Here is a 144179-nt window from a genome sequence, read left to right as displayed (position 1 = left end):
GTTCTCCACCTTTTTCTAGGAATATTTTTTACTGTTTCTTTTCAGAAAAGCTGTTTTGTTTTGTTTTTCAGGAATGACTCTTTCTTCATTTTGCCTTTTTTTTCCCCCAACACACACAATTTTTAGACTTGTAAAAGCTGTAGTTGGACCTATGATGAAGGATATTGAAATTTTTCTTAATTCTAATTCAACATAACCCTTTTCCTCCCAGTTTTAAGTTCTTCAGCCAGATTGGGTGGTTCCCATGGCAAGCCTGTCTCAGAGCTGCAAATTCTGCCTAGCTGGATCTCCAGGCTGCAGCCACGCTTCTAAGGAACAAAGGGATCCAAAGCAAAATTAATTTGTTTTCCCTGCTGAGTTCTGGTAAAGCTTTGTTGGGATCAAAACATCTTCATAAAACATCTTAACTCCAGTGAAAAGGAGCCAGAAAATGCTGGCTATTTTTCCAAGCAACCTTGGTGTTAGCAAGATTTCTTTTCAGTTTTGCCATGAATGCTTGGCAACATGCAAGTGCTTGATTGGTGTGAACTACTTCTTTTTCATCTGCTCATGAGTTGTCTTTCACCTCATATGCTATACTTCTAAAATACTTTTCAAGCAACTGTTGTCCTTTCACCTGTTTCAAGATATTCGGACAAAATACTATTCCTTTTAATTTTGCTGGTATTAACATTTTTCCCACTGACGGTATATGCCTAAGCATCTGCTGTAATAAATGTACTGAACGTTTGGGTGTATTGGTACATCATGTTCTAGGAGGCTCAGGATGATGAAATAGATGTAAGATTAATGAAGACAAACAATGCAGTGTTGGTAGCTGATAAAAAATCTTGAATATGTTTATATAAATAATCTCATAAAAAATGCAGGTTAAATACCAGGGAATGTTAATTACTTACAATCTAATGAGGAAATTAATTAAGGCACAGCACAAGTACAAAGTAAGAATACCTGTTGCAGCACAAGTACAAAGTAAGAATGCCTGTTGCTTTTCTCAGCAGATAATTGGTAGCTTTGAAATACCGAGAAAAGCCAAGCCTGAGACATAGAAGGCTATTATAGGACCTATTATTTCACATAGAAGTGAGTTGTGGGCATGTATCAAAAAGAAAGTTAACTTCATAAAGGATCCTTTAGAAAAATGATACATATTAAAAAAAAAAATAGAAGAAAGAAGTCAGTAAAATGGTAGGTGCAATGAAATCCCAGCAATTAAAGCAGGCCAGACATGCAGTTACAATCATAGAATCACAGAATGGTTTGGGTTGGAAGGGACCTTAAAGATCATCTAGTTCCAACCGCCCTGCCACGGACAGGGACACCTTCTACTAGACTAGGTTCCTCAAAGCCCTATCAAACCTGTCCTTGAATACTGTCAGGGATGGGGCATTAGGCAATTAGGATTATGAATCATCCTTCCAATTATCTTCTGAAAGGTTACATGCTCAGTGGAGAAGATTGAGCAGAATACATAATTTCTCAATGTGAATTATCAACAGTAGGAGAAATATATTCTTGGCTAAAAAAGTTTGGACTAATCGTGGGAAAGGTTAAGGAAAAGGTTTTGTTTGTTGTGGGGAAGGATCTTAGGGTCAGGGAGATAGTAACAGTCTCACGTATATGCTGCTACTGTAGGATGTCTTAAAGATTTCAGATGGAAGGACTCTAGTAATCTGTTATAAACATGATGTTCCTGCTTAGTGTGCTGGCTAGAGATTTTTCCTATTTACACCTGGCAAGCAGGCAGCTGGTTTCTACCACTACACCTGTACAATTTATGTCCTATAAACTGATAAATCATGATGTAAGGAAGTTTTATTTTTCAGACTGATTTTTTCCTTTCTATAGATTATCATATTCCATTTATGGTCAAATGGATAGAAGGAGTAATGGTTACGAGAAATGAGTACAACACACAGACTGAACAGTGATTTACAGATATCATGTTAGTTCTGTGTTTGGGAGCTATTTTAATGGGGTTTTGCTTGTTATTTATAACTTTTAATTGGAGTTTAATTGGAGAAACCAGAGAACAGTTGGGGATGTTCTAAAGGCTCCTAGGTATACTTGGAACTGGCTCCATGTGTCCAGAACACCAGTAGCATAACTTAGCAAACGGCAAAGCAAGCCCTATCCTGTTCTGCTGTCCTGGACATCATTATCCATGGATACAATTATACTACCATCAAGTGTGATTTCCACAGATTAGTTGATGTAGTTAGCTCCAGTACCAATGGTAACAAAGCTGCTGCTGTTCAGGTTTCAGTGAAGGTTCTACCAGGACCCTGTGTATACTCCTGGTGGCTGAAGCCCAAATTGCTATTGCTTAACAACCATTGATTCCTAACTATATTAAAGTTACATGTGCAAACCCTAATCCATTCTTAATAGAAAGACATATGATATTAAGCGAGTGTGTATACGTGTGAGAACAGAGGCCTGAAGATGAACCAAAGCAGTTAATCATCATGTGGGAGATGGAAAACTATAGAAGTGAGCTTGAAAACATAGGAGGCCTTGCCGTCACTACCTAGTTGATGCAGTAAAGTCTGGGGAGTGGATCTGAGTGCAACATTTAGTGGTGTTTTTTTATACCAGCAAAAGTATTCCACCAGAATATGTCCTGTTCCTTTTCTTTAAATGGTGCCAACTTTTAGCCACTGATAATTCTCCTTTTATCTATAAATCTGGAAACTTTACATGAAGTTCCATGGAGAAAAGACCCCTTTTACATCCCTTTTATGGAATGACCTGTAAAATAATATCCTCATATATTTGCATTTGGGTGGTACAAATGATGGTGATTTCAAAGTACAGAGGATATTCAAACAGGTACTGGAACTAGATGGTCTTTAAGGTCCTTTCCAACCCAAACCATTCTATGATTATTTGGAGGATTGAGCATTTGCTTTGTACTGCAGTTTTTCACTGTCAGACAACTTGTCAGGATCGGTTGACCCCAGCCAGCAACCAAACCATCTACAGAGCTTCTTACTCGTTCCTCTCTCTCATGGGACAGGGGGAAAATAGAAGGAAGGAGAGAATACTCTTGGACCAAAGTAATGACAGTTTAATAAGAAAAGCAAGAGCTGCATGTGTGAGCACAGAAAAGAGAGGAATTAATCCACTATTTCCCAATCAGCAGGCAGATGTTCAGACATTCCACGGAAAGCAGGGACTCACAACCCCTAACAATCACTTAGGAAGACAAGTGCCATAACCACAAATGTCTGTGCCTGAGCTTCTTCCTCCTCTTCTGTATGGGCTGGCACAAAGAAAGCTAGCTCCATCCCAGACAGACCCATCAGAAACTGAAACTTTCCCTTCTTCCTCTTTTTTCCCTTCTTCCTCTTTTTTTCCTTCATCCTTTTTTTCCCTTCTTCCTCTTTTTTCCCTTCTTCCTCTTTTTTCCCTTCATCCTTTTTTTCCCCTTTTTCCTTTTTTTCCCTTCTTCTTTTTTTCCCTTCTTCTTTTTTTCCCTTCTTCCTTTTTTTCCCTTCTTCCTTTTTTTCCCTTCTTCCTTTTTCTTCCTCTTCTTCCTTTTTTTCCCTTCATCCTTTTTTTCCCTTCTTCCTTTTTTTCCCTTCTTCCTTTTATTCCCTTCTTCCTTTTTTCCCCTTCTTCCTTTTTTCCCCTTCTTCCTTTTTTCCCTTCTTCCTTTTTCCCTTCTTCCTTTTTTTCCCTTCTTCCTTTTTTTCCCTTCTTCCTTTTTTTCCCTTCTTCCTTTTTTTCCCTTCTTCCTTTTTTTCCCTTCTTCCTTTTTTTCCCTTCTTCCTTTTTTTCCCTTCTTCCTTTTTTCCCTTCTTCCTTTTTTTTCCCTTCTTCCTTTTTTTCCCTTCTTCCTTTTTTTCCCTGCTTCCTTTTTTTCCCTGCTTCCTTTTTTTCCCTGCTTCCTTTTTTTCCTGCTTCCTTTTTTTCCCTGCTTCCTTTTTTTCCCTGCTTCCTTTTTTTCCCTGCTTCCTTTTTTTCCCTGCTTCCTTTTTTCCCTTCTTCCTTTTTTTCCCCTTCTTCTTCCTTTTTTCCCCTTCTTCTTCCTTTTTTCCCTTCTTCCTTTTTTCCCTTCTTCCTTTTTTCCCTTCTTCCTTTTTTTCCCTTCTTCCTTTTTTTCCCTTCTTCCTTTTTTTCCCTGCTTCCTTTTTTCCCTTCTTCCTTTTTTTCCCCTTCTTCTTCCTTTTTTCCCTTCTTCCTTTTTTCCCTTCTTCCTTTTTTCCCTTCTTCCTTTTTTTCCCTTCTTTCTTTTTTCCCTTCTTCCTTTTTTCCCTTCTTCCTTTTTTCCCTTTTTCCTTTTTTTCTCTTCTTCCTTTTTTTCCCTTCTTCTGCCTTTTTCTTCCTCTTCCTCCTTTTTTTCCCCTCTTCTTCCTTTTTTTCCCCTTCTGCTTCCTTTTTTCCCCTTCTTCTTCCTTTTTTCCCCTTCTTCTTCCTTTTTTCCCCTTCTTCTTCCTTTTTTCCCCTTCTTCTTCCTTTTTTCCCCTTCTTCTTCCCTTTTTCCCCTTCTTCTTCCCTTTTTCCCCTTCTTCTTCCTTTTTTCCCCTTCTGCTTCCTTTTTTCCCCTTCTGCTTCCTTTTTTCCCCTTCTGCTTCCTTTTTTCCCTTCTTCCTTTTTTTCTCTTCTTCCTTTTTTTCCCTTCTTCTTCCTTTTTCTTCCTCTTCCTCCTTATTTTCCCCTCTTCTTCCTTTTTTTCCCCTTCTTCTTCTTTTTTTCCCCTTCTTCTTCCTTTTTCCCCCTTCTTCTTCCTTTTTTCCCCTTCTGCTTCCTTTTTTCCCCTTCTGCTTCCTTTTTTCCCCTTCTTCTTCCTTTTTTTCCCCCTTCTTCTTCCTTTTTTTCCCCCTTCTTCTTCCTTTTTCCCCCTTCTTCTTCCTTTTTCCCCCTTCTTCTTCCTTTTTTTCCCCTTCTTCTTCCTTTTTTTCCCCTTCTTCTTCCTTTTTTTCCCTTCTTCTTCCTTTTTTTTTTTCTCTTCTTCTTCCTTTTTTTCCCCTTCTTCTTCTTCCGTTTCCTTTTTTTCTGTTTTCTGTTTTCTATGAAAGGCTGAAGAGAGGTATGGCCAGTAATGGCAATATGACAAACCCAAACATATTCTGCTTTTTCTGTTCTACTTGACATTACTTGTCTTTTGGCATGCTGAATCAGCCTTGATTTGTCTTAATGAATATTTACTAATTTAAATTCATTTCAATAGCTCCAACAGAATAAACTAGAAAATACCAGGGCCAGAGCATCAAGATACTTTAAGCACTTGATAAGAATATGAGGGACTTGCTTTCAAACCCCAAACCTGACCCAGATAATGTAACAGCTGACAGCTGCTTCTGCTAGGATGAATCAATATCAAAATTAGCGTGGTCTTCTAAGGCAGGTTTCCTTCTCTCTTTGACTGAAAGAAGAAGCCTTGACACATTGCTGCAAAAAACCTTAGGTCTCAATGAGTTGATATTTTCCAAGAATAGGAAAAAAAAAAGAAAAACAGAAAAACAACAACAAAAGCTTTGTGCATCCATCAAGGAGTAAGTCATGTAAAAATTCCTCAGGAAATCCAAAAGGATGGGATGAATACAATAAGGCATGCCCAGAGGTCATGTTTGGAATAAGAAATTGCAGTCGTGTGTACAGCACAGAGCATAGCCATTGATGCTTTCAGAGGAGATCATCCACACTAACGTCCTGTGGGAGATGATTCCGCACATAAGAACTGAGAATGCAGCAGTCAACTTTAACCCGTTAAATGCTTTTCATTCTAGAAATTGATGGCTAGAAAGTGATTGATTATCATGCTGCTTCTCAGGGTGACATTTTTTTGCTGTGTTTAGTTTTAGCTGCCCCTTTCACACAGTTATGTTCTTCCTGCCTTTTGTAAATACATGGTGTGTTTTCACCACACAAATGGCCTTTGCCATTTTCCTCTGGTCTGACTCAAAATAAAGTTTAACCAACTGAAGGTCTGTATGAACAGACTGCATAATTCCACTCAAATTAGCTTTTTGTTCTGGGTCCAGGGAACAAATACATAAAGTTACATTACTTTCAAAATAAAGCTATTAGTAGTCATTAAAGCAGCAGTCAAAAGCAGGCAGCATTACAGCTGCATGAAAAAATGGAAGTGGAAGTCAAACATTGCTACTAATCACTACCATTGTCCTGAAAGAGCAGAAATTAAGCACTAATTTAAACTCATTTTAAATCTCATTATTAGGAGACCAAATTGCTAAAAATGTGGAGGCCTTACTTGTGGATTTCTATAGAACAAAACCAGCTTTGCATTCTGAAATACTCACAAATGTCCTTAAGAGATACCAATGACAGCCTAGGAACCATATCCAGTTGCATGGGTAGATAATGGGTGTATAGAGGCAAGTACTGTCTTGCTGATGTCACTTGACTTTAATGGGATGAGAAGCTGACAGGTTATTTTATTCCCCTTACACTTTGAGATGACAAAGGAGAGGTGAAAGTTTTGTGGTGATGGACACCTCTCCTGTGGGAACTGACAAAATTTGCTAATTCATTTTCATCCAATGAAATTGTCACTACCAGCCTGGGCTTGATTTGAGCAGTGCATCAGAAATTAAAATCTCCATGTTCCATTTGCAGCTCTCTGTGCTTTTTGGTGCCCCTATTTATGGACTTAAATAAACAAAGGTATGGAGAAGCAAAATGGACCCAACAGTAATCATTTGTTTTCTGTTTGTTATGTGAGCTTGAAGACTCTTATGCAAGCATTTATTCTCTTTCCCCAGAAAATGCAGCCATGAAATGACTATATGTAACTTCCCAGCAAAGAGCAAATGTTTATGGACGTCCTGAACTGTTATTAAAGTAAGATTGGTGAAAAAATAGGTTTCAGTTGAAAAATACTGTGTTCACGGTAATAATACTGCCTAATGTAACTCTAAATTCAGCTGTGTTAATTTCCTGTATATTTTGTGTCTGTGACTACCAGATCAAAGTGAGGGCCCTGCCATGCTACTGAGTCGCCGTAGCTTAGCAAGTGATCATGTATCTGCTAAGCCTTGAACTTGCTTACACCATTATACTCCTAGCAAATACGAGCTAATTCCAGATACTTTTACCAACCCCAGACTATGGTTTAACTGATTTTACTTACCTTACAGGCAGATGGATAGTTACACCAGCAGAGCTGATACATTTAAGCACATTAAACTATCAAAATTTGATCAGGTATCTAAACCATTATTATTCAACATTTTTCTTTGCTGAATTTGTCAGCTGTGTGAGTTCCTCCAAAGAACAAATTGGATATATTCCTGACTGTGCAATATTGCCAGAGCATGAAAAGGCCAGGCTGACACCTGTCTAAAGTATCTTTAGCTTATTGCAGGTACAGGAGAAGAAAGAGCTCACGTGCTTAATGTCAGTGATTTTGGCTCTGTGTGCGAATTTGCCCTCGTACAGACCTCAATGAGAAATTTTTCTCATGAACAAGGTCTGGAAGCTGTTTTACTTGGGTTGCTCAAGTAGGATTGTCAACGTGTAAATGTGAAAGAAATTTAGGTCATCCTCGTCCCAGTGTAGCAGCTACAAACATAAATGCAGATAAGAAGGTGACCTCAACAAATACCGCCTTTGCTGAGAGAGCAAATATTTGTTTTCAGTTTCTCCGTTCCTTTTTAACCAATCACAACAATCTGGCTTAATGCCATTTTGCTCTAAGCCATCAACCGAAGAATAGAGGTAAAGAGCCCTGCCACCCCCCACTCCCATTTGTCCTTGGAAATGTGGGCTGGACAGTGATCAGTCCAGAGCTGCCCCCTCCTCTCCATTATTAGTAGAAGACAAGGGTACCCAGACTTCAAGGTGCTTCAGTGAAAAGCCTGTGCTTGTGGAACGAAATGAAAAATTCCTTTCTTCTGGTGAGATCAATCCAGCAAATTTGAAGATTAGGAATTTGAGGATTAGGATCCAAGCATGTGCAAACCTTTTTCCAACATCCTAAATATTGATTCTTTCCATCCCAGATTACACGGTTTATCACTTCACTTTCCAATTTCACTGGCTGCAAACAGAATTGATTCTCCCGCGCCTTCATTTCTGGTTTTGTCATAGGGAAAGTCCCAACAACCCAGCAGCTGCACAGATTGTAGTTGAATGGCACCACCACCAAGCAGAAAAGTGCACCTCAGCCCCAGTGTCATTGGTTTTAAAATGTATTGTGTCAGTGTGTCTGTGTATCCTAGGCAGTCCCAGAAATACATACTACATGCTACATGGTTTCTAGAACAATCAGAGAGAACCCGACCAGGGTTGCACCCACTGTGCAGAGTGCTAAGCAATTGCATTAGCAAGAAAGCTGTCTGTGGTGGGGTAGCCAACAGAAGCCTTTTCTTTGTAAAGCGCAACCTTCCGGAAGCTGAAGCTGTTTATAGGTCAGTTCCAAATTCCTTCTTTAAGTAAGAATGTGAGGGGGGGAAAGAAGAGACTTTCAATTGTTGAAACACCCCTTTTTGACATTTTTAGAAGTTTCCTTTTTTCCCGCTTGAGCATGTGTTGCTTCACATCTCTTTTAACTTGTGAAAAAAATAAAAACTGCATGGAATTTTTTTGAAAATATGGAAGTTTTTTTCATTTTAGACTCTTAACAGTTTTATTAATATTAATTCTAAGTCAGAGTTCCTTAATTTGAAGGTGAAGATTGCTATGGGAAGGGAAAACAGTTTCTTTGCTGTTTCTAATTATTTTCAGTCCTTCATTAAAGACATTGTGGTATTTATAAGTCAGTATAGCATACAACTGGGAGTACACATGCTTGCACAAAGTCTTCAGGTGAGCTTTAACCTGTAAAATATTACTTGCGTCTCAACAGTATTATGGCCGAGGGTGGAAGCAGAAGAGGAAGAAAAGAAAGGAAAGAGTGGTGGGAGAGGGTTAAAAGGAAAAAAGAATTAAAAAATAAAGCAGATCTCTGAAGGAGATGAGTTAAAAAAAAAGGCTACAGGACAAGGGAACTGGTTAAAGCTGAGAAAGATGACAGGAAGCAGGTGACAGAGCAAGGCTTACATTGCAAGTGCACTGTGGGAGAGGGGAGGAAAGGAAGCTATGGCAACTAGTGACCAATCACCAGAAAATACATTAAGTCTAAGGGATGGATCTGAGCCACTGAGCATAACTTCAGTAGTATCCACAGGACAATGAAAACAAAGGACAAAGAAATGAGGTATCCTGATCCATCAGTCTTCGCCTGCTATACCTGCTCCAGACCTCACTTTAAGAGGAAACCTTGTTGGGGTTATTGCTATTTTTGAGAGGGAAAAACGGCTTATTTAAAAGGTGCTGGTATTCCGTATCTGCTTATATTGCCAAAAGGAAGCTACATATTATATTTTATGTAATCATATTTACTAAACTTAAAAAATTAATCAGTGTCAGTCATACCAAACCAGCATTTAAGTGTTAACAAAAGTCATCATCAAAATTGGCTTGTGTAGGAATGAATATATTTAAGCCTTCCTTTTGTGCTCCTTTCAACCTTTCACATATAGAAAAACCCATACGCATCTCATTTCTGGTAATATAGAACTTCATCATCTAATGTCAAAAGGCTTTATTGAGGGTTTTCAGAGCTGCAGCTACTAACAGCTAATTTCAGTTTTCAGTGGAACTGCTGACTTTGCCCTCACAGCCCAGCAGGGTCAAAAGTTTTTCATGCCAGATGTCTCCTACCATTGGTAGATCGGTGTAACAAATGCAGTTGTTCTCTAATGTTAAAAGATCTTATTTACTGGCTCAGACATTCTGCCTTCCCATAAAGCAAAGCTGTAAAAACATCATGCCATGACCTGCTAGTAATAATGGTTGTAGATCTGATTGTGGTTTTCCAAACAGTAAAGGAAATACAGTGGGAGCATATGTAGTTGTAACCAGAAAATGGAAAGGTTACAAACCCTATGTTTGACATTAGAAATTTCAGTAATTGTTAGGGAGAGTCTTAAAGAAATGCTTTTCTTCAAAGTGCATTTGAAATTAATTTGAATATTGAAAAGGCTAATTTCATCTAAGTTTATTTTTTCTAAATATATGCTTCATTTTCCATGCTTGTGCAGAAGATAGAAAATAGATGATTAAATATATACACCCTTGCAGTAAGACAAAGTTTCTGTGTTTTGTCTTCACAAACCAGGGAAGTCCAGAGACACTTTTTTGTGTACTTCTAGGAGAGGTGTAAGCTAATTTTTCTGAGTATACTCCTCTTTCACTACTAGACTTTGTCCTACACTTTCTGTTTTGTCTCTTTCATATAGTGTTTTCATGTAATTTATTCAGGTGTTTTAACAGACTCAGTGAGCATTTTACTTCTCTGACATCACAGTTAAGCCTTTGTGGCTGAGCAAAGTCATTCTAACTGTGTTCCTGGCCTGCATTTTCATGCTGCCAGGGCCCAAGGTATACTTCTTGGACCTCCTCCGGTGTCTACTGTGACGGCAGCTACAAGTCCTTCTAAGGCTCTCATAGGAGGTGGAAGATGAACACAGACAAAAGGCAGTTGTTGCATTTTACCTGGGGTGAGGAAAAAGGATGTATTCCAAAGAGCTGTAGGAGGGAAGAGCTAAAGGTTTTTCTGGGGTATCCAGAAGTCTTGGGCTCACAGAATAAGGGTCATTATTCACAATAATTATCTAATATATTCTTTAATATTCCCACTTTTTAATATTGAAGCATTGGGATTCCTCTCACAGATACAGAAAAGCAATAAAAGGTAAATGGCTCATTTGGAAACTTGACAGAGTCATTCAGCTATCAAAAATCAAGGAAGAAAGGGCTTTTAGGAATTTCCTAGGCTGTTTGAAGCTCACGATCACACAGAGCTGTGCCTGAACACAATGTGTTATCACTGGCTCACTCTTTTTGCTTGCAGTTAGGGTTGTTAATTTTGATAAGGGAAGGTAGAATTATTTAACTGAATTAGTAATTTAAATTCTAGAATGACTGAAGAGTGAATCTGCTTTAAAACTCCACTGCATTATCCAAAACTTTTTTTGCATTTACTACTTGAAGAGAGGCAGGGAAAAAGAATTTGCAGATCTCTAGGGTAAACGGGGTAAGGCAACTCAGAAAGGCTTCCAAGGAGCAAAACAACTCTGGCTGGCTCAGAAAAGGCTGCTGTGGGGAACCAAAACCTTTCAGGGTGATCACCACAATATTGCTAAGGCAACCTATGTTTTGTGGATGATTTTCAGCTGCCAAAACTGGGAGGTGGGAGTTAGTGCTGCCAAGACCAAGATGACCCCTGACAGCTTCTGTGATCCCCTGCAATATATTTCATTTTATGCTTTTTCCAAGAATAGGACCTGAGGGATGCAGCCACCTTCTTCTCCTTGATTCGATAGGCTGTGTGCCAGGCTATCTGATAGTTGAAACCTTGGTTTCACAGTCCTGCTATTTGGAACGATGATGTATAAAAGTGGACAGGCCAGATGAAAGCAAGAGACCAGGAATTCCTTTGTCCTGCTTTTCAGGGGGGGTTGGGGACCGTGACTGTTTGGTTTTGGCAGTCTTGGTAGTAACGTGAGCTAAGTAAAATGCTGGGAATCTTTAATATTTATTAGCATAATATATAAGAGAAATGTGTTTGTGTTTGGAAAGCCAAACAAGTTGTCTCTCTTGGGCACAACTTAATATGAATAATGAATTCTCTTGAGTTATGAAATGGTCAAATGAAAATATTAAAAAAGCAGCTAACCACATCATGCTGCTGGAAAAACCCATACTATAAAGCGATTTGAATTTCTGGCTGCTGTGTCTGAAAATGGCATAGCAGAGTAACAAAAATGTACAGAGAAAAGAGAGAAGGATGATGAAAGATTTAGAGCAGCTTTGCCATAATAGAATACTAAACAGATGTATTCGTCAGTTTGGAAAAGGCAGGACTGAGGCAGGGGTATGGTAGATGTTTACACAATTATAAATTATATAAGCATAGTGAATAGGGATCAATGATCCATTATTTTTCACAAGCAAAGAACTAGGGATACCTAATTAAATTATCAGGCATCCTGGTAAACAAACAAAAAGGAAATTCTTTTTCAAATAAAGCATAATTAAATTGTGAGGTGCACTGGCACAGGATGCAGTAGAGGCTATCAGTATAAATGGGCTCAGAGAAGATTAGATGAATACATAGAGAATAGATCCATTGGTGGCTATTAAAAACTATGGTCTAGATTAAACTTCTATCTCAGGAAGCCCCTTAAGCACTGACTGCAGGAAGTTGGAAAGGTATTCTATCAATCTGCATATTTGCCTTGTTTCCAGCAGCATCCACTTTGAGCCAGTGCAGCAGCCATCATACCAGGAAAAACAGATCTTTGCCAGATTCATCAGGAACACATTTATGTGTGTGAGAAAAAATAAGAACAAAAGAAGAGAGAGCATGATGAAAAAGAACAAAAGCAACTTAATTAAACAGCCACTTCCTCTTACTGTTGATACTTTTCACACAAGCCTCTTACAAAGGCAACCTCAATAACCTTAAATCTCCTACTATCCTCTATAATTTCTGCTTCAACTAGAATTTTCCCAGTCATGCTGTGCTTCCTTGTATTTATTGCTTACCAGAATGCTATCAAAACAAACGCACAAGAATGTTCTATTGACAATATTGCCACCTGGTCTGCATCTGTAGTAGTAAATTGAACAGTGCCAGAACAAAGGCCCAACAAATAAGAATTCGGTTATTTATAATGTTGGTTAGAGAGGTCCCTCTCTCAGTTTTTCCTAGGGTCAAAGGCCACCTGCTTTAATTGGATAGCAGGCTAGTGGATTTTGAAGTGCAGGAGATTTCTAGATCGTTAAGTATCTCTAGTCTGGAGGAGGCGATTCAGTTTCCTTAGGTGATATAGTGATCTGGTGAAAGTCCTATATTCGTACTCTGGACACATTTTATGCTCTGTAATTAAGTGATCAAATGAAGTTGCTCCTGCTGTCTAATCCAGACATTTTAGGGCCTATGTTTTTTTTCATCTGTTGTCAGAATTAATATGCCAGGTGCTATACAAGAGAGAGCTAAAAGAACAACAGCTGCCATAGGGAGCTTAGATGCTGAAAGAAAAGCACACACAGCGAAAAAAATCAGTGGGAAGTCTAAAGCAGGCCAGTAATAAATAAATTAAAATCCAATGAACTGAGGAGTTCAATATCAGTTGCAGTTCAATCGTACTCTTGCATTGTGATGGAGAAGGCAGTTAATTGATTGTAAGTCTTGCTGATGTGGGACTTTTAAAGTATGTGAGCAACAGCTCCACTGAGACTGGGGCCTATTTTGTGGATGGCTAGGTTATGGGAGAAGTATGGTTAGGAGATGGAAACAGCATGTCTGGTTATTCAGAGCAGAATGATTGAATGATTGAATACAAAATGAGGGCCAACATACAAGCATATCTTGGTGCAAGACTTCGAAGGTGAAGAAAGAATTTAAGACTGGTATCTCAGTCTCAGAGAGCAGACTGAATGGTTAAGAGTGAGATGATGAAATTTGAAAGATGGGTAAAGTTATTATTAAAATGAGGAAAAACAGCAATATCAGATGGTTTCTGTGCAGTGATTGTCCAAATGCTCTCTAAGACCACAGGCAGACAGGAAGAGGATAGAAGAGACCATGTGTCCATTAGCTAGTACAGAAACTTCACTTCTCTGACCCAGAACACAAAGTAACCTCCTACTGACCTGCAATCCAGTACCAAGTGCAGCTCAGGCACGATTCAGAATTGACCCTCAAGAGATTAGCTGCATCTCCTTTACTCAAATTTCACACAGCTGAAATTATTGTGGCCTTCAGCAGTTTCATTTTGGATTTATGTTGGACTGTAGCCTCTTCTCTAGAGATGGAAAACTGAGTAGGAGAAGCTAAGGCTCCCTCTGTGCTTGTAACTCATCAGGAGCACATCACACACCTGAGCAATGGCAGCACTCATCCCTACCACTGCTCAGGCCCTTGGCCAGATGAGGTCTAAGCCAACCAGAGCTTCCTTAGGAATCGTCTCCTTAGCAGGGTAAGAAACAGCACAATCTGGGGCCCACTCCTAACAGACATCCAGCTGTTGTGAGGACAAAAGCTGTGCCCTGCCAGCTCGATCTTGGGCACTGGCCCATGTAATTTCCCACTGTACTTGTCATAGCCTCAGGATTGAATGAGCCGTCTGGATCTCTTAATCTGGTTCCAGCTAAGCAATGTCTCCTGACATTTCCAAGCTTAATTCTGGAGAACTTCAGCTGTGAAATGTTCCTATCACAGTCTTGAGTGTCGCCTGTGCAGTGTTGCACTGGAATGCATGACAGATTCATCCCATTTTTAAAAAAGAAAACAAGATATTACAAGTAAATGAAAGTTTGTGCTCTCCTATTTATGCAGATCACAGCATCATTTTACTACACATTCAGCTTTCACAGAAGCAGACATCTTTGCACTTCTAAGCCTATTATATTTTGTCACTATTTTGAGTCCTATTGAGCTTGACTTCTCCCACTATTGTTTGGTTTCAGTTTGCAAGGCAGGTTTTTACTTCCTTTTTAGACCCATCTATGATGTAGTAGTTTGTATGTTGAGAAGGGATTTTAACTAGTAATTGTGTCCTTTGCCTGTGGTCTGTGTGTTCTGTACATTAAAACCTTAAATTTTAAATCACCCGATTTTCATAATCTCATTTTTTTTGCAATCCATTGCTCATTGAAACGTTCAATGCTAAGATTACCGTTTTTGTCTATGCCTGCTGGTGTAGAACATTCTATCAGTAGGCAAAAGGCAAGCTAAAATACTATAGCTGTAGGAGATAGAGGAGGTGAAGGACATAAAATTAATGCACGCATTTTGTGGCACTTGAATTTCAGAATGCATGAGAATTCTGTGATAATCTGACTGACTTCATTACCATGAGATATGAAGGTTGCTGTTGTACTCATGAATGAAGCATATGCTTTTCATTTCTATGATCAATAATAAAAACAGTAATTTCTGGGAAAATGGTAAACTGAATAAACAGACCATGTATGTCTGCTGCAGACTTTGAAGTTCAGTTTGACCTCACACAAAGATTTCTTTGTAATACTGAAGAGCCACTGAGACTTCAGATTAATTTATGCTTCATAAGTGCAGAATACAAAAATTGAATCTCTTCAAGGGCTGAAGGACCTGACAGTAGCCTTTTGAAAAGACAGTCTAAACAATGAATTAGTGATATGAATAGGTGAAGTCATAAAATATAAAGAAATAAGAAGTACTTATGTGTAGGAAGTAAGCTAATCACTAAGAAAGAGCTACTCATATCACTCATGCAGATTCACAAACCTAAGGGAACCACAAAGGAATTCTAAGTTCCTTTGAAAGATTTACAATTGACTCTATTCAGAATAGAATATAGCTTTTGCAGGATGGAAATTCTAACTTTTTTGTGCTCTCTATAGGCTCTTCTAGACAACAGGCTCACTGACACTAACAAATGTATTCATGTATTCATTTATTTCTACCAGAAAGAAATGAATTCTAATCCTAATTCTATGGATAATTGAGGCAGAAAGAGATTTACAGAACTGTCCAAATTTGCACAGGAATTCTTACAGTAAAGTCAAAATCTGACTTATGAACCCCATTGCATGACCTTTCTCTTTCATTTTGAAAATGAATTTTATTTTCTTCTTTTTTTCTCAAACACACCAAATTCATAAATGTTTAGTCTAAAAATAGTCTAGTTTTAGCCAGAGCTTGTGAGAATAATGCCAACTTCTTGCAAGGAAGAAATAATGTTCCACATTTTATTTTATTTGGATCATTCCATTAGGGTTTCTGAGTTTATATATATGATATAACTTCGGAATAAATTTATACCTTCTTTTTCAGAAATGCAAAGCTACTGTTCCAATGTAAAGATTCTTTATGATGAAGTTAACAGCAAGATCTCCTACCTGCTTACATTAGTGTGAAGGAACTTTACAAATATTTTTGTTATAACTCTCATTTGATTCCGTACTCCTGAGCACCAAATTAGAGGACAGGCATTATGAGTTATACAATATAGGCAAATCATGTGAGCAAAATCTCCATGGAAACTGCCTTATTTGTACTTTTATTTAATTAGAGTTGTCCATGGCTTCTCCAAATGAAATTTAATTTAAATTCATGCACCAATCATTTTTAAAATTGTATCTGACTTTTTATCCATCACTTAATGAGGTCTCGTGTAGGCTGTATTTTAGCAGAGAGTTCATTTAACAATTGAGTTTATAAACAAGATGTTTATTTGACAGCTCAGCTTATTCAACATTCTTAATATCCTCAGGACTTATTTTCTATGCAGTATCTACCCATTGTTATCACTCGTACATTCTTAACCTCATGAATTTTCAAACCCAGGAACAATTATTTGAGAATATCTACATGAGTATATTCACTCATTTTTTCTTACTGTAAGATAATTGGGAAAAAAATCATATGAATGTGCTATCAAATAAAAAGTGCAACCAAGACAAGGAAATACACAAAATGCATATATTTGTTAAATGGAGCATTGAAACAGGCAAAACAGCCTGTCTGTTGTAAACTGAATCACGAAAAACGGCTTGCCTGATACAGGGATTGAGGTGCTCTTAAGGAAAGTGTGAGTTGGTTCAAACTTGCAGGAATGTCTGCCTGAGGATATGAGCAACACGAACTGATGTGAGTTCTTTAGAACTTATCAATCCTCAGTCGTGCACTACAGAAACATGGTCTGCAGTACCTGATATTGTCTTTCTCTGAAGAATTGCTGGTTGAACATATAGTGAGAGGCCATGGAGTACTCCATTCTTTCACTGTTCTTTTGAAGTGTCTATGCTTGCAGCACACATAGATGGTAGGAAAGAACACAGTGGAAAGCCGTATATACTCAAACAGCTTCCACTTTTTGCACCAGAAAATATGGATAATAGAGCAAAAACTTTTTTTTAAATATTTAAATATAATTATAATGTACTTACATGAAATAGATTACTGTGATATTTTGTATCCTACCTAATCTGTGTATTCTCAACCCAATCTTGTACCTTAAGGCAGTGTTACTGACCCAATTTTCTATATACAGCTCCATGTTAGAAATATCTGAGCTAGGTGCCAGGTCCAAATTAATTTGTGTGCCAGCACAACAAGAGCGCAATGCAGAGGTGACAAGTTGCAGTTCTGAAAGCAGTATAGGCATGGTAGCAAATAGCTGCACTCAGGCAATGCAGATTTCTGTGCAACTCGCTGCAGTCATACAACATAGACATATCATCTGGGCTTGAATTCTGTCCAGAATTGCAGAAGTTGTCTTTGGCATGAAAGTAAATGTTATTGATAGGAGAAAGTCACCAGCAAAGCATTATTGGAGTTCAGAATTGCAGAATTGAAATGGTTGTGAATAAAAAGTAAAGACAGTGGCCTGAGAATCACAAGTGGCATTATTTTCATCAGAGGTGGGAAGTGCTATAGGTGCAACTAGAAGACTGACCATAATGATTCTTCCTGTAATAAATACATTAAGGTTACAGGCAGTAGAATTCAGTGTGACTAAGGTAAACCGAAAAGAACAATCTAAGAGATGTTATAAAAAAGGCATTTATGAATATTACGACACTAGTGATTTGAAAACATCTTGCAAAATCAAAAAAAAAAAAAAAGTAGAAGAATGCTAGAACAACTGGCAAAGAGGAATAGATACTGCAGGTAGCACCTCAACACCTTCACAGCATCAAAACCGACTGGTAATAGGTATCACTGACTGGATTTAAAAAATGCTGGAGAGTTTATAAGTGGATATACAAAAATACCGGAGTTATTTAATAGCTACTTTGTTTCTGTCTTTTCAGAAGAAGAGGGTGGCGATCTGCTCAAGTCGAGCTTCAGTTTTCCAGGGACGCCAGAGGAGGAGCTAGGTACAAACACCATCTCTCAGATAACTTTACTGCTTGTCCATCCAGAGGCGGAATGTGGAGGCAGGAGGCTGCTCTATGGTACAGCTTTTCTCCAGCCACAAAGCCCACAGCATTAATGAGAGGCAGTGTTAACAAAAGTGGCCAAAAACTCAGTCCAGTCCTTCTGAGAATTTCTTACCTAATATGTAAGGGTAGAGAATCAAAAGCAGAAAAGCATTCGATTTGGGTAACATCCAGGCAACCAGGAATTCAAAAGAAGGTGTTCAAGGAAATTATCAACTTTCCTTCTTTTATCTTGTTCTTCCTGTCTTACCCCTTAAAGAACATAATAATCACAGAGAGAGTTTTCAATGTTACCTTTTAATTTTAAAAAATAACAGAAGCAAGAAGGCAGAAACTCATAGAGCCCGTGAATAAAATTTTTATACCTCTGTCTCACAAAGCTAGTAGAAAAAAGACCAACTGGCTTTAGTGTAGCCAGATTTATACCTTTTAGATTGTGCAAAATGGAGGGTTTGGTTTATGTGAAATCATCATCCATTGCATATATTGATTTATATGCAACTATTTTATGTGGGTTTTTTTGCATGAGAAATATGGAAAGTAGTTTCTGTGTGTTTGCTACTTAAAGCTCCCTTTACTCAACATGAGCATACTTATATTTCAAAAGTTCGTGTAACAATAATTTTTCTCCTTTTATGCATATGCTTCTGTTAATACATCTCAACAGTTTATTTTGTGCTGTTAAGATATTTTTGTATCTGACAAGCATATTATAAACTCCTGCCCTGACTTTATTGGTGCGTATTCATAGGAAGATTAATTATAGTTGATATCTTAAGAAAAAAAGCCAACAAGTAGAATAAATTCAGGCGGGAAGTATCAGGTCTATGTAATCTCTGAGAACAGAATTTTCTAAAACAAGTAGTGTTGCCACTCAGTTACAATCAAATCAGAGAGTTCCATAAATATGTAAAAACACCTGTATCGGATATTGTTTCTTCACTTAATATTAAAAAAAGTGAAAAATGCTAAGAGATAAGATCCAGAGATGGGACAGAAGGATGTGTTAAGGAAGAGACTGAAGAACCTTCTGGCAGATTCTGCCTTAATTAAAATAGTGTAAGAGGGAAGATACGGTTTAAACATGAAGCTCCCTAAAAGTCTCGCAAGTGAATCCTATGAAGGAGTCATGGAATAAGGTGAAATTAAGCTGAAGTGAAAAATTAATTAAGCTGGAAGAGGGTAGATTTTGATTAGATATTAGAAAAATAATCTTTACTATGAAGGTGTTGAGACACTTTAACAGGTTGCCCAGAGAAGCAGTGGATGCCCCATCCCTGGCAGTGTTCAAAGCCAGGTTGTATGGGGCTTTGAGCAACCTGGTCTAGTGGAAGGTGTCCCTGCTATGGCAGGGGGTTGGAACTGAATGAGCTGTAAGGTCCCTTCTAACCTAAACTGTTCCATGATTCTGTGATTGTACAAATGAGCACATCTCTCAGCCTTTTTGGATATTTAGGTGATTTTTGCCCTTCTTCCCCATTTCACAGTGCACAGGAAGGAATTCAGATGTCCCAGGATAGAATTATTCTCATCTAACAGTTGGAAAATAATTCAGATGTAGACGTCTAAACTGTACATATCTGGACTTCCTTTAGAGTCAATATAAGAGTGATAGATTTTTCTAGGACATAGCAGATTTGGCCTACTTTAGAAGCCTAATGTAGGGTGAGATGAATCATGCCCTAGAAGTATGTCAAAATTATTCTCCTTCCCATTTGGTTGAGAAAGAACTGCAGAATTTTGGAAGCCAGAGTAAATGATGTATAAGTCAATAGCATTAAATGTCAGGTGTCCACAGGAGTAAGTACTCTCGTATGAAACAGGCAATCAAAGATGTGTGCTAAACTGATCAATCATCCAGCATCCTGATTAGGAAGATGACTGGGGATAAGTCAACAGAAATGAGGAACAAGAAATTAAAAAACAAGAATAAAATTGCAACCAGATTACCAAGAAACTGCTTTCAAAAACTTCAGCTATTTATGGCCAGAGAACTGAAAAAAAAAAAATATTTCAAAAGCAAGGAAAGATCTGTCCTTGCTCCTGAATTTTGGGTCCCTATTGGAGTCATCTGAAACTAAGTAACAAAGATTGCTAGGTAATGAATGGGGAGAAGTGCATGGCTTTAATATCCTCAGAAGGAAATCCTGTCCTCCTGACTTAGCTGCCAAACTGTAGATAGCAAAAATAGGTTGACTGGATGCCATCAGTAATGTAAAAAATAAATGATGCCACATTTTTTCTTAGAGAGAATCACTTTAAACAAGGAGGTGCATACTATCAAAGATGGAAATTGGGAAGACTTTGTAAAAGTTTTGGGGTAATCAGTTAATTTAAGTGTAGGCAAGCTCTGCAGTTACAGCTGTGCTAGTGATGAACACTTCTGCAAACAGCTGGGACACATCTGTCTGTGCTCCAGTGTTGTGCTTTGTTACTTGAAGATTTCAGTTCAAATCTATGAACTGAACATAACATTAGTGAAAAAGCTACAAGCTATTAGACTTTTCTCAGTCTCCATTTCTTCTTGCTATTGCACATGTATAAAGTTAAATATTCAATGGAGAGAAATCTAAATCTGGGTGGATACTCTAATCACTGGGATATTGGGCACACTCTATATATATACCTCAATGTCTATGTAATTACTTCGTATTAACAGCCTCAGGCTGAAGGACTGCTTAGAGACATTCATTCCTGGAAAAAAAAGAACAAACACAGAGAAAGGGCTTTCCTTGAGAAAAAGTAATTGCCCCAAGTCAAGGCAGACAAGAGATGGTATTCTTTAAAGTAGCTCTAACTGCAGGGCCATTCATTATTCTAGACTTTCGCTGTCCCAAGGAGCTTCAAGTTACTATCTCTTTGGTAGTGAAAAATCTCTGCCTCCAGGCACTTATTTGTAGAATGGTTTTAATATTTCCTAGTGAGCTTTCAGGGCTTTAGTGGGGATTAATTAATGTTTGCACAGCATCCCACTAGAGTGAAAATGCTGAATAGTCACTAAATAATGTTATTAACACAATGATCCACTGCCTTAATTGGGAAAAGGTATCAAGGGGTGGGACTGGTCTCAACTCTTTTAAATTATTGATTCTATAAAAGACTATTCATTAGTTAGAACAGGCAGAAATACAATGGATTCTTTCAAAAAAAAAGCTTACCCAGGCATTCATAGTCTGCTTTTAAGAATATATTTCATAGCTTTTCTGTTACCATTTATTTGTTAATGGAGTTCAGGGTGATAAGTATTGTCATGGTTACAAGATTCACACTCACACCAAAAATTCGTATTCTTTCTTTAGGAATATCTCAAATAAGCAACCTGATAAAGGTAGGAGGCCATGGTGGTAGGAGCAAGAGATCTGACATGCATGACTCAAGCAGCTCACCCTAAGTCTCATGGAAACTGGAGTTTTTCCAATTCCAAGCTTTCTTTCAGCTGGTGTTATAAAATATGAGTAACGACTCTGTATTAGAAAGTAAATGTTTGAAACTACTCTTTTTTATGCAAGCTGGAAACTTCTGACTGTCTAATTTACTTTAGGTATATATAGGGTAAATCAACAGTTTGCTTTGAGTGTCAAAAACAAATAGTGCAATCTTAACAAGAAATATATGGGAAAAGTGCCATGTTCAAATGGCATTCAGATAGTAAAACAAACCTGTGAACAGAAAGATGGGATGAACTTTTCTTTAAATATAGATTTTAATAGGTAGTACATGCACAGAGTAAAAAGGGAAAAATAAATTATTGAAAATTATTTAAACTTCTTTTTATAGGTAAGAAAACATTTATTTTGCACACGTTTAATACTTGGCAGCTTCTAATGTTAAGCAAAGAGAATTCGCACTAAAGGCTTTTTGTTTCAGTAAATTACTGCTTTCTTTTCAGGAAAGGATATTGAGCTGGTGTTACAAAAAAGGTTAAAATCTATAAAACAGGTTGTAGTTACTAATAATGCTTTTAACCTGCCCCAGTTGCAAAGTAAACTGTTAAGAGTGTTTAAGGGCAGCTTACAAAATGTATTTTTATTTCACAGTTGATGCAGTTGTGCTTTTGATTAATTGGTACAGTTCAAGTGTCAGACAGTAACTTACGGTTATTCAATCACTGCTGATTGCATGATCATGCCTTTATGACCTTATGTGTTTAAAGAAAGAAAGGATGTAGGCATTCTCGAAATAAAAAATAAATAAAGGCCTGACTTTCCCGACTGTCTGTCTGTCATGCAGCCCTCCTCAGTGCAGTCAGTGTCTGAACACTTTGCATTTTTCATGGGATTTAGCTTCATATAACAGGCACAACAGGAAATTTTCCCAAGGGCAGAGAAGGGATTGGCAATGGGTGCTTGGTTCTCCCCTGTGCCAGATTCCCCCAGAGCATCCAGGAATGGTTAAACAGCTGTAGTCTTTGACTGAAGCTGGTGGGACTTCAGGCAGACACAGGGCTTGGTCACAGAATAAACTGCTGCAGTGACACTTATTCCTGTAATTAGCAGGCACAGTAACAAATACTTTATTTGAAATTCTTAGATGGGCATTATCCCACAGACTGTTTCCCTGCTTTCTGACCCAAACTCTCAGCGATACAGAAGTTACTTTTATTCTTGTAATATGGGGAACTGAGATAGGGAGTCTACAAGAGAGACCTACAAAGCTTCAAGCCAGTGAGACAAGATCAGGGCTCTCCGTGGCCACCGTCATCACTTCCCATGGCCTTATCCTGGACCATACAAAAAAAAAAAAAAAAATCAAGGGTAGACAGAACTTGACTTGACTTGAATCTTGACTGCAGATTTCCCAAATTAATCCTCTAACAAGAGGGTTATTTTTCTTCCATATAAGAAGAATATGTAGACAGGTGGTTTGGTATGGAGAGATAAGTCTTTTAAACTTCAAGGAGTTTTTAAATATGTGATGTCCCAAAATGTCACTGTTGCTTATTGTGACTAGACAGAGAGATAGCGAAAAAATTGTCCTTTTTTGTTAATTCTGTCATACCTCTAACAAATTCCAGTCCACAACTTTCCTTTTCCTGTACCCAGAAACTAGTAGAAGTAGTGTAGAAGTTTACTGATGTGATGATTAAGACCACAGAAAATGTCAATGAAATAATGGGGAATGTTTTCTGGAAAATAAATTTTGAAATTCAAATTCCTTTTAGTTATGCTTGAGAGCTTATTCTGTGAATTGCTCTCAGTCATAGAACAAAAGAATATCCTATGGCCTAAGCATCACATAAAATCATGCTACCTATCCTGCATTTTAATTATAGGTTGTTGGCAACAAATGCTTACTAACAATCTGCAGACAAGAAGCTATTTCTAAAAATTAAAATCCTCTTTATATCAGATAACTCTGCAAAAATCCCATTAGGCCCAAGGTCAGTTCACAAATAGGAGAATATATTTGTAAGGATGAAAGATTAAACAAATAGTTTATTTGCAATGAATTATTCATCCATTTCTACTGCAGAATACAAAGAGGGTCAAGAATTTGTTACTTTGCCAAGGAGGAAATGTTTTTGTTCTAAATGATATGTGCATTATGACAGGGCTGAGGAGGCAAGTTCTGTTGCAAAGGAAATATGTTTTTTCCAAACTGGGAAGTTTCATCCCATTGCTGGATAACATCTGGACTACTAATTCCAGTGTCTGCACTGCAACCAATGAAAGACCTTTAATGAAAGGTGAAAAATAGCTTCGGTTAAGTTTCATGTATGGGATGTGGGATGTAGGATGTTAGCAAAAGAGGGACATTTTTCTCTCTCTCATGCCCTAGTGACCTCTGTAACACTGGGTGCATATTTTACCCACAGTATTTACTTTCCCATAGAGTGTGCAGCAGTTGAAGTGGAGATGGGAGACTGACTCATCTGACTGCTTTGCTGTGCCTGCCTTCTTCATCAACTGTCTTCACTGTATGGTCTCCTTTCAAAAGGATAAAATGTGCAGCCTTTTAAATGTATTTGCATGATGGGCATCGTAAATGGTGTGGTCTCCATTTACTAAGAAAAAAACGTTGCTGTGCTCTATCTTCTTATTCCGTATAGGCTGCTTAGGCTCTATGAAGAGCAGGACAATTTATATTGGCACAACGAGGGTAGTTGGGGGTACTTTCAGCATGGAGGTACTTGACCATGGCTGTCTCCCATAGTGCTGGCCACACAGGTCACTGATTCAGTTTGTGTGCCTAAGGGAATTTGCACTAGTGTAACTAGTGCAGCAGGATAAATACCAAGAAATAATGCAAATAGAGCCCAAGCTTTTAATGGTGAGTTCAGTTGTCACCTTTCACCATGAATTTCTTATGCAATTCTGGGGTTTTTTCCATCTTTTTATGAAGTCATTTCTCTTTATAAATAATCAGACAGCAGCATACCCTGTCTCAAAGTAGCCAAGGGTATGGGTACTTACGCCACCACCTTGTCTCAGGAGCAGGGCTCGCAGTCTGAAGTCACTGCCACATGGAAAGACTGGGTGCTATTAGTTGTGGGAAAAGGCAATTAATATTTGCAATGTTCCTCACAGACCCAAAACAGAGCTCAGCCAGGCAGAAAAGAGACACAGCACCCTGATCTGAAAAATTCCCAGTCTGAGGGTTATGGAAAGATGGAGATTTTCTGCCTGTTACTATGACAACAGATTTAAAAAGAAATTTGTCATCAGGCTGCTATTTCTTCCTGCACCCCACAGGAAAACCAGGATGAGACCTCCTCCATCTCAGTGGGTTGAGCCGAGCAGAAAAGTTCACAATACAATGACAAAACAGCAAGAGGCAGCACCAAGGGGTACAGCTGAGCGGATAATGATGAACTCCAAAAAGTAAAAGAAGTAATTGTTTTGGGTCAGACCAAGGCTGAAACTCTGCTCTTTCAACTCTGAAACTCTTCTTTGGTGAATGAAAAGGCAGCAAAAACTGATGCTGAAGCAAACAGAAAATCAAATTATTTTCTTTAGTTCTGACAATTTAAAAGCTGTATTGAATGATTTTTTTTTTTTTAAAGGGGGTTTGGAAATAGAAAGGTATTTTAGATTGACAATAGTGGCAATAATCAATGCTTTTGAGAATTAATGCTTAGAGTATTTCTTTCCCAGAAGAGCACTCTGTAAAATAAGCAAAATCTGTAAAATATATCGAGGCTTTAAAGAAATAATAAAAGGCAATTTAGAAGAAATATATGATAGATACTTTTGCTTGGATATAAAAGCATTAGTTCTTGCAGTCCTCTCAGAATTACAGAGGATGGTGAACTTCCTCTGTGATGTAGCATCATAAATAAAAGAGAAATTCCAAGGAAATACAGAAACACTAAGCAAAAAAAAAAAAAAAAAAAAAAAAAAAAGAAACCAAAATCACTCAAGGAAGAAGTTCATAAATATCACCATAATTTCTTTTGTTTGATTTTCAATTAAGAATGATCAGTATTTCTTATTAGAAAAGAAACCCTAGAGATTTGGTAGTTCCTTCTATGTGAATGTTTGGTCCATGTGGTTTGGATCTTTGGGTTTAAATCTTGGCCATTGTGCTATCAATGGCAGTATTTCAGCAGAACTGATTTCGTCCTTCCATGCCATTGACTGAGGACCCTTCCAGGCTTTTAATACATTTATTCTGGTTGCGCATGAATAGTGGTTTCTGTAAAATACAGCCCTGACTGGAGGTGATTCTCCTCAAATGACACTGGGTTTCATCGGTAAACTGATGGGGGTCCTGGTGGATGGGAGGATGACCATGAGCCAGCACTGTGCCCTTGTGGCCAAGAAGGCCAATGGCATCCTAGGGTGCATTAGAAAGGGTGTGGTTAGTAGGTCAAGAGAGGTTCTTCTCCCCCTCTACTCTGCCTTGGTGAGGCCGCATCTGGAATATTGTGTCCAGTTCTGGGCCCCTCAGTTCAAGAAGGACAGGGACCTGCTGGAGAGAGTCCAGCGCAGAGCCACAAAGATGATGAAGGGAGTGGAGCATCTCCCTTATGAGGAGAGGCTGAGGGAGCTGGGTCTCTATAGTTTGGAGAAGAGGAGACTGAGGGGTGACCTCATCAGTGTTTACAAATATGTAAAGGGTGAGTGTCAGGATGATGGAGCTGGGCTTTTCTCAGTGATGTCCAGTGATAAGACAAGGGGTAATGGGTGTAAACTGGAGCATAAGAGGTTCCATGTGAACATCAGGAAAAACTGTGAGAGTGACAGAGCACTGGAACAGGTTGCCCAGGGGGGTTGTGGAGTCTCCTACGTTGGAGATATTCAAGGCCCAGCTGGACAAGTTCCTGTGTGATGTACTCTAGGTTACCCTGCTCTTGCAGGGGGGTTGGACTAGATGATCTTTTGAGGTGCCTTCCAACCCTTGGGATTCTGTGATTCTGTGACCAAGAACTTTTCTCAGCAAATGTTTAGAACTATCCCTAACCCCTGTGAAGTTAATGGGAGATTTTTCATTTTCATCAATGAGACAAGGATTTCCCTTTTACTTCAAGTCATGTGTAGATTCCTGCATATATCTTTAGGATGTGCTACCTATTAATTTGGCTTTCTTTAATTGCTGAGAAAACTGTTTGTTTTAATGACTTCAAGGAAACTGATTGTCTCCTGTGTTTGACCTAGTAACTGCAAGGAGCAAAATTTTCTCCTTCAGGAAAAGAAGTCCATAAAGCCAGACCCAGTAAGGAACAAAAGAAGTTTAATGGTGCTGAGCTAGCTTTTCTTCTCTGTATTTGGAAACATTATAACCAATTTTCTTATAAGCAATTTTTTAATGATATTCACATAGTGAAGCCCTGGTTGACTCCATATAGCTGTATTTCTGCAGTGGAGAGCTTTTGTGCTAGTCGGTTTAGGTCAGTCTAATCTTGATACTTTATATTTTTTTCAAAAACTTTACATATCCTTCATACTCTGTGAAAAAATTTTAGTCATAAATCTTTTAATGGACTTACCTCTGTCACAGCACTGTCAACAAGGTGAATAGTAACAATGTACTTCAAACTTGAAAAGCAGTGTGAAGGTCTGTGTGCCACATACCAATCAATACTAGGACAGCATACACTTCAAGCCCATGGAAATTAATTTTTCACAATCCTGAGGACTCCCTGCATCCCTCCACTGAATCCCTAGAGCTTCTTGCAAATCTCATGTTATCTCTCATAGATTTCTGTTCTGTCCTTAGTTACAACTTGGGCACAAAATTGTGCCTCTCATGCTCCCCATACAGTCCAAGTGCTTTTCTTCCACCTGTAAGAAGTTTCCACATTTCCCCTTTATCACATAGGGCATGCCCTGTTATCCATGCCAGGCAGTCAGTTCTGTAACCCTGCTTGAACATGTCACTGGTCACTGCTTTTCACAGTGATCACAGTTCTGTATGCTTTTCTTCCTCCCAGTATATTTGTACTATGTATCCTATGAAATTCAGTGCTCCCATCTCCTACCATATCACCTCAAAGATCCCATTCTCATTCATCAACAGTTATTCTGCACTCCTTTGACTATTTTCCCTTTTAGATGATCATTCTTATTTACCTTAGAAATAAATCCCTTGGGATGTTGGATTGCCAGTCTACTAATCTGTATTTGAAAGATGGATGGAGAAAAAGTCAGAATTGTTGTGCTGAACAATATGATTGAGTACCATCAAATATTTGCAGACATCTGCGTCAGTGCTCCATACTCTGTGTGGAATGAATGGCAGCACTCCACGTGCTACTTACTTCTCCCTTTGGGTTTTCTGACTTTGCTCCAAATTGTATGCTCTGATCACTGATGCTGTTTTAGGAATATAATTTGCATGTCCATTTTTATCTAACATGGGAGTTATAAAACCATCTTACCCTTAGTCATTATTCATCATGTGGTAACACTGAATTATCTTGGGCTGTCAAATCATTTTCCATGCTTTAGCATTAGACATGTGGCTCAGATCACCTAAATTTATGTGATTATGATGTACTTTTCTGCCTCAGAACTCATCATCCACAGCTTTCATTGTAGTCAGGAGAGATAAATATGTAGATGAAGGGTGCTAGTCATCTGACATTTTTAGGTATGTACTTCGTGTCAGTTTCTCACGCTCCAAAATAAAACTACATCCAGACAGCATATTTGTAACAATCTTTGGCCCATATTATTCTTGAAACCATATCTATATATTGAAGAGTTCCATTTACATAGCATGAAACTATGATAACAACAGTTTAACTGTGTGGATTGATCACATCCTGTAGCTCTGTTTAATCTACTAGTATAAACACAGCCATAGGTGCCTACCACAAGGACTGCTCAGGATCCTGAATAGAGAAGTATTTCATTTTCAAGCTTAAGTGTCAGAATAAGACCGGAATCAACAAGTAGCCTATGGCTAGCATTTGGCAACCTTGGGCATTTTGGAGTTTGCATTTAGGTCCTCCTGCCTACTTCTCTTGTTTGGCTGTGCAGGGAGACTGGGTGTATAAAGTACCCTTGTTGCAATAGTCCTGGGAGAGAAAGTATTACCTGTTCTAGGGGGGATATTTCCCCTCAATGTTCAGTATTTCAAGTAAGCAGCCTGAGATCTTAGAGAGGAATTTACAGATAGGTGAATGCACTGCATGCAGTGCAAATTCATCAACTCAGTGTAACATAAAATATAAGTCATCTCCTAAAGCTGGAGGTTAAAGTCAGGTTGTCACCCAATTCATAATTTTATGTAAATTTTATACAAGGTGCTGTGCTACATAAATAGGTTGGAAATCTCAGGAGACCAGAATAACAGCTTAAGGCATTTCCAGAATTTCTTCCTTGCACTTGTCACATTAGTCACTTCTCTTAATCCCTGGAAATATTCAACGCTAGGCTAAAACAGAGAAAAATACTACAGCAAGTTAATGAGGAAACAGTGATCATCTAATACTACTTATCAAAGACATTGGGCAGACAATTTTAATACTTTAAAATGTATTTGCTTGATTGATATACTTGTTTTTACACTATTTAATACCTGTATTGGTTATAGGTTATACTATGAGTATTTTTTTTTCATAGTGTGTTTCAACACTAGTTGAACTGTGTGAAACAGAACAAGGCAGCAGTCCTGTTTTCTATACCACATCTTTTTGAAAGCTGCATTAGGTATCTCTTTTCAACAATGCTTTTTACTGGTTGCACTAATAGAAAAGAGCTATTTGTTTTCCAATGAACAGAAACATCCACAGATGTTTCAGATAGGTAAGCAGTTTTCTAATGGGCTTAGAAGGTTAAAGCAATTTAAGTTAATATTTCAGTAGAAAAAGAAGTGCTTTGCAATGAAAAATAAATAAATGAACAAATAAAAGCAAAAATCAGGCATCATTTAGTAGTTCCAGGAATTATTATTATGCTTTGAAAGCTTGCTTTCAATGCCTAACACACAATCAGACTTGTACAAAAAGATTGGTGGAGATATGCACTTCTTTTGAATGTCAGAGAGGTTTCAAGTGGTTTTACACTGATTTTCTTTAACAGTGTGGTGGGTTGACCCTGGCTGGATGCCAGGTTCCCACCAAAGCCCACCTTCCCTTCTCCTGAGCTCAGCTATACTCTTGAATACTCTACTTTTTTCCGACTAGTGATCCAGGGGGACAGGGAATGGGGTTTGTGGTCAGCTCATCACACGTTGTCTCTGACGTTCCTTCCTCCTCACACTCTTCCCCTGTTCCAGCATGAGGTCCCTCCTATGGGAGACAGTCCTCCACAAACTAAGAAAAATTGTGACCAGTCTCTTAAGACAGGCAAATGGATGTTCGCTTGGAGTAAGAGAGCAACTCTTCTAGCATCAGAAAGTCCAGAAGGGGAAAAAAGCAGGAAAGGACATGGCATAATAGGAAAAGAGTTTAAATAGACAGGAAGGGATCCCATCTGTCAAGATTAAAGGTTGACATATCTGTACAGTAGGTTCTGAAAAGAAGATGTTTAAGGGATTATCAGGATTTTGAAATTACTGGATTCTCTCTGACTTAACAGAATATGTCTTGGTCTAAGTCTCCACACAGTCTTCGTGTATTATCTGACTATCTACTGTACTCACTATCCAAGTCAATGAAAAGGTTCCATTTTTCTCTGATGAAACTTTAAAAAAGCCATTCTTGTGCTCACATATAATACAACTTTTTTCTCTGTTCCTATTCTTTCGTCTGCTTTGGGTTACACTTATTTGTTCTTCTGCCTCCATCCAGTTCGTTGGTTCTGATGGTGGCACTTTCTTTAAGGTACTAGACATTAATATTCTTAATTACTTTTGTTTTTAGTAATTACTATAAGAAAACTTAAGAGCTGCTGGGAAAAAAACCAAACAAACAAAAAAAAAAAAAAAAAAAAAAAAGAAACAAACAAACAAAAAAACCCACCAAAAAATACTACAAAAAACACCACTCCCAAAATGCTTACACTTTATACCAAAATCTTAAATTTATTCTTAAAAGATTGAGAAAAAAAAATATTACTGTAGCTCTATGAATTTTTATGAATCATCTGAGCTGCAGTCATTGACCATAGACACACTTTTACCCTCTTGCAAATGCTAGAAAAGCATGTTAGCTTAATTGAATTTTAAGCTAGCCCATTTTTCTTTGTGTTTCTGGCAGGCTAAGAGCTAGCACACGGTCAATTACACTGGTCTGGTATCATACCGTAATTCATTCAGCCAAAGCTCAACTTTTTCTTTGAGCCCTGAAACAGGCCTCCTGAAGAAAGTTAACAAAATTTTACAAAGCATAGGTGCCTTGATAAATTTATATATTATAATGCAAAATTTTGAAGATTTTCAGAGGGTTTGTAAGAAGTGGTGGGCGTAGGACTAGCCTAGGAGATAGAATAGGTTTGATGTCCCAAGCAGAGCCCAAACCTAATGCGAGTGACAAATTTAGATGATGCCTGTGTAAGCAATTTGGGACTTTATCTAGTATCACTTACTCTCTATGGCAGATTTAAGAGGGGGAAATTACTTTTAGAAAATGCCCCCTTCTTAATTCAGTTTTTAATTATTTTGATTATGCTTATTAAATGCCTATAGCAGTTTCTAGCTACTGTGTTTTCAACCAAAAAAAAAAAACAAACAGACATTCCACAAGGCACATAAAATGCTATAAGGCTGTGAAAGCAACGTTCAGAAAACTATTTTTCTGTAGTTGCACTGAGCTAGCGTCACAGGGAGTCGTGAGGGATGGAAAAGCTGTTGTTAGATTATCCATTGCAGTCCAATCAAATCATGATGTCTCATATTCCTAGGGATGTAACAGAATGAAAATGTTTAAAGCCTTCTGGGCTGTGTTTGATGCTGCGTGAAGCCTACAGAAGGGACTAGCAGTTCCATGCAAGGGAACTCTTTTAAATGAGTTTCTTATTCCTGTGTGACTCTTTCTTTTGTTCTGGATCTCTGCCATGCTGCCATGCTCTTCTTATTTTATTTTTGTTTTAAATGCATTGGCAGGACATAGTAAGAGCGTTCCTTCATTCATAGATATGCAAGATAGTGATGAAAAGGCCTGGGGCTGACTCTCATCATGCTGTCAGTTTGGCAGAAGAACCTCCTTCCACCTCCCTCTGGCTCATTCCACTGTGAAAATGAAAATCAGCAAATCCACAAGCACTTTGGAAAATGTTGCCTGTATTCAGTTTCCTTTTCTGTAAAAGGAGAATAGTGCCTTTCACATCTCCTGGGGTTGTAAGAACTGATGCAGTAATCTCCGTCAGATGCTTTGTGTACCCTTTATGGGAAGCACAGACGAAGTTCAACATATGGACTGTTATTAGTCCCCTGATAATGTTTGGTAATATACTGAGTTAAGTACCATTAATTACAGTGCTACTTATGTGGCTGAATCCTAATGCACTGTTATAATTTACTACCTTATCTGTATACAGCTATACTTTTAATTGGATAATCAAAATTACGTTATTTCAGAGAAGCAGTTTATTTCCTTTTTGTAACTACGTTTATGCAGGTTATTAAAATCCAAGTAGTACAGCAGACTGAGTAATCAATACTTATAAGTTTTTATTTTAATGTGAAAGTAGCCAAGAATTAAGTTAAAGAAACTGGTATTAAAAAAAAACAAACCAAACAAACAAACAAAAAAAAACCCCACAAACCACAGAAGCTAAAAAGGAGATATTTGCACACACATCAGTTTCACATCATGATAAAAACTGGAGGTGGGATTTGGACCTTGAAATCCATTTTTGACTTTTGTGTGGCAGAATTGTGCCTAGGATAAAGAATTTTTTATTAGTTTAATACTACATTCATTTTAAAACATTATGTGGAGTTCTGTTGAAATTAGGATGTACTAAAATTATCTAAGCATCTTCCACCATAGGAAATTTAAAGCATTTAGGTTATAAGATTGCTGATGCTAAAGACTTGAAAGAAATTGCATTCTGTACTGAAGGTATCATGACAATAAAACTCATTATTTGAATAAAACTAAAGAAATATGGGTATTGATTTGTTTCATGACCAACTCTATTGAGTTTTTACCAGCAGTAGGAATATGATTTAGAAGAGTTTGGTCATATGTTTAGAAAAACCTCAATGTGCTGTTGGCTACTGTGTTATCCCTACAGGCTGATCTCCAGTGTCCAGTTATGTTGTTATATATAACAAGTACATATGCTCTGGCTTCAATTCTAGTTGAAGCCTTCAGCTTCCTCATATCGAGCACCTGTTCAGGATTATTTAGTTTCTTTAGAGCAAATTTGCAGTAAAACTCTGCTAAGTGGGTTGTATAAACACTTACGCATCTGTCTGATTCTCTAAAAGATTGTCTTGCATCCTATTTCTTTGTCTGCTTCTGAAATGTTGCTTAAATAAGCTGAAATTGAAGAAGGAAAGTGAATATGAAAATCAAATTGAAGCATTTCTGTTTTTTTTTTAATTCTCTGTAGCATTTGACAGCTGCAAGGAATTGTATGAGAGAAAAAAAAATCAAAGACTTGAGTATCAAAATCTTTTCTTACAAGCTACTCTTATTTAGTAATCATGCTTGTTTAATAACCACAACTTGGAGCACATGATCCATAGGAACAAATAACTGAGTACATGAAAACCTGTAGCTTGTACCTAAAGGTGGGGGTTTTATATCATGAATAACATAGAGTATTTAAATAAATATTTTGTAGTTTGGACATAAAGCGCAAAAACCACCTAATAAAGACCTTAAATATATGGTATTATTGCTACTGGACTAAGGATAAATGGTGTTCAATACTTCTGGATTAAGGACAAATGATGTTCAAATAGTATGAAATGCTTATTTGTGTTTAGTGATATAAAAATAAAATTTCATTTCAGCATGTTCATATTCTTTTTGTTTTTCCTATTTATTATTTATGCTTATGAACAGTGAACTTTGGATCCTAAAGCTGAGATTCATTTAAGAAAATGAAGTTCAGTTTGTGATACGAAAATGGCTCCATGGAGAAAGGATACACTTAGGTTAAGACACCCAACTTAGAAACCACAGAAATAGAAACTAGACACATGTAACTTAAATGACTAACCACAAAGCTTGACATATGAATTCCAAATATCAAATAATAAACAGAATACTTGAGTGTATCCATTAAATCTATTTGAGTACATTTTCATGATGAATAGCTTCGTAAAATGTAGCACTCCTAGCAGGCAATTTTGCAAACAGGAAGGAGGCTGTATTGACCCCATAATTTGCTCGTAGTGAGCAATTTTAACCAGTTTTACAATGGTGAATGAAATTCCATGAATGGTCAAACTTTCGATCAAGCACGTAGAGAAAAAATGATTAGTTTTGCAATATTCTTGGATTTTGCAAGTTAATCTTTTAATCAGACATGTAACGTAGGTTTTATGTGTTCTCCTGACAGACCAGCAGTACTCATGGTCACCTTCTCAGCACTTCAATGAAGAAAGATACTCTCCTGCTTCGAGGAATATGAAAGGATTATCTGGTAGTCGCAACCAACCACAGTTATGTTCAGCTCATACCTGTGGCTTAGCATCCCCTGAAGATTGTGAACACACCCACGACCATATTCACCATGGGCAGGAGCCAAGGCAATCGTATCTTCTCAGCCCCACGGAGAGTTGCCCGATGGACCACCATCGTTGCTCACCACGGAGCTCCATTCATTCTGAATGCATGATGATGCCCATGGTAATGGGCGATCACATGTCAAGTAGCACTTTCCCCAGAATGCACTACAGCTCACATTACGACTCCAGAGACGACTGCGCCATGTCTCACGGTAACCCTAAGATTAACCGTATTCCTGCAAACCTTTTGGACCAATTTGAGAAACAGCTTCCTCTTCACCGGGATGGGTTTCACACTTTACAGTACCAGAGGACCTCAACAGCTGCGGAACAACGCAGTGAGAGCCCAGGAAGAATACGCCATCTTGTTCACTCAGTCCAGAAACTTTTTACTAAATCTCATTCTCTGGAAGGATCATCCAAGGGCAATGTTAATGGAACAAAGGGAGACAGTCGAGGGGATGACCATCATCACGGGCACCATTCCAAGCATAGCAAAAGGAGTAAAAGTAAGGAGCGAAAACCAGAAAGCAAGCATAAATCTGGAATGAGCAGCTGGTGGAGCTCTGACGATAATTTGGACAGCGATAGCACTTACCGTACCCCTAGTGTGGTAAATAGGCACCATGCAGATCATATATCCCATTGCTATCCTGAGGCACTCCAGGGGCATTTCGGGGATCTCTCATTGAAGACTTCCAAAAGTAACAATGATGTAAAGTGTTCAGCTTGTGAAGGGCTAGCTATGACCCCTGATGGTAAATATATGAAAAGGAGTTCTTGGTCCACGCTTACAGTAAGTCAGGCTAAGGAAGCATATCGCAAATCATCACTGAACTTAGATAAGCCTCTGGTTCATCAGGAAATCAAACCTTCCTTGAGGCCATGCCATTACCTTCAGGTAAGAGGAAGATTTTCTTAAGATTTGTAATGAAAAAGGATCACAGTTTATGCCATAGTTATCAAAAAAAATACAAGGATAATCTGTGTATCTCCCAAAGAGTATCTCTATCGCTCACCTAGTGCAGATATTCCATGAAAGTGAGAAAAATAACTTTTGCCTTTGTTTATAGGGCACAGATTAAAAACTATAAAACTGCTGTGATATAAATTAGTTTAAAGTCAGTGGATGTGTTTTAATCTTCGGAGCTCACACGGAACATCTTGATAAAATCCATATGTCAGAGTAAAAAGGGGCAGTTCTCCCAGCAGTCTGCAGCTAGAAAAAGTGTTTTGGATACATCTGTGTATGAGCAATCTCAAAAACAGGCTGTGTGGAATCCTGGTTTTGTGTTCTTTTATTCGTTTTGTCCATGTTTTTGTTAAGTTACAGGAGAATGGGTTTACTGGTGTGTTCAGTTGCTTTATTGTGAGGATAACTACTCACAAACTTCCTTTCAGTGACTGGGTCACCCAAGGTCATATTGAACTGAGCCTGTTTTGAGACCATACTATAAGCTATTCTTGTTAAAAGTTACATGGGTACTTTAGGGAGATAAATATTTCAGGCCTGGCACTCAGACTATTTGTGGTGACGTTCAGCACACTTGTTTTCTCTAGCAGCAACCAAGAAGTTCCCTCTTTCTCCTACCTTTAAACTTTTATACCTGCTGCTTGCTGCCATTTGCCACCCTGAAGTCATGCTAATTATGATGCTGCATCATGATCTGATTCTTAAAGCGATATGGGTTTAAAAAAATAGCTGCCAAAATACTTTTTGTAGACATTTACATCGTTAATATGGCCTAGGTCCAGCACAGTGCCAGGACAAGTGATGTTAGCATGGCAAGGTGTACAGAGACCTGCAGTGAGAGCAGAGCAGAAAAGAGTGAGTAGCCGGGATGATAACATCTTCAGCAAGCTTTGCTGCTGGAAAAAACCTAATATACAATTTTTCACTTAGATATTTTTACCAAGTACATCCTGCAAAGCCCACATTGTTCTGAGTACCTTCTCTTTTATTTCTTTTTAAGGAACTTGTCATTCATAGCTTAACTGATTCTCACGTTAACATTGGAAGTCTCCACTCCAGATTTATGCATTTAGAGATTTTCAGTTCAGGTGGGATCTGCAGAAACCAGCACAGACTAGCGACAACTGTTGTACTTGTGTGTAGGGTTCTCTCCCCTCTGAGATATAGGGGTCCAGTAATAATGAGACACACTTGAAGAGACAGATCTTTTCAAGTACATATGCAGATATCCAGGATCAATCTTCCCTTCCGAAACACAGAAAGTTCCTTATTGCAGAGAAAGGAAAATGAAATTGCAACCCTCATAGAATTACCATGCAAATTGATTCCAATTTTGTCTGGCACCTATGATATTTTATCATATCCAAGTACAGTTATCATGTATCTAAACCAACCTGTACTTACCTGGGAATTTTTAATCTAACTCAACAAGACGAAACTGTAAGTGCATCCTATGCAAAGACTTCCACTTGCATCTGTGTTCTAAAACCACATATACAGCTCCGACATTGTAGAGAAAGCTAGCTTTTTCCTTACCATGGCATACTCCTACACAGACAGATCTGGTTCCTCTACATCTCTGCCAAGTTTTGTGCTTTCCTTCTCATCATGTTTCACTGTTTCTTCTTCCTCCTTCTTTAGATCTCATTTTATTTTGCAGAACCACTGGTTTTCACTTTTCATGGATCACCTTCTTCCTCCCAACTTGTATCAGCATCTTCACGTGAATGTGAAACACTGAATTCACAAACTAACCTGCTTATTGCTAAGCTTTAGATCAAGCTCAGTGGCAAGCTTAGGGAGCATATTATTGACAGAGTCATTGTTTTATGTTTTTTTGTGAATTGGGAAGAATATAGAAAGGGGTTTTCATCCAGTAATGAGGAATGTTCATCCACTGGTAGGCTTATCCATCTTAAAATCTAGAAGTGAATTTAAATTTTTGCTGAGACTTCATGATCTTTGGTTTTAAGCCCTTTTACAACTAAGATAGTAGCCATTCTCTATTCACAGGGATCCTATAATGGAAAATTTTTAAGACTTGAGTACTCAGTTACTGCCATAAAGAATCTATAGTCATGTCCAAACCAATAATACCAGGAATTCTATAACAGGAATAGTCTCATTACAAAATAGTAAAATAAAATATATGGTCTGCAAAATCTGAATATGCCATTCAGACCATAGATATCCTTCAGACTGAGTAGGTGGCTTATTCACTAGCCCAAGGTCAGCAAACTAAGGGACCCTGCTCTGTCAATGTCATAACTAAATACTTAGTTTTGAAACTTCTGCTTTGAGGGATGCTGTGCTGTCACACTGCAGTCATTAAGACCAGAGATATAAGTTTCATTATTAGCTCTGCCACGAACTTTCTCTCTGACCCAGGAAATGTAATCTGTTAATCACTGCACACTTCAATTACTCTATCTGAAAAAGTAAGGAGGGATTTTTAACTTTTCTTATGGCAATGTAAGAAGCATCAACTAGGAAAGGTAGAGAAACATGTCAGGATCCCTAACCAGGATAGTTTACTGCCTTGCTCCAGAATATCTGGCAATGAGAATTCAAGGGATTATGAAGTTGATTATGCAGCAGCAGAATTCCCTGAGGTGCACAAGTGAACAGATTAGTGTAAAACCCCAGGCCCTTCAGAAGGTCTCTGTGTTCATGGGATTACAACACACGATATTAAAACATATTTCTCCCAAGTGATGTCAGCTATATATTTTTAAATTCTCTTTAAAGCAAAGCTGTGAAATTATAGCCCTTATAGATGAATACATAAACATGCATGATAATAATGAAAATTCTTTTTCTATGTTTACATATTAATATTATAAATTTGTAATATATATATGGCTTTTATTCTGTTACCTAGTTATATAGAACCATGGAATGGTTTGGGTTGGAGAGAATTTTAAGATCATTTAGTTCCAACCCCACTGTCATGGGCAGGGGCACCACACACTAAACCATGTCACCCATATGAGGATTCACTGTACCCAACTTACTTTTCTGTCTACTGGTATCCTTCTTGATATTTTTTATTTCAATGCTCGTATAAAATATTGCTATTTCTGTTTTCCACTGGAGAGTTTTGATAGACAAAGTCCCAAATGGGAAGACCACGGCAGTATCTTAGGCCCGTGCTTCAGACGATGCTGTCTGCATTGTGTTTCTGGGCTTTCATTTTGTCTTCTACAGTAATTACTGAGCTACTTCTTCCTTAAAACTGAAACTCCGAAAAGTGAACAAATGAAATTTCTTTCTAAGAAGGAAGCTTCTACCAAATGCAGAGATACCTGAAAACAGGAGATGAGAAAAGAGGTTTTGAAGGTGTCTGCAAATTATATGCTTGTCATGTACTAGAGTTGAATGCCGATATTTGTTTAACCTGGTAAATTTCCAAGTTCAGTCTCTTCGAGCTCCTCTCTCACAGTTTTACATTCTCTGCTCCTCCACAGAGGGTCCTTGAAGCTGGGGGATCTCTTGGACGAGTAGTATGCTGTTGGAAGTTAGAGGTGATTCAGCCAGAGTGCCTTGCTCCAGCTTGGGTGTTCATATAGCCCTGAAGTGGACAGTTTCAGAGAACTAATAGAAATAAGGCTGCATAAAATAGTGATTATTTTTCTCATCTAAAGTTTGGATCAGATTTGCATTATTTCTGTCACAGTGGAGGTGGTGGAAACATGCAGAAAGGAAGAAGAGAAGAAGAGTGGGAAGCCTGTTTGGGCTCCAGCTCATTGTTAAATCAATTTAGCTGTACTGTGAACCAGATGGTCAACTAGCACCACAAGAATAGAAAGCAGCCACTTGTAATTGTACACTAATAATATTTATCAGTTCTCGTGAATGATTAGCAACAGGTTTTATGCATTAGCCTTTAATTTCTGTTTTGAATGCAGATAAATTGAGCTACAAATGCATTTCTGGGCACCAAACCCTTCTGTCATCTCACTCAGCAGGCAGAATAGCCCAAGTAGATCACACATGCAGTAAAGCACGATTTGTATAGTTTTACCCATAGCAACTGCTACTGTTTTACATGTCATTTAAATTTTAATATAAAATATGTTAAGAAAAAGATAAATGAGTTGTGATATCTCTTCTGTCTTCATCAGCTGTTTTGGCTAATTAATTTCAACACATATACAGTGCAATGGCTTTGATTAATTTCACTCTGAGTACCAGTGAGGAGCAAAAATTTTTCAACATAAAAAATGGATGTGAGCTAGATAGCTGTGCTAAAATGATGAATGCAAAAGTGTCGCTTACAGTTTCCAGAACTGAAATACTTGTTAAAGAAAAGTAATTCCTACAATAAAGCCAAAAGATTGGCAAGAGCGTAGCACTCACCATCACTGAAGTTCTGGAGCACAGTGCTATGTGTCACTGATTAATATTCCTTCCTCAGCCATTCAGCAGCCTGTGAAGCAGCAAGCAAGCAAGGTAAACGTACCACAAGGTACAGTGAATGAATCAGCACTAAAATAACATGTTGTTCTAAAAATGGCTTCAGCCCACTCCTGTCTTCCTAGTGCATTCAAGTACTAGCGTCATCCTTTACAGCAGTGGAACTGCTAAGCATGTGGGTAATAATGTCAGCTCTGTACTCTACAGGATGAAAGAAAAGCACAAGAGTTGGTCTCTTAAAAAAAGAAAAAGAGAAAAAGCAGTAGTTTCAACAAGGCTTTTTGCTGGTTTAACTTATGCCTACATAGAGAAGAGCTTTGAGGACAAGCTAATGAATGGATAGGCATTAAGCCCTCAGTTACATTTTTCCAGGAACTCTGCTGGGGACAGGATGGATTCTCACAAATCCCATTGCCCATCCATGGGGTGGATTTTAACTCAGTACACTTTTCTCAACTCTTTGTCTTTGTTAAATTAGATTGTATCTGTTTGCTCGACATAAATCATAGAATCATAGGATACTTCGGGTTAGAAGGGGCCTTAAAAATAAAACTCATATATGAACTAGAGAAACTGCATCCAATACTCTACCAACTGATGCATGCTGTGGAGCTAGCCAGAGCTAGCAGAGTTTGGATGCTAGCATCCCATTCACTACCACCCACGCTGTCTTCACAATGATTTATGACCAGCCACCACTCCAGAATTAACTGGCTTGTTTCCACAGCAGGAAAAGCTAGTATAGATAGCAGGGTAGCTGGGTGGTCTGCATCCTAAATCAGCATGGACATGTGCTGTACCATTTTGATTTCTACACCCTCTTACGGTCCCACAAAGATGTCTCAGCTTGCCGTGTGCCCTTCCAGTCAGGAGTGAAGATGTGCAAGAGAGACTTGTAATGCCCAGACAGTAAGGAAAATGATGGGACAGTTAATGGCCCACAGCCTATTCGTAGTGTTAATGTCAGCCTGCAATTTCTGGTGCAGCACCTGGGGCTACTCTGTGGAGTTATTCCCCAGGTCAGTGAGGGTGGAATTCTCCTGTAAAGAGCAACAAGATCAGCCACTTGTACTTGTTCCTTGTAATGCTTTCTCCCCTATCATATCTGAGGTACTGCACTTCAGATTTTAACACCATTTAAAAAAAAAAAAAAAAAAAGGATTTAATACAACTGACACTTCCCTGTATTCACAGAACGCTGCTGGTTTTGTGCATCAGAAAACCCAGAATACTTCTTAGATACCATATCCAAGAAGAAAAGGAGGGAAAATGAAGGGAAAGAAAATTAATACATTCAATGAATGATAGTGTAAAGCTCTGACCAAACAGTTGTCTCAGTTACTGGTATTCTGAATTACTGTGTTAATCAGTGATACAACAGAGTACTGCTCCCATGCCCATGTACGCTCATATTGACTGAAATTAATTGCTGAAGCTTTTTTGCAAACAAGAGTAGAAAGATTTCCGAGTTAGTATTTTCTAAAAGCTGCCAAAACAAGTCCCTATTACCGTTGAAATATCAAAGGCCGGTGTAGAAAAGGGAGGCCGTGATCCCACTACCCTTTAATCAGGGGGAATTATCTTCCTTTATAACATTAGTACAGTGTGTTGCCAAATTGTTTTTCAACATTTACTTCACTGAAGCTGAAGGCTGACCTTTGCAATTGTTACTCAAAGGTGCCACTGGGTCTGAAGAAGTTTTCAGCCAGGAGTGACTTATTATTTTATACACTCAGGCCAGTCACATCTATCAAACAGGACTGCCAGGAATGCACACTCAGGGCTGTAATGACTGTAGGCTTGCTGCCTAGGGCAGACCTAGATCCTCTCCTGAGTAGTCTGTGCCATTTTTTCTGCAAGGAGTTGACTGTAAAAATGTTGAAGCATTCAGAAATGTTGCTTTGATTTTCTTTTTGCCTTCTGGTTTTGGTCATCTCACAGTGTTGTGCTTAAAGGTTATTTGTTAAAGTGGAGTTGCAGGCATGTTTAAATGGCTGAATGTGTCTATAAAAAAGTTACTAATAATACTGCCCTAGTACTTCTGGCAGGACAACTGGTCTTCTGAAAAGTGTGCAGATAGTTAAGTGTTACGCAGTAGATAGGGAAAAAATACTAATTTTACTCTGTAAGCTAAATAATTACAGTCATCTGGAGTTAACTGCTCAAACCTTAGTCAGTCATTAGTTAAAATGAGAACAATGAATGAAGGACAAATATATATATATTATATAGCCTTTAAAAATATTTATGTTTTAAAGACATGCATTGTTTTTTCTGTAGTAGCTTTATAACAAACAGAAAAAAAAAAAAAAAAAAGCTTGTATCATTTCCTGCTTAGATTAAATAAGACACTGTTTAGGACAGGCCACCTTTTGGGTTGGCTCTGGTATACTGTGTTTAGCCTTGTCTAGCCCTATAATACCTCTGCAACACTGGAGTCCTTCCTACATCTGCAACCTCTGTGTTTTAGAGGTGTTGTGCCTTGTAATTACGTTGGGAGCACCTCTCCTTTTGTTTTTTTAAGGAATTTTTTCTCTTGCTCTATTTTTCTGGGACCATGAATGGTCTGTAGGGTCTTCCCCCACTCACACAGGTAAGGTAACAACTCTGAAGTGTCTGCAGTGGTAAAGGCAAAGATACTTCGAGGAGTCCTACAGGTGATTTTGGCTGACAGGTCATGCAATGAGAGTCTAGACTGAAGGGGCTGTCTTCACTGGCAAAGGCTCTGACTGCACCACCCAAGTCTTGGAAGGCAGACGCAGGGACTGTGAGAATGAAGACCCTAGGCCCAGTGTAGGAGAGGATCTGGTTCAACACCATCTTAAAAAACCTAAACGTACACAAGTCCATGGGACCTGACAACATCCATCCGCGGGTCCTGAAGGAGCTGGCGAATGAAGTTGTTAAGCCCCTGGCCATCATATTTGAAAAATCATGGCAGTCAGGTGAAGTTCCCGATGACTGGAAAAAGGGAAATATAACCCCCATTTTCAAGAAGGGGAAAATGGATGACCCAGGGAATTACAGACCAGTCAGTCTCACCTCTGTGCCTGGCAAAATCTTGGAGCAGATTCTCCTGGAAGGCATGCTAAGGCACATGAAAAACAAGGAGGTGCTTGGTGACAGCCAGCATGGCTTCACTAAGGAGAAATCCTGCCTGACCAATTTGGTGGCCTTCTATGATGGGGCTACGGAACTGATGGACAGGGGCAGAGCTGTTCATGTCATCTACCTGGGCTTGTGCAAAGCCTTCGATACTGTCCCACACGACATCCTTGTCTCTAAATTGGGGAGACATCAATTTGATAGATGGACCACTCAGTGGATAAAGAACTGGCTGGATGGCCGCACGCAAAGAGTTGTGGTCAATGGCTCAATGTCCGGCTGGAGACCAGTAACGAGTGGTGTCCCTCAGGGATCGGTGTTGGGACCGGTCTTGTTCAACATCTTTGTTGGTGACATGGACAGTGGGATTGAGTGCGCCCTCAGCAAGTTTGCCGATGACACCAAGCTGTGTGGTTTGGTTGATACGCCGGAGGGAAGGGATGCCATCCAGAGGGACCTCGACACGCTTGTGAGGTGGGCTGATGCCAACCTTATGAAGTTTAACCATGCCAAGTGCAAGGTCCTACACCTGGGTCGGAGCAATCCCAGGCACAGCTACAGGTTGGGCAGAGAAGAGATTCAGAGCAGCCCTGCAGAGAAGGACTTGAGGGTGTTCGTTGATGAGAAAATGAACATGAGACGGCAGTGTGAGCTCGCAGCCCAGAAAGCCAACCGTATCCTGAGCTGCATCAAGAGGAGCATGACCAGCAGGTCGAAGGAGGTGATCCTGCCCCTCTACTCTGCTCTCCTGAGACCTCACTTGGAGTATTGTGTGCAGTTCTGGTGTCCTCAACATAAAAAGGACATGGAACTGTTGGAACAAGTGCAGAGGAGGGCCACGAGGATGATCAGGGGAGTGGAGCACCTCCCATATGAAGAGAGGCTGAGAAAGTTGGGGCTGTTCAGCCTGGAGAAGAGAAGGCTGCGTGGAGACCTCATAGCAGCCTTCCAGTATCGGAAGGGGGCCTACAAGGATGCTGGGGATGGACTATTCATTAGGGACCGTAGTTATAGGACAAGGGGTAATGGGTTAAAACTTAAACAGGGGAAGTTTAGATTGTATATATGGAAGAAATTCTTTACTGAGAGGGTGGTGAGGCACTGGAATGGGTTGCCCAGGGAGGTCGTGAATGCTTCATCCTTGGCGCTGTTCAAGGCCAGGTTGGATGAGGCCTTGGGTGGCATGGTTGAGTGCGAGGTGTCCCTGCTCATGGCAGGGAGGTTGGAACTAGATCGTCTTAAGGTCTTTTCCAACCCTAACTATTCTATAATTCTATGATACTTTATTTTCCCATTTCTGAAAATGGCAGGTGACCCCCCCCCCCCCCGAGCAGGAGTGTACGCCTCATGCACTTTGAGAGTCTTGTCTCTCACAGCTTCATCAGTCACAAAAAGCAGGCTATTTTTCTTCATTGTGCTGTGCAGATAGCTGGGCTCCATTCACTCTGCAAATGTGGTTCGGGCAATTCAGTTTACCTCTCCCAAAAATATCACAGAATTACAGAATCATAGAATAGTTTGGGTTGGAAGGAACCTTCAAAGGTCATCTAGTCCAATCTGCCTGCAATGAGCAGGGTCATCTCCGACTAGATCAGGTTGCTCAGAACCACATCCAGCCTGACCTTGAATGTGTCCAGGGATGGCACATCCACCACCTCTCTGGGCAGCCTGTGCCAGTATCTTACTACCCCCATTGTAAAGAATGTTTTCTCACATCCAGCCTGATGTGAGATCTCCCCTCTTTTAATTTTAAACCATCACTCCTCATCCTATCACAACAGGCCTTGCTAAAAATCTCTCCCCATCTTTCTTATAAGCCCTTTTTAAGAACTGAAAAGCTGCAATAAGTTCTTCTTGAGTCTTCTCTTCTCCAGGCTCAACAACCCCAATTCTCTCAGCCTGTCTTCATAGGACAGGTGGTCCAGGCAGCTAATCATTTCTGTGGCCCTTCTCTGGACCCTTTCCAACAGGTCTTTAGCCTTTTGATGCTTGGCTTCAGCAGAATTTGCGCTGTGGTTAAATTAATTCATTTTATAGCAAAAGATGTAAAGGCAAAAGATTGAGAGGCTGTATAGATCTAGGTTCCCTTTTAAATACAGGCAAAGCCCTCCCTTTATTCCAAGCTCAACTCACGTCAAAGTTCTGGCACAAGATCTCAGTGAGCTCCAGGCTTAGCAGACTAAAATCAGTTACAGTGTGGACAAGCCCACCACTGCCATATGACTGCCCTTCGCTCCACTGTATCAAAACAGCACAGAATCCAGGGAGTCCCAGAGAGACACAGCAACATAGCAGAGGATTTGCAGGTGGCTGTACTGCAGGGGTCTTTGCCAGCAATAAAAGCACAGTGGGTCATGATGTGGAAATTTGGCCAACATTCATCCAAACAGTATAAACAAAGCCACAGATTCCTCACAACACTATTTACAGTATCCTCAGATTACAGTGTTGCTGGAGAACCAGTCAGGAAACATGGTGATGGTTTTTTTTTTTTTTTTTTTTTTTTTGAGTTCATCACTGTTGAGATACGAGCTATAAAGTATTTAAATGAACACTGTTCTGTAGAAAATACAGTAGTGGCCAAACAATCTTGAAAACACTGGGCAGAAGTCTTCTTTCCATCAAGGATCAGTTAACTTTTTGTGTGTAGCTTGGAATTACATATGAAAAGCTAAAATCAGGCAGTAAATAGTGCTGGTTCTGGCTTGCCTATCTGAACATCTCCCAGCTGGAATATTATGTCTGTATTCTGTGATCTTCATGGGTGTCCAGTCCATTCCCAACTCCTAAATTCCTGAATTCATGTAGTTTTCAATCTAATGTAAAACAAACGTGGTTTGCGATCTGTGTGATTTTATTCCTCTTCCTGTGGTACTATGGCTGTTCATAGCAAAGCTGGAGAAGAGCTGGCAAGGCAAAGATGCCTCTTGCTTTCTCAGATTAGCTGCTGCTGTGATGGGCAATGCCAACAGACTTTCAGGGAATGCTGCAAGAACTCTCAGTGCTTCTGAGCTGTCAAGAAGCTCAGGGAGTAGTGGGTGGCATGTGAAAATTAAAGCGAATTACAAGGATTGGCATTGTTAGTGGTGAGGAGTCCCTGGTATATTTGTAGAGATTTTTGAATGGCTTCATTGTATAATTCATGTTCTTAAAAAATTAAATAAATGCGAAGATTAAAAGAAGCACAGAAAAAAACTAGTCCAAAATGTGCACTAAGAATGACGCTGAGATGTAGGCACAAGGTTAGCTACTGAAGGAACAAAGTTTTATATTCAGATAGACCTATGGGGTCTAGGGTCCACATCCAGTTAAAAAGGTAATGGCATTAGTGTCATTAACTTCAGAAGAACATCCTAGTAATTGGTCAGTGTTTCTTCTCCATCAAAATTTGTGAAAACACAGGAAGTCCGGCTCTCACGTCCCATTATAACATCAAGGAAACTTTCCACCATGCTAAAAAGCATTTCTATCTGCCTTGCAAGATTGTCATCTACTTACATCTACTTGCAGTGGTGCACAAAGGCTGTTTTTTGAGGCTCCTTGAAGAAGGCATGATTTAAGAGAAAACATCTTACCTACATTTTAGATTGTGTCCTTCTATTTTTTCATTTTTGGGACATCTTCTTGACTAGGCAGAGAAAACGTACAACTACAAAAATTATATATCTACTACATAGTGTTTCTTACCCTGCTTTATATCATCAGTAATCTAATTTCATCCACAGATGGCTTCTGCTAGTAAAATGTGAAATGTATATTTCTAAAATACTGTTTAGATCAGAATGAATATTTCAGTGCATTTTACATCTGCATGTTAATTAAATTTCACAGGACTGCTATGAGGTAGGCAATCCTCATTTTAACCTTTGAGAATGAGAAATATGAGGAAGTGATAGTTCCCTCAGTTGAAGCCATATATTTAGAAATGTTTCATTCTAGATAGTAAAATGATATGCCAGATTTTAAGCAGATCAGTAGTTTAGTGGTCGAACACCTTTAAAATTATGGAAGCTGTGAGCAAATGTCATAGAAGTGAGTGGAACAACAGGAGCAAATCTGTTTCAAAATGACAGTGGATGTTGCTTGTTTGACTTTTTTATCTAAATACGAAACTGAAATAAAAAAAAACCTGGTCAAAGTGGTCAAAGTCCAGAAGAATGAACATTTCATTGCTTCTTCCAATTTTGACATGCAAAATTGGGTGTCCACACTGCTAGCACTAGTTCCTGGATGGGAGCCTAGTTTACCTATCTCTAATTAGATATAAGGAAAAACCTTTTTCTTCTTGAGTGTGGTCAAACACTGGAACTGGCTGCCTAGAAAGGCTGTGGAGCCCCCATCTTCGGAAACATTCAAAACCCAGCTTGACACGGTCCTGGGTAACCTGTTGAACCTGACCTTGCCTTGAGCAGGAGTCAGGACGAGAGCCCTCCAGAGTCCCTTCCAACCTCAGCAATTCCATGGTTCCTAGTTTGCTCCGGAGGTTTGGTGAATTCATCCCCGTTTTCCCTGACAACACACTGATGTTTGCATGCAGACTGTGCAATCGGAGAATCAGGGGACAAACTTACTACCAAAGTCCAACCAGGGGTCCAAAATCCTTTTCTTTTGAAAGGTCTAATCTGAGCACAACCAAGACACCCAACAGGAAGGACTTCTAGCAAAACATAAGGATAGTGACTCTCCTAAAACAAGGAAATTCATTTTCACAGTAGCAAAGTTTCTAGAATACCCACTGTGAAGATGTGAGTTCAGTTTCTTCCTCAGCCTGTACAGGGTCAAACCCCATCTTCTCAGTTCCCCAAACTGCATTCTGAGCAGCAGCCTGAAAGGCAATTTGGAGTGGAGGGACTTTTTTTTTTTTTTAAACTAAGCTCCCTCGTTCCAGGTGTCTGGATCACAAGACTGGAACACACCCTTTCTTTGTACATGAAGTCCTTTTCTAACCAGCCCTCCCCAGGCAATCTGTCAGTGTTCCCTGAAAAAGCCATGAGTTACAAGAAGAGGAGGAGAAAATGCTAGTTTATTTATCAACCCTAGGTAATCTCCTTACCGAGAGCTTCAACTGCTATGGTTTAGAAGGTGAACAATAACATCTTCCACTTCCATACCATCATGGAAAGGAAAAATAAGGCTGCTCAATTCTTTGCAAAAAAAAAATCTCAATTTGTTCTATCAGAACGTAGTTTTAGGTTGTGAATGGGAAATTACAGAAGGGCCTTTTTGCTGCCGGTAATCACTTACAATGAACCCAAGAAAGAAGTGCTTTGCATTTTGGTTGCTAACTACAGGGACCTTTTGGATGCTACTCTGAAGGAGATAACTCTTCTAAGTGCCTTTTATGGGGAATCTGGGGTCCTACCTAAAGTTATGGAAGTCATTCTCAGGATCAGCTCCATAAAATGTAGAAAGTTTTAGGTAGCAGGTTCTTTAATAAAATTGGTGCTAAGTGACTAATGTAAGATATCACAGTGAGTCAGTAGCAGACCAATTGAAACATCCCAAATATTCTGAAGCTGGTTGTGCTCCTCACAGCAACAGTGCATGAAATTTATGAAAGAGACTCATCATTCTATGTAACAGTTATAACCAAATCAGCAGCCGGTGACAAAAATTAAATGAAAAGATCCAGAACTTGTCAGCTCATTGTTTTACAAAAAAGGAAATTCATATGGTAATATGCAGTCTAACTCCTCTGTGGAAAGAAACTACACATACAAGGTTTCATGTTAACATCTAGAACAGGACGAAGGCCTTTTTAGATATTATAAATATCAGCATTCATCACTATATGCAAGTAGATAATTAGGGTTATTATTCCAAATTAGCATCTGCAAGCCCTGCAGATGGGGATTTCAGGGACTGGTAACTATTGTAAGAAAGCATTTCTGCAAGCTACAAAGCCCTTTTCATGTTCTGGAAAAAGCACATCTAATGACCCTAACACATGTTGTTGAACATTTTTATTAATATTTCAAAATAAAAATCTTTCCTGCCCTAGTGTAATGCTTCTGCTTTTCTTTAAAGCTATGCTCGGGTCTGCAGGGGCCTGGATTTGGAAAGATTTTTCCAAGTATTTAATCTGTCAGTTGAAGTAAATGATGGACAAAGCTGAGCTGGGAGTCAAATTTTGCTTTGCTGTTCTCAAACCATGAAGAGGAACAATGTCAAGGGCCCTTTCATTAGCTTTTGAAGACAGCAAAAGGGCTGCAGCTGTTTTCCTAGGCTTTGCATGAAACCTTCTGAGAGAACACATTGTCAAACTTGCTTGCCAGGATCCAGAAGCATTTTCCTTGTGTTCATTGTATTCTGCCCCTTTGAATGGCTCAAGGGTAAAAAAATACACATATTTTAATTTTGAATAATGTTTTTTTCAACCATAAATGCTTCTGTGATAGTCAACAAGTTACTCTAATTAGAAAGGGATTCTTGATGCATCTGTGTGAGTACATCACAAGCACAAATGGAGCGGACTTTTGCAGGTTTTAACTCTTATGTGAATTCATTTAACTTATGAATTCAAAAAGCAAAAGAAATGTAATCAACAAAAACCAGCAAAGCACATAACTAGGATATGTCCTCATGAAGCTCCTTATCACAGTGAAGAAACTTAATTTTTTAGATACTTTAATGTAAAAAATCAGTCATTTCTATCTTTTAAAGTAAGATTTCAACTTCAATCAACAAATAAGCCTGTACTTACTCATTTAAATCAGTCCTTAGCTAGTTATTTGAACATGAAATTTCAGACAAAAGAAAGTTGGGAAACTAATCATTTTTTTTGCATTTCAATAAAAGTTTATTGATAAATGTCTTTTTGAACTCTCTATTTAATTATCTTCAAGCTAAAATGAAGGAAAGACATTTCAAGCCAGAATAATTATTCTATGAAAATGTTATGAAATTGTTGGGAAAAAAAAAAGCACAACTCCACACAATATTAAGACTGCACATAATAATTCAGCTTTAAGCTTTAGGGCAGAGAATTCAGTAGTATAGCTTTCGGTGGGCCCATGTAGACCCTAATAAATGCTTTTTTGCCATTTGGATTTTGGTTTTAGTTATGCTGACATACAACTAATAAAGAAGATTTAAAAGTCAGACTATGTTTGTATTATATACATTAATTTTTCTTGATATACCACTCTTATTCAGATTTTTACAGTTAATTGTGCTGCCAGCTGCAGGTAACAAGAGAAAGGCTCAAGAAAATATGTTTATTTTGTACACTACAGGAGCCTGGCTGTTACAACTATCACAAATGTAACTTCTAAAATCTAAAAAAACCTTCCTCCAACATTAATCTCATACATACTAGGTATAAAAAAGAAATTAGGGTGATGCATTGCATTTACAGGTTTCAAGTTTGGGAGGATTTTCATGCTTCCTTCCTAACCACCGTCCAAACCTGAATAATATGAGAAGTTTGTTTCTTTGCATGATCTAACCCATATATCATTTAGATTCATGCTCTGTCCTATTACTTTATGTAAAATTCATCATTTTTTTCTCTGATGTTTGTCTCTAACATTTTTCTGATCTGTGCAACCTGTTTAATCTCTTCTTATCTGACTTCTTCTCCAGTCTTCCTTTTTTCTTTCCTGAGCTTGTTTCCTTAATGTAATATCTCTATCTTTACTCATTCAACCTCTTTTGACTCTTCCTTTTCTGCTTGATCCCTTTTTGGGACTCAAAACACCAAGTCTGTTCACCTACTGTGTGACTAATTCATGTATCCTGATAGGGCAGTAAAGATGTCAGGCAGATCATGTTAATTGTTTAAATGTGATCCCCGAGACTTATGAAACCAATGGGAGCATTTGCTTCAGCTCTGCAGTGAACTCTGTCTGTTTGAAAGTCTTTATTAAACATCCTGCTTTGAAGAAACTCCTTAATATATCTTTAACTGGAAGTTCAGATTTATAGTGTATTGGTAAATAATGCCATTGTACTGTTTCATATATATGAAGTCATTAGGCTGATAAAGGATTGGATGCTGCCAAACTCATCAGCCCTGGTCCACTGATGTATTCTGTCACATCCTTGTTTTTGACCATGAGTCATTATAATGGATTTCAGAGAGATGCTTATAGCCTTTAAGTTAAGTAAATGTTTAAGTGTGTTTCTGGATTAGGACCATGGAACTCAGCAGCTTCAAAGATTAAAGAAAAAAAAGCCAAAGAATCAGCAATGCATAGAATCACAGAATCATAGAATAGATAGGGTTGCAAAGGACCTAAGATTAGATCCTTTTTTGAGGCATTTCTTTCTATTCACTACCACATCTTCTGTAAGTGGCAATTGATTTGACACTGGTATCCCAATTCATTTATAGAATCATAGAATCATGGAATAGTCAGGGCTGCAAAGGACCTTAAGATCATCTAGTTCCAACCCTCCTGCCATGGGCAGGGACACCTCACACTAAACCGTGTTACCAAAGGCTCTGTCCAACCTGGACTTGAACACCACCAAGGATGGAGCATTCACAACCTCCCTGGGCAACCCATTCCAGTGCCTCACCACCCTTACAGTAAATAACTTCCTCCTGATATCCAACCTAAACTTCCCCTGTTTAAGTTTGAACCCGTTATCCCTTGTCCTATCACTACAGTCCCTAATGAAGAGTCCCTCCCCAGCAGGAGTCCCAGGCCCCCTTCCGATACTGGAAGGCTGCTATGAGGTCCCCACGCAGCCTTCTCTTCTCCAGGCTGAACAGCCCCAACTTTCTCAGCCTATCTTCATACAGGAGGTGCTCCACTCCCCTGATCATCCTCGTGGCCCTCCTCTGCACTTGTTCCAACAGTTCCATGTCCTTTTTATGTTGAGGACACCAGAACTGCACACAATACTCCAAGTGAGGTCTCAGGAGAGCAGAGTAGAGGGGCAGGATCACCTCCTTCGACCTGCTGGTCACACTCCTCTTGATGCAGCCCAGGATACAGTTGGCTTTCTGGGCTGCGAGCACACACTGCAGCCGGCTCATGTTCATTTTCTCATCAACGAACACCCCCAAGTCCTTCTCTGCAGGGCTGCTCTGAATCTCTTCTCTGCCCAACCTGTAGCTGTGCCTGGAACTGCTCTGACTCAAGTGTAGGACCTTGTACTTGTCATGGTTAAACTTCATAAGGTTGGCATCAGCCCACCTCACAAGCGTGTCGAGGTCCCTCTGGATGGCATCCCTTCCCTCCGGCGTATCAACCAAACCACACAGCTTGGTGTCATCGGCAAACTTGCTGAGGGCGCACTCAATCCCACTGTCCATGTCACTTGTTGAACAAGACCGGTCTCAACACCGATCCCTGAGGGACACCACTCGTTACTGGTCTCCAGCCGGACATTGAGCCATTGACCACAACTCTTTGCGTGCGGCCATCCAGCCAGTTCTTTATCCACTGAGTGGTCCACACATCAAATTGATGTCTCTCCAGTTTAGAGACAAGGATGTCGTGTGGGACAGCATCGAAGGCTTTGCACAAGCCCAGGTAGATGACATGAACAGCTCTGCCCCTGTCCATCAGTTCCGTAGCCCCATCATAGAAGGCCACCAAATTGGTCAGGCAGGATTTCCCCTTAGTGAAGCCATGCTGGCTGCTCACCAGCCACCTCCCTGTTTTTCATGTGCTTTAGCATGCCTTCCAGGAGAATCTGCTCCAAGATTTTGCCAGGCACAGAGGTGAGACTGACTGGAATACTGGCAGAGAGAGTCTTGCTGAGTTTATCTGTAAGTCTTATAACAAAGCTGTTTTCACTTTGGATTAGGAAATATGCTCCTGCTCAGCTCTCTGCCAATTTGTGGTGCAGAGAGATATCCATCCACCAGCTGTGGTTTATCTGACTACCAATCTTACTACTTGAAAAAACACCTCAACTGCATGAAAGCAGCCTCAATCAAATGTATTAATAAGTAACTGGTTAGGTTTCTGGTATATTACAGCTTTTAATGAAAAATAAGCTATTATGCAGTTTGGAATAAGAAGAAAACACAAATTGCCATATTTGGGTTGTTTGGGTTTTGTTTTTTTTTTTTTTTTCACAGAAGTTTGTCCTGAATCAGAATCCTAGCCATTTATGCCAGAATCACTGCCTAGTTTAACTAAAATCATTCACCTTCCTGAATAGCAGCTAAAGACTAAAAAGAGTTGATAAAAGACTCTGAAGTGCTCAGCTTTCAATGAGTTTTAGGTCTGAAACACCTTATCAACTTACTCTTATCAGATGAAAATCTATGTGTAAACTTTTAAAAGGCTAAGATATAGGATAAGGTACTTCCTGCAATGTAGAGCATGTCTACAAATACATATTGCAGCTTGGCTCACAAACCATGACTTGATTGTTCCTTACGTTTCAGTATTTATAAACTGAAATTTTCCAATCTTGAAGTTGGAATTATGTTTCCAAATCATTTGGGAACTTAGAAATTTCTTTCTAAGTGATCTGTTTCTGAAGAATAAAAAAAATCATGACCTATCTTCGTAAAATGACAAATTAAAGAATAATGCACATTTCACATGTGTGTTTTATGGTCCCATTAGGTACCTCAGGATGAATGGGGAGGATACCCGGCTGGTGGTAAAGATGAAGAGATCCCTTGCAGAAGAATGAGAAGTGGGAGCTATATTAAGGCCATGGGAGATGAAGAAAGTGGAGACTCCGATACTAGTCCCAAAACATCACCAAAATTAACGGTTCGACCAGAGTCATTATTAAAATCCATTGGACAAAGACCACTGGGAGATCATCAAAAGTAAGTTTCACATGCCGTGTTATACATCTTTCTGAACATTGCCATGACTTGGGTAATTTTTCTTTGTGTCTTAATGGTCAGCATTCCTGAGAAAATATGATGCTGTTGTTAAATAACATTTGTGTCTTTGGTTTAAATTAGCTACAGTTTTTTGTGATTATTGGATGAAAACCTGCCATGTTCCTCCATCCATATAATAAACCTGCTACTTCATAAAGAGTTTTTTATGTTTACCAAAGAAAATATATCCATTTTTATCAAAAGTTTAAAATTCTGAATTTTTCATTGTTAAAAGAATTGTTTTATAAGTCTTTGTTATTTCATTGCTTTCTCTGAAATAGAAAATACACTTTCTTCTACACTAGGATCATAACAAATTTATAATTCTATCATATATTTGTCATCTTACATGTTTTTTATCAGTACAAGGCTTTATGTATCGGCTATACTATATCGTACTCCTTTAAACACATTGTTGTGGGTTTTGTTTGACTGTTGGCTTTTTTTTTTTCATTCTTACTATCTACAATATGGTCTATTAAATAACTAAAGAAAATTTTTAAACTACAGGAAAATGTGTAGTTATATATGTTTCTCTCCCTTTTGTCCTTTCAGTATGTCATTTTTATAAGTTCACTGTACGTATATTTCTAAAGACATTTCCAAAGTGATAGCCTGATTTCAGATCTACAGCTTCTATTAATTTGACTGGGTATTTCTCACAGCTTAGAAAATTGATCTTTTTGCCTGGGAGGAATACATAAAATGAAGAAATTAAGAGTGAAACCTTTGATCAAAGGTTGTTTATTGTTCTGTAGATAATACCATGTATAGTATGCCATAGGGACTCACCTTTTCATAAAATAAAACCAAACAAAAACCTCAGGCAAAAATTCTTTTGGCTTAATTAAATTGAACTATTTGGTTTGCAATCTGGAAGAAAACCATCAAGTTTCACTATTACTGAATAGAACAGTTTACAATTCTGTTGTTTCGAATGGCTTGCCCTCATATCTCTGTAGCCTCAATTCAGATGTACGAAGACGTCTGTTCTATAAGCTGCTGTAAGATTTCTGAGACACCATGAAACAAAACTAACAGGTTTCTGCTCTCCATTGGCAACTGAAATCCAGGCAAGATACCCTAAGGCATCTTAAAGAGTGCCAGAGACCTATGTTTAGGCAACTGAGCCAATTTCTGAATGTGAATCTGAAAGAATTGCTAGAATATTAGTTCCAATGATGAAAATGTGGCCCATAAGTATTGCTGGCAGACCTGTACCTGGCTAATTTCCAGTGATGAAAAGAAGAGCCCTTAATGACAGTGGGTGGAGGCAAAATTCAAATTTTTTATATCCTCAGTCATTGTATCTGGGCTGAATTTTGGTTTTGAGGCATGCTGGTTACATCGACTGGTTCAGGCTGAATTGTGGAAGTCCTTAGGAAACAAAAAGGTGGTTAATTTTCAGCTTGTGAGTGCTTGTCAGTGGGAGTTGAGGAGCCCATAATTTCTCATCCATGGTAGAGATGCGTGTTGTGAATTTTTCAGTCCTGGATTTTCTCATAAATATCTCTGAAAGCTGTGTGTCCTGCAAAAGGGCAGTTATTCTCATAGGATAAGATGTGCTAAGGGAAACTGATCTAATATCTGTGGCTTGTTAAGAGTGACCCTTCTGAAGGGAACAGGGATGAGAAGAGAAAAGATGGTCGACTTTCTCAGGCTTCTACACATCAACCAGCTCTCTTCCTGATGGTAAATTAAACATTTCCAGAACACAGGTCTGAGTACAGAAACCTGACCATGTACACTGAGGTTTTGAAGTATTCCTGGGCAGACTTGTCGGCTGGGCCTGTTAGCACCATCCCAAACACTGCCTGGCTGTTTTCTGGGCATTGGCATAGGCCAGGGATCATCCTCAGAAGGCAGTTTGATTGCAGCTGTCCTGTTTTGAAGCGTATATCATGTCCATTCTAGTACCACAAACTAAAATTTTTCTCAGAGGCAGTTCTAACTTTCAAAGTACTTAGACCGAATAAAATGTATTATTCTGTTCTGTTCTTTGGTTTTGGCTATGGTTGGGCCTTCCACCGATGAATGTAGATAACAGCACAAATTTTCCAGGGAGTGGCAGGTGTTTGCCCTAGACCCCTACAGCTTAGATACAGGCAGCATCTAGACACAAGTATTCAAACAAAGAATGTTTAAAGAAAAAAAGTCTCTCAGAACTGCTAACTCCTGAAGGCAAATGGTTATTAGTAGGTCAATACCAAATGTATCCTCTGTCAATTTTCTATGTATTGCAAATACACAGCTCAAAATATAATTGATTAAAACACAGGTACAGTGCTGATGCTGTATATTGACGCTGACAGCTGTGCCTCTTCATGGTCCCAAAGGATTTAATGGCATAGCTACCACTAACAGTAGATGGAAAAGGAGGAAGCTTTTTGTAATGCTGTGAAATATTATTAGGGCTCTGCTGAGAATTTGTCACAAACACTGCACTAGGAATAATTGAGCAGCCAGGCTGCTGCTGGCAGATATCTTTTAAACCCTCAGTTTTCCCTTAAACTGAGGGGTAGCACCTTGAATCTGCCAGTCTACCATGCATGTTTTTTTTCCAGTGAAATTCAGGCAGAAATCCGATAACTATTCTGGCTCTTGTATGTCTTTCTTGAAAAAACTCTGTCAATTTTAGCTGTCCTAAAGCAGTCAGAAAATGCCTTGTCTCACAGGAATACAAAGGGCTGATCATAAAAATGGGTTTCACTACCAGCCATCTCCTCCCAGAGCATCTCTGTCTACCTGCCACTGTGTATACTTTTACATCTGGTGGATTTCTATGAAGGATTTCTATGATTTCTATGAAGGAATGATGGTTATGGAGCCTTCCTTCCTCCTCCAGCACAGTTCAGTAATCCCATTGCATGCCAAGTACCCTTTGTACAACTGATTCCACTGCACAGCCAGAAGCCAAAATTTTGAACAGCATTCCTTCATGTATAGGAGGGCTCAATAGCATTTCTGGCATGTATTATGAGAAATTACATGATTCAAGATGTCAGCTGCATGAGCTGGCTTTTTAGCTTGTTTACCAGGATGGAGTGAGCTAATGCACAGAAATAAAATAGATATAAATGTAAATAAATACTCTCTTAGTCTTCCGCTTGGGTGACAGGATAGCTCAAAACTGGGGTCTGAGAGAATACCGGTAAACCTGTAATACAAACTGAATATTGGTAGCTGTGGCAGTAAGAAAACATGTATTGGCTACCAAACATATGTAGGTGGGTTTCATAAGAAGAAGCCTAGTTTTCTATCACTATCCTGATTAGGATAAAATGAAAATAAGAACAGCCTTCACTTTACCTACAAAAGACCTTTGACGTGTGTGTGCATGTTTCTTCTCTGAGTTTTATCAAGCACCTTGCAAGGTTTTTTCCCATTTAAATTCTGCTTCTATTTTGACAGAATTAAGCCCCTAGTTCTTTGGTTTGTGTTGCTCAAGGATTCAGCAAATTGAAGATTAAAAATTCATAAACAATAAAAATGCATGTTTGTGTCTGAATACATAATTTTATTTAACAAGATGAAAACAGGTAAATGTAACTGATTTAACAGAAGCATTAAAATTCTGGAATTCTTTCTTTTGAGTTATTCCTGGAAAGGAGTACATTTTACTCTGAGTGGGAATAAAAAAGTGCATGGTCTGCCACTGCTGGTTTATGCAGATGACAGAAGCAGGGCGTGAGCCCATCCACTGCCACCTGATCACCACATCTGTTAAAATGCTCACACAGCCAGCACTGTCCCCAGCCTGCTCTCGTCCTAGGCCACCTGGCTCTCTTCTAGGTAGTGCCCAGGCACATTTCAGGAATAATCTGATGGATGCAGACACCCTCTCTATAGGATAAGAAAGCGTAACTTTCCAGGTCAGTTGGCCAAAGGGTCAGGTAGTGAATCTAGCTTATTTCTGAGTATAACTTAGAGCCTTATTGACTCAAATTTAGCTGGATTCTTTTTACAGTAAATGTGCCTAAATATCTAGATCACCCACTGAAAATAAATACATTTCAATTCTTTCTTTGTGGATGCTCTTTCAAGAGACAAAATAGTATGTTGCAGTACTTCGTCCTATAACATAAAGTTGAAGGCCAGTGTAATTTATTATGATTATGTAATTGCATTTGAGTGAAATATAATGCGATAAAGCTTGCTGTGGTGGAAACAGGACACATACTTGAACCTGCTTCCTTTCCAACTTTCTGCTTTCTTGGAACAGTACCAGAAATCCCATTTATTGTGGAAATGATCTTGACTCCCAATAGTTCCAAGAGAAAAAAAAAAAAAAAAAAAAAGACTTTTTTTTGCATTATGATTAGACATACGAAATCTTTCAGATGTTAGTTTTGGTATCTTCTGAACAAATACAGGCCTTCTGGAGGTGAAATGCAAGCCATTTCAATTCAGTCCAGTTTTCTGCTGTGCTGTGATGCTACTGCGGATGGAGTTACACTGTGTTGGAAGGTAGCTTGCAGAAGGGAGCTGGTAGGAGGTAGGTAGTGTGCTGGTGGTATCTTCATTTACAGTAAAGGTCAAAATAGCTGAACGGTTTATGGAACCGTTAGCTGAAACAAAGGGAATGTCTGTCCTAAGTAAGTTTTGTGCAATTCTGGAAGAGAGACTGCCCCACATGATTTGTAAGGGTATCCTTCCGATCTAGTAAATGTAATTTCTCTGTATTTATGACAAACCCAAGCAAAGCTGAGAGATGGAAGCACCACAGACACTGAGATCCAGAAAGGAAAGCAGAAAAAAAACCCAAGAATTTGGGACTGTGTGATAGAAAACCAATTCTATGACTGAAGATAATACTCCAGTTATTTGATGCTTATTATTTTCAGGAAAAAAGTACTTAATATACTGATTATGTAATGAACAGGAGAGCACTGTAGAAATAGCAAGTTCCATTTTCAGTGTCTCCTTTTTAAAGTGTTGCGAAAGACTCTGAAAACTGTCTAAGCATTTAGTCAAAAAGGATAACAATAGCATTTAGCCCGAAGTAAATGCACTCTATTTGAAGATCATACTGGTATCACTCACACAAATGAATAGCCGTGCTGTGCTGAAGTTTTCCATTATGATCTGAAGTGACTCATGGGAAACTAGACACTGCAAATATGAAGATGAAATAGATTAAGTTACAGTAAAATAAAATCCATGACACCAATATGGACTTTTGCTTTGTGAACCTCTAATGGCAGACTTTACTGTGGCAGCTGGTAGCCCACACACCTTAAGCTGATGAGTGAGCAGGTAGGACAAAAATGTAGTGTTTCAATGAGGAGGGAAATCTGCCATCACACAGTATGACACTACTGCAGCACAGTACCAGTAGTACTTTAATTTGTCTTGGCTATGTTCTTCATCTAACTTTCTGCCAGGTTTTGGCCTTCTATGGAAGTAAGCGTCTCAAACTTGGAGTTGGGGTCACAGAGAAAGCCATGCCTCCCGCAGATGTTTAGCAACCTCACTCTGGATATTGTTAAAGCCCATAGCACACTTGCAGAGCACAATGCATGTCCATATTTCAGCAACTCTTCTTCACAGCCTACTATCTGAATGTAAAACCCACTTTATCCAGTATTTCAAGCAAATATGCCTAAGACAGTCATGTTTTCTGGACTTATGGTAAACCAGACCAAATCAGTGATTTGAATTAAAAGTAACCTTTCCCTGCTCTTCCCTTTTTCAGAGTGAAATACTGCGTCTTTTCATGGCCACACTAACTTATGCTGACTTAAAGAGTATCTGCACTATGTCCCAAGGCATGTCCGCATGTTCACTTCTGCAGATTATTATGGCAACAAAAATGTTGCCAAAGCACACAGCAAGGGAGTTAAACTGCAGCAAGAAGATCTGACAGCACTTCACTGCGAGAGCCCTTGGCTCAGCAGGAATCATGGAATAGCACAAGCTCCTCTCATAGATGGGACATCTCCATTTTAAAAGGAAAAAAAAAAAAAGTAGTATTTGTAACCATTTGCACTAACCACAGCATACTTGCAACATGAGAAAGTGAAAAACTGAATGAGAAATTTGGAAGCACAACATAAGACGAAACCTCTGTCTTTTCATCTGTCTTTGACTATGACAGTGGCAAGGCCATATTGTTAACTAATGGACAAATCTGTGGGTATTTTTCCTAGAGAAATTCCACTTGGTGAGTACACAGACAGAAAGAAGTCTTGATACTGCAGGCTGTAGGTAAATGTGCACATGTGAGGAGCGAGTGTGCTGCAAAAGCATCACAGATTGAGAGTTTAAGCTCAGCTTCCTTGCTAGAGAAGTTAATGTCCTATTCCAATGCCATCCATTGCTGCACACCAGTGATGCAAGCCTTTTCTTAATTTTTAAGGGTAAACTTCAACTTATCATTAACTCTTCTTCTGCATTTTAAGTTAGGAATGGTTTGAAGCCATCCCTGAGAAATATCTTCAATAGAAGAGATGGAAAAAATCACTAGAAAAGAAACCCTCATCTTTTATATGCTTTTTATTTATCTTTGTTTTTTTCTTCAATCTTCTGACTCTAAAAAGCCTCATTACACACTTCATTAGTAACTTTCTGAGGCCCTATAGTGTAGTAGCATCTACTCAGAGTCTCTGAGGGGTGAAATTGGAGGTTTACTGAGAAGAGTTTGAGGGCTAATTGCAAAGCCTTATCAACTAATAATGCAATCAGTAGGCCACTGGCACAGTGATAGTGTTCTCTGCTGCAGTCAATAAGATCTGGGTTAGATTAGTCCACAGGGTTAAGAGGAAATGTTGATGAAGGGCAGTTAGTCATCTGGCTACCTGGGAAGTATCTTTAGGAGGTCAGAAGAGGGTCTCCGTCCTTTCTTCCTTTGCAGAATAATAGGAAACATTCTTAAGCAGTGTTAGGCACCTTGTCCTCTTAGAAGCAGCACAGTTTGAAACCTGGGGAGTAATTGACTCCAGATCTCCTGCCTCATTGTAGAAAATACCAGCTTCATGTTGTAGGGCTGAAATGTATTACCCTGGATTAGGGATGGAAAGGGGATCCTAAAGCTAACAAAGTGCAGAGTCTTCTCAGGAATAAAACAGGCTTTTGTCAGATAGACGCAATTATGTGATGGATTGCAGTGAAAATTCAGTAAGATTCAGGCCAGTCTCAGAACCACACATACTGAGATCCAAGAGAAATGTGTTTCTGGTTCTTACTCATTCTTGCTTTCAACAAATATGTTAATTTTACTTTTAATTTGAAAGGATTCAAGAGCTGCTTTTCTCATTCATTTAATTTTTAATAAAAAATATTTAATAAAACCTAAATGAGACTGTAAAGTATGTGTGTAGCAATACTTCTTCAGGCAATGATTTGAAAATTAAGATGCTTTGGTTAAAAAGCAGAAATCACGTATACGTTTTCAGTTCTCATTCTACTATTTTTTTCCCCACAAATTACATAATCTCGTTAATATCTTCAACTTCTGCGTGAAAAGGTCACATATTTGCTTAACACTTATTGGCTTTAATGGACTTAGATGTATGTTTAAATTAAGCTCATGCTCAGATGCTTTACTGAGTCCTGATGGTCTACGTTTTTTCCACCTAATTGAGATTTTTTGCATATGTATATATACAGAAAGTAAATAAAAGAGAGAAAAAAAAAGATAACTTTCTGCAGCAAATTATGAATATTTGGATTCCATAATGGATTTAAGAACATACAGCAAATATCTGAGTTCTGCTTAGATCCTCAGATCCATTTACTGAACTGCTGCATGATGTTTAAATGCCTCTAAGTTTTGCCGTAATATCTGCCTGTTTTGTTGTTGCTGACCAATTTGCTGCCTACTCTCCAGGGCAAGCTCTAAAGAAGATATTGGAACAAGACTTTTAGGATTAGATACATGTACACATCTGTCACTTCTTACAAACAACAGCTCTGAGGTTAGATTTCCTACATCAGACTTTTTTCCTATTACACGCACATCCTGCATGATTTGGCGTACAGGCTTGATTGAGCCTACATCCTGTGTATCTTTGCAAGGAGCGATCAAACCACCAGACTGTTTAACTATTCTGGATGACTTCCTCTTATTCTCTTCTGCTTCATGTTTTACAAAATCCCTAAGTACTTACTGACGAGAGAGATTCTGTTCTAGCAGTGATTAGTAGGCATTTCATAAGGACAGAAACAGCAGTTACCACTTCTTTCCTAACATATTCCTGCAACAAATCAAATATTCAATGTCTTTCCAGCACCTTTTTAAAAAAATGGTATGGGTCAATGGTGAAATATATGTTTATTTTGGCCCAAATTCTCATCTCTATCGATGATCAAAGAGAAGCTCCAGTCTGGCAAAGATTAGTAAATAAGTTCTTTGCTACAGAAAAATTCACTAGATTTATGTGTACTTTCATGTTTTTCAGAGTGCCATACTAACTGTGCTATTCCAAAGGGAGAATCAAACTTAATGTCTATGCTCTGAGTTCTCCAATGGGCTGCATGCAGGCACATCTGTGCCCCTTTGCAGAGCTCTATTGACTTCAGCAGGGATCCACAGAGACACACTATGACTTGCAGCTGCTGTACAATGGCACTGCTCACTAAGCTTAATCATTAGATTCTGGTCAATGAGTTATTTCATGTACCTAAAAAGACATAGTTAAGATAGATCCAGATAGAGAAATGAATATCCATTGAAATGCAAATCCCTCAATAAAGTAGGTTTTGATAACTAATGCTACCTTGCTAATCCTACTGCAACTCCCTTTTTTTAGGTGGCCAAGATGAATTCTTTTACAAATTTTATCTTTTTGTGCCAGAATGATACTTCTGAATTGCATATGCTGATTTAAATAGAAATGATTGCACATTCTTGAATGTTCCCATTCATTCTCAGATTTTTTGACAAATGCAGGCGTGATCATGAAAATAAAAAGGTATGATTTTAGATTATTACAATTCCAAAAATTAATTTGATGGAAAATGGACTTTCTTTATATCTGATTCTCTCTTAATAAACCTGATAGACCCATTCAGACTCAGAAGGTGACTTTCTTGCTGCAACTTTCAGAGGCCTAGGAAGATTTAATTCTCATTTGGTACATTCTTGACTCAGGGTACACTGGTGGCTGAACATTCGACAGACAACAGGTACTCTGGGGGCTGATCGCTATTTTGAATGTGAGTAGATCAAGAAATGACCTTGGCAAGTGTATGACATTTGCTGCATTGCTTGCAACATGTTCATACTTTTTTAAGCAAAGATATTAGGTTTATGACAAGTATATTATATCAAGTATATTATATCAATCACTTATCATAAAATACAGATGGTAAAAATAAAGCAGCAGTGTGACAGAGATCCCTTTCTCAGGAACCATATGCCCCGTGTTCCCACTAGGGCTGTATTGACTACCAAGTGCTTTTTCTCAGGGAGAAGTTAGGGGTTCTTTGTTTTGTTTTGACTCTGAGTTAGCTATAAACTGTGAAACTATGTCAGCCTCTAAATCTGGCATTTCAAGGTGTCCTAAAAGTGAAATGTTGTTGATTTATTGTCAAACGTACCTTTTAATCAAATGACAGAAAGATGCAGTGGCTGCATAAATTATGGTACAGTGTTGTGTGTTGTAATTCTAGTTTACAGTAATACTTGTCATACAGCAATGACAAGAGACTTCAGGAAAGATGCTACAAACTGTCCTGGGTATTCATCAGCATCAGAACTCAGTAATGACAAAGTATGGGCTGGGTGCTGCGCAAAGTGATAGACTTCGAGTGGTACAAGGTGCTGTAGTACAAACTGTAGTGTGAATGCCTCAAATCCCCCTGCACCATATGCTGAAGCCATCAGACTGCTTCAGGCACTGTCCATGGTTATATGACTTTTCTAAAAGCTATATAAAACAATGGAATGTAGGAAAAAAACCAAAACAAAACAAACAAGGTTAGCTGTTTACTGGCTATGAAGTAAAGAAAGCATCTTACTCCTTTTAAAAATGCACAGCTAATAGAGGAGGAAATAGATGAATAAATAATAGATGGCTACAGAGAACAAAATAAGAGTTCTCTTATTAGTCAGTGCTCGATTGCAGCTATTGGATTAGTTTACATGATTGTTCCTTTCATTAAAACGTGTTCTAAGTAGCTCTCTAGTTCTACAAGTCTTCTGTTACAATGGCATAAGTAGGGAAAAGATCAGGAGATGAAGATATGCTCTTCCCTCTCCTGAAATCTCTTGACAAACATTATTGAATGCTTTCTGGTTACAACACAAATAAAATTAAACTTCCTTCTGCATTTTTATTGCACTGAGTTCGGTTAAGTATGGCTACAAGACATGGCAAAACAGTTAGTTTGTACATGAAAGAGAAGAGTTTATGGGTTTGTGGAAGCTAATGTCCTCAGTGAGAGAGCAGGATTAGACGGCTGTAGCAGGGGTGAGCTGGACTCTGCTGACAGATGTGTTAAGGGTACTTTTGTAATCTGCAGAGGACAGAAGTAGGAGAAGTGGCTCAATTCTGGCTTCTGCGGATGTGTTTTGGGAGATCTTGAGCAGGACAGCTGTGAGCTGGGTATTAGGATTCTAGGGAGCAGTAGGGATTAGGATCTGTGTTGGTTGGTCAATAATGAAGGAGAGTATACTTGGAGATTTTGATAAAAGCATGTTCTGGAGCTGGAGGAAGGGGCAGCTTTCAGATAGGAACAGCAGGGCATGAGGTTTGTATACAGAGGCCTGAGATTTTGCAGACTAGAAGAATCCAAGAAAAGGGAGGCTGTGATGCAAGACTCTTAAAAAATCCTAAGCAGGAACTCTTATTTTTAATCCTACGTTTTCCCTTATTCATCTTTGTTGTTGGAATTTTCAGCCTAACCTCTTTCCCATTCATTCTGTATCAGGGTGACATGCTATCTCAAATATGTTAACAATCATGCCATCACATATATTGTCCCAGATAAGCATAGTTTATAGCTCACTTTATGCACTTGCGGTATTTTGTCCTCCCCAAATACACTCAGGCAATCTGCTGAGTGCTGAAAGTCTGTTGCAAATTTAGCTATCTTCACTGAGAGTCCTAAGACTTCATTTTTAGGGTAGAGATTCTCAAGAGCTGGAAAGTTACTACATGAGTTTGCTTCATTCTCAAATGTTTCTTTGTGCATTGAGCCTTGCTTAGAGCTAAGATACTTCTCATTAAATTGAAGACCTATTCCTAGCTGCCCTGGAATTCCTCTGAAGCCAATGGAAAAGGGGAAGCAACCCTTGAGGGCAAAAAAGCTTTTAAAGGGGAATCCATGTCTACAACCTTGTCTTTTTGGAAAAGCAACTGAGGAAAGAGCTGGCATACTAATTTAATTTTTCCTATTAGTCTCATCCTGTTCTTTTTCCATAGTACTGAACTTTAGAGTCACCTCCTTGATGTTAATGTGTGTATTTGTTTTGTGGTCCTGGAGATGAACTGTCAAGGCATCTCATTTGCTCATGTTTCTTTTGCCCTTTTTCGTGATCCTCTGAAATATAAGATAATCTACTACAGAGGATAAAAGAAAATAATTTTCTTTTATCAAAGTGATAGAGCTGTGGTGTTTTGGAAATGAAGGTCAAAAATTTTGTTCCTAAGCTAATAGATAGAATGGATGTCATTAAAAAGCCAACATTTACCCATGTTGCGTGGTGAGTGTTTCACAGCGTTGCTGACAAAGAAAGTTCCAACAACAGATAATGACGTGTGAGACCAGCGTTCCCATGTAACTTTTGGTTCTTTGGTGTTTTGGTTGTGGATCATGTTTATAGCAAAGTCATCACTTTTACCATGCATTATGTTTATCCTAGAAGATAACTTTGAGTGTAGATCTTAGAAATGAAATCTAATCATTTCTTTTGACCAGGAAAATTTCAAAGTATTAATCAAATGGATATGAAATTCCTTTTGCAGCCTAATATATGTAACACTCCTTTTATTTTGCTACAGTCCTATAAATCAATTGCTCTTCTCTGTTAAGTGAAAAATTATTTAACTATCAGGGAATGTCCAAACTCATCCATCAAAACTCTGCAGCTTAACAGTACCATGGAATATTGGGCTTCTTTCTCTAAGAAATTATTGCTGTAGAAATTGTTGATTGCATTTAATGATAGCAATTCCTCACAAGGAACTGGAATGTGCATAATGAAATACTAGGTTGCTGCGCATTACTTCGCAAAGGAGACAGTTATTAGGAGCCAGTTTAAATTAATTAATTTTAAGATATTTTAGAAAATTATTGCTTACATCTTTTCTTAATGTGGCCCATGTTTTAATGAAGAAACCTCAAACACCTCTTTCACAGACTGTTCCTGAACTCAGAATCCCAGATTTTCACACCTAATGACAAGCAAAAGGTCCAGAGGGAACTCATCTAACTGTTCTAAAAAATGCTAAATCAACAATACCAGGCAGATTTGATAAAGCATACTCAAAGAATCAGAATGACACAAAAAAGGGGATAAACATCAGCCTGCTGCCTATAGAGGAAGGGAGGTTTATTTATATCCAGCAACGAAATATAGATAGGAAGGGTTTACACCACTTCAACTATCTATTATATTTGTCTTCATATCTGTGGGAACAAAAAAAAAAAGTGTTGCTACAGTTCCTGTTTCATCACCTAAAACCAAATTAGACCCACTATCAGACAGCTATCTTAATCTGGAAATCATTTCCACTGTAATGAGTTAATTAATCTCTGATCACATGCCTGCATCAATCTCATGCATTTTCATTTTGGTTTTAGCAGTTACAGCGTAGTTTCGCCTCTGTCATGAAGTTACGGAGGTGTTCTGTAGAAGTCACTGAAGAAAGACAGGAACAAAAAAAGTTTTTTCTCCATGGAAATTTCTTAAGAATTGGAAAAAAATAAATATGCCTTCTTTGCACCAAGATGAAAACAAAACCTATCCTTTTTCACTGAAAAGAGCAGCCTGTCTTAGAGGAGCAAATAGCTCAGCCATTGCCAAATGCGCTGTGGAAGCATGGCTATGTCTATGTTGATCCTGAGATGGCTAAGTTAGGGAGAACACATGGAAGTGCTTGCGAACAGATCTCCCAAGTATAAGGTCAGAAAGATCTAATAAACCCGTATGCTCTTGCAGCTGGTGATTTGAGGGGACCCTGGATCATCACATGTCCAACATCAAAGGACATGGCCACACAGGAAGCTGAAGCTGAACACTATTTGCTTCTCAAAGCCATGATTAAAGATCTGAGATTCTTCATCGAGTGCTCCCCAGGGATTGAATCCAGCCCAAAATTAGGTTTTGTTCAGTTACTGAGGAAGGCTGAGTCCTCCTTCAAGCACCAGCCTATGGTCACGCCCAGTGTCTGATAAGAAGAAACAAGGTCTAAGAAACAAGGTCCTGGTTTGTGCCTCATTTTGCGCTGGGAGTTGAACCTGTGCTTTCTCATTCACTGAGTGGCCTGGTCCTTCCAGAGAGGAAGCTTCCCCTTTCACAGGGAAATTTCTGACAGCCTGGACATGTCACAGCCACTGCTGGGCTGAGTAACTCTGCCAGCTCAGCTTGAAATAACTGTGGTGCCAATATTGACAGATGTTCAACTGTCACAAATGTATTGTTCCCAGAAACTGTATTTTTTTTAAAGTTATCTTCAGGAAATAAATATTAAAACTGCCTTTTCACCATTTGAAACCCAGCATTATCTGAAACATTAATAAATTTATGCACTGGTGTCTAGAGATGTCTGTCACGTGACTACTAAAATCTGATTTTCAGAGGTTCTCAGAACTCTGGTAAACCTTGGTTGTGACCTTCATTTTTTTTAATTTTGTATTCAATGAAAAGTACTTCTCTTCGAATTACTTATTTTCCTGGAATGATGGATAATGTCAATATATTGAACACAAACACTATTATACCCTTGTAGTGAAAGCATACTGAAAGGGTCTCAGTGTGTTAAGGTCTGTCTTCCAAACTGGGAGATGTGCTGTAAGGAAAGTGTTTCTAGGGCTTTGTGTAGTTGTTGTGAGTACCTTATTAATCTTTTTTTTTTTTTTTTTTTTTAGCTGAACATGGGATATTTTGATCTTTTGTAAAAATATTTCAGTCCTTTGAAGATAAAAGGTCTCTTGACGCCTAACACCCTGATGAAAAACAGATGACAAGTAGCAGATTTTGTCTATGAAGAAAGATTTTTAGTTACTTTGGTTTGCGCCTTAGCTCTGGTTCTTGTTGCTGTTGACCTAGATGTTCTCTTTTAGGAAAGTTCAACATTAACAGTCAGGAGGATTGATGATGTTTAAATACAGTGAACACTTAAAATTTCAATCATCTGGGTAGCAGAACTGGAGATAGATTCTCTGCCTGTGCTAAGGTGTTTCACTACAACATATCTGTGATGCTTTATAGACAGATTTGGACCCAGGGGAATGGATTTGTTAAGTCTCATACAAATTACTGTCTTTAGTAGCCTAATTGATTCCATCTGTAGTTTTACACCCTTTCCTTTTTTTTTTTTCTTCCTCTTTCCTTTGTAGTCAGAGCTACCTTCAAACTGCAAGTGACGTGCCTGGGGGTCACAACCTGGATCCCTCTGCAAACTACAATTCCCCAAAGTTTCGCTCAAGGAATCAGAGCTATATGAGAGCAGTGAGCACGCTCAGTCAGGCCAGCTGTGTTAGTCAGGTGGGAAATTCTTGTTATAACTTTTCTTACAGCTTAATTGCAGATGCAGGAAATGTTACTAGTGAATGGTTTTAGTTGTTGGGCTTTCTTTAATTAATACCTAGCCAAGGATGCGAATTGCCAAAGTAATTCAGTTCTAAGGAATGCAACCCTTGTGCAAAATTTCACAGGAAATACTGAATGCTAGAAGCAAAGGGGCACTATCACACACAATATTTTCCATATATTTTTCATTAAAAATATAAATACTGCTATTTTCATTTTCAGCCTATATTAAATATTTAAATCTTAAGAAGTCTCAGACTGAACATTAAGAGGCAGACTCCTACAATACTTACCCTCTGAAAATACCTGCTCTCATTTCAGTAAATTCGGGTTGCCAGATTAAGATATGGATGGAAATAATTATGTTCCAAAGGAGCAGTGATTCATCTCTAAATTCAATCCCTCACTCTTCTTGAATGAAAGAATAAGTCCCATCAATTATTCTATATATGGGGACTTCTGAAAAGAGACATTTTTCTACCCTATTGATTTTATGTTGCTTAGTTAGTACTAATTCATGTTCAAGTGAGGTAACGAATCAGGCCTGAAGTGCAAGCAGCCTTATGGAGTATGTGCATGTTCTACTTAGCAGAGGACTTTGCATAAAATTTCCAATGTTTCTAATGTTCATTGGTCCTATCATTTCTTCCCTGTGTTGCTTCATGAGAGGTGGGCCCTGCCCTCTTCTCAGACACGCGTTACTTCATTTTAATTTGACCATTCAGTGAGACACCAAAGGGTATAGTAGCTAATTATGTAAAATGCTTATCTTAAAAAAAGTGGTTTTTTAAGCAATTTTATATTAATTCACATTCAATTTGTACTGCATGGCTATTCAGGCCTGGATTCAATCCGTCTAACTTGAGGCTTTTAACTGAGGCAGCGACTGAAGCTTCCTTTGTAGTTAATGGAGTGAAAGACTTTCTTCCAGGACAACACACTTCCTGAGTGGGCTGACAGCCCTCTGAAAATGCTTGTCTCCACTGACTGTAGAGAGTTGGGAGGGACTAGTCACGTGACTAATGCCTTTCAGTCAGATTCCTTAACTTACGTGGGATAAATCTAAGTATAACTTGCATAGCACACATCAGAATTACACAGTAAGTCATTTTCCAAACCTTTCATTATTTTGCAGAGCTCCTTTGTGAAACCTGTCCCCATCATTCTCATGCCTTGGTTTTCGTTACTCTGGTTTGGTTATTTTCTATCTTTATTACACTCTGGTTTTGAGAAAGTTTGACAAGAATTAGATCCTGCATTCAAAGCAGTGCTGTTGGCTGTCACGAAACAATGCTGCAATACAGAACTATTCTAACATGTTCTGCCTCTTTGACCATGGTTATGCATGGATATGTTCACTGAGCTGTCCGTAATGACTAATGGGTTTCAGCAGCAGTTAAAATTCTTCATTCCTGTGTGCATTACCTGGAAAGATGTCCACCATAGATTTCATTTGCAGGTAGATTGCTCAATTGGCCAGATTAACTAAACCTGCTGGATATAGTTCCTTACTTTCTTTTTTAGTCTTCACTAACCTGCATAATTTTATGCCAATCACATACTTCTCACCTCACAGTCCAGCTGTTTCCAGACCAGTAATAAATTTATTTAATACTACACAAAGTAACTGTATTAAAATAAAAATAAAAAAAAAAAACAACAAAAAAACCAAGTTCTGAACCTTTACTTTTTCCTGTTCTTTTTCCATGATGCCATTGTTTTCTTGTCCCACCTACATAACAGCAGTTTGTATAATTTGTGGTATTTTTAATGCCTTTTTTTGGTGAGATCTTTTTTCACTCTTGACTATACTGGGTTCCATGGCTTATATTTTTAATTTAAGTTTTAAAACTTTGATTTTTCTATTGCAAATGACCTTAGTTTGAAAGAAGTGGTTAGGGACTAAATTGTTTATGGACTAAATTACCATAAATTCGCTGATCAATGATGTATGCAAAGTATTTCAGAGTAAGATTTTTTTTCCTAATCTTTTCAAGATTGCCTTAGTCTACTTAAATTTATTAGAAGCAAATTTTATGAAGGGTAATGTAATTCCTTTCAGAAGAGATGTAGTAGCCAAAATGTCTTACATGAAATTAAAATATCAGTTATTCATTATCATCAGAAGTTCCATATGAAATTTCCATTTACTTAATCAAGATCCTAAAACATTTGAAACATTCGCACTCACTGTTTCCATAATGAATAATGTTCTAGGAACAGTAATAATGAAAAATGCACTTAGCGGCTGTGTAGAAAAGGTAATATCAACTGGATGTGCTGTTTAGTGATGCTACAAATTTAACTCGGTATTTATGGTGATTCTGATTTCTAGCACTCTTTTTTAAAAACAAAAACGTCATCACGAGGTTTTGCATTTGTCTCTCCAGTGTTAAACTTCCTATTTGATTTTGGATTAATGTAATTTTGAATTATTCTAGTACATTTATAGGTAGTTAGGCCTGACTTCAAAGAACCTGTTAAAAAAAAAATGTAGGTAGAATTTAGGCACTCATCTTCAAAACTGCAATATACAGTTCCCTATTGAGAGGTTCCCTAAACCTGGCCAGCCTGCCTAAACCCTGTTTATCATAAAAGCTACCTAAAAATGTACAGTTTTGCATCATGGCCATCCTGCAGGCAGTACCAGCAGGTAGATGCAGGCTCTTGCCCATGCCTAGCAGGGAGCTGGAGGGGAATGCTGAAATCCCGCAAGGGGCTGACCTGGTAGACACATGCAGGATGCTCTGACAGGCTGGGATCCTCAGCACACCTAGTGACAGAAGTGTCAGGCTTAAAATAAGGCTGCTAAAGAAAAGGTAGCAGTAGTGGCTGCATTTTGTTTTCCCATAGTAGTTGAATATCTAACCCAGGTAACCAGGAAATGAGGTGGGTTTAGGGCCATTCTCAGCTGAAACATTACTTTCTCATCTGACCACTTTTCACTCTATTTCACACAATAGTTCTTTATTCACTGGACACAAGGCTAGATGCAGTATTTCTGAAACCTTTCAGAAGCATCACCTCCTCTGAACTTCCACGTTTTTGACTATGAGATACTTCCTTGAGCCCCTTTATAGTGAGAGGAAGATAACCTGTCACACAGGCTAAGTGTCCACATGAGTAGTAACTTTGCTGATAAGTGAGGAAGCCAGGCAATTCACCCTCACCTTTTGGGGCTTATATTAGTATAGCTGATTTCTGTTCTGTCTTGGCAGAACATGGATTTCTATCAGCACAGAGTGATCCTGTTGATTACCATTAAATCATGCATTTACAATCCTCTGGATATGCCAAAAAATATTAAATGTAAAGTCAATTTTATGGCATGTGTGATGTACTTACTATATACGTATAAACAGCTGATATAAGTTAAAAAAAATGTGAATGTGATCAGAAGGGATTATTACATTTTAACTATTTGCTAAAACAGTTCTTCATCAATGTACAGGTGTCCGTTTGAGATGTTGAGGCCGTGATGATCACAAAAAAGCAAGTCAAAAATCAAATGCATTGTTGTTGTTTATTCAGATGAGTGAAGCAGAGGTTAATGGGCAATTTGAATCGGTGTGTGAATCAGTGTTTAGTGAAGTTGAAGCTCAGGCAATGGATGCCCTTGACCTCCCTGGATGTTTCCGAACAAGAAGCCACAGTTACTTGCGTGCCATTCAGGCAGGCTATTCCCAAGATGATGAATGTATACCTGCGATGGCATCTTCCAACATCACCTCAACTATCAGGTCAACCACAGGTAAGCAAATTACACTGACCCTTCCAATGTTCTGCATGTAAATACATGTCTTCTTGTTTTATAAAGGGATGTTTGACACTGGAAACAATTTCCCTGTGTAGTGATAATTTTGACACCAGTATTCTTACATTTGTAATATGCTGTTGTGGCTACAGCCTGGAATAAGCTCCTTCTGGGGAGAACCCTGCAAACATAATATAATGACCTGGAATTTTGACCTCCATTTTCCATACAAACAGTTACCCAGATGCAACTATAAAAATGCAAGTTCAAATGGTACCATTTAGCTATTATCAGACCTTTAGGTATTTTTATCTTTCAAGTAATTAATCTTCTAAAGGAGATCAGTTGCACTGATTTTAATTTAGGTCCTTAAAGTAACGAATAAAAAAGCGAAGCAAGATTTTATATATTTGGTCTAAACACTTACAAGCAATTAACAACACAGGTAATTAGCTACATACTCTTAGAAAAGGTCTAACCAGTTTTATCAGTACTCGGAGTCATAAACATCATGGCATGCTTTACACGTCTGCTATTACTCATCAGTAACCATTATCATTCATTGTTGTACGATTTACTGTTAGGGTCTTTTAAATTTTTTCAAGCATCTTTTTTTCTCTTGTTAGTTGCTTAATAAAGATAATAACTTTATTAATTTCAGAATATTAGCATTTAGTCTTGGTAAAGAAAATATTGCACAGATAGCAGTTAAATAATTAAAATGAAATCTATAAGAAATACATATTCTTTCTTAAGTGATCCAAATTCACTTTTATGTCTCCAAATACATTAATGTCAGTTCCTAATGATGATATCTTCCTTGCCACATGCTATGAAATTGCAGTGCAGGCTACCCATCTACAAAAGGTAAAAATAGAGCTCAAGATGTATCATGCAAAAATACTTTTTAAATTATTTGCTTGACGTATCTGTTGTATGACAGATCAGTGGGAGCTGATAAAGGAAGTAAGCTGAGGTTGAATAACATAAATTTGCATTTCAGAAGTAGCATAAAATGTTATTTTATCTCAAGCATAGTATTTTAATTGCTATATATAACTTTGTGCAAAACCAGAAGTTGTGGCTTACAGTGCCACCTCTAGGGATACTTTGTTTAATTGAGATGCTGTCATGATACGAAATGAGCTTTTATTGCTGCCCCAGAGACTAATTTTCATCTCTGTCATATGTCTGTGTGATTATATGAAGTAACCTTCCATGGCAAAAGACACAACTAAATATCTATTTTGGTGTCTAACTCCAGATACTGAACTGGAATACTTTCAGAATACTTTGGTTACCAAGTTAATTGGTTTTAACCTGTGCTGTTTTGAGTTTATATGCTACATAAGCCTAAAATTCTCACTGAAAGGAATATATTTTATTTTCTCCAGGACAAAAAAAGAGCTGAATAATAGAATATGTTTGGGAAAATAACCAGATTAGGCAGTAAATATGTTTGCATCCCAGTGTTTTCATACCTATGAGAAATAATTCACATTGATTAGTGGTCTGCTGGTTAAATACTGTGGTTTTGAAAACTAGCCTTCATTTCATGCCTTCTCCCACATCTTCGAAATGGTTTATCAGATCGATTTTCTTGCCCAAATATGTAATGTTTCTGCTTTGTTGTGGTGAGGTGATATTGATATTCTGGAGCAAGAAAGGATGATGTGAGATATTTTCCTGAACCAAAACCATTTCCAAGCCTATACACTGTATACAGTTCTGAGTGTGGTTATGTATTCAAAATAATATCTCTGTATCACTAAGCAAGTTTGACCTCAGCTTCTATGTAAGACAAATATTCACATTAGAAATATTTATCTGATTTACAGGAAGAGTAAGGATTATGTGGTTCACTATTAGTTGAAAATTTCAGTTACCAAATAAGTTCTTTTTAAAGCCCCAGGTGCAGTTCTTCCGTATTTCTCTCTTCACCCCCTGTCACTTTGGAGGGAGATGCTTCCTTTGCTATCACTGCTATAACTCAGAAAACTCTTACTTCTCCAGCCCTGCCTGAAAATTGCAAAAGAAATAGTTACCTGAAATGTGGAAATGGTGTTGGCAGATATTTGACATTTATGTGGGCTTCCTTCAAACAAATGTCAAAAAGGTTGAAGTTTCACATCAGCCTTCATTTACAATTCAGTCTTTTGAATTCCTAGGAAAATTGCATTACATTGATTCCTTTTTAGCTTCTGATGTAGCAAACTCTTCTTGGAAAAGAAACTAAAGCAATTGCTTAGAATATTAACAGGCGTTGCAATTTAATTATTACTTGAATTTTCAGTGATATAGGTCCTGACTGCCTCTTATCGATGTTGTAAAGCAAATTATAACACACAGGCTTAGCTAAAAATTAATTCACGTAAAAAAAATCTAAAATAAAAAAAAATAATATTTGATCTATGAATTCAATTACAAAATTATGGAATAATATAGCTTGCAGTTTCCTAAAATGTTCCTAGATGCATTAACAGCTTTCAGAAGGTAGTAAGGTTGCAACTATAATGAATATTATGTGAGATATTATTAATAGTCTCTGTTAACAGGGTTTTCTAGTAGATGGAACAAGAACTACCAGGAGCTAGCTCTTCTTAAATGTGTACAAATTTACAGAAAGAGCCTATGGTTCATTGGTAATATCTGTGGTACTAATGAGCACATTACTTTCGCACCGGCCCATGTAGTTTAATTGTTTGTGGAACCAAGCTTTTCCACCTCTGATGGAGACTGTGTGACAAGACACAAAGCATTATCTGTTGCTCCAGATGTAAATCAATGAGAGAAGTTATAACGCAGAGGAGGCAGTCAGCATACTTGGCACACTGTAAGCTGGACCTGGACTCTGTGTGACCCCTGCTAAGATTCATATTTCATTGTGATTAGGGCTTTTCTAGCCATTCCACTTCATTTTGTAAAGAGAGAATAAACCCAGTGAAACCCAGTGAAAAATACTTCGTGTTAAAACCCCTGAATGACAGCATAAGCTTTCTGTTGCTGAACTGTATCCAGTTGCAGCTGTCAAATGCCCAGCTGAGAAAATAGAGCTCCAGCTGCTGCTGCCTCCCACCTTGTCCCTCTATCACAGACAACATGTAATTTCCTGAATAAGAAGTTACAGAGCGCAGTACTCATCTTAACTGCTACTGCCTTATGTCTTTGCTACTCTTGCAACAGTGGTTTTCAGGAAGAGTTCATAAAATCTGGGTCACTTTTCCAGGTAGTTCCAGTTTAGTTCCCTATTGTCTAAGCCTATCTGCATGTATATATGCAATGCTGTCAGCTTGGAAGTCTCCTTCCTGGTAACATCTGGGTAGTGCAGCAGAGCACCGAGGGAGGTGCACAAGCTACCTGAGGTATCAGACTGTGCCACCACCAGCTCAGTGTGTAGTGAACCCTGGCTCTATAGTCCTGCTGGGAAACAAAGGGCACTAGGCTTCAGTAACGTGTTATCCCACCTGCAATAGCTAGCTTGTCTTATTGAAAAGTAATTCAACCACCTTGGTACAACTCTGTATTGTACTATGAAAATATAACCAACAAGGAGGTCTGGAAGATATTAACAACTCTACCCCCTTTTTCCCCTTCACCTGAGAACATAATTATTTTTTTAGTAGCATGTCCTATATGTAGAAAGAGTCTTCTGTATGACTTACTGGATATGTTGTAGAATATTTCAGAATGTTTCCTCAGGTTTTTTTCCTGCTAATATTGTTTGGGTTTACCCTGAATGCGGAAATATTTGCAGTGGTACTGGAGGTAGCAGTTAGGATGGTCTGTTGTGAAGCAGAAGAACACGCTAAAACCCCTTCTCTGAGACAGAGAATCATTTGGCATTTGTATGTTTGGCCATCCAGGATAGCCTGCACACCAGGTTATCATCTGTTTAGATGTGGGAGGCACACTCATTTTCTTCTGATGGCATTAGTATACATTGTATAAAAACACTTTTACCTATATTGTGGGAGATGTTGCTCTAGCCTGCTGCCCAGGATACTCAGCCATCAGGTGGGATATCTGCTCAGTGAACATTTGAAACAGCTAAAGCAGAGAAGACTAAAAATCCCATAAGGATGAACTGAAGCACTCCAGTCATTGGTATGGAATCCTTCTCCAGCAACAAGCACTGAGTGGCCTCAATTAAGTTCTTGAGCTTTCAGGCTGATTGATAAATAAAAGGGCACAACCTTTTCGGTTTCTTAAAATTCCTTCACATTTTCCTCTAACCCAAGTGTTTTGGCTACAACTGTATTTTTTGATGAATGGGTCAATGATAGAAAAAGTCCACCTAGCTATGGACTTTAGCAAAATGAGGTTTGGGTCACAGTACATAAAGACTTCCTGGATTTCTGTACTATGTTAAGTGTCAGCCCAAGATCACTTCTGTTTCAGGGATTTCCAGCTGATCTTGAGAGAAACAGCATGAAATACTGCTGATTTCAAAGGATATAGTTACTAGCCTTAAGTGGCCGGTATGTTAATGGATTATGACTTAATTTTTCTAGAAAATGTAGCATACTGCAAACCTGTCAGATCAGTTGTATATGCACCTCCTTTTGTCTAATTCATAGTAGGTGGTTCTACTAAACTCACTCTTACTAAAGAGTCCACTGAAAAAGACGAGTAGGGAACTGTCTTTTGCCCATTTTACTTTTCTCAGCCAGTGAGACTCTGCTTGGCAGTGAGTAAACTTCAGAGAATTCCACGCTTACTAAACTATTGAGCACTGATTCCAAAATCAATTAATTCAAACAAGGTCACATTGCATGAGGGAGTTTTCAATTACAGCTCATACAATTACTCAGAATGCCTGAGGAATTGCAAGTTTCCTTTCTCCTGACTTAAAGCTATTTTCAGCTTTGCATTTTTGAAAGAAGGGGCTACATAGGGTGAATTTTTAGAGCACATGTTTGATATTTAGCCACAAAACCCTCCTTGGCAATAAATAGGTTACATTGTCATGTACCTACAAATATAAAGGCATAAGAGTATGATATTTCATTGGGAAGTTGTACTGTTCCATGGCACAGCTACCCCTGCAGACTGATTCTGGTTGCTATCTGAACACTAATGACAGTAGGTATTTTTGGGGGTTTGTTATTAGGTTGGGGCTTTTTTTCAAACATATGAAGTGCCAAGAGCAGGCAAAAGTTTGAGTCTTCAAGCTACTACATTTGGTGCTATTGGAGTTCAATGAATTTCAGTGAAGCGTCACTAAGAAGAAAGGTCACTAACAGAGAAGTTCTTGAGCTTCTCTCCTGTGAGAAAAGGATAAGATAACTGGGATTGCTCAGCCTGGAGAAGAGAAAACTCAGAGGGAATTTTATAAATATATATGAATACAAAAATTTGAAGAACATGCGCCCCAGTTCCTAAAACAAACATGTTTTATTATCAATAAATGTGTGATTTCCTTTCATTTCCTTAAGAATGAGATACTTCATCCAGGTGGCTACGGAGATATTCTTAATCAAACACACTTTGGCTAGGAAAACCCAGCCAAATGTGGGAAAACGTATGCATGAAGTAACATCTCCACAATTTCTGTTCTTTATATAGAAATAAATGTTGAGTTTTAGAGGTTTTGGCTGGTACCCATTGCTAAGTAATAGCTAGCAGTGGTATCTACAACAGGTATGTTTAAAACCACAAAATGAAAAAAAGTCCAAATAAGATACAGAAGGTTGTTATCCCAATTATAATTTGCCTGTTGACTTTGCTTAATTACTGTTGGGGCTCTATGTAAATATCTGGCACTCTAACCCTCTGCAGGAAACATACCATAGATCTGTGTGAGCATTTGGGGATCCTGAGTTAATACTTTGATGCTGTGCCAACTTCTGTGCCTATATTGTGAGAATAAATCTTATATTAACAAAGGTTGAGCCCTGGTCTACACTTGAATATCCACACATAATTTTCATTGCTCTGGGTGTATCTGGGGGAAATAGTCTTTAATTCTTTTAAATAGTTTGAAGTTCTGCTGCTATGATAACACTTGCTCTTGAATAGCAACTCTACATGGTGTAAGTGACCCAGGGAGTCATATAATGATAGAATGGTTTGGGTTGGAAGGTACCTTAAAGATCACCTATTTCCAGCCCCTCTGCCACGGGCAGGGACATGTTCCACTAGACCTGGTTGCTCAAAGCCCCATCCAGCCTGGCCTTGAACACTGCCAGGGATGGAGCATTCAAAGCTTCCTGGGGAGAACTGTTCCAGTGCCTTATCACTCTCACAGTAAATAATTTCTTCCTAATATCTAATCTAAATCTACCCTTTTTCAATTCAAAGCCATTCCTTCTTGTCTTGTCACTACATGCCCTTGTAAAAAGTCCCTCTCCAGTTTTCACTAGGAAGAATGTGACACTAGGAAGAAGGTGACTAGGAAGAAGGTGACTTCTTCCTTCACTAGGAAGGAGTTAAAGGCATTCAACAGAGGATAGACAAGGAGCCATTGCAACTGTTCCTAAGTCTGAGATTCCCTGAGATGGAGTAAGGCTGTGCTAATCGGGGCTGCCTGGCTGCTTAGTCTCTTCACACTGATGAAGCATGGAAACAGTTGGAGCAGTAGCCAGAAGCTTTTCATAATTTTCATTCTCCTTGGTACAGATGATCTGCAGAGGCAAAGATAAAAAATTAAGTCACTGCCTACCATGTATGGTTAGTTTGAAAAATGTGTAATGAGTGTTTTTTCCTTTGCTCCTGCTGTTCTGCACTTGACATAATTCCTCTGTAACCTATTAGATTTGCCAGACAGCTGGTTCTTTCTTTATTAAAAAGGATACACATGCTCTCTCCCTGGCATAATTTGGCTTTAAAGCTGTTCTGTGGTATCAGTTTTCACAGAGTTTTCTCAGTTTCATTTTCTGTGTGGTATTATATTAAAAAATGTATAAGAAAGAAAAAAAATCATGCAAGGAAGGTGGTTCACTGCTTAATGTTTGAAGCCTTCCTGATGTGATAGAAATTAACCATGGCAGAGGTGTATCTCAGCCCAGCTATTCAGCTTGAGTTTGCCAGTGTTTTGTCCTCAGGTGGGTCTGTGCAGCTGGGAAATGCTCACAGTGTGGCTGTGTCTGGGAGTTCGTCGAACCCTTCCTGCCAGTTCTTCCCCTTCTGTCTTACCCCATGAATGAAAATGACCTCTAAGGAGTCTTCTCAGAAGCTCTGTATATGTTTAGTGATAGTTTTTGTTGAAGGCATATATGTCAGTAGCCATAGTAGTGACATTCACTGGAACTACAATGCTTTATATGCTGGGTATACAGACATCATTTTGATTGCATTTGACATTAATTTTTACTAGCTCACATGTAATATTTCATTCATCACAGCCTCAGTCCATTAATGGAATTGATACATAATTGTCTTGTGTTGACCTTATAGTCATAGAATCATGGAATCACTGCCCTTGGCTTTGTCACGCTTTCAGTGCAGGAGGCTTATGAGCTGTGTTCTGCTCTACCTTCTTTACAGTAAAAAAATTCTTCCAAAAACCTGTGTGTAGAGCCACAAGGGAATTCTTCTCTTGTGAGTCCTTGCAATGGCACAGGGGCCAATAGAATGTATGTAAGAAGGAGGAAAGCTGCACTTCAAAATAACAACAAACTCCTTTACAGCAGGTCAGATCTCACTTCCATAGAGACATTTCCACTTCTAAAATGTCCACTGGCTAGTAAAGCTATTTCCAAAAATGTATTATCAGGCATTTAGGGAGGGAAGTTCAGGTGCTTTCACTACTATTCTGCTTATGGCAAGGACATTTTGATTAATGCTCACCACTTACACAAGTGCTACTCCTGAAGAACATTATTTCTAACTTCTAAAATTGCCTTTTCCAGGACAGAATGCTAGTAGGTAGCTGCCACCCAAATCCTTCCCAATAACAGAGGCATCTGAAGGTAAAGATAGAACATGTTCTTCACCATTTAAATGAAGCCATATCTAGGTTTCAATGTCTCAGAGTGTTTGGTGTTTTCTATGTTTCAGAGTTGCCTTTAGTTTTACTTCCTGCAAATTTTATGGGGGTTTTAACATAAAAACCTCTTGGGATACTTGCAGCTCTCTGCCAGCCTCTCAGCAACTTCCATCCTCTATTTTCACTTACCTGAAATTGAGCTTGTACTTAAGTCTCCATTTCTGTGTCAGGAATTTTATTTAGGCTGACATCTGCCCTAGAAGGGCAATTGGTAAACCTGAGACTTAAAACATAATTGTAAGAGGATTAGAGAAAATAAAGATGCTGAAATTGATTACATTCCAAGGGCACAACCAGACAGAATTAGCCTCTGGCCAGGCAGGTTATTTGAATGGTGTGGGGTTTGCCTCCAGATTTACATAGATGCTTTCATGCAAACTAGTAATCTAAGTTCCCATGACAATAAATTCAGATTAGTTAAAGGCACATGGCTGGTGACATTTGAGACGTCCACTTGGGGCCTACAAGAGAGTTGCATCAGTTTAGACAAGCAGCTTGTAGGCTAGGCAGGAGGGCCTATGACCTCTAAAAAGGTGTTAGAAGCCCATGTTTAGGTGATTTTAACTCAGACCAAATGTAGCATATGGATTCTATTGTGCACCAACAGAGTAAACAAGCCCATACCTACACTGAGGAGCCTTATACTCACTTAATAGCACCCCGATACTTACCAACAAACTGTACTCACTGTAGAGCCAAGGTTTAGCCTCAGTATACAGTCCATTAAAATATACACACTGGAAACCAAAATTATAAGAGCAAGACAAGCAGCTCATTACTGCTCCTCAAGGGCAACTAAAGGATGTCCAAACAGGGTTAGGGAAGATATTGAGTTTGAATTGAGTAACCTATCATTCAGCATTCTAGACCTGAAAATGGAATATTAAGGATGTGTTAACAAGTCACTATTTTTATATGCATTTTGTTACAATTTGGGATAGTTCTGTGTCCAGAAAAACACATATATTTCCACTATTTGTCTTCTTCCCACACTAAAAAAAAAAACAAACCAAACACAAAAAAAACCCACCTTAAAATTTAATTCATAAAAATTCATCTCATCAATTATGTATATCTAAATTGTAACTGTCAAAGACAGTCACATTAATGGCCTATTATAGTCAATGAAATGCTATTTGTTTCCTTTAGAACTGGTATTTATTACGAAAGAAGTTGTCTTCTGGACATCCCTCTTTCTCACTGTTGTCTACACAAATAGTCTACAATGAGAGCACGACATAGCTAGCTAACTTTTATAAATCTGAGATAAACATCACTCCTATTGAAACTGCATTACGGGATGAAACCAAAGATTAAATCCTGGTCCCACTGAAAACAGATAACTGAGAAAGCCATGATCTGACTTACAGGGTTGAGAGCCCAAAACCCAGAAGCACCATTTGCTGCACGTAAATGACAGGGCTGGCAGCCTGCAAGTAGCTTTCTGAACAGTCATTTTAGACTTTTTTTCTAGTCATTTTATCCATCTGCATCTTGGATAAAATGATTTCTTGATTTGACGACTGTCTATATTGTTACCAACCTCAAGAGTGCACTCTGAGATTGTGTCCAAACTTGTAGCTCTCTGTAGATTTAAAGAATGATTTAAAGGTATTGAATTACCTTTAATTAAAATATTTTGCAAGCAGCTAAATTCTTTAATGTAGGACCATTATCATAATGCACTCTTAAAATTAGTCTACTGTGAACCGCTTCCCTAAGATTAAGTGAATAAGCTGGTTTTCTCCTTCTATTCAGTTTAGAATTCCTTACTGTAAGTTAAAGAAAATAACAAGCTGCACGTAGCTACTGAAAGAATGAGAATAGAAAATACACAAGCAAAACCAATGGTAAGCCTACACATGTCCATGAGTGGGCTTAGGAGGCTGATGGCAATTATGTGACTTGAGTGATAAGGCTATGTGGGAGTTCAAGAAGAGATATTTTTATTATTTTTAAGTACAGCATCACAGCAATATTGGTTTGATTCGACTGAAAAATATCTTCAAATTTTCTATTTATGTCAATGCGAAAAGTAAGAGTCCAGTAAGAGCCTTTTGGAGCTCTTTTTTCTCTTTGTCTCTTACCGTTTTATGATGTGACAAATGCCATCTGTATTCCTGAAGAGCTGCACAGAGTATAGGTAAATGTCTTTTCTGAAACCAAAAAACTGAGATGGTGGGGTTTAATGCAACTTCAGTATTTTAGAGACACATAGGAACTATTTAGAAAAGCAATACAGCTGTCAGCACTTTGCCATGCTGCCTACAGGTTGCTAGTTAGGCTATAATTTCTCGCTAATTGACTGATCTAAAATAGAACATTTTGTAACTTGTCCATCATCAGTCCAGAGGTTTGTGTTGCCCACATCTCTTTTAACTTTGGCAATGGCTTACAGTTTCTGATCTTGATGTCTTGTTTGATTTGCATTTCTGTTTTGTGACTAACATTAATTACACTGCCAAAACAGATTTTATCATTTATGTAACATGGGCTGCCTACAGACCTAAGTTTCCTCAGTATGGAGGTAACAACTTACACATTGAATGGCTTGATTACAGTAATTCCTTGTATACTGTTCTCCTCCTGGGAGACTATAGGGTGTACTTAGTCTTCAGATTTTTCCAAATTTAGTGGTCACATTTCCACTTAATTGTTAGCTTCCTGTACAAAATCAGATAGATGTGCGGAACATAAGCCTAAAAGGATCTACTCTAAGTATTGAGTCTAACCTGGTGCACACACAGATTAAAAACACCACAAACTCATCCAGCATTTTGCCTTACCCCCAGTAAATTCTGAATGAGGTTATGTGTCATGCTAAGGATTTCAGTCTTTTTTTTCACAAGTGCTATATCAATCCTGTTTAGCAGAGAGATGTCAAAACCAGATGCTGCTTAAAAAATAGCATTTTATATCAGATTCATTTGACAGCAGTGACTCAGTGGCGTGCTATTTTAAAAACTCTTAAAAATAGTCACATACAAAAACCACAAATCTTGTCTGTGTCACTATGTTATGATAATGGTCCAGTTCCTGGGTTTATGTGAATTGGTCTGATTTCACTGACTTCAATATCAACAACTTCAGTGGGATTAACAACATGGTCTTGTCTTTGTGCAATCAATTTAACAGAAATAAACTGCTTTTAATACAACCGTGGACATACAAAGGGATCTTGAACCAAACTATTACTAGGTGATATGTAGTAGCTCAAGCAGAAGAGATCAAAGAGTTGGAAATTAGGACTCAGTCATTAATGCAGGCTTTAACAGCCACCTCAGAGGAGATGTGGAGCAGAGGAGGTGAAGCTCTCACCTTTCTGATGAGCACAGGTAACAGAAGAGAGCAGAGGTTATTTCCCAGTGCATACCAGAGTCCTACCAGTGCTGTCACACAGACAGAGCTTTTGTCTCACCCCTTTAGGCATTTCAAAATTAGATATCATGATCTGAGCTAGTTGTCCTTGATTGTCTTTACAGTTGATGAAAATAGTAGGCACCTGCATAGGATGATTCATTTCCTGGTAAAATAAGTATCTAACATGGGTGAGAATTGCACCCTGGATTGCTTGTTTTTCCACCAGTAATTCTAAAAGAGATCAGACAACTAATTTAGACTTGGATGACTGTTTTTTAAGTGACTTACGTGAGGTGAGATGAATTACCATGTATGGTTCTCAAATACTGTCTTGAAGGTATGATATAATTCATTGCTACTACAAGATTCTACTTTACAAACCAGCACGGGATGAATGCAGCATTTTAACCCCATGGACTATGGCAACATGAGACCATACATAAACATCTTACTTTAGGATGTAACAAATATCCAGTCTTACTTAACCATAATACAGGTAAATGATTCATCAGGAGGAAGGTTAGGAAGTTACAGTTGCCTACCACCCAAGCAATGCTTTGGGTTATTTAGTTTAAATAAAATGCAGCACATCATATAAACTGTGCTGATAAAATTCATTTATGTGTCAGCAGTCTTTCTAATAAAATAGCTCACAAAAATACCACTGTGAATATATAGCTGTTTCTCACTGCTTAATCTGGAAAGCAAGAAACAGGGCTCTTTTCACAGATATCAAGTGCAGAAAGACTCTCTCTACTAAGAAACTACCTGGTCCCTTTAATGGCTGGGATTCATTGTGGAGGGCTGAATGAAAAAAGGGAAGAAGCAGGAAGGTAGGTTAATAACTAAAGTATGTGTCTGATTATGTTTGAAGGAAGTCTATCCAAGATTGGATTAAAAGAATTAACTTCATTTAAAGCAAAATTGTCTCTTGAATTTCAAGCACAGTGTGACATTGGCAAGTTTTAATGACTATTTGTGCAAGGTTTGAACGTTCTTACAGTTCAAAAAAATGCTTTCATTACCTTACAAATGGAGAAACGCTCGAACATGGACAGCCCTCAAAAATGACAGGATCTTTCACTAGCAGAGTAGCAAGCGAAGATGTCCAGGGAGAAGCAAAAAAAAAGGGCTGGAGGAGCCTGGCTGTTTGAGAACATGATGTGCTGATATTTCAATTTAAGTGCAGTGTGGGTGTGTTTGAGAAGTCCTTTGAAGGACTTGCATTTACATTCAGTTATCACTGCCTATGATCAGGTAATGGACCAAAACACTTGTTTTCTATGCAGAGCCTGAGCACATACTGCTCCAGCACTGTAAAGAGAAAGTAGACCCCAAATCACTGGTGTAGGTCTTTGAGGTGGCCGCTGAAAAACATCAGACTTGGATCCAAACAGACTAATTTACCTTCACCTTTTACTCTCAGTCTAACAGATCACTTTTTCTTATTAAGTAGCCAGAGACTACACATGTCAAAACTAGGATTTCTAAATCGTCTTGTTATAACTAAACTTAAAGTCATTACTGATCCAAGAAGGAAACCTCTTCCTAACATCTCAGAATTTGACTTTCTGAAAAGCCAGATTTGCTTTGTAAAAATTAAACTGGCCTGTTTGACGCTACAGTCTCCTTTTAATTATGCTTGGCGTTTGAGACCAGTGTATAATGGATGTTGACAAAAGGCATATATAAAAAGATGTGTCCCAACTTCCTCTCTTTTAAATAGGGACTTGTTTCCTTATCCACGGCTTGGTAGAAAAATCAAGAGTTCATTCTTTTGGTAGCAAATAAACTCATTTTGTGGCTGAGGTTTTTTTCTCTAAAGATCTCTTTGATTTCTTAAAGGACTTTTTAATGCTCATCACTTTGTTTTGAGAAGTAATTGTATGCATACATATGTATATTTTTATTTTAAGAGTAGCTCAGAGGTCCTGATGACCATGGTGGAGCATAGGGAAGAGATTTCAGGGCATTTCAAGGACAAGCATGTTAGATGGTACTGTAAAACCCTTTGGTTAGAACAGTATTTATGATGGCCAAAAGACTATACTAATAGCTGAGTAGTCTTTTCATGCAGGATTAGATTTAATTGTGTCCTTTTATTATAAGGACTCTTTCCTCTTCAGAACAGTTTCAGGGTTAGCATTCACTTTCCCTGTGCAGAGCAGACGTTCTAGCATTAGCCTGGGGTCTGCACTGTGTTCCTCTCAGTGCTGTGGTTCCTCAGAGAAGCACTGCCTGCAGCAGCATGCCTCCAGGGCAGATCCACACTCCCTGCAGAGTAATTATCCTCCTTCTAAATAAACCTCCTTATAAAATAGAAAATCCAGTTTACTCTTGCCATGTGTCATAAGGGACAACTGTTTCTTTTAATTGATGGTGCTTTCATGTAAATTCATCATCCAGTTAACTTTGTGATCTCAGCCTAAATAATGTTATTTTGACTAAGTGCTTAGTGGTTATACTGATTTGTAAAACCCCCTCAGGTGACTCTATCTTGCAAATGGACCAACAGCAGTGATTTATTAAAAGGCTGCCTTTTGAAAGGTGTTCTGAATGTCACCTGCGGCCACTGATATTTCATCAAATAGATCATGTCTCTCCTGCCTTTGTCTTTGAATATCCACGGATAACCTGAAGTTATATCTAAATTGAGTTATTTTAGTCATTTTATTTCTAGTACTAACTGTTAGCACTGAAATGTGGGCAGAGTAACTGACGTTTCTATGGCTGTAGCAACAGTAACCGTAAGCAAGATTACTCAAATGGAGTGTGGATTAGGAGGGTTATTCTGCTTCCAGCTATATATCAATTAAATAAAAAAAAAAAAAAAAATCCTGTTACTTCTGAATGATCAGGAAACTTTCATTGGATTTCTATTTTATGTGTCCAAACCATCAAATTGCCAGTTCTCTAGTACTGGGGTTGTCTTCCTGCTTTCTCCGCAGTATTGCCATAATATCTGATACTCTGGTTCTGACCAGTGCTTCCCAGCCAGGATCACAAAGGGTGTAAGAGAAATTATTGTGATTTACAGAACAGGTTACTTGTAGCTGTCTCTGTGCCAAATGCAGCAGTGATAGGCAATCTTGTGTATGTGAGGGTCATCTGGCACTTAAGGTATCAATCCTTACAAACCAAATCGATGTGTTACACTTTCTCCTGCCTGAGTGACAAATTAACATGTTATGCTGCATTGCTTCCTACTTCTTTCTCCTAAACAATATACCTGGTTTTCATCATTGTTTAGTCTAGGCCACTGTGAAGCAACACAGAACCATTTTGTTTTCTGTAACAATGTCCTTCCTTAAAGGAAAATCCAGTGGAGCTGATTGCACATGTTTAGGTTGAAGTGAGGGAAGTACTTAAACAGTTGACACTTTGATCCAAATGGAAGTCTGAAATATCCATATAGTTTAGGATTAGAACAGTTTTTTACCATTTTTATAATTTTTGTTTCATGATCATAAGATAACAGATGGGCATGGACTGTACCTTATAAAAAAATATTTTTCCTACTTTATTAAAAAAGGAAAAAAAATCAGCTTTCTATACTAAGATAACCTGTGAATATAGTTGGCAGGAAAATTTTAGTTTCTTTTTCATAATTCCTTGTGTGTTTAGTTTAAACATTAAAAAGATATTTACCTCTTGTGCCATCCACTTTCTTTTCTTTGCATTTCAGAGCAGCTATAGACTTTACAAATTGATTAACAGCGTGGCAGAATGCTGCTGCTTCTACATTTCTTGAGCCTTATTGCTCAGCAGCAGGATTGGTAAGAGAAATATCAGGACTTCCCAGCACATGCATGCTAAACCACTAAGAAAACTAAAGAAATCAGAAATCCTGGGTGTATTTCTGTGAGCAACAGAAACAAAAGACGATTGTCCAGGATTGATGTTTTATATGTCAAAACATGAAGCATGTCTCTGCTTCTGCTGAAGTCCACAATTTAAATCAATCGGAAGTCGTAGTGCAATAGCTCTGACCTCCTGATGCTCTGCTTTTGCACACCCCTGTTCCCACACTGTGTTTCATCCCCGGCCTTTGTGCTGGCTGTGACACCCAGCTTGTCCTGCTTTGACAGAAGACAAGGATCCTCTGTCCCAGTCTTCTTTCTCCCAGGTCAACTTTCAGCACCAGTGCCCTGGATGGAGTTACTCCAGCACTGACCTTGGCCATCACCCGGTACCCTGGGGCTGCATTGCCAGCACCAGCCCTTCCTCTGGGGATGTTAAAACCCACCACAGCTCTGGAGTTACTGGAATGATGGACCCAAAAATGGAGAAGATATGAAGCAGTGATGAGGAGGTTTTATATGCTTACTTTGAGCCAATAACCACTAAGGCCAATAAAATTTCTGAGGTAGTGGATAATGCAAAGCTGATAAGAGCTCCTGTCCATCAGCATAAGAAGGGGATGATAAATGAAAAGGAAGTTCATTTTCTGTTAGGAAAAGAACATGTTTCTTTCCATATATAATATGTGGTATGTATGACTGCTAAGGCCAAGAATTGAACATGATACAAAAAGACATTGCTGTTGATAACAGGAACATTCACGAATGTTTCCATGATTAATGGAAAAAAAATTGAAAGTGACATAAAATTTTATGCTTCAAACCTTAAGCCAATATTTATTTATTAGAGACCTAAGACCGCACATGAACAGTAAACTATGGATTACAGGGTTACTTTTCTCCTTTAAGTAGTCCCTAATCTATTATGTAGTCATCTCTTAAGTCAGCAACACATACCAAGTTTATCTAAGACAATTTTGATCAAATTATTCATCTAAGTTATCTCATTTACTTCACTAGAATGGCTTGAGTGATTAAAGCAAACAGAATTGGGTGGCAAGATTTGCTTCACAAATTCAAACCTCCATCCTCTCACCTGATTTTGTTACAGTCTCCAATTAGTCCCAGATTTCTGAGGCTCTGAAACGTTTCAGATATGAACTCATTAACTGGTAGAGATGAAATTTTTATTCCCTGCTCAATATTTGACCTCTGGGACTGTAGCTTACAAATTAATCGCATTTCTTCCTGTCATATTTCACTGTAAATATGTAGCCAGTTTCTCACAAACTTTCAGTCTTTCTCCTGATTTCTTCTCTTTAGTGAACCTTTGTGGGTTTTTCAATTCCTGTTTAGTGCTCACGATCAAATGCTTGCCAGAATACTGCAGTAACTGTAATACTGGCTGCTTTAAGACATGTCACTCCAACGAATGAATCAGAATTATCCAGAATAAAGTATTCAGTCCTTGGGGGATGGGGAGGAAAGCAAGTGACAGTTTTGGTTTTGCCACAAGGAGAATTTTTCCTTTTTAGAAATGTAAATGAAGATTAAGTTAGCTATGAAGGGTTGCAACAGAAGTTTAACATTTATATTCATTAGGCAGAGAAGTGATCTGCTGCCCAAGTAGTAGGGATAGACTTGCTTGTGATGTTTCATTATCACATTTACCATATGTTTCATTATTCACTGCTATTTCTTCTGCATGAAAACAGTAAAAAACAGTAAATTAGTATAACAGTGATAACCTGTCTTATGTTATACGTAAAAATAGCTTCCTGTTCTGAATTTCACTCACCTTATTTTACCCTATGGTCTCTATTTCTAATGTTTCCCAGCACTTTGATCACTTGCATCTATATTTGCAGGGAGAAGGAGCAGTATTATGGCAACTTTCTTCTTACAGAAATAATTCATAAGAACTACTGCTTGAGCTCATAAGACGCTGTTTTAATATCCAAGCTTTAAAGCCTCTCCCTTCTTTCTAAACTTTCTGTATTCCCTAAAGCATCTGAAAAACATTGATTTTTTTCTTCTTTTTTACTGCTGGTTACAAAACTGACAAGAGATAAGACTGGTGATAGGACAACAAAACAGCACTTCAAAAAAAGCAGTCTCACACTCTGAAGAGCATGTTTTCACGTTTCACTCCGTTAGAGTAATTTAGCTCAGAGCAAGACTTCCTTTCAATCTCCATCAGAATTGGGCAGCATCAATAGTAATTCAAAACATGCTTCAACTGAAGGTTTTCACTTCCTAGCTCTGTCTCACTCTATTTATGATTACTCTTTCATTTGTGATTATCAAGAATGAAAATTTAAGAGTGCTTTTGTCTAGGCTCACTTTTCCCATAGCCTAGCCTGGCAACACAGGCCCAGCAGTCCCAGATTATTAGCAAATTCCTAAACTTGTTTTTTCTTTCCAGAGAGCTGCAACTTAGCCTTATATCAAAAACACAGTTCCAAGGTTACCTGAGTCACTGTTGCCATGTCCAGTGCATTTAACAAAACCAGAAAAAGGCAAACCTTTTCCTTAAGTCATTCATTATCCTGGTCTATGCATGTATACGTTATGTTATTTCACTATCATTGATATGGGAAAGCATAATAATTTTCTTTATCTTCCTGCAATTACACAAGAAATTAATTGGACTTGATTTTCCTGTACAGGAATACATAAAGCTATATCATGACACATTTTTGTATCAGTTTCTAATTTTATGAATTATGATTATATGTGCTCTGGGGAAAAACACTCATATTAATACCAACAAATCTTAGTGGGCTTAGACAATCAGAAAATTCAGCTGTGTAATATTAATGACTAAATATCTATTTCTATGAAATCTCTAAAATTTTGTCAGAAAGCACTAATGGCACAATTCTACATCTGTAGAGCTTTCTTGGATGTTTTATTGAGTCTTTTGGGGCAATACAGAATCTATGTTAAACCAGCCTCAGACCTGTTCTGCTCATCAGACTAAAAATCATAGTTCTGCTCATGTGTCTTCAGTTCTCCCAGTGTTCCAAACCCATTTTCATATCTATATTTCCATGTTCTCTGCATTTAAGTATATTCCCCTTCAATGTATGTTCTAAGGATTTTAAGGCCTACTGTAGGATAATAGATAAAAAGTCACTGCTTTTGGTATTCCTTGTAGTTTTTTGCTTGTTGTTGTCCAGGTATCTAGCAGCTTTGCATATATTGTAACATTTTTTGCATGCCTGGAATTCCTTTTTTAACTGTATTGTGGATATTTTTATAACATATACTTCTTACTAAGTGTAAGTAGCCAATCTTGCCTAATTCCAGCCAGTACATCTGGAGGTGTTTTTACAGATTGAAGTACTGCATACTGTAAAGTAGAAGTTTCTGAATAGTTTTGTACCAGTATATCGATGCTACTTTCTTAATACACTAGATCAATATACAGCCCACGGTTCAGGAGATAACAAAAGGGGAAAAAATAAATCTTCCTTTATTTCTCTTATCAGCTTTACTCCATGCTGAAACAACCTCAGAAGTCCTAGTGTGCACCTGCCCGGCACAAGTCTTAACACACAAATCTTCACTGACTCTCTCAGCTTCACTGTAATCTGAGACTCCCCTTTGCACCCCTTGCTTCATAGCTGAAATAAAATGTTTCTGTGAATACCCATCTGACTCCAAAGGACATTTTCAATTAGTAGTGCAGTTCACAGAGCGCTATGTTACACTGTCTTCATTTTAAGTAGCATAATCTTAATGTTAAAGTGATTTCTGTTGTGAAGTTTGTCAGATTAATCTTGATTTCTCTTTTTCTTTTTTTTTTCTTTTTCTTAATTCTTTCTGTAGCTGTAACTTACACAAGTTACAAAAAAACACCGCCACCGGTACCCCCTCGTACCACTTCCAAGCCACTGATCTCAGTCACAGCACAGAGCAGCACAGAATCCACCCAGGATGCATATCATGACAGCCGGACTCAGAGGATTTCCCCATGGCAGCAGGATGGGCGAGGGATGTACAACTCCACTGACAGTTTGGACAGTAACAAGGCCATGAATCTTGCCTTGGAAACTGCAGCTGCGCAGCGCCATGCATCTGAGAGCCAGAGCACCTCGATACGAACCAGTGACAAGGCCATTTTGGTGTCAAAAGCAGAGGAGTTTCTTAAGAGCCGACGTTCCTCTATAGGGATCCAGGTAGCCTATCATAACATCTGTCTGTGATGAATTGCTTGCCTTCTTTCTGTAAATAGCATAGAATGAGTCATTCAGCTTCACTGGCTCTAATAATCTAACAAACAACCCCTGGCTGCTTAGCATGAATTGTAATTCACATCATGGAAGCATGGCTGTGCAGAAAAGTCTTCAGCTAATATGCTGTACCTGGAAGAAAATGAATGAATAAATCTCTAGGGAGGTTACCTGTCATTAACACTTGATATGAAAATTATACTGCAGAGCTACAGGTGAACAGCATGTTCATCTCCTTCTCTCCATGAATTCACAGTCCTTTTTATAGAATTACACCAGCTTTAAAATGCTTGACTGTATTTTTCCCATTATCTTTCTCTTCTGACCTTGGAAAATGTGTAATGCTGCTGGATCTTAAAGCTACTCTACCTAAAAAGAGTCCAGTCCCCCCCTTACTTTTAGTTGTGCTGGGAAGAAGGTACCAAGGAGGAGAAAGAAATGTGCTGGTACCGATACAGCATAATTACAGACAGCAAGTAATGAAATAACGTTAATGAAAACGGTTTTTGAGCATCCCTCCATTTGTCCATCAAAACCCACAATATTTACTTCACCTGGCATGATGTGTGTCAGACTGCAGAAAGCTCAGTCACGTTGTGTTGTTTCAGCCAAATGAAATAAGGCAATTCCAAATGCAAATTTTGATTGATTGCTATTCCTTCTACTAAATGGAAAGCACTAGATAGGTAGCAGTGGTCATTTGTATAAATCTCTAGGAAATACCAGGTAGTACTAAAAATCAAGAAGCTGAATTTGCAAAGAATGTGAAGTCCTTTGAGACACAGGAGTAGAGGTAAATTTAGGCTTCTGTTCTGCTGAATATTTAATTTCAAGTATGTGAATATCCCCTTTTACAGCACTGGGTTCAGTTCTGTGCTTAAAAACCTCTGCTATTGCCAGACCAACTATAGAGAAAATGCCATGCATTTTGGCATAGTTACAGGTGTTGTGGAGACAGTAACATAGATCTTGGGAGACAGCAACTTAGATCTTGAGAAGGTAATGTAACAAAGCCCAGTGAGAGAGTGCTCATCTACTAGGAAGCATACTATTTTTCTTTTAACAGTAGTAATGCCATTTCCATTAATTTCACAAGAGCATCAGAGAAAAGTCTTTGGGTTAAGCACATCACAGCTACTCATTGAACTTCATTGTTTAACATCTTAGTATGATATAATTATGAGGTTCCACAATGTATTAGACTGATAGGAAGGCATAGGCTTTGCCAGCAAGCTGCTAGTCGATTTTGTGACATAAAAGCATTTGCTTCTGCTTCTCTAGATGCAGAAGAATAGAATGCAGTTTAACAGCAATGGTAAAATATTCAGATGGCTACTTTTCAAATGTTTTACAGAGCAATTAGTGTATCCTAAATTGTTCCAAGAGGGGCTTAGCAGATAACAGTGAAAAGCTCAAAGAAGCAGCAAATAATTTTTGGTACCTTTTAGCCCCCAACCTGAAACTCTCTTCAGAAAGGAATAGTGTCTAGTATTGTTCTTATCTCTTCTATACAGCAGCTGTGCACAGTGGCATTTAACAACGTTGGTGTCTTGCTTCAGTCCTGGTATTTCAGCAATTAATTCTGAAACTTTGATTGCATCACTTGATCCTGTTTCTGACTGCAGGTGATGACAAGTACTTTTCACTGGGCTCTGACCCTTCTTGGTATGTGGTTAGTTTAATAATGAGTGCTTATATTGCACAAAAACATCTGTGCAATGATTTTCATGGAGGCAACGGATATTCTGTAGCAACTTGGCATCTGAGGCTTGGCCCTTAATACTGGTCCTCAGGTGCACACCTTGAAGAAGGCAAACACATTTTGCAACAGCAGGTCTTAGAAGGATGAGTGAGTTGTTTGTTGTCTTTTGAGAAGTATAAACTGCTTGGTTGTAACATTTGCCATTAGATAAGGTTAAAATTGCAAAATCACACTCAACACACTATCCTGAGACCACGTTTTACTTGTTCAGGTTTTTTTCAGCAGTATGTTTCAAACTTCACATTAGTGTGAAAAATACCTTTCACTCCCTTGTGTATTGCTAAGCAGAAAATGCATTTTGTCGTGTTTCTGTTGCCAGGTTTGTAAGGAATAAAAATACAAGGTAAAATATTCTTATTACAAACTACAGAAATAGTAATTTGTTCCCCCAAAATACAGTTGAAGAGTTTCATTCCTTTTAGACTTCTGCATCAAAGCACCTTAGAAAGGGATGGGTTTTATTTGCATATTTCCTTGATTGACTAAATTACTTGTTTTCTCATTAGCATGCCATGCAAGGGTAATGCATTGAATTTGCATTTATTTGCATTAATTAATTTGCTATCAGGATGGTTAATTTGAGCATTTTTTAATGTTTCATTCCTTTAACACACTGGTGTTAGAATGCTTGCCAATGGAGCTTCTTACAGGAGCAGAGAGGCATGAAGATAAAGAATGACCACTGATGTCTCTCCTTGTGCAAATGCTATGCACACAGCCTAGGGTTCCCATGTCTTTGGTATATATGATTTCTCTAGTGTACATGTAAGGAATAGAAGTCCTTTTAAAAAGTTCTGGCATACTAGACGTGTGCTATAAGTGTGGAACTCACATACACGGGGAGCCCAAGCAACTAGGAGAGCACTGGACTTACTATGAAGATCATAGCATCCCATCTGCATGGACAGAGAACAGCACATATATGGTAATCCAGCCCACAGTATATTAGCCCTATTCCAGATGGGAATTTTGAAAAAAAAGGTTTAGAAACAAAACTTTTCCAGAAAATAGCTGCTGGGGTTTTAGCTGGGTTTTTTCACTGCCATATTTAAAACAAAAGGAATATTGTCAGACAAGTCAGTAGACACTGGAAAAAATGTTGATGCCTAAACTCAAATGCATTGCAAAATACTGATTCTGGGATTAAAAATTTAATCAGCATTCTTAAAAATATATATATAAAAAAGAATGAAACTCTAGTAATTCTAGTGGCTATAGTCTTCATATCTGTCTTCCAATGACAACAGAAGACTAATCAAAATATTTGAATTAAACTGGAGGATAGAGATTGCCTAGACTAAAATAACCACTAAGTCCAAAACAAGGTTATTGCTAATATATTTTCAGGGATTTTCCTTGCTCTATTGTAAACCCTTATATATATGCTAATGTTTAACATTCAAACTGCTCTAGTTATAAACCATTTCATATTAAAAGAATTTGGATTGTGAAATATATCAGAAAACCTGTCAAGAAAATGCTCCTTGTTTATTTCAAGTGTTTCAAAACATGAAATCCTTTGTTTCTTCTCTATTTAAAAGATATCAAGGCTTCTCAAGTGAACAGAAACCCTGGAAGTAGATGAGACAGAAACAAAGGTTTTAAATGCGAAGGCTGATTCATGATGGTGTTTTTGGAGATAAGCACCAATTGTAGCATAGAGAACAGACTCTGTCATCTTCATTTATTGTCAGGAGATCATGCTTCAAAATATCTAAGTTTTTTTTTTTAATCTAGGAATCTTCATTAAACAAATCATTCTTATAAATCAAAGCTGTATTCATGAGGATTAGTGCAATAACTCACCTTCTTAATATTTTGTGTCAAAAGAGGATCTTCTGCATAGTATTTTTATATATATTTAATGAGATTATTAACATTGTAAGATAAAAACTTGTCGAAGAAACTCTGCAGTCTTGTGCTGGAATTTCTCTTTAAGGCAAAGCATTTTTACCCACGTGGTATTACTTACTTTGATGAGCGTCTACATTTTCTTTGTACTGCTTAGGTTATACCATCCTTGTCAGTGCTCTACTTAAGTGTATACATAGAAATCAAAAGAAATATTCACATTGATTACACCGGTCTTTGGATCATAAGTGATTGAAGTTTTAGAGGCAAGCATTGTTCATTCTCCTAATAAACACACTGTCAGACTGTGCTTTCGTAGGGAAATTGAGTGAAGTCCTTGGCCTGCAGAAGTGAGTGAAAGTTTTGACAACTCTTCTGTGGTACAGAGGCTATAACTTAGCCTTTATAGTTAACATGGACCTATACAGTGTATATATGTGTATATATGAGTCAGGATTCACAGGCTTAGCTGCCTAGCAGAGTTCCCAGCCAGCGGCTGCATTTTGGTCTCCTTACTTGTCAAAAAGCTTAGCAGTTGGAATTATAGTTAAAACAAAGAAATTGTTATTTTAAAGACATCTTAATTTTTAATCTTTTCACCAATTACTGTTGCTTGTTTTCTTAACTGCCATCTAACATAATGAAACATTCAACGTGGGGAAGACACGAACTGCTGCCTTGCAGAATATTCGTTTGTTCAGAATAATTTGCTACTTAGCATTAAATGCACCAAAAAAGTTATGAGCAGCTACTGCTGTGTGCATTATTTCATTGTTACTATCCCATATTAGCATGACACAAATCTTGTTTCTAATTCTGGCATGCATTTTTAGTGCTTTCTTGAAAGACCATTAGAAGTTTTCACCCCATTGTAGGATATTCTTGTGGTAATTAGCACTTACTGTGCCATACAATTTGAGTAGTCCAGGTGTTCTGCTGGGAAGTAGTGGAGTTGCAAAAGAGAGCCCTGTGGTGAGGCACAAAAAATCACTCAGGCATGGAAGTGTAGGTTTGTTTGGTGGCTTGTTAGAATCATAGAATAGTTTGGGTTAGTTCCAACCCTCCTGCCATGGGCAGGGATGCCTTACCATAGACCAGGTTGCTCAAAGCTCTGTCCAATTTGGCCTCAGGTGAGTTCCTAAAAGTTATTTTTAAATAGTATGTGGGTTTTTTGACTGATAAAATTATTCCATCAGTTAAGGAAAGCAGTAGTAGTTAGTACTATTGTTTTATTTGAAGTATTTTCCCTACCTTCACTGCTTATGTCACTGCATACAAATGGGATCTCCCTGTGACCAAGAATGATTATCTGCATTCACAATTACATGTACTTGATCTTGTGCCAAATGTAGTGGTTTTTTCCCTTTTTCACTCGTTATCACTAAGAAGCCTATGTGAAAGAGGAAAGGTGAATTGTTTCCCTTCCTGTGCATCATCACTGAGATTGTTTATTAAATTCTAATTATAGAACAAATCCGTTACAGCAGTGAAAACCCATTGAGGGCAGTGAAGTTGCATGGGGAGAGATAATGTGGCCTGAAAGACTCTAATTACTGATGCTTATGAGAGGGAAGAAAAAGGCACCAGGTTAAAATCTGTTTTCTTGTGCATTGAATATATTAACTTCACACCTCCCTTAGAAACGTTATGTATATAGAAGCTTGGACTGGAATTTATAGGACGCTACAATGTTATGTTGCAATGCTCATGTTTAAGAGCAGAATAATACTTTAATGCAGAAAAAAGGTTGCTTTTAAGTAGTAAAAATTTTCAGCTAAAAAAAGCTTAATAAATACTTCGAGGGAATAATTTAGTTGATGCATGCTTTTCTAGAATGAGTGCCTATAAACAAACCACAATTGATTAATGCAAGCAAGTTATTTGCAATAGTGATTTGCATTTATTCAAATAATTTTGTGTTCGTATAATTTATTTGCGGATCATTTATGACCAAGGCAGTGTCAGTATCTGATACTTAGTTTTCAAATTTTGAGCTGGTTCGGTCAGCAGTAACTGATCACAGAGGATCAATAGTAATAGTATTGTCTTCTCCTTGTACTGGCAGCAAAAAACATGAAGGGGAGTATTATGCCTTTGTGACAGGTAAGACCAATAAGACAGAAATAACCTCAAAATGCTCTGTTATGTTCACTATGAATATTATAAGCATACTATAAATCCATAAACCAACATTTTTCATGGCATAAAGTGCCACATTTTTAAAGAAGTTTTAGATCTTCATTTGCAAAGAAAGAGGAAAATGACCTGCTATGTTAGATCTATTCCATTACTTTCTTCTGCTTTTGGTCAGTGTCTGGCTATTTTTTTGTTTCCTCTTCTGTGTGAGACTCTTTCATAACCAGATAGACATATAATTCATCACATCATTTTGCTTTACTGAGATTGTGGGACAATTTGCAAATATTAAGCCCTTTATAACCCATGCAAGTATTAAAAAAAGTAATGAATCACAGAGAATAACAACAAATTCATTAAGACTTATTTGAGTTTCAGGAGCTACACAATTAAACCAAATGTATTACTTTTTCTTCTATGCTCATTTGAATCTAGCCTGGCCAATCTGATTAAATCTAAAGTGTTTCCTGCTGTCTTCTAGCAGGAGTCATCATAATATCTGTCATTCAGAAATGCAATTTATTTGTTCATTTTTCATTTTGTGAATGCAAGTTATTTTTTTTATTTTCTATTTGTGATGGTATTTGCCTCCTTTTTCCAGATTTTTGTTGTTGTTGGTCATGGAGGTTGTTACAATATTTTAAATCCTAGATTGCACACACAAAAATTCTGGCATTCTCCTGCTGTTACAAGGCACAGTGAGGAAATGAAAGCATTAAAATATCAAGGCAATCATCAGATCATTTAGTCAGTGTCAGCCTTGGAAAGTTGAAGGGAAGGATAATTTGTCAAGAGTTCATATTTAGAGTTAACTAATGTCATTATTATTTTGATACCTGGGCTATCATTTTCCTGATAATTTTTTTTTTATAAAATTTTAGAACAGATTATTTCATTTATGCCTGTAAAGTCTAGGTGTGGATTGCATATTGAGCAAATTAGTCAGGATATACTTCTAGGTGAAATACCAATAAGGAAGTGCTTGAAAACAAGTAGATGAAAAAGACTTTTTCTCAATGTGTTGCATCAATGGAAAGATACCAGCCCATACAAAATATAAAAGGGAAATCTGTCTCCACACATCAGAAACAGAGTTCAAAAGGAGACATGCTATAGCTGTTACTAAAACAGGCAAAGTAGCTGGCAAAAACAGATAGGCTTTTGATATGCATTATGGAAGAAAAGTGTGTATTGCCAATCTTCCTGCTTTGTTCCAACAACATCAATTGGCCAAACTGATGTTCTCATGGGGACCTTTGCTTTCTTATATCTTTAGACCACCATGTTTCCAGCAGCACTGTGAGCTGCTGAGACATCCTTGTGAAAGGCAAAAGTCTTTTCTTTTAGAATAAGGAGCATTGACCACTGTTCACCTGCACAGTGTTACTAGCTGTGTGATAGCCCTGTAAGTATGGTATCATTGACCTTCCACATCCAACAATCTGCCTTCACTTCGTGCCCCAGGATTCATTCAGTACGTCCCAAGGAGCATAGGATATAGAAACGGTCGTCCTAAGGATATCAGTCTAGAAAGGAGGTGCAGTCTATGAGGGAAGTGCAGTTGGTCCATGAAGTGCATTCCCTTCCAGCGTAAACCATTCTATGAACTGAAGGTGAAGACTGACATGTGGGCAAATGTCAGCTTGCCTTCTTTTGTCTGGCTTCAGCTCAGATCTGGTCTGACACACAGTGTACTGTCCCTCCATGCTGATCCATGTGAATAAGCAGGAAGCTCTGTGTTCCCATCTGCTCTCAGCTGCTTTCTAACACCTACTAACACCTACAAAGTTCTTTTCCCTTTTCAAACTCTCAGACTTGTAATGCTGTGGAGCCTGTTTTGCACCACTGGCACCATTATATGGTGTTACAGTTCATCCGAATAAGTTCAAGAACCTTGATCAACAATCTCACAAGTAGAAGTAACAATGTTGGTCCTTTCCTTTGGACCCAGTCCAGTAGGATTGTAGAATAGGTCAGAATCATAACATAGTTTGGGTTGGAATAGTCCGTAAAGATCATCTAGTTCCAACCCCCCTGCCGTGGGTAGGGATACCTTCCACCAGACCAGGCTGCTCAAAGCCTTGTCCAACCTGGCCTTGAACACTGCCAGGGATGGGGCAGCCACAGCTTCTCCGAGCAACCCAGTGCCTCACCATCCTCAAAGGAAAGAATATTTTCTTAATACCTAATCTAGATCTCCCCTCTTTGGGTTTATAGCCATTCTCCTTTGTCCTATCCCTACATGCCCCTGTAAAAAGTCCCTCTCCAGATTTCTTCCAGTCCCCCTTCAAGTACTGGAAGGCTGCTCTAAACTCTCTCCAGAGCCTTTTCTTCTCCAGGCTAAGCAAGCCCACCTCTCAGCCTGTCTTCATAGCAGAGGTGCTCCACCCCTCTGATCATCTTTATGGCCTCCTCTGGCCTTACTCCAGCAGGTTTGTTTCCTTCTTAAACTGGGGGCCCCAGAACTGAACACAGTGCTGCAGGTCTCATGAGAGTGGAGTAGAGGGGAAAAATCACCTCCCTCAACCTGCTGGTCATGCTCCTTTTGATGCAGCCCAGGATGTGACTGGATTTCTGGTCTGCAAGTGCATATTGCTACCTCATATTCAGTTTTTCATCGACCAATATCCCCAAATCCTTCTCCTCATGGCTGCTTTCAATCCAATCTCGTCCCAGCCTGTACTTGTGCTTGGGATTGCATTGACCCAGGTGCAAGACCTTGCACTTCGGCTTGTTAAACTTCATGAGTTTCTTACAGGCCCACCTCTCCAGCCTGCCCAGGTCCCTCATGATGACATCCCTTCCCTTAAGTGTCAGCCACACCACACAGCTTGATGTCATTGGCAAACTTGCTGAGGATGTATCAATCCCACTGTCCACATCCCTAACAAAGATTTTAAATAACACTGATCCCAATAAGGACAGCTGAGGGACACCACTTGTCACTGGTCTCCACTCCAATAGGGAGCCACACTTCTTGAGTGCAACCATCCAGCCAATTTCTTATCCACTGAGTCCACCTATCAAATCTATGTCTTTCCAGTTTAGAGACAAGGATGTTATGAGGGACAGTATCAAATGCTTTGCACAAGTCCTGGTAGATGACAACAGTTGATCTTCCCTTATCCACCAATGCTGTAACCTCATTGTAGAAGGCCACCAAATTTGTCAGGCACAATTTGCCCTTAGTGAAGCCATGTTGGCTATCCAACACAGTCTGAGCTGTGAGCCAGAGCAATCCAGGTGTGCTGACTTCATCATGCTACCTGCATTACCATCTTAAGGTCATTAAACTTTGTCAGAAGCACTGCCATGTGAGGCTGTGCACAGAGACCTAGCTTCTTCAAGAATTATAGTCCACCTGTATATTCATTTCCCACCATCCTTCCCCTTTCTCTCAGCATCCTTCCAGAAACATGGTGAGATTGGGACTATGAAGCTGAGAGCAGCTGCAAAGGCCATTGGGCTCCTTCCAGAGGAGCCTGTGAATGCTGCAAGGGGAAAAGTTATGTTGTCTTCATTACAGGATATATTCTTTGAATCCACATGTGGAGTGTATGTATTAAAAAATTGGTTGCTGGTGTTTTTTGATTTAACACGGAAAATATCATGCAAAAGGAAAAGTCAGTCCTAGTCTTTTTCTTTTTGCCTGACTCCCTTGATTCAGTGTAATTTGCATTCTGCAGCACTCACTATGTCTGTGTCAAAGACTTGGGGGTGGTGCGGTGGTGGGGAGTGTTATATAACAGAAGTTTCCCACAGAAACTTGCAAAAGCAATGTGGTCTCAGTTATGAAGAAAACTCCACTGTGAATATATTTCAGTAACTGTGTTTCAAATGAGAATACTATAAAAAGTGCATAAATTACTTGCTTGATATAGCATTTTCAGGACCATGTTATTAAAAGAAGTGAGATATGGCATTCTGCTGTATCCCTCACGTCATTTAAATGGTTCTATATTTGTCAACACAGTTGTCGATAAAATTTCATTGCAGCATTTTTTTTTATCACTTGCAAGTTTATCAGGCTACTTGAGATTTTATTTTATTTTGTAAATCAAGACTATAATGAGACTGTTTTATAATAATATAAAAAGGGGCTATCCTGTGGATTCCTTATTCTAAGAACAGCTCTTCCAGACTAAGCTTATTCCCTGCTTCCACTGAACTGAGTAATTGCATCTGCTTAGGTTTGAAATAGGGAATTACACAGCAGAACAGAAGTACTTGTGCAAAGCTTTATCAAACACAGCACCAAAACAGGGATACCAGGCTGAATGCATATTTCATTTATTTTACTGTGCTAGGTGTTTCTTAGTGGTAAGAGAGGAAATGTGTAATTAATTTTGAATGAGTCCAGGTAGAAATACTGCTGAGTTGTGGGTGCTCACTCTGCAGATGTATTTTTTGTGTTGAATTAGGTGGAAACAGCAACTGATTCAGATACTGAAAGTAGAGGCCTACGGGAATACCACTCTGTTGGAGTACAAGTGGAAGATGAAAAAAGGTAATTCAAGCACGTACAAAAATCTGTAGTGTTTTATAACACAGCACACATTTGTAAACAGAGTTAATAACAAACATCTGGCAAGGGCTGCTCCTAAATAATTCAGAGACAAATTTCTTCTATGCATGCCGGTCATTTGGTAAAATTTGTAGTGATTACTTAGCAGTTGTTTAATATTTAGTTAACTTTGCAGTTTTTAATTGGAGGGAAGGAAGTGAAAGTCTTACATTTAAGTAGTGGATTAATATAATTTCATTATTGGCAGAACAAAGAGCTGTATATTGGAATACCCTTCCTTTGATAGGACCCCTCATGCTGCTCCAGGCTTTCCCAGTCCACACAGGGGGAGATAATGGTTAGGATAAAACCCATGGTACCTTTATCCTAAACTAGAGTCATCTTTGACACTTCTCTAGCTTTTTAAAACTGCTGGCCAACGTACTAACCTACAGGTTATCCCTGTCAGGCACAGCCTTTAAGTGCTGGACTGGGACCATTATCTCGTTTCATGGCAGCTGTCAGACAGTATCTACCTCCTAATTGCCTTTTACCATCATTGACTAGAAGTAATTTGAAACAATAGGCTCACATGTGAAAAGATTTCACAAATAATCTTTGCTTCTCTATCTAACTTCTTAACATAAAGCTTTTCTAAAATGTCATTATTTGGTGGCATATCACAATAGAAAATCAATATTTAATGGTTACCCTATGAGGCAAGTAAAAATAGAACAGTAATAGTCTTGAATTAGTTTTTCAGATTTTCAGAATTTATCTAATTACAAATCTTAATTTTTGAAATATTTTATATATGTACTTTACAGACTTCTATCAGAAGATGTAACCTTGCAGCTCTGCTAGTTATTTCCAGTTCATTTAATAGTGATACATGGTATTTTGTAGTACAAGAATAAATCAATATTGCTTCCAGATATAATTTAAATGATTTTCTTTTGTATCTTTGCTCAGACCAATGATGCCACTATGCATTTTGGTTTTCCTCTCCATTGCTACTCACTGTCTTATTTTAGTGAGGTACGCACAAAGGAAACATATTTAACATAAAGTCCAAGGAGAAAACCAGAATCCATTCACTGAAACATCATTCTGTGCATCTGTATAACACACATGTATTTCTATGTCTTAATCTCCTTTCTTTCTTTCCTCTTCACCAAGGCACGGACGATTCAAGCGCTCAAACAGCGTAACAGCAGCTGTCCAGGCTGATCTGGAACTGGAGGGCTTTCCAGGACACATCACCATGGAGGACAAGGGACTTCAGTTTGGCTCCTCATTCCAGCAGCACTCAGAGCCCAGCACTCCCACCCAATACAGCGCAGTGAGAACTGTACGGACGCAGGGACTGTTCAGTTACAGAGAAGATTATAGGACCCCAGTTGACACCTCAAACCTTCCACCACCAGAACCCTGGCTAGAGCCTGCCATTGAGACAGTAGAGACTGGTCGAATGTCTCCCTGTCGACGGGATGGATCTTGGTTTATGAAGTTGCTGCATACTGAAACTAAGAGAATGGAAGGATGGTGTAAAGAAATGGAAAGAGAAGCAGAAGAAAATGATCTTTCTGAAGAAAGTAAGAATATTTCAGTATCATTTTTTATAGATGTCTGCTACAGTAAGAGATCTGTTAGGGAAAAGTTGTGGTCTGTGTCTTTTCCTTACTTATTTTGTAGTACCAAAGATATAAGATCCATGTCCTGCAAATGACTATGCAAACTGTCTTTTCCTGGAGTAAGGTTCTGTAGAAGTAGTTGAGGAGCCAACTGTAGCATCTAGTGCAGGATCGAAGTCTGGATATTAGAGATGGCTCAAATGGTGCAACAGCTCCACCCACAGCTCCAGCTCTGACACATTCTTCCCACTCACTCATGCCTTTGGTGCTTGACCCTTTGCCAGAGCACACAAGGTGGTCCTACATGAACATCTTTTTTTGCCATTTTCCCGAAACCTGAGCATTTGCCTCTTATTAATGATCAGCCATTTTTAACATCTTTTCATTTCTATACAGACACTTCAGCCTATCATAAAGGGTCTCTTGGAAGAACAGAAAGGAGTAGGCAAAAACAGTAGTTAAAGCACTTCTGCAGTTACACAGGTATATGTGCTATTAGATAGTTCAGCTGCATTTTCTTATTACAGTTTTGTCAAGAATCATTATTTCTCTCTCACATCCTGTGGACGTCTTGAAAGGAGTGATGGGATAAAGTGAAAAATAATGTAGACTATTTTGGAACAAGATCAAGCAAGCACTAATGATAGTAATATATCAAAGTGGTCCTAGCACTCAGTAGCCAGCTCCCTGTGATTCCCTCTGAGGTCAATTATCCTTGCTCTTCAGGCTCAGGTTTTATAAATATTTCAATCCCTGCTAATCTGAATTATTGTCTCAGCTGAGATTTTCTCAGATCACAAATTAGTTCATATTAAGTTTTCTTACTAGCATCTTTTCCTGCACTCTCACAAATCTCACCATTGCCTCTGAATACTCTTTCCCAATTGTCTTCTTTTCCCCTCAATGACTTCTTGCTATGATCTACCCTCAGGTCTTGAGCCAGGCCTACATGGTGACTAAAAGGCCAATTTCTATTTCTTGCACTGACCTTCTCATAAAGAAGAATGTCTAGGTTTTTACCTCATCATTTTTTATTTTACAATCGTGTTTCTCCAGTATGTTGTGTACAAGTCTGCCAAGTAGCAACACAAGAATAAGGGTTGGGGAGAGCATACGGTTGCTTTTCTTCCTTCAGCCTCTGCTGCTTTCTGGAGTGTGGTTTTTGTCCTTCTTTTCATCATGGCAGAGCTGAGCTGACAGTTTTCCCTTTGCATTGGTATTGTGAATACTTTAAAACCCTCCTCAGGGCTGTTATAGTACAAATAATAGAATATTTTGCTTTGTTTAGCTTGTGTGAGGATTTCCAAGCCTTCTTTCAGAATGCTTACTTCGTTAACATTTTTTTTTACTGCATACGTCTCCTTTTTCAATTCCTCAAAACTTTGCACTGCTGAATACTGACATTTCTGTGCCATCATTAAGTATCCCAAAGCACCTGTTTCCAACACTGCATTTTACTGATGTGGGGATATCAGTGCTTACAACTGGACACAGCAGTTCAAAGAGCAAGACTTTGATCTCTTTCGAAAGAGTAAAATTATTAGGGAGCCAAGGGGAGAAACACACAGGCAGTCAGCCCCTCTCCTTCCCTAGGAGGCCAGTGGGGAATCTGCAGGCAAGGGTGTGGGCTTTTCCTACCTGCTCTCCCTGAAAGCTCTTCCTCATGAGAAGTCCTAATCAAACCTACAGCCACATGAAATGTGTCTCTCATGTCAGTACTCTTTCCTCACTGGGAGGCACAGTGAGGGAGTTAGTTGTGTTATGGAATATGACACTGTACTACGTTAGGAAAACCTGGAGGAGCTGGTTTTAGCTGACTACCCATTCCAAGATGCAGAACCCTCCCTCCCATCATGTGAAGCTATGTTCTTGCACTCCAGAAATAGTCTGAAACACCTTGCTGCATGGGGAAATGGAAATTAGAAAGGAATTTTTCAGTAAATTGTACAGGAGGACATGAAGACAAATTGACTTTGGTAATTTTTATTGATATTTGGAGTTAGTGACACCTTTTTAACCTGGAACATTTCAGTCAGAAAACAAAACTTAATATCAGGATTTTATGTTTCCCCATTTGCAGGGTGACTCTACTCTGTAAGAGAAAAAGAGCAATTCCTTGATACACAGTTACTGAAACACAATGGAAATGGGCCCTTGAAATTCCCTTTTTAAACTAACCAAAATGGGTTAATTGCTTGTGTTTGGGGCAACATTTTGACTTCCCTAAGAGATTAAAGAAATTATTATAGAATAGGTCTATATAGCATATGCAAAACCAGAAGTTTGTCTTCAGCTGATTGTCAAAAGTGATGCCCAGACTTCTGATTTTCTGTTTGATGTGACTCATTTCTAGAGGTCTTCCTCAAATAATCTCCAAATTACATTGCCTTTGAAATGGGATCCCTAATATAAACCTAATATAGCTTATATCAAGTAAAATTAAGTTATCAAAGAATTATTTTCACCAAGGGAATATGTTTCACAGCATTTTAAAATTTCAGTGTGAATTTTTTTTTCCTTTTGACATATTTTGTATCCCCAGTTTGAGCTATGGAGGTTGAAAGGTATGTATCCACTAAAACTGAAGTTTAACAATATCCCAGCATGAAATGTATCTTGACATATTTAAGCATTTGGCAGTTCCCTGAAGAAAATACACGCAAATGGTGGAGAGAGAAGCAACTGAATATGTTTTCCCATCTTCCACAGGAGCTACTATTCCCAAAGCACTTCACAGCAAAGTTTGCACATTCAAACTGTCATTGTTGATGCTGAATCATTTATTTTTGGCCTGGTTATATTAATTGTACCTGAAGACCAAATATAGCTTTGCATCCCTTAGGAGAAGGCTGTCTTTATGATACAATTTCCATTTTGTTTTAATCATGGGAAGAGTTAAAATAGAGCTGCATCTTAGAAAACAATTTCATTTTTTTGAGTTAACACAATAGCCCTGAGATCACAGAAAGCTGTCTGATTGTTGTATTGATTTTTTCTTTCACTGTAGCTTTTCTCCCATAATGTTGTTTTAAGACCTTCGCTCATCAGGTCTTAGGAAAGGAGAAGATAATCTTTACATCAAAAATAACATCTTTTTCACAGAATTTGCTTATTTGGTCAGGTGGCATGAATTGTACTTTGGAGCCTTTGCAGAGTTCATATATTGTTGGGGGGGGCAGTTATTTGTGTTGTCAGTATTTATTATAACATATATAGATATGTAAAACATATATGTGGCTGTAACTGTTCCAGGGGTAAGTCATCCAATGATTTGCACTAGCAGGGTGCCTTCAAGCAAAGATACGTGTTTCTCAAGAGTGCTGACTGGAGTTTCGGTTTTACACCCTGAAAATTGTGTTTGGCTGTTACTGGCATATCAGTGATGATGAGAAAAACATTCTCAATTGTCACAAAGCTATTGAAGACCAAAAGGGCCAGGACTCTGACACCTGTCTGTGAGCTCTGTGAGGAGAGCAGGGAGGGGGAGAGCAGGCAAGCCCGGGGAGCCGCAGTGCCTGCTCATAACTTGTAGGCAACCTCTAGCAGAGAGAAGCAGGAGACATCCTGGGCTTCTGAATGCCACATGCTTGGCCACTGAAGTATTTCAGTACGTAATTCAAAGGGAGAACAGCCACACAGTTTACTCTTACGTTAAAATCCTAAGATAGGTGAAAAAAAAAAAAAAAATAGCTATAGTATAAAGTATGCCAGCAGAAAGATATTTGGCTGGTATCATCTGCATTATGGTCAGGAGCTCTACTGGAATAGCTGGCATAGTAAAGTGAACTCTAGCAGGGGAAAAACGGCATCAGAGTGGGAGCTCAAAATATCCCCCTTCTCTCCACTTACCCCTTCATTTTGTGGATTCTGTATTTTATCTTGGTAATCCTTTGGCTAATATTTCCACTGTATTGCAAGGGCTTTACTAACAGAGCCAAACAGTAACAGAAAACAGAGAGTTAAATCTCCCATGCTTTGAAAAAAAACCCAACCCCCTCCCCAAAAAAAGCCTACAACTAATTTTAGTATTTTCATCAGTCATCCATAGAAGCTTTCTTAGGTATCTGACCAAATATAAGTGATCCTTTAACCAAAGAGAAGTGACTGACATAATTTCCTAATGCTTTTCGCAAACCTGTCCGTCAGGAACTACTGAAATTTATATTTGGAATGTTGTGAATGACTGTAGAATGTCTTAATTGCCCTGAAACAGTCTTTAAAGTTCCATAGTGTGGAATCCGACAATGTCTCCTAACATTTGTATTGCTCTACTCAAATTTTCTTCTCTTTGATCTCAGATCCATTGAGGTAAAAAGAAAATCTGCACCAAGTCCCATTTGGTGTGCAAGGACTCCATTGCCTGACCTGCCCTCCAGAGCACTGCAAACCTGTAGCTGTGCCATCCTAAAATGTCATCTCACTCTGAATGTTATGCATTTATTATTACACCTACTTGCTGTGTTGATAGTAAGACATATATTTCTGAAGATTACTAATTTAGGTTTAGAGATTAGCCAAATATTATGCCCTGCTTTGAGCTAGGAGGATAAACAAATGACTGCCAGTTTCAATATTTTTTCCAGGCACATATACTCCGATTGTTTGTGGAGCAATTTATTTAACAGTATAGAAAAAAATGGAACAATCAAATAGAATGAAAATTTAAATTAAAACACGTCATTTAAATAAGCAGTAATGAATGCCAGAAGCAGATTTATTGTTAGTAGTTTCTTATTGCTGGTGCAGCAGTGGCACAATTGAGCAAAGCTTTTAACCTGTCAAGAATAGAGTTACAGCACCAGACTATAATCTTGGTTTCATCAACATAGATCTAGTTTTCCTTACTCTACCTTTGTGATAAGAAACCATTTTCAATTACAAGATTTTGTAGCATTCCATAACCAATACAACACATATATATTACTTGAAATTTTGTAATACACTTATTGAAGGGGAAGAGACACCATTGCATTAATTGTGCATGTTGCATACAGGCAATTTACAAAATCTCTATGCAGCATATAAATCCTGAGTCTGCTTCTACTGAAGTCATGGGCAGGGTTTTGTACGTCTTCAGAGTCCAGGCCATACAGGACCGCACAACAAAAATGGAGTGTTTCATACGCTGCAGGGAGCAGAATGATTGTTGTGTGACTCTCCTCACATTCAAGTAAATACAACATTACCTTAATGGAGGGAGGATATGGATTATATGAAATTTATATATATTTATGTGTGTTGGTAGATTTTATCCTCATTTATTTACAAGCAAATTCTTCTAGGCATTACCAAACATCTCAATCTCTCCAGCCTCTAACATTCATCATTCTTTCATGGAGATAATCAATCTGCACTCATCAGAATAATTCCCCAATGCATGAAATTAATAACAAGGCTTTGGCTGTCTATTAACATTGTGCTAAAGATTATGAGTTGAAGTGTTTTAATACTTCAATTTAATTACAGCAAAGCAGAGTAGCATGAATATGAGAGATTGTAACTTCTATGTTTTATTACATCTGATTTACTTATTGAAGTGGAAAAAGATCTTTAGTAAATGGTCGGGCTGTAATTATATATGTGTATTAACTGCTGTGACTCAGTGACACATGCAAGTAGCCCAGAACTACTCTTACATCCCCAACTGATGTGCATCACACACCTGTTGGTATTTGAGGCCAGGTTGGACAGAGCCTTGGGTGACATGGTTTAGTGTGGGGTGTCCTTGCCCATGGCAGGGGGTTGGAAATAGATGATCTTAAGGTCCTTTCCAACCCTAACTATTCTATGATTCTATGATCACACCAAGATGCTGCATTGCCAGTCAAAGTCTCATCTGGTCTGACTGTGCTTTAAATCACCAGGGTTTGTTGACATTATCCTTCAGGATAATGAAGATAAAGCAAATGTTTATTTAATATGGGGGTTGGGGTAACTGTGCGATTCACCAAAAATTATCAGTCATATGTTAATTCTGTCAAGACTGACTTTTCTGCAGTTGAGCAAAAACCACTGCCTTTTACTCAGGCTATGCATTTGAGCTATGGACTATAAAATTCAGTGGAGGATACTAAAAATGAACTTTTCTCACTCTGAAACAAGCACTACAATCATCAGCCTGCAGAATCATCCTCACTCTCTGCCCAGTGAACTGTTGAACACAGTGTGGAACGCGCAATGTCAGGGATCTGCTACAGCACAATTCCCCATCCTAGCAAAGAAGGAACTCAGACCCCACGCTGGGAGTTCATTTTATGTCCTGAGCTACAGAGCACCAAGGGGAAAGTGGAATACAAGGCTATTTGCCACTTAAGTCTTTGCCTTTATTAAAAATGCTGAAAACCAAATTAAAGCAATTTGTTTCAGATAGAATGAAACATTTGTTATTATTATTATTTAGATTTTTGTATGCTTGTTCAGGTTTTAACACCCAAACCATTGCTTTCCATATACCAATAACTCTGTAGAAGAAAGCAAAGAGCTTAGTGATCAAAAACCTCAAACCAATTAAAATGCTTTATTCCAGTTGGCCAGCAAAGCAAAGCAAAACCAAACCCCAGTGAATTACTCACTCAGCCCTGAACAACTTAACCCTTTCACAAACAGGTGACACATGGGACTGATGACTTAGGCATACTGCTGTTTAATTTAATGATGCGGTGCGGCTGTACTGTTTGTCTAACAGAAAATTGAATAGAATTTGAGAACCACAGCTCTACATATTAACATGTGTTTTGAAAGTTACAGTCTGTGTGTTTCTACAGAACTTGAGCCTAAACCTTCTGTGCCTAAAGCTTATCTCCTGCTGCAACCTGTGGTTAAGCAGATGTTTCACTAGTTTAGAGGAAAGCAAAATAAAAACTTAATACCTCTAACAGAACTACTGTTTCCATATGCCATTCAGTCCCCTCCTATACTTATTCTAAATAACAACAAAATGTTAAGCCCTGCCAGATTTTAATGTCTTCTGTATCACAGGCTGCAGATCCATTCTGCTGTGCTAGCTGTATCTTCATTCCACCCTCTGCATCCTGTTTCAATTATCAATTTGTTTTCTTCCAATTGAATTAAAAGATGTCAGAGTAATTCCTGTCTCACCCCTACCTCTGCCTCTCTCAATCTTTACCCTAAGCATTGTTTAAAGATCTGGAAGTTCTCCAGATAAAATCAATCTTCCATTGAAACCCCATCGTATAATGCTTTTTAAAGTTTTGCTTTTTTCAGCTTAGAGATGGATGTGGAAGAAAGGAAGTGTAGGAAAGTACATGTAGGAAGGAGGTGTACGAAAGTATATTGCTACCTACGAAAGTATGGTAATTATTCCAGCAAATGTGGGAGTCTAGGAGGAGTTAGTTTCCTAAGGATAAGCCACTCCCTTTAGGCACTCCAGCCAATAGAATGAAACAGGCATCTCCAGTAAGAGATTCAGCTCATCTAAAAGTAAGCGCCTAACATGGCAGAGCTGATGAGCTTGGATTGCTGATTATAGAGCATCCAGAAATGTTGATTTAGACAGATGACTCTTGGAAGAAAAATCAAAAAAAATGAGTTTGGTCCCTTTCTCCAATGTTTAGGCGCACTGTAAATTGCAAGTACACTGACAGTAGGGAAAGCCCAAAGAACTGTGGGGGCTGATCACGATCCAGCAAAGTCCTGGAGCACTCATTTGTGTCCTACTTTGTTGGAAGCTCCTATGCTTAGGACTTTGTGTATTTCCCTGGGTAGGCAACCTGTAACTCCTGATGGGGGTACCAAGACATATTTCAGAGACATGATTCCTCTGAGGAACTCATCCTTATGGTAGGAATATCTTATGTGACAGTGTAATATATTAACCTTACCCCCAGAACAGAGCTCACCCAGGGATCATCCACACAACTGAGTGAAGTCATTTGTGACTACAGAACTAGAAGATCTAAAGTACATGTAAAACACTTTTTGACATTGGAGGGAACAGGCATCTGACTGATTCTTGATGCAAGACTATTTCAACTGCTTTCAATTTACATGAACAAATGTAAATGGAGGGGCAGAGAGTGTAATTTACTTTGAAATTTAAGGTTGTTCTCAAAAACATGAATGTATGCTCACTTCAGGGATCTGTCTATATTCCCTTTTCTGCTTCCTTAAGTAAATACAGTCTTAGCTGTTCTGACATTAATATATCATTTGTTATTGCCAAAGAGCAAGGTGCCTTTCCTATATCTCTATCTTTTTCCAAAGAGTAAGAGCTTTCCTATATCTCCATCTTTTTCAGAAGCATTTTATATATAATAGCAAGCAACAAAACCAGGTATTTACTTCCCTTATAAAATAAACAGTAATTTAAACTACATATTTTTTGATCTGCATTTTGCATTTACTGCCAAAAACCTCTATTGGTAATAATTTGTCTGTATGCTTAGTCCTAGGTAAGATCCGCAGTGCTGTTGGAAGTGCTCAGCTCCTCATGTCTCAGAAATTCCAGCAATTTTATTGGCTTTGTCAGCAAAATCTGGTAAGTCACCGTGTCTGGACATTCTTGAAGAGTTTGATGCTATCCGTTCATAGATATTCCACAGAACATAACTAAATTTTAGAATTTAATATTTTTACATCAAAGGCAACAATAAAAACACATGTAGTGTACCCAAACAGTAGCATTCTGAAATGTCATTTTTTTCATGTCTCAAATTTTGTCTTACTGCTCCTTTTTGGTTTTTTAATTTAAAGTATGCTGTTAGGATTTTTTTATATCTATTTTTCCAAAACAAACACATAATTTCAGAATTTCAGCCTGGCTGTTTTGTCTTTTACTTTTTTCTGTCTTTGTTTAAAAAAAAAAAAAAAAAAAAAAAAGAGAAAGGAACAAATGCAAATTTTCTGAAGCATAATATTGTGGCTTATTTTTGCAGTACCTAAAATAGTAGCTGTATTTCTGGTAATGAAGGAGAAAATTTTAGCACTGCAGTAAGTGGAGAACAGTAAAATAGCAAATTAGGGGAGAATGCGTGTTCCAGCTTTCTACCTATCTGAAAATAGGACTGATCTTGGAAACAGGAATATAGATAATGTTAATAGAATTGGGTTTCATAATTTGCATTGCCAATTATGCATAAGATATCCTAGGGCTAAAGGAACAGATACAGTCTATTCCTTGTGAAAGTTAACTGCTATTGTTCTAGAAGTTCATTAGAGACTAATTCAATTCTAAATGTTATCTTCATTAATATGACAGCAGCCATCACTGATACACTCATTGTGGCAAGATGATACTAATCAACAGAAGAACGTAATTCATCTAACTACAGCTAGTGGTAGAGCACCTTTCTTTGGCTTACTTGGAAATCAAGTGTAACTTTCATTTTTGCCTGCCCTTACACCATTAGGTATTAAAAGGGCTGAATTCTGTCACTTGCATGATAGCAGACATGACCTCTATGTCTGGTTAGATACATTTCTTTACATGTTAGTATTTGCCACATAACTTCTTAAGGCAAAATATTTAATTCTTCATAAACCTACTTGTTACTTTCCACCCACAAAATTAAACATCCAGAATTCCTGAAAATGCAATCAAATATTACTGAGAAAGTAATGCCAAAAATGTCCTACTCTCTGATAGAAAATGGTAAGATATATGGTCCTCATTAGGAAAGAATCCAATTATCCACTTCAAAGACTCTGTCAAAACAAGAATTTTAATAGCTGTTACAGAATGACAGAGGAAATATGCAAAGTCAGGCAAGCAGGAGATGACCACATTTGAAATATGAAATACATCATGTCTGCTCTCTATCTAGTTATTTGTTTCATAGCGAAAGTAGGAAATCTTCATCAATGTCTAGAAGTTTCTCACTGCGAATTTCAAAGTGCCCTCCATTACCTGATTGATTAAGCTATGCAAACTAAGATATGGAGAGCCTAACCTCCACTCCACTTCATTTATCTTCAAGTGGGTCCAGCACTTGTGCTCAAGAGCATTACTGTAGTAACAAGGGCAGCTCCTGCTCAGCACGGCTGTCAGAGGTTTGGAAGTGCGAACAATTCATTACTGCAAAAGCAATAGGAGCACATCGAAAAATCTACAGCTTTGCAGACAACATGACAAAAAAACTGGCAAGATTTTATTTCTGTCATTCTTATTTGGATAATAAACCTCTGAACTCCATAACAGCAGCTTTATCCTACTCTGAAGATGTAGGCTCTGAATATTCCTTAGCTTCATTAAATCAGCAATGGGCTCTGCAGAAAGCAGCAACTGCAGAACTAGACTTCTATCTCATTCATGTTTTGAGGCTTTTCTTCCTGTGACTAATGGTTGAGTTTGTTGTTAGTCACTTAGTGAGTATCCACAGCAAGCTTTCCATATGCTCCTAAGGCAGCATCTCTGTGCCCCACAGTAGCGTTGCCAGATAGCACCTTTCCCCCCATTTGAAAATATCTAGCACTTACAGGGCTACCACACAGCAGTTTCTCTAACACTGTTCAACAGCAATAAGCATAAAAGTAGGAAAAAGAACAATGGTGTTTACTTACGCCAATTCAAAATGCAGCAGTAGTTTAGGAAGAGGAATATACTTATACTGAAATTTAACCAGGAAACTCGCCCATCACCTATGGACTTTTTCTGAAGTGTCATGGGATCTTCCAGTGACACATTTGATTATGCTCTGGTTTAGGATCTCTTACCAAAGATTTTCACTTAGGGTAAATCCATAGAAATATAAGCTTTGATGAAGTTGTTTTTAAGAATCTGGCTGGCTATCTCCTGCAGCATACTGTTCCACTAACTGCTGGAGAAAAAAAATCATTGATTAATAACTACTCCCTTCTGCATTATTCACATTATCTCCTGTAACACCCTGTTTTTGCTTTGCATGTCCTCCTTCATACGCTCTAGTCAGCACAGATCCTGCTCAGCTCGTGAGATCATCGCTCAGTATTTCATGGTTCTGGGCAAAAAAAGAGCAGCTCAAGCACCCGCTAGGTACTGCTAGGCTTTAAGCACTTTAGGCTTCCTTCAGAAGGAGGGCTGCAGAGCCGAATTCCAAAGAAGATACAAATAACTTAGCAGCTTCTGAGAAGGAACTGGTTTAAGCCAATCTTTTCAAAACTTAGTTAGCTGTAATAGTAATCATTTGTGCCAGCATTTACCCATGGACTGCGGATCCATAAGAAACAGCAGCAGGAGGCAGCCCTCTTGTGTCCACGCAATGCATGGCACACTCCTTTGCAAGCAGCTTTGCTGAAGGCTGCGATCTTCCCAAACACAATGAGGAGAGAGGGGTGAACAGAGGTACAGGAAAGCAATTAGCTTTGATTCAGAAGGCAATGACATTTCAATGAGTGGCATAATTTTATGGCTGTTTAGAGGAAACTGGGGAGAAGAAATGGGAAGACCAGGCTGGAGAGAACAGATTGCAATGTAAGATATATTGCCATAGGACTATCCTGGCAGATTTCACACAGGAAGTCAGTTTCTGAAGCCTGAGATATTGACCTCTGTAGAGTAACTAATACACTGACATAAATTTTAAATGGATATGGAGCAAATTGGGATCTACCCAAGTAAGTTGTTTTTGGTGAACTCTAATCTAGAGATGTACCATGTTTCCCAGAAGTCTCTTATAATCTGTATGGACAGATCTGCTGAGTCCCTGAAGCTTCCTAAGAAAAGGAGACGTTCTTCTAGTGAAGAAGACTTCTAAGTGGATAGGTTTTTAGGCTGCTTCTTGGCCCAGATTCCTGAAAGGGTTTAGGTATGGGTCACACTTCATGTTGTAGTGCCCAGCTCCAAACTACTCAGCTCCCACCGTGGCATCTGCAAACCCCAGTTTGAGTAGCAAGTCCTAGTTTAAGACCCTTATATTCAAGGCAGAAATTCAACAGAAATGCTGACTTACCTCCCAGGTTTTAGGCAACTATGTGGAGTTGTTCTGAATATCTAAAATCCTTCTCTGTCCACTAGATTTGTGAAAGATGGGGCACAGAGCCTTGCTTCAGCAATAACACCAGTGTTTCTAACATAGTAAAACAGTCATTACAGCTTTCACTCAGAAAAGGGGAGATACAGAGTACCTTTGGCCTGATTTTGACGCCATCCATTCTGTAGACACCTTAATGGCTCCCTTCTGCACTGAAAGGGAAGAGACATTTCTCCATCATCTTCACAGAGGTGTTTACCAGTTAAGCCCTATTTCATTAAAATGACAAAGCTGTCTTCTTGAACAAGTACCAATACAGAGCATAGGGTTATGAGTCTGCATACAAAATTGTCTTTTTATCCAGAACTCATACCAGGTTAATGGTCAAATGGAGGATCACCTTGCTAATTGTTACCACCACTGTTTGTTCCATTAAGTCTTGTGCACATAGCGCCACTTAATTGCAGTGCCTGTGTGTAGTGCTTCCCAGTGCCTGAGCATGATTTGACTCTCTGGAGAACAAAAGTCTACCATCCTCCATCAAAATTCCATGCCTTATGTATACATTTGAAAATGCAAAACATTGTAAACATTGAATTCAGCATAAGCTGACTGCTTCTTCGTGGCATTATTTTACCTTCTGATCAGCTACCATGAATGCAATTTTTAACTGGAAAAACTTAAGCCTGGCTAGAATATGAACCACGTTCCCTTTTCCTTTAATAATCAGCAGGAAGAGGCTCTCAGCTTGCTCCTATTTAGCAATGCAGGTCAGCACAGCATATGGTGCTACAAAGCTTCCCGTGCTACATGGAATCAGGAATGCTCTCGTAAGACATCCAACTCAATCATTTTTGGGCTGTGTAGGAGGCGCAACTTTCCAGTCACAGCTCCAGGCTGTAAAGTGCTTGTAGACTTAGCACTGAGCAGCACTGTAGCAATGTAATCTGGCATGATGCCTTTGCTGCCTCAAAGCACGTTGTTTAAAGCCTTCTGGTTTATTCAGATTGTCTCCTTTGTGACAGGACCCGAGTGCCATGCCGAGGCCAACTTCCCAGGACCTAGCAGGTTTCTGGGACTTATTGCAGCTCTCAATTGAAGACGTCAGCATGAAGTTTGATGAACTGCACCACTTGAAACTCAATGAATGGAAAATAATAGAATCACCTGAAAGGAAGGTAAGCAGACCATGGACAATACCGTTTACTCCCTATTTGTAGTCCTGCAGTCTCCTTGTCTTAAATACAACAGTGAATACAATAGGTTTCTAACTCCAGAAAGTATCTAATTGGTATGGCCCGATTTATACATGGAAACCTTCATCAGGTGTGAGGTTTTTTTTCTTTTTAACAATGATGAGCTGAATTGTGTAACAAATAAAATGGTTTTGCTAAGTTAGTTTACTCCATAACACTTTTGTTCAAATTACTTGGATTTGCATTCTAAAGACTAGAACTTAAATATGTCCTGATTAATTCAGACTGAGGACAACAGCCAAAGAATCCAATCAAGCTAAACTCAGAACTGTTCTACATTTGGGGCAGCTCAAATACGAGCACTACAGTGTTTAATCCTGCCTGCACGACACAACTGATACTAGAACAGGACTGCGTTAAAAGTATGTGGCAAAACATAGGACAAAGTCATACTAAGTCTTGGCCCACAAAGGCTGGGGGACACAGAGTCGTTCCTGCACGTCTGCCCTAAAACTCCACCACCCGGGAGACACCCCAGCCACGATGCTTACAAACCAAAGGTGGCATATGCCTACAAAAGCAATGTAATTCTGAAACTGTCTTCCCCCTTTCTAGAGCTCAGCCCCTCACCTTGATTATCCCACTATCCTTCCTGATTATTTTATCAGTCAGATGAAGACAGCATTTGGTTTGAGTCAGTACTGTTGGCCTCAGGTGAATACTTGTTTGGTTTGGGAGGAATTAGGAGGCATTTTGACAACTCTTTCATTTCTTCATGCTCCTCTTGGATTTTAATTTTCAGCCAACGGGTTGGTGGATGGTGAGTTTGCAACTCTTGCTTACTAGTGACAACTGGAAGTCAGAAATTATTATAGTGACAGCAACAGTGATGTTCCTAAGAGGGAAATTACTAAAAGTGAAGAGGAAAAAAAAGAAAAAAAAATGATGGGACAGCAGGAATGGAGCTGTTATGTTCCTGTCTGAAAACAGGAAACACAGAAAATTAATGCTGGAAGAGATGGCTGTCATGGGGAATAGCATCTTAGGCAGCTGCACTGTTCCTGTTGAGATGAGAATGTAGAACTCTGTTCTTAAATAACATTAGTTATTTAGTCTTGGCTAAAGCATTTTGGCAACAGACTCAGAATTAGTTTAAAAAAAAAAAAAACAACAAAAAAAAACCAACAACAAAAAAAAAACCCAACAAAAAAGCAACCAAACACTGAACAGTGTAAACCATAGGTGAATCAGTTCAATTTTTGTATTATTTGAATCCTGCTGTGCATCAAATTAACTGTGTTCTCCATAAGGAACAGCCCATACTCTGGACTATTGCTATTACTTTAAGAAGTGATATAACAGAGCAATCACTCATAATAACAATACTATATACGTGAAGTTGTGGAGTCTCCATCTTCGGAGCTATTCAGTTCAGTATTAAATATCATGTTGAAAAACCTGCTTTAACTTCGAAGTTGCATCTAATTTCAAGTGGGTTTTGAATGCGGGTTGTACAAGATCACCTTCAGACGTCCTTTCCTACGAAAACTATTGTACGATTATACATGTGATTCTACATTATTTATTTTGAGGCCCTTATTTCATATTTCACAGTCTAAATGGAGTAAAATATCAATTTCATACTTCAAAACAATTCTTCATTTAAAATCTACAGAGCAATTTACAGCTACTTTGGCACCAAAATCTACTGACTCTCACTTTATAATTTGATAATTCTTCACTATAATTTTCTTTTAAATGGTCCAGGCTGGCAAGCAGGACAATTAGTCCAATGTTCCCTCTCTGGTTGGTGCTTGCATGTTTCCATTCAGCAGTTCATGGAGGAGACTAAACTAATACACAGCTGCTATCTCATATCCAGCTGAGCCTAAACTCAGTATGATTAATTTAATTAAACATGCTGTCCTGCTAATCTTAGACAGTCTTTTCATTTGATCAGACCACACAGATGCGCTGAATTCTTATTGGAGAGCCAGTGTGTGTTTCTGTTTATAATGGATGTAATAATGTGTCAGCTAAACATAAACAAATTCTTATGAAAGGGAGGTATGTAGATTGCATGTGCCCGATACCTGCGAGGCCAGTAGAAGTCTTTTAGAAGGCACAGGACTGCAGAATTTGTGATGGCTGCTGAAACAACAGGGTGTTGTCAGTGTCTCTAGTGTAGATAGCTATTCATGTAATCCATTAGTCAGATGATTGGAGAGCACAACTTGAGCATGCTTGATGTATGTAACCAGTATTTTGCATTTCATGTCTTTGATTTGCATGCTCTACTGACAGTACCTTCTGCACACAGTTCACCCTCAATTTTAATACCCTGTTGCAGGAAGAAAGAAAGGTTCCTCCTCCTGTACCAAAGAAGCCCCCAAAAGGAAAATTCCCTATCACAAGAGAAAAATCTCTGGACCTACCGGACAGACAACGACAAGAAGCTAGAAGACGGCTAATGGCTGCTAAGAGAGCAGCCTCTTTCCGGCAGAATTCAGCTACAGAACGTGCAGACAGCATCGAGATATATATCCCAGAGGCTCAAACCCGGCTTTAAAGACAGAATGCTGCAGAGTTCCTTTTTTAAACAAAATGCTTGTACAGTTTGTCACTTACCTGGTAATTTTTGTCTCATTCTCTCCACTAAATATGCCCTTGCTGTTGTGTTCTTTGTGCCATAAGCACAGTGGAATGCTTTTGATTTCCTCAGAATTTGCTGAGCTCACCGCAAGAACGACTTCTTTTTGTATTTATTGTCTGACTTACAATCAGCTACAATGGATAGGGCTTGTCGAGACCTGACTTATCCAATATATTCTCAGAGGACAACAAGAAACACCTCTTGAGATGGAACCCAGCTTACTTTTTTGTTATTTATATTTTTATAAAATGTGTGATAATTAGGGATAAGAATAACAAACTATAAATGGGTGCATCTCACCATTCACTAGAGGCATTAGCTAATTCAAGTAGAAGGTGCTACAAATGTAAAGAGCAGGAAAGAAAGAACCCATTTATCTCTCTGACCTCCAGTTTCTTTTCCTAGAACCCAGCTAACATATTTACCCATGTGCTCTGCCACTCTTCTCATCTTTGTTACTGCAGAATAATATTAGGCCTCTCATGTCATGTCAAGTTTCTGGAGATGAACAGGGATATCCAGCCACTAAAACTCCAAAGTTCATCAGAAACCAAGAAGCATACAAGTCTGGTGGTGGTGGGAATGCCCACTGAGAAATGTTTGCTGTTAGCAGTATAACGACACTCTGAAACCTAAGCAAATTTATAATGCAAGAGGACTTGAGTGATGGGTGAAAGGAAAACAGAAGCCTTAAAAAGTTAGATCTTCTGTAGCAAGATGTGTAAAGAAAGAGTTATACTCGCTCCTTCGGAACACTCATTGCATTTTTAACAGTTCTTTTCTGTGTTAACCTTTATTTTATAAACGTTCTCTCTTTCATTTCAAGAGCTGTGCTACATGGAATATTTCAAATGCTCACAATGTTCTATCAATTGAGTTTCCAGGGTATCCTTGAGAAAAAAAAAAAGAAAAAAAAAATCTTGCTTGTTTAAAATGCCAGTTGTGATGTTGTAAACAGTTTAAGAAATATGAATGTGAGTGGTAAGTATATCTAAGTTTAAATGGTTATGTTAAGGTAAAGGTGAACTGTGGTTTACAGTTGTATTTTTTTTTAGAACTATTTTTCTATGCAGTATCATTTATGGCAAGAAGAAGCTTCTTGCTTGCTTCAGACATAACAAATAAAAAATGTGGTTGAAGAGATAAGTGATTTCCAGTTATGGAATATAGGAAAAATCATATATTTTCGAGCCTCACATTGTCAGAAGAGAGAAGTGGTAACTGCCACAGGTAAGAGGCTTTAATTTAAAACAAATAGACAGAATTATTCCACTTCACCTACCTTCCACAGCCAACTGAGCAACCCAGCACTTAGAAGTCTTCAGGTGAAGACGCAATAAGACGAGAATCCCACAGCCCCCAATTCCAAGGTTTGTATCCTACTGAGCACTACTTTAGGTCAAAACAGTCCAAACCCAGTGAGACAGACAGCCCCAACTACCGCATCCCCTGTTTTCCTGCTTTAACAAATGCAATGTATTTAGCCATAGGCAGAACAGCTATTTAATTATACTCGAGCACTTTGGTTCTTCACCTGATGAGCACTTTAAATCTGAATCCCATGCACCCTGCAGCCTGATGGATGACTGAAAACATGAAGTATTGTAGGTTATGCAGATCTGACATTGCTTCAAATCTGTTTTGGTTTGGTTTGTTTAAATTTTTCTTTTTCTTTCTCTTTTTTCCTACAGTGTGTAGTATTAAGCATGAGTTCTGTCTTTGGAGCACAGCTGATAAGGCGTGTTTAGCTTCAAGATATGAATCTGTAGAGATGAAGTTTTGAGAAGTTTCTGTGAGGAGAAAACCCTGTAAATTGAGCCTGATATCTGGTATATATTTTACCAAATAGCCTTAAACTATATTTGGAAGCAAAAACCAAGACGAATGTATATCCTTCCAAAATGCAAAAAAAAAAAAAAAAAAAAAAAAAAAAAAGGGAAAAAGAAAAAAGGAAAAAAAGAAATCCCTGAGGTATTCTTCTTTAGATGAAAACATTTTCCATCCCTTCTGTTTTCAAGGCATTTTCTATTAAGGAAAGAGCTGAATCCTAGGTAGTGTACAATATCGATGCTGCTTCCTATATTTGTTGTACTAGTTTAAATACAAATGTACCTGCAGACATTGGCATCTTTAATCTTGGAAACTGATGTCTTATTTAAAGTGGAGCTGCTAAGTAGGAATATCCACACAAAACTAAAGCCAGTGTCTTTCCTAGATTTAAGAAATTAAAAATAGACACACACACCCCTATATATATATCTATATGGCAGCTGATAGATATTGTCTAATTTTCCTGTACAATTCAAAGAGAAATCACACTTGACTTACTCGCTTGAAAATCCCCACTTACAGCACCGGGTTATGTGATTAAGACAAGCTGTATTTGATCCTGCCACTAATCAAACTTTATAAAGACAAATGGTAAAAATAACAGATTACAGATAAGCTTAGATCCCAGCTGACCTAATAATGCTGCCTTGGAGCAGTCCATGTAACTCTTTATTTTAGAATCATATTTTGATAGGGTTTTTTATATGTTGAAATTTTATTGGATGTTCTCTGGCAAAAACAGGCCTGCATGAATGGTGCCAGCCCTGTATTTTACATTTCCCATGCCATTATGAGAAAATGTTCAATATAAGCTTTGCATATCTTTGATTTCTGTTGGTTCCGCCTTTGTCCCCCCCAAAGAAAAAAGAATCAAAAGTAAACTAGATGCCTACTGAAAAATCTGATGTTATCTGTGCATGTTACATTTCAAAGTGCAATATATTAAACTGTTGTACAGGTAACATTCTATCATTAAAGGCAAATAAGTCATTTGAATTTACATGCTGTACATCTGGTTAGTTTAGAAAAATAACATTATGCTTATCATACTTGTGTTGCAAATAAATCAAAGTCAAATTGTTTCAGTCCCTGACATGAGAAACACAGCATGTGGTATCCTAATAAACGTATAAACAAATCAATTGTAATCTGACCACACATCATAAAAATATAATTCAGTTACAGAACCAATGTAAGAGGAGCATAAAAATAAGTGTAAAGATAGAAAGTGGAATGCTTTCTACTAAAGATACTTCTTGGTGTAGACACACACAGAACAGCTGGATATATGTTTAATTAAATACTAATTGGACTGATATATTTTCACAGATAAAAAGCATAGAAAGTCTTCGTTCATTTCTTCATCACCTGTGAAACACAAGTATAATAAACAGAATTATGAAAATTTAAATAAAGAAAAAGACCTGACTGGTAAAATTGTTGATATTCACCATACTTATTTTTGCTTTGTGTATTTTTTGGATTTGAAATTCTTTGTAAATTGGTGAAGTACATTATGAAGTAGTTTGTTATTTCATGTTGACCTGATTAGAATGGCCTTTGGCAGCGTGCAGAAACTAATAATGTTGTACAGTTTAATACCAAAACCTAACATTTTAATTCATGCTTGAACCTTGTCGCTATGACAGATTTGAGATCAATCAGGAAGGAATTAAAGCGTGCATAGGAAAGTGTGTGGATTTCATATATATGTATAAAATACATCTCATGTAATGGAAATTATTTGTTTTAAAATAAGCCCATGTCCTGCTGTATCAGTAAATTAGTACTCCAGTTTCATCTTCTTCAGCACTGCATCTACTACAAAGTGAGGGATTGTTCGGTCTTTGGGTGGTTTTGCAAGGAAAAGAAGTAACTGCTATAATATGATGTGCCATGTGTGACCTGCCGTCTCCTCCTGCCCTGATGGAGCTATGCCCATGAGAGGCTCCTGGCCCCACAGCACCCTCGGGCAGCACCACTGCTCCCTGCCAGGGCCTCCCCAGGCAGGTCCATCCCGGCCCCCTCGCCAGAAGCGGCATGCCTCCAGACCAACCCATCTCAGCCCTTTGCATTCAAAGCCTTGAACCTGCCCTGCCTGGTTGGTGGGTTTGACATCCTTCTTGGCATTTCAGTGTTCGTGCCGGTGGCAAGGGGGCACACTGGGGGCTGACCCCTCAAGTGGTGGTTTGTGCATGTTAATTTGAGGTCTGAAGCTGGTTTGGCAGCTCCAGGTGTCAAGCTGTGTGCATTGAAAAGCTGTGAAATCCTGTGTAGCAGGAGCCTCAGTATTAGCTTACATGAAACGCAAAGCAGCGGTACTCTCGTTACTCTTCGCAGAGCATCTTACGATGTTTGCACCTGCAACCTGTGTTTAAGGTGAGGAATATCAGCAAACCCCCTAATGTCTAGAGAGTTGCTTCCTGGTGTATGACAAGTTGTCACATTTATACAGTGCCTTTCATCCAGAAGGATCTCCAAGCACTTTATTAGCCAACACACAAACTCCAGGCTGGGCTGCAGCTGGGGCAGGTTACCCTGCCCATGGCCTGGTGAGCCAGCACGGCAGGATGCAGGGAGCTCTCCCACCTGTCCCATCCTGCCAGGAAGTTTCCTTCCACACCACTCTCCCAGCACCCAGGAGGACCCTTATGGTCTGAGCCTGTGCCAAAAGAGAAGCAAAGATTCTGAACCAAGAGCACAGGAGAGGCAACACCAGGGCTCATACTGTCCCTCCAGGGTGTAGGCAGGGAATGGAGAGCATCAAATTGAATTTCCAGAACAATATCTGCTTTCTCTGCTCATGGCAATGGCAGTGAGGGTCCCAGTGGTGTAGGAGCTCCTCTGGGAGGGTGCTGCAGGAGAGCCCCAGCCAATGCCAGAGGCAGGAGCTGATGGCACCAGCAGCTGAGCCCTCTCACAGGGGATCTTGGCAAGTCTCTCCTTCACAAGCTCATTCCCTCCTAGCTCTTAGTGTGAGAGATCCATCTGAGGCACATGCTACAGAAGCAGCCTTCCCCTGTGGCACAACTGCGAGCATCCTGTTGTCTCGCCAGGTGTGCCCTCCAGACAATGTAACATGAGGGTTAATGTGGGATTTAGGCATAAGGATTATGCTTTGTTTTGGGCAGCTTCTCTTCACTGGTACTCAGCTCTAACCCTAAGGGTTCTTTGTATGGCAGAGCAATGGAGATGCCTCTCTGCACTGACAGGATCAGCAGACTACAGGCAGCCATTTCATATTGTAGTTAACAGAAAGGCAATATATATACACCTACAGATATATATATAACAATTTGTCAGTGTCATGGTCTCAGACAGTAGGACCCAGGACTCACAATCAACACTCATGTTCCTTTGGACCATGCCACTTTCTTGCAGATCAGCCTCAGCACAGACACGCATGGAGAGTTCACTGCCCGGCGCAGCCCCACAGCCTATTTGCAACTGTTCACCGTGTTCACCTCCAGGGACCATCTTTTGGGAACAGCTGTTTTATGGCATACTCACATGCACACAGACTCCTGGCAGGAATTAAGCCCTCTTTATACACAGAAGTTGCTTAATTTATCTCTGAAATGCAGATACCTCTATGGTGTAATGCTGCAGCTGCTTAACTACATAATGGGCTGTTCAGGATAGACAGTATAAAACTGAAACTGAAATGAAAATTTGCCCAAAAGAGGATTTGCCCAGCACATTTAGGCTGATTCAGCTCCTCTTAATGAAATAAAATTCTAATGGCTGCAAGAAGCCATGGCACTCATTATATCTAAAACCCATATTCCAGATCCCTTGTCATTAAATGCAAATAGCATTTCGCAAATGATGATCACAGAAGACTCCATGTTCATAGTCCCACCTTTCCACACACAGGTGTTTCTCCCATCGCTCTTCATTGCTGAAACAGAACTTGGCTTTTAAAGTCAGATCATAGATAATGTTAATTAGTATGTCTACATGGCTTGCTCTTTAAATTAGCAAACACAAAACAGTTTTCATTAGCTGGCAATTTAATTCTCTATTTCATTAAGGCCAAATCATTTTTTTTTCTAAATTGGTTTTGTTGGACAGGATTTTTGGACTTCTCTAGTACAAAACCATGAATATTTTCACCTAAACTTAAATGAGGTGGAGGTTTATTTGAAGATACAGTCATTATTCACCAACACAGCCCATCAGTGAGGATTTTCCTTCTTCCCTTACTCTTGTTTCATTCAACACAGCATTTTCCATTCCAAAAGCTGAACTGTCATGCAGGTTTGTATTTTTGTGAGATGAGAGAAATTATTGCAGAGCTTCAGGCTAAGTTCTGATGTCAGTTGTATTAGAATCAATGCTAAGAAATTGAAATCAGAAAGAAATGTAAGATTTGAATCAGTATGACTGAGATCAATACCTGACTCAGCAAGTCGTGCTGTGGTAGAAAGGATGCACTGTTTGAGTTAGAGTGTGTAATTACTTTGTAAGATACAGTTCTTCCATTCATGTCAGTCACAATCAAGCAGAGGACTTGGTAGTAGGTTCAGGCATCTGATGATTGTCTTCACAAAGAACTACTAGCTTTGTTCACAGTTACCTGTGGAATCCACATGCTCATATCCATGCTTTGATTGACCCTTTGGAGGTTTAATAGTATGGCCATCTCATTTTAAAAGGGCTCAGCATGTATGTATTCTTTAGTTCAATTTATATATTGATTTTATGAATTAAGAAAATTTCCCTTTCAAGTAGCCTGACTTATACTGCTCTAGAACTGTTCTTTCCTGAAGAAAAGCCACTATGACTGTGCAGAATTTTCTGTACAGAGACAAAACTCATACTTCCATTTACCATGTGACATGCCAAAATATTCAAGTGTGGCCTAAGGACTAAATTAAATGCCTCCTATAGAATTTCAAGGAATGTTAGAACCAGGAAACTAGCTGTTTAGTTATCATTAAAAGTATATATAAATATATATAAAGATATATATACATAAGAAATCATATCAACAATGAGGATGAACTGAGTGCCAAATATTCACCATCTGTATAAAGCTACACTTCACTAGAATTAAACTATTTTATGTAATTCTCTTTCTCATGCTTTTATGGTTCTTTTGATAAATTCTATTTAGTAGCATGCAGGATACCTAAATTGAATGTACAGTATGTTGTTTCATTGCTACAATAATTTCTTGCTTCTCAGTAATATCTTCTTTACCAGAATGTTATTTGTTACTTTGAAGACATATTTGAGAATTGGTTTATTATTGAGTTATTCTTTTTCATGGTTCGCTACTCACCTCCAGCTGATTGTAAGAAAATGTGCTTCACTATTTTGCCCTATGGCTCTTTTATGAAGCTGCCTCTTTCAATTGGTTTATGTATTGTTTATGTTCATCTCCTGTAAATAATTCTGCAATTAAATTTTTTGAGAAAAATAGAGTACACTCTTTATTACATTTTAAATTTTGCATTAGTTAAAATATGCCATTTCCAATCAGACAATCTGTAGACCATACTAAGTCATTACTTTAGACATGTAGCCCTTTGTGTGTCAGGAAATTCATTTCCAATAAAATAAGTTTGATAGGGGTTTCTCTGAATTCAAAGTAAGGCATGTTAAAAATCTGAAAGAATTTGGTAAATAACTGAATCAATCAGCTATATATTGCCATTGATGTGCTTCGATTTATAGTCATTAGTACTATAGGTACAGAATATCATGCACATAACTTTGAATTAGACCGTTGTGTGTCAGGAACACAAAGAACAATAGCCTCTTTTGCATGTAAAGCAGACAAAACTGAATTATTTATGATTCTATTTGTAAGCTGTCATTATTGGGCAGAAGTAAGTGAAAGAATTTGTTTTGGAAAGGTGAATCCTGGAGCATTTCTGCATGTTTTTTGCCGTTTGTAACAGAATAACCAGAAGACCTTTTAGCCCGCTTTATGTTTTTCAGCTCTTTCCAGAACAGACAAGTCTTCCATTGGGAATGACTTTAGCATCTCAGCAGAAAATTTGATCAATTCTTTGCACTGGCCACACTTCTTGTTAAGACAAAAGCCACGATAGGCATGAAACATAATGTATGGAGTCTCTGAGTCTGAATAAAGGAGGTACCAGAATTACTATGATAAATCCAAATTTATTTGGCATACAAAAGTGCTTTCTTGTATAAATCATTGTATTTTTTTTGTTCATTTATTATGTATACTACTCTGACACTTAGAAGTCCTTGCTATGGACCAAGATAACTTTGCACATTTACAAAATTAAGAGATTTTCCTTAAAAAAAGAAAAAAAAAAAGTAAAAAAAAAAAAAAAAAGTATACGACCTAACCATTAGGTGAGAAAAAACAGATAGATAGGCAGATAGAGGAGAGAAAACAGGGGAAAAACAGAGATGCTATTAGCTAAAATGAATAGCAGTAGTTGCAGCGTCCTAGCAGTTGACAGTCATTTCATAGGCATCAGAAAAAGAGAGGATAATGAAGAGGGTTGGAAAATATCCTCAGGGACCTCTTCCCAAGAAGGGAGTCCAAGAAAGACGTTTGAAAGTTTAGCACAGAGATGACGAATTTTGTCATCATGAGTCGAGTGCAGGTAGAAGCTGACATCTCTGTAATCAATGAATGATGCTAGGGACACCATGGACAGGTGAAATATGAAGAAATGTTAAAGGTCTTGGCAGTAAGACCAATAAAATTAGAGATTCACTACTCTGCTGGCTCATTTGTATGAAGGAATTTTCATCTTTAATACCTGTTGTGGAAGACTCAAAACTTTCCAGCTACATGTCAGCAGTTCCAATGAAAATGAAATTTAGAGAGAGAGGTCATTAGTGCAGCTTACTGCTTCTTTTTGTCTGTCCCCTAACAGTAGATGTTATTAAATGCAGCATCACTCAGAGCAGTTCTGTACTGATAATTACAACTTAGAAAGGCCTTGATCACTTCTAGCTGAAATTCCAATAACCATTAGTTTGTCTCAACCGTCATGAGTTCCCTAAAATAAGGTGATCCTTCCTGCAGTCTGGGAAGGATCTCAGGACTAACAAGCAAGCTGTTTCTTGTACAGTACAGATGGTTGACAGTCATTGCTGATGAACTAGTAAGGTCAAGCAAAGCTGAAGCATAGATGTGGCATATTTTATTTCAATTGCTGAACCAAATAATCAGGTGCAGAATACATGTTCTGGAATTAGCATATTTATTCCAGTTGAACTGCACTGACTCTGTCAGTGGGTTTGTGGAAGGCTGTTATTGTTTAAACCGTAGCAGCGCAGCCGAAGTGTGAAAATTCTGAGAGGTAGACAAGTGCCTTACATAACCTATTCAAACCCTAACACAATCCCTGGACAGATTCTGCTGTGATTGCTTAAACAATCAATTTATGAGTAGCTAGAGGATAATACGATGATAAAAACCAAGCAACATTGATTTGCCAACATCCTGTCATGTCAAACAATTAAATTTTCTTCTTTGACAGGATGAATGGCCTAATGGATTAGGTAAAAACAGTAGGCTGTGATAGATCTCCACTTCACAGCTCCAGTGTTACAATTTTATATAAAACTAGGAAAATATTGCCTAAATAAAATTGTCATAAAATTAAATCTGACGAAGTTGAAAATGCATATACAAACATCTCGGACCCACTGTGAAATCTGAAGAGCTTTTGAAGTGAGAGGGAAACGGCGAATCTTACAACAATCTAACCTGCTTCCAGTACTAGTCAGGAATTTAACTGAAAACTTTGGTGATTTACTGAATTTAACATTAATTGATCATGTGATGCCAACCTGGGAGGATGTACAGGTTCTATAAGGGATATGATCAAAATTCTCAATGATCCCCAAAAAACTGGACACTCTTTCTAAATCCAATATGATGTAAGTCAGTGAATTAAAAATGCAAAATGCTACACTGAAAAGACGTGATCAAGCTCCAATGTCACAGAATATCCATTTGAGTACAGCAAGGAAGATGTGGGCGCTGGTGGATCGTGAGCTAAATGAGACTCAACCTGATGCTAAATCAACACAAGATAAGTCACATGGTCTTAAGGAAAGGGGAAATCTAATAGTGAGTGTATTAGCGTATCATTAAATTAGTGTGGCTTAACAAATTATCGTGTTGTGTAATCATCCATGTATACACAATCTTAAATTGTGGTTCACACACATTATTGGACTTGACATTGCAAGCCAAGCTGAAGCAAATTACCCATAGAAGGAAGAGGCCTTTAGATCCATAAAAATCAAACTGGGGTATCCGAGGCCTGGCTCATCCTCCTCCATCCAGGCTGCCCAGTAGCCATCACCATGGGCACTGCATTTTGCTCTATGTCAAGTGCCCAAGACCAGGCTGAGACCCTTTTTGGACTTGAGTGGAGATTGTGCATGTCTCTGCCCCAGGTTTGAACCGTGACAGGTCTGGGGCAGAGGGCAGGGTTCTTCCTGTGTACTGGGCTGCCTGTTTAGGAACCAGACTGTCATGTTTGGGCAACAACAGAATACAGACTATCTGAATCTTGCTATCATCATCTTAGCCACTTCTGCCCAAGTCCTGTCTGAGATGTCAGAAATTACCCTCTGAATCTCAGACAAATGCTCAAATGCAAAATGTTAACAAGTGAGAGAGATAGGCAGAAATGTTTCAGAATATCTAAAAGTGCCACTGAATGACTCAGTCCTCAGTCATGCCACTGAGGAAGTGGCAAACCAGATTCTGGGGGTGTAAGGACTTCTCTTGTATGCTACAGAGAGAAGTTCTTGCTTCACTCTGTTCAGTACTGGTAAGGTATTTGTTAGAGGGTTAAATCCTGTTTTGAAGGAATGGAGAAGCATGTAGAGAAAATTCAGAAGAAAGTAACAAGGATTATAAAAGATTTAGAAAGCATGACCTAAGTGAACAGAGTTCAGAAAATGATCAAGAAAAGACTCAATTGTCTCAAAACAAAGAGGTTGTTATGAACTGCTAATGCAATTGTTTCCCCATTCCCTGGAAGGTTATTATCATAATTACCATAAAATTCTAGCTTTTTGTTTGGTTGGTTGGTAGTGAATCCTGGAAAAACTGTTTATCTCAAGGATTCAATAACACAAGGTAAGAAGCATACCCTATGCAACCTTGCAGATGTATTCAACATGCCAGAATCCCCTGGAGAGCCACAAGAACCACCACCCAGTGTCTGGGCCGCACACATGCTCTGAAAGGGATGTGCCCAGATCACTGGTCCCCTCTTCCCACTTAACTCATGATCCTATTTGTAAGCAGCTGGTCATTTGCAAGTGTTAAAAGAGGTATTCACCCACCAAAGCTGTGACTGCAGCTTTTCCTAGGCAGGTCCAGGCTAGCCTGGAATGCAGCCATGGCTGGTTCCTCAGCATCATCTTGCTTGCTTGTACCTCTGCAGGCCCCAGCACAGGGGGGAATGGCTGGATCTTCACTTCTCCCATGTATTAGGCCGTCTGTCAGATCACAAAGGGAGGAAGCTGGGCCATCCTTGCACAAAAGACCTTCACGCTAAGTAAAGGAGTTGCAGAAAATTGGTGATAGCTGCTCAGTCAGCAACATTCTTTCCTCAGCACAAGCTTTATATCCTTTTCTATTATTAGCAGGCACTGGACTGCTTGAGATATTGCAATTAAGGGAAAAATCAAAAGAAAGTTTCTGCTCCACATGAGGAGAAACGTCACCTCAGCCCTTACCCCTGAATGGAAGCTCAGGTCCTGACCAGGTAGAGAAGTAATTAACATGATCAGCCAAAATCACCAAGAAAGTCCTTGTGGCTGTTTGTGGTTATTCTGTTTCTCACAACCCACAGTAACTCACCTGCAGACAGTGCATAAAGACACAGAGGGGCTTGCTGTCAGAAGGGCTGTGCAGCCATCGCTGCTGTACTTGGTTCACCTCCTTGCAACTGAGCCTTACCACACTCACTGCAGAGCTTGGCACTGAAATGCTTGAGGAGGACAGGGCTTAGGTCAATGGAATGGAAAATAATGACAAATCAATTTAAATGCAGATCCTTGAGAAGTGTATGATAATAGACTGCTTCAAACAAATTTAAAAAGGAAATTAGCTTTGGTAAGAATCGAGGATTCCAAGTATTAAAAAGTGACATAAACCCAATCACAATTGGTGATAAATCAGGTTTGCCAGATAGGAAATAAATCATGAGTGAGAAGTAAGGGAAATAAATCATGAGTGAGCAGTAAGGGAATCAGATGAATGTTATGCTTTGGGGTTTGAATATGTCAAAGTAAATTTTGTAAAATATTTCAAAATTTACGAAGCATTGACAACATCTTAGAAAAAAAGCTGGTATTTAGAGTTTTATGAATGTTTATATATTTGTAAGAGTTTATGTGGTTTTCTATGTGTGTACGTATATATATATACATATGTATATGTATATATATAATATGTATGTATATATTTATCCATACAGAAATAAAAGACAATCAACTGTAAACTTTATACATATTTACTTTTTTTTTTAAATGGCAAAAAGTTTCTATTTGGTTTGGTTTGTGCATGTCTGTGTCTCAGGATAAAACCATTTGCTTGTGTAAGTTATGGAAAGTGGAAACAGAAAAGGTGCATGAGGAGAATACAGCTGAAGAAAGGGAAAGCCTATACATAAAATCAAATATAAGTGCTACTTTCCTTATTCTTTGCTTATTAGGAATATATGATTACTTTAGCTGATTTGAAACAGGATTTTGCCATAATTCTGCTTCAGGGTGAAAAAGCATTTTGGGGTTAATTCAACACTATGTATCTGTTTCTACAGGCAAACCCCAAATTGAACACACACACGCATATAGTGTCAGAAAGCAAACAGTCTGTGCATGAGGGATGGGCTAATTCGTGCATTTTGACACCTTCCAGCCTGAATTAGGACAGGTAGCTGTATCCTGTTAGAGACAACCTGCCACGTGACAAACTCAAGATCTTTTATTCCTCCACTCAGTTTGACTTCTTTCTCCCAAGATATTTCCAAAATGCATTTTAACAATCGACTTATTTAATGTGACATAGATTAAACACAATTTACAGGAGCATCCTCATTTGCAACAACTAGTAAGAAGCTGTAATATTCCATTAGATTCTACTTTTTGAAGACCAAATCAAAGAAGAAAAAAGCCTAATACCTGGAGTTAAATATGAATCTCTATCTGTTCAGTCTGAAGGGTCATTTAAGGCCACATGTGTACTAGCTGTGATAGAACATGTGCGAGAAAGGCTACCTGTGTGTGGCATTTCCCAGCTTGCTCGTCTCCAAATATCAAGTAAAATAAGTATAATCAAAATGATGTAAGTCAGGGGTTACACAGTTCTCCCTTGAATGAACTGGTTTGGAGAAGAGTAAGGTGATAACAATGGAAGCTGGGGTTTGTGCAGGGGAAGCCCTGAGGAGCAGATGGCAGCACTTCGTGGCCACTTGAAAGACTTGTAGGAATCCTCTGGGGCACGTTTACCATCTGTGAAGAGTTTCACTTCCATGACACTTACATTGTGAGACCTAACAGATTGTGACCCTTCCTTGGCTTCTGTCTGGGACCAAACTTTTCTCTACTTGAAAGCAGGCAGAATAGCTAGCCCATGCTCAGTATTTGTCTTTACTGTTACAAATGAAATACCTGTTAACAACTTCTGTGATGATATGTCTTGTTATCTGGTGTCAGATGCTTCACTGAGACCATTGACTTTTGTGAAGAAAGATTAAAGGCTTCTAGTGAAGCTGCTGTTGTATTTTCACCTGTCAGGAAAGGTTAGGTGAGCTCATGGACAAGATGAGTGGTAGCTCTGAGTCAATTCATGAAAGGGTGTAGTTCGCAAGGTAAAACATGGGGAAAATCATTCCTGGGGAAGTGGGTGGGAGATGTCAGAGATGGATAGGAGGAAACAATAGCTGCTTTTCAGTCACAAGCTTATTTCCAGTAGCTAAAAATGAAAGATGATTATAATCAAAATAGGATCTAATTTGCTGCAATTGTCCTTGCATAAACTTACACACACCCCCCCCCGGGAGATCTGGATTTCAGAAAGCTTAAGAGGGGCTGTCAGCCCTTTCACCCCCTGTCACACCACTGGGCTCTCTCTGCTCACCTGCCCCCTTTCTGGAGCTCTCAAAAGGTGTAACTGTTATTTTCTCTTGCTCTAAACAAGCAGACACTATCAGGGTCCTGGGAGTTCCCTCCCTGTCCAGCTCTGGTTAAAAGCAAACCTCCTTTGACCTTTCTTGCTTAGTTTTACCTTGTTCTGGAAGGAACCTCACTGCTTCTTTCATTGAACCAGTATAAGTAGTATAATAAACCAGTGCACGTGTGGTTCTCCCACCCTTCTTGGTCATGAAGGAAACACAGAAACAGATTGAAGAATGCCTTTGAATACCATCTGGAGGGACAGCGTGGGGAGGCACTATATTCTTCAGTTCTTTTTGGATATGTCAAACGAGAGGGAAGAAGCATTCATCAGTCTCATTTTGGTAGTCTGAAAAGCATGAGGAATGACAGGAATACATCACATCTCCTTCCCAACCTGCCCTCCTGGGTGTCTTTCCAAATGCAGGCAGCATGCAGTGGAATTGCTGCAGCTGGGCTGTGGGACTTGGCACAAGGCAGAGTGCGGCTGCTGTGTCCAACCAGCTCGACCTGCGCTTCTGAACACAGCCCTCAGTGTTTTAGAAGTTTATACTGCCACCCATTGTTGTACCTGAGCACATCTGCCCAAAAGAGACAGCAAACTCCTGATGAACAGGTTTCATTTGCAGTAGCACATTTCCCTTCCTGGAGTCCCAGCTCTCCATCAGAGCAAACAGGCACATTTGGGAATTAACAGGCTCTGAAGTGTGTCTGCATAGGTTAGGGTGGAAATGCTTCTCAAAGGCAAAGTGTGATCAGCCACTGAAGTCATTGGATTCTCTTTTCAGTGCACGCTTCTTCTCAGCCAAGAATACTTTGGCCTCAGCTTTGTCCCTTTGCCACAAGGGTTTTGCTCCAGATGTTGTCACCATGTCACAGTGGGGCAGAAATAAAAATTCAGGTCTTCATAACCTCTGAAGCTGAGCATTCACTGCCTGACAACAAGATACATTATACCACATGATTGGAAGCAACTGTACCTGCAGGCGGGTGCAATGGGAGCTATGATTCCTATAAAATGAGATGAGAAGGAAACTACATTTAGGACTGCATTTGTACACCTGGACAATCAGTGTATGATGCTGTGATAAAGGATTCTGCTTTCCTTTAGACAGAGCTTGCAAAAACAAAAAAGGCATCAAAACAATATATCAGCAGCTGGTGCGACGCAAGTCACCAAATTCAAGAATTTTCTTCAATGGTGTTGATTCCATCCTTTCTCAGAGTTTGGGGGGTTTCAGGTTGTCATATAGTTCTGCAAATGTTTCCTTGCACCACGTGTCTGCTATTCAAACACCTTTGCTTTAATTTCAATTTCATTTCCTCCCTTCAGCTTCATCTGCTACAACAGCTATGCACGTCAGGCTTGCATCTGTATGCACAGACACCAGCACACACACGCACACACACGTGTGTGTAGATCAATTCCCTTTACACAAGTGTTTACCACTACTGTAGTTCAGTATCAGTTTTCCTATGCCAGTTGTCAGGATGCAATGAAATTATCTGGCAGGACATTTTTAAGCAACAGAATCCATTTCTATAAGCAGGACTAGGAAGAAAATGCATTTTGTTTGCATTTTTAAAACTGTGAGAAACATTTCACCACCGCCGTAGCGCTGAGTAACTGCATGGTGTGTCTGGAGTAAAGCTCGGCTCTCCATGAGCCATGTGTGGAAAGCAAAACGCAAGCCATTTGTGCATGGGATGCTGGAGTTTGGCAGCTCCAGGGCACAAAAACTGTGTAGGCCCCAGCACAGGGCAGGATGTGAGACCAGATTTTCCCTCTACTTGTTTCTCCCAGCTTTGAAGAGACTGGGAAGGAACTGGGGAGCTTTTGGAAGACAGGTATTCTCTGTGGGCATCCTTCTTCGCACTTTGCTGCCTAGTGCCGAGGACTCAAAGAAATCAGGCTCATACTGAGGAAGGAGGGGAGCAAGCCTGGAAGGGAGGAGCAGGAGAAGAGCCAGCGGGTAGGAAGGTTATGCTCCAGGGAACAGGCAGAAATAGATGTGAAAGAAGTGTTGAAGGTGGCCAAGGCCGGCTGCTGGGTTGGACAGGACTTCCTCCCCATCCCAAACTGACTCCAGGGCTGCTCAACGTAAATGTGAAGCTACTCCTAGCCAATGCCTCAGACAAAAGAATATATCAGTACTCAGCTATGTCTCAGTGCTCCTAAGGAACCAGTTCCCATGGAGGCCAGGAAAAATGTTGGCAGGACATGAATTTTAAGTCCTTTTAAATACTGAAATGGATTTTAGCTGGGGGCAGAAGGGATGGGAGTTTTTAAGTAGACTGCACTGAAAGCCACTTGCAGGGTGCTTATAGCAGAAAACCTGTCACTCACCCAATAAAGCCCAGATGTAATACAGCTTCTCCTTAGGCCAAGAGAGATGGTAGAAAGCAGGATGAGCAAGCTCCCGGCCAGGGCATGGAGGGTTCCTCAGAACTCTCCCTCCCTTTTCCTTCTGCCACGTAATTTGCAAGTGTGAGAAGCTACAAGTAATGTCAAAGATTTACAATACAGCACGTGAGAAAATACATAATGAAATTAAACAAGGTTCCTATCCAACACAGAGGAACTTCAATAATTTTAATTAATGGCCAGGAGACACATTACAAGGTACAAGACAAGCAAAGAGACATAAATGAATAAATAAAAACATCAAGAATGCTGAATGATAGAACAATCTTTTTCTTGTTTTATTTCTTGTTTTTCATTCATATTACGAAAAGCACCCCACTCAGAGGTGCAGGTAATATACAGATCTTGTTAATGCTTTAAAAGGAAAAATAAGATGAACAGATCAAACCCACTATAAAATGTCACAGATGAAATTTAATTTCAATAATGCATAATCAGTCATAGTATGTCAGGGAGGGCCAGGAGTGCATTTGTTGAACATAAGTCAAGACAGGTATACCAGATGTTACAAAAGTACATGGTCACTCAGGCTTTGCTCTGGAGAACAAACAGATATTTATTTGTTTGAAAGGACTGCATGAAGACTTGTGCCAGAAGCATTTGAGACACATTCCTGAATACTGGGGTGGAAACGCTGTTAGTTTCATATGGGAAGAAAAAGTACAATTTGAGAATGAAAATTTGTGGTAAAAATCAGGATGAACTGTGACAACAGGAAAACTGACAGGAAGAGTTATCTTCTCCAAGGCTGCAGTTGCCCCTCTTCTCTGCTCCAGGGCACCTACACAGGCAGAAGAATCACTGAAGGCAGCTTTGCTCCTGGCTGATTTCAGTCCATGCTGAGTAGCTTTTCTCTAATGAGGACAGTAACATCATTCAGTATACTTGGGGTTGCAAAAATCTGCTGTTCCCACCCTTGAAACATTAATTAAGTATCTGTTGTGTTTATCCACCTAGAGAAAAGACACAGAGCAGTTCAAGATTTACTTTAATGGGCTACAAATGGATTCTCAAAGCACTAATAAAGGATCATATACTGGAATCTGATGCTAACCAGGATACTAGTGGGCATCCTAGTTGAGAATAGGGAGGATAAAGGATATTCCTCACCATCTGTAGATGTTATCTTCTATAAAATCTTGACAGAAGTTTCCTTCCATTCTCTAGCACCATGATGGATTAATGTAGCTCCACTGCTGTTAAAATTACTACCACTTTCTTTGGATAAATGCTGTCCACACCATAAAAAATAATAAAAATTGAGAAATCAAATATAATTTAAAAAAGCCATTCCACAATGAATTGTCCAATCCATTACTAATTTCTCCCTAAAATAGCCCAGTTTTGCAAATCATCTCAGCACCAATGAATCAGAATATTCTGACTGAATGAAAAGAATGATGAAAAGAAAAAACAACTTAAAGCAAGTATTTACACGTAAAACAGCTAATAAAGTAAGTTCATCCTTAATTAGGCTTAAAAAAAGCTTCCTTGATTTTTTTGATGAACAATTTGAGTCCATGTTTGCCGGTGTAATGTAAATGTAAAGAGTCATGCAAGTCATATTAAATTTCAGAAAATGCTTCACAGGTGCTCATAAAAATAATGTTTAGTTAATAAAAAAGTCCCCATCTAATCCACCCTACCCAAACTCAGAAAACTGGCATGTTACCTGGCAGGATACCAGTATTGTCCAAGGGAGGAAATACTGGGAATTAACAGACTTCTTGATCTAGCAAGTAGAAGTGTAAGAGGCAACACAGACAGAGAAGCCAGGCTGCTCCAAACTGCGGAAAAGGCGCACATTTTAAAACTGGCATTAGTCATTGGAACAAGCTGCTAATAAAAGCAGCAAATTCTTCTGTTCTTTTGGCCTTCAAAAGCACAATAACTGGCTTTCTGAAAATAAGCATAGTCAAACTCAAGTGATGAAGCCTGATAAACGGAACAACTGTGATTGTTAATGGCTTGTGATGTGCAGGAGGTTAGATTACAAGCTCTAGTGATATCATTTATCCTTAAATACTCTGACTAAATACTGTCTTGTACTTGATTCCAGCATGATGATCGGAATTCAGCAAATCCTTCTTTTTCTTCTCCATTTTATGTTTTTCTTCAGAAAACAGGAAGAAAATTGCCATGTGCCTATTACTGCTTTGCTATTTTCTACCCTCCTAAACCTTGATGAGAAACAGAATTCACTTTATGATCCCCTGACAATAATATGGCATTAATAAAAATGAGAGCTGAGGCCATTATATTTAACATAGCAAAGTCCACAGGAATGACAGACACTAATTGTACATGATGTAGCTTTAGGCATGGGGGATAAATGACAAGATTTTAGGGACTCCTTAGGAGCTTCAGATCTCATTTCAGTTCTACCAACAAATAAACACTAGGGATGTTTAAGTAACTGTTTGCTTTAAAAGCTTATTTATTTGATTGAAGCAGCAGGGGAATTCAAATTCTGAAGATCTGTGTCATGCATGTCCTACACCAGCCTACTGCCTGCTACATCTTCTTCAGTGGTATTACCATACCTGCTAGCAAAGCAACCTCCCACTGCATCTCCCATTCCTGAATGATTTCTACCATTGAGTTAAGTTTAATGGGAGAGCAGATTTGTTAATTGTGACAAACTTGAGAAATTTTGAAGTGATGCAAAGAAACAGTGCCAGTGCTATTTCCCCCGGGGAGTCATTCTGAGGTGCGGAGCTGTGTCCTTTTCACACAGGGGCTTTCTAAATATCCACATGTCTGGTGCCACGCTTTCGGGATAAGTCCTGATCTTACGCTGGCAGCACTGCTATTTTTCAGGTAGAAACATTCATGCATCCTTTCCAGCACCAGCTTGTTGCAGAGCCAGGGGAAGACAAGGCAGCCTTGGCTGCCTAGCTGGTGCAGGGTGCTGGCTGGGAGAGGGACACGGGGCAGCAGCGGCCTATCCCCGGGGCACTAGGAAAGTGCTGGGAGCAGATGGGTTACACCCACACCTGAACTCCACAGGCTGGAGCTTTGATTTGGGCATCAAAAGGTTAGCCTGCAGCGTCGCGAAAGACGAGTCTGGACCACGGTAGGAGTCTGAGAACCGCTAAGAGATGCATCCCTGATTCACCATTTGGGGTTGCTGCCAACAAATCCTTTCTCCTAGAAAGTGTCCTCTTTCATTGTAAGAAGCCAGGATTTATCTTCAAACACGGAGAGAGAGTATCATCTCCACACACCACCCCTCTATCCCTCTGCATACACACAAGTAGCACTGCAGAATACTCACGGAGGCTTTGCGGTTGCTGAGCATTAAAACGAACAGTTTAAGGCGTTCTGCCTCTAAGTAACAGCGCTGATTTCCTGGCGGATTGGAAAAAACGCTGAGACTGGGAAACAGGGGACACCAGTCCGGCCACATTACAGCGGATTTGTCCTTCCCTCCGCCCCCCGGGTCCACTGTCGTGCAGCCCCTCCTTCCGATCCCTCGCCCCGGGACCGCTGCCCTCGCCAATGACAGCACAGGAGAGACGCGCCGGGCACGGGCAGGGCCGCAGCGCCCCCCTGCGGCAGCGCCGCAGCGCCACCGGGCAGCGACGAGGAAAGTGCAGGAGTTCATTCTACACTCGGAAGCGGGTTTTAAATATAAAAAAATGCTAAGAAGGCAAATACAGCCCCCTCCCGGTACCTAGAGGGGCCGATAAGAAAGCTGGAGATGGACTTTTTACAAGGACATGTAGGGATAGGACAAGAGGGAATGGCTTTAAACTGACAGAGCGGAGATTTAGGTTAGGTATTAGGAACTTCTTCCCTGTGAGGGTGGTGAGGCACTGGAACAGGTTGCCCGGAGAAGCTGTGGTGGCCTCATCCCTGGCAGTGCTCAAGGCCAGGTTGGATGGGGCTTTGAGCAACCTGGTCTAGTGGAAGGTGACCTTGCCCATGGCAGGGCTTTGGAACTGGATGAGCTTTAAGGTCCCTTCCAACCCAAACCAGTTTGTGGAAAAGAACCCAAAACACACACAAAAAGACCCCTAAAACCAAAACAAGAACCTCCTCCCCCAAAAAACCCAAATCCAACAGTGAAAACGGGGAGTTCAGGCGAGTCCTTCAAAAAGCGACCTAAGGCCTCAGCTGCTGTGGCTTTTGAGTGCTGAGGCTGTCTGGAATCCACTGGCAAATGCTGCTTCTACAGTGAGAATTTAGGGCAAGGAGAATTTGCCGAAAACTGACAAACCCCATGAAGGGATGTACAAAAGGGTCAGGCCTTTGTAAAGAGACTACCACAACCAAGTACCCACCTGGAGGACACCATCCCGTTCCACTTAGTTGCCCATTAACCTCTATTGCTGTGGTGTATCGTAATGCCACTTTGAAAATTATGTCTTAACCTTTAGCAAGTGAGACATAGCAAGAAAAGTCTTTCATAATCAAAATACTCATTAGAAACAGCACCCAAATCCTTTCTGAGCAATGAATTTCTGAGCACTGACACTCAGAAGAGTTTCAGTCTTAAATATTTACTTTTATAGGGTAGCCACACCGCCTCTACTAAGAAGCTGTTGATAGTTTTTATTATGAAGTTTTTATTACACAGCTCAGTCCTGCCCTGTGCTTGACCTTACTTGTAATAATTATAAATCATGCATTTAACCCATTAGTGGATAACAATAGTAGGGCAACTATTAATTATTTAATTTTTTTTATGTTTCTTGTAGGCTGCTTTTAGATTATACAAAGTTGTGAAATTGACCACTCAGGAGCTACAGAAAAGAATTGCAGAGCTCTTGTACAGGAATTTAACCGGCCTCTCTCAGGTAACACTGCATTACAGTTACGAACAACATACAGCTGCTTGTCTCCGCAGCCATGCAGGGCCTCACGGACCCTGTGCTGTTTGATGGATGTTATGCCTCACAACCAACCACCAGGTGATTCGGAGAAAACTCCAGGAACAAACTTGCCAATAAAGTTTTCAAGTTGACAAGCAGGTATTCTTTATTGAGGTGCCGGGAGACACAGGGGATAGCTCCTCCTAACGTGTGTCCCCGTATTGCTACACAAGCCGTCCTTATATAGTCCCTGGTCATACATACATATTCACGAGGCTACGTATGGATTACATCATTTTCCAGAAAGTTCCCCGCATGCGTGCAAAATTGTGCTGGTGGTCTCTGAGGGTCGTTTACTTCTTCCAACAATCTTCATCACTTCTGGCAGCCTTTGAAGCACGCGCAGTAGATGCTCATACCAGCTTAATTGGTTTGTTAGCACCAGAGACACAATAATCCTCCTATCCTCCTACTTATCAGTTAGTTTAACTGTAGCCCATCCTGGACACCTACCATTCCCAGATACTCCTTATCCCTCTGTTCTGTTCTTCTAGACTGTTCTTCTTAAAACTATGTCAACTACAATGGTTTATCTTGTACAAGAATTCTCAGTATGTTCTCTAGCTGTACTCTATTTTTTTTTCTCTATGTATCATGCACCTCAGTGATTTTCCACTGCTACTGTTACAAAGCCATCAAACTTAACATTACTTTAAACTAATTCTAAAGGTTTATATATTCCACTTTGTGATTTTGTGCCCCCCTTGTCTCACAGGCAAAGCAGCATTCCTCACACCTGCCTCAGACCAGATGTAGACTTAGCCTTGAGAGTGTAGAGGAGGACTCCACAGATGCATTCCCCAACCTGTCCCTGTGCTCCCACCTCCTGCCCCAGGTGGGCAAAGTTAGGAGGGCTTTGGCCCTACAGCTTCTGGAAGAGGCATGGGAACTGGTCCCTGATTGTTTAGGAAGAGCCTGTAAAGCCAAATGCAGCCACAGGATGGAGGAAGAACTGTGTTATCAAAATTGCACCCAGAGACCCAGCCTGGTCATAACTTCCCTGGGGACCACAGCTCCTGTCATCCCCCAGGAAGGCTGCTTCCAGGAGCTGGATGCTAACCCTCCTTGGCTCCATTACAGGAGCCTCTGGAAGAGCTGTGAGATATATCCATGGATGAGTTTGGTCTATGAATGTTAAACTCTTGGTTTTCTGCATACCATAATTTCTGAAAGAATTTAACTTGCTTTGTCTGGGGCTGCTGCAGTAGTATTTGTGAGTAATCTCCTATTTTGATTAAAGAAAGCAACAAAACATGGAAAAACAAATGTTAACTTGAGCTGCTTCCTTCCTTCCCAGCAGAGTCTGAATCCCAAAGCTTCAGCTTTGAGTCAGCCTCCATCCATACGGTGCCATGGGGCGTATGAATGGGTGGTATGGGAAGATGAAACTCCTGATATTAGGAAGCCAGCTGATCAGCAGGCTGTGCCGGTTGGACTTTTTGGCACGCTGGCCCTCTTCCACCATGGACACGAATGTTAAGCGCTATGAAGGCGTTTGTGTGTGCTGTGGCTCTACCTGCATCTCCATGTAGTTAAACCCCTGCTTAGGGGATTAAGCTCTTCTGGGGTCCTGATGGACACAAGGCTGAAGCCCTGCAGGATGGAGCCATCGTAGATATCTGTTTCCATTGCTCTCTTTTCCACAGAGATACATATTTGGTACTAGCTATGCTCTGGATCCTGGACCCTTTGCCCTCTATGCAGAAGAGAGACACCTACCCTCTGCACTGCCTCAGATCAGGGAGGGACAAAAATGAGATAGCAAGGGCCTCAGAAATTCCAGATGAAACAAAAAAAAAAAGCACATCAAACAAAAAAGATACTCAATTAACTGGACAAAGTAGTTATTTAAGAGCATACGAGTGAGCTAACTAAGGAGCTATTGATCTTGTCACTGCACTGTTGCCTTGACAAAGCTTCCTGGGTTACGCTCTTCTCCAACATATCAGCTATGTGTGCAGAGCTCAGGCTTATCCTTTGGTAGGTCCTGTTCCAGCCAGACCTTGCACCTGACTGTGCTTGCCAGAGAGCAGGATGGCATATTGACTATGGATCCCAAGAGTCTGGGGCAGCTGGAGTGACCTCTAGAGCTCTGCAGCAGCCTGCAGATTAGTCTGAAGACAAAAAAGAGTGTGGGTAGAGAAAGTGAGAGAGAATGAGCTGATTTTTGCTTCCTATATCAGAGGTATAATATCATGCTGCTTTCTTCTTCAGCCTCTAATTGTCAGATCCGAGTAGATTAAGAAACATCTGCTGCTTCAAGCTGTCTTTGGCAAGTACACGGAGAATTCAAGGCAGTTGATGATGTGCCAACCACATTAGCTTTGCAGCTGATGTGTCCTGATATGCTCCCAGCCAGTCTGAACAGCATGGTGGGCTACTGTGGGTTCAGTCACTGTGGGTTGCTACCACAGGTCCATGGATATCTGTAGTGCCACATGCAAGCGACATTTATCTTCATTCTGTCCCTTAGTACAGCAGGTGATCAATCATCTCTTCCAGAAAAGGGCTGAAATCCCAAAGTCCTCAGAGATGGTGGGGAGAAGGACCTCTTTTTCTCTCTCTTCCTCAACCTTGCTGTGACACTCTGCTCCTATGTTGTCATGAATTTCTCCAGTTGTTTCCAGCTTGTCATGGAGGTTGCTCTGTGCCCTAAAACATCCATGTGAAGTGTCACCTCTTCTTCTAATGTGATGCTGGATCATTTGATATGGCCTTCTAGACTGGATTTACAGCATTGGTGGATCAGGGAAGAGCAACTGATGTAAATCTGTTTGGACTTGTGCAAAGCATTTGACACTGTCCTGGAGGATGTCCTTGTTTCTAACCTAGAGAGGCATGGATTTGATGGATGGACCAGTCAGTTGATAAGGAATTGCACTCAAAGAGTTGTGGTCCAAGTGGAGACTAGTGACGAGTGGTGTCGCTCAGGTGTCGGTATTGGGACTGACACTGTTCAACATCTTTTTTGTGGGGTGTCCCTGCCCATGGCAGGGGGGTTGGAACTAGATGATCTTAAGGTCCTTTCCAAACCTAACTATTCTATGATTCTATGATCTTTGTTGGTGACATGGACCCTGGGATTGATGCACCCTCAGCAGTGACACCAAGCCGTGTGGTGTGGTCAGCACGCTGGAGGGAAAGGATGTCATCCAAAGGGACCTGGACAGGCTCAAGAGGTGGGCCTGTGAGAAACTCATGAAGTTCAACAAGGCCAGATGCGAGGTCTTACACCTGGGTTGGGGCAACTGCAAACATGGATACAGGCTGGGCGATAAGTGGGTTGACAGCAGCCTTGTGGAGAAGGACTTGGGTGTATTGGTGGATGAAAAACTGAGTATGAGCCAGCAATATGCACTTGCAGACCAGAAATCCAGTCACATCCCGGGCTGCATCAAAAGGAGCATGACCAGCAGATTGAGGGATGTGATTCTCCCCCTCTACTGCACTCTTGTAAGACCTCATCTGCAGAGCTCTGTTCAGCTCTGCATAAGAAGGACACAGACCTGTTTGTGCTAGTCCAGAGGAGGGCCATGAAGGTGATCAGAGGCCTAGAGTGCCTCTGCTATGAAGACAGGCTGAGAGAGTTGGGCTTGTTCAGTCTGGAGAAGAAAAAGCTCCAGGGATACTTTAGAGCAGCTTTCCAGTACCTAAAAGGGGCCTATAAGAAATCTGGAGAGGGACTTTATACAAAGGCATGTAGGGATAGGACAAGTGGGAATGGCTTTAAACTGACAGAGGATAGATTTAGGTTAGATATTAGGAAGAAGTTTTTACCTGTGAGGGTGGTGAGGCTCTGGCACAGGTTGCCCAGAGAAGCTGTGGCAGCCCAATCCCTGGAATGTTCAAGGCCAGGTTGGATGGGGCTTTGAGCAACCTGGTGTAGTGGAAGGTGTCCCTACCCATGCAGGGTGGTTGGAACAAGATGACCTTCAAGATCTCTCCCAACCCAAACCTTTCTATAATTCTATGATTCATGCTATGATTCTGTAATTTTGTGTCTTTTGGGACCCAGATAACACAAAGCTGAGATTCTGAGAAACATTTCCTACAGAAGGCACTTTCTTTCCATTGACTAGAGGGAAACTGGGGAGATAAGGGTCAGCAGTCTGAGTTAGACACCATTAATACCCTTCCTGAAAGCCTCTAGGATTTCTATT

At 39.0% G+C, this 144179-nt stretch overlaps 1 protein-coding gene across 1 annotated transcript; it reads left to right on the top strand.

Moving 5' to 3' along the window:
• Positions 1–33847: 33847 nt before the first annotated feature.
• Positions 33848–118659, top strand: DLGAP2 (DLG associated protein 2; the record flags this gene model as incomplete). Its single annotated transcript, XM_080614742.1, has 10 exons — positions 33848–34864; positions 52993–53204; positions 67770–67917; positions 71494–71713; positions 90698–91047; positions 101272–101357; positions 102534–102949; positions 111394–111485; positions 115920–116072; positions 118441–118659. The coding sequence occupies exons 1-10, from the start codon at positions 33863–33865 to the stop codon at positions 118657–118659; spliced, it is 2898 nt and encodes a 965-aa protein (XP_080470868.1). The 5' UTR covers positions 33848–33862.
• Between the last annotated feature and the right edge of the window lie 25520 nt (positions 118660–144179).

The sequence above is a fragment of the Psittacula echo genome, assembly GCF_963264785.1.
Source record: "Psittacula echo genome assembly, chromosome: 4".
NCBI lineage: Eukaryota > Metazoa > Chordata > Aves > Psittaciformes > Psittacidae > Psittacula > Psittacula echo.
The sequence above is the reverse complement of the archived record's forward strand: the minus strand, read 5'-3'. Positions and strand labels throughout refer to the sequence as shown.